Below are 144179 nucleotides of genomic sequence, written 5' to 3'. Positions count from 1 at the left end.
GTATATAAAGTATTTTGTATAAAAACCTAATCCAAAGTTCATTTTCTTTTTTTCCTTTTTTTTTTCCCCATTAATGTTCAATTACTCCAGCACCACTGTTTTTTAACAACATTATCTTTCCTCCATTAAATCGCTTTTGCACATTTGTCCACAGTTAGTCAGGCATATTTATGTGAATCTATTTCTAGGTTCTCTACCCCTCTGCCACTACCACACAGTCTTGATTGCTGTGGCTATTTAATAAGTCTTGCAATTAGGTAGATAAATTCCTCCCACCTAGTTTTTTTTCAAAATGGTTTTAGCTATTTTAGTTCTTTTGCTTCCCATATATATTTTAGAATAATCTTTTCTATATCTACAAATAATCTTGCTGGTATTTTGACAGGAATTGAGTTAAATATGTATAACAATTTGAAGAGAATGGTCCTTTACTACTATGTTGAGTTTGTCAATCCATTAACATTGTATGCCTCTACATTTATATAGATGTTTGATTTATTTCATCAGTGTTGTATAGTTTTCAGCAACAAGTCCTGCACATGATGTGTTAGATTTACATCTAAGTGTTTCTCTTCTTTTGAATGATTTAAAATGGTATTTTATTTTCAATTTCAGTGCTCATTGTTAGTATACAGAAATGCTATTAATTTTATCTTATATCTTATGTTTATCTTATCTTTTGACCTTTTGTTTATCTTATATCTTTTGACCTTACTGAACTCACTTATTAGTTCTAGAGGTTTTTTGTAGATTCCTTGGGATTTTCTACAAAAACAGCCATGTCATCTGCAAATATGTACTGTTTCATTATTTCCTTTCTAATCTGTATTACTTTTATTTCCTTTTCTTGCCTTAATGCATGGGCTAGAACTTCCAGCATTATGTTGAATAAGGGAGGTGAGTGTGAATATCCTTGTTTTTTTCTGTCTTATAGGGAAGGCATTCAGTCTTTCACCATTAAGTATAATATTAAGTGTAGACATTTTATAGATTATCCTTATCAAGCCAAGGAAGTTCCCCTCTAGTTCTATTTTTCTGAGAGTTTTTATCATGACTGTTTACTAAATTTTAACCAGTGTTTTTTCTGTATCAATTGATATGATGATGTGATTTTTTTTCTTCTTTAGTCTACCAATATAGTGGACTACATGGATTAATTTTTAAATATTGAAACAGCCTGGTATACCTAGAATGAAACTCACTTGGTAATGATGAATTCCTTTTAGATACTGATGAATTCACGGAGCACTGATTGAAAATTAAGTGTATCTAATTGTCAATTGGACACCTGAACTCCCACCCCCACCCTGTATGACCTTCCACCACTCTCATGTAATAGGTACTTCCAGGACAACAGCCAGCTAAAGAAAGGGTGATGCATCTATGGAAAAAGGGGGTATTAAAAGAAAGCCTGAATGACAACAGTAATATTCCAGTCTCCCCACCCCACCTCCCAAACCAGACCATGCTCCAGTCCATACGCAGATTCTGGCAAACAAGATATACTCCCAGGCTGAAAACTGGAAGATTCTTTTGGTTACTAAACTAAACCAAAGAGGAAAATCCTACCTATACCACCATTTATGTGTTTTTACCATGGAAAATCCTTTTTATCCTATAGTGAAACTCACACACTCAGCAAACACAGCCATGCACATAGAACTTCCAATCAGCTTTTTAGTGACTGACTCTTAAATATAAACAATCAAGAATCACCTGGCATTTAAGGAAATCTGCTGATGTGAAAGACAGAAACCAAATGAAATAAGCAGAAAAATAAAAATTTGGAAGAATCAAGAACAATGCAGTAAGCTGAAGAAAAGTTAAAAGAGAGACAGAAGATATTGCATTCATGAAGAAAGAGAGCAAGAGACCAGAAAAAGGAATATTCAGAGAACAAGAACGAGCTCTTAAAAACCAAAAACATAATAGAATAAAAGATTCAAAAACAGGTTGGAAGGTAATGTTGAGGATATAGCTTAGAAAATTAAAGAAAACAAAATCAGAGAAAGTATGAAAGCAGGAGAGGAAAAATAAGAAAATAATAGAATCAGATGAGGAGTTCTAATATCCATTAACAAGAGTTCCAGAAAACTATTTCAGATAAAATAAACAGGGAAGATAGTATTAAATAATAACTAGTATGTGATTAGGACTGGAATAGAAGACAGAAGTTTCAAAGTGCTGACTTTGAGGAAAACATTTAAACTGATATGTTAGCTATGTGTTAAACTATATTAAGACAAGTTTTAGAGATGTAGTAGTATGGAAATGAGTTAACCATAAGAACATAGAAAACTAAGTAAACAAAATAAAATTAGGCAATGAGGGGGGACAGTAAGTTGTATAAGAAAGGAAATTTAATTATAAAATAATATATTGCTTTGCTGTGGAAGACATTTATGCTATCATAATAATGCAACACTAAACATATATTTAACCCAAATGTGATATGGTTTGGGGGGGATGGAATGAGGGAAATTGGGAGAAAGTATGGGAGGGGGTAGTGTAAAACTCCATCTTCCGTGGTAGAGTGTTGTATCAATAGATAATGTCTCAAATTGGAAAGCCAAGACTGTATAAATGTGTTTTTGGAAACAGAGCTGTATAAATGTATATAAACTCTCTGTTTTTGGAAACAGAGAGTTTAAAACCAGAAGAAAAGAAAAAGTTACAAGAGTTAAAATTGAAAGCCTGTGGGAAATGGGAATCAGAAGTTGGGGAGGGCTGGAAGAGAGGCCTGGGAATCTCCTCATAAGCTTTGTACTACTGTTTTACTTTGACTGTAGGTATATTTTATTTTGATTAAAAACTAATTTGAACATACAGTTGACCCTTGAACAACACAGGTTGGAACTGCTCGGGTCCACTTACATGTCGATTTTTTTCAAAAAATACTCCAATACCTCATGATCCATTGTTGGTTGAATCCATGAATGCGGAACCATGGGTACGGAGGGCTAACTACTGGACTTGAGCATCTGTGGATTTTGGTATCCATGACAGTCTTGGAACCAATCCTTCAGGGATACCAAGGGACGACCGTATAAGTAACAGTGATCACAATGCACTCTGAAAAAAATTTAAGCAATATAGAGTGGACCGACCAAAAAAGTAAATTTCTCTCCCTTTCCCACTGCCCAAGGTGATGTATCCTCTCTAGTTGTAAAGTGTGTATACTTCAGGGCATTTTTTTCTGCACATGCAAATGTGCACCTAGGTAAAAGAAATGGCTTGGGGGTAAGTAGTTTTTATGCTTAATTTTGTGTCAACTTGGTTAGGCCATGGTACCCAGATATTTAGTTAAACAGTATTATAGATGTTTCAGTGGAGAAATTTTTCAGATGGGATTAATATTAAATCATTAGACTTTGAGTAAAGCAGATAATGCTCCATAAGGTGGGTGGGCCACATCTAATCATTTGAAGACATTAAGAGAAAACAGACTGAAAGCCCCAAGGGAAGAAGAAATTTTGTCTCTGAGCCTGTCTTTGAACACAAATTGCAATTCTTTCCAGCCTGCCAGCCTACTTTGCAAACTTTGCCTTTGCTTCCATAGTCATTTGGACCTGTTCCTTAAAATAAGTCTGTCTTGTGATCAATCTTTCTAATTGTGTGTGTATATGCACACGTCCTATTGGTTCTGTTTCTCTGGAGAACCTGACTAGTATAGGAGTGTTTTTAAGGATATATTGAGAATAGACTTGAAAGCTGAGAGGAATGAGTCTGAACTAAATAATACAGCATATGAGCTAAAGAAATCCTCAGACAGAAAACGGAAAAGCAGAGATAAACTGATGAGGTGTTTGTGTGATTGCAGTACAGAGAAATGCATAAAGAGGATCATTAATATGAAGCATATTTGTAATTTTAATAGTAACTTAAGAGATGACATGCTGGTGGTTATGTTCACATTAACACAGCTGCAATTCTTCTTTCACTCAAGACAAAAACGGAAGAAAACTTTGGAAGAGAAGCTGAAATAGTAGAAAGTAGTAAGGAGTCAAACTAACTTACTCTCAAATCCCTGAAGACAGAGCTGGTTTCAAATCCTATTCTGTCTTGAATTTTCTGTATTGTCTTGGACAGGTTATTTCATTTCTCAAATATTGTGCTCCCACATGTATAAAAATGGGGATAATTATACTTCTCTCACAAAGTTATGGAGATAATTAAATAGGAGAAGGTATGTGAATGTAAAACCCACATTATGTTGGGCAAGACGTCATTAACGAGTAATGAATATTAGTTGCTTCCAGGGAGCACTGTAAAGGACACCAGGTCTTAAGTGACTTTTCCTGGCAGGGGGAGTTTTATTCCTCTCTCATCACCACAGGGGAGAGAGGGGAGAAAAGCAGGGAGGGGAGGAGAGGGGAGGTGAGGGGGAGAATCCTGATTACCAGGAAATAAACCAACTGCCACTTACAAAGCGAATGTAGGTGGAGTGTCCAAGTCAGTGAGACAGAGAGCTTGAGCTACAGGGGCAGCTAAGAGGACCTGGAGAGAATCTTTTTTGTTCTAGTCCTTGTTTGTCACTGTATGTTCAGTGAAGTTAATTTTTTCTTAGGACTTTCACAGCTGGCACCAGAATTTCTCTTAGGGAAAGAACTGCCTTTGTTCAGGAAGATGTCATGTTTGTGTGCTCTTTCCTTTCCCCCTTAGTGCAGAGCATAGTGGAAAGCAAGATGTCAGAGGACCGGCAAGACGCTCAGCATGGGATGAAGAAAGGAATTTCTCATTTGTCTTTTCCCCTGTAAATAAAAGGAGCAAAGATGGGTAAAGGTCAGAGAGAAGAAGGGAGGAGAGCCAGCAAGATGGAAAGAAACTGGGAAGAGGTGAGAGGAATCAATGAAACCTTCGGTGGTAGAGGGGCCGAGGAAGGACTATCTGATGTGACTGGGCTTTTTAAGGTATTTGTTTTGCAGTGATGCAAATTTGTATCTCCACTGTCTCCCCATTGGACTTTTGTGTGAGGTGGTTGCTAAGAGGGGCTTTCATCTGTACGTTGGTACTTTTGTTCTCAGGAGCATATATTTTGAAGACCCCAGGGCAGAGATTTTGCATGTGCCCCATCATCCTCAAGGAAACTGTTTTCAGTGAATTCACTTTTTCAACCTTATTTTTCACTCCTTTTCAAAGCAAGTATTCTCCTACACCTATTTCTCAGCATACCATCTACCAAACGTCCTTTTTTCATTATCATCAGAGGTATTTCCACACTCTTCTCCTACCTTCTGCTCCCTATTTAATTCCTATCAAAGTTCAGCTCAATAGCCCTTCTTCCAGGAAGTCTTCCTGATTAGACCATCCCAGATCCAGTCTCCTCTCCACAAATGCCCCCAACATTAATGGCTTTAGGATATGTGTGTGTGTCATTAATTTGATGATTAATCCCTATCTTTTCATATTTATATACCTTAGTCTCTAGACCAGTTCAGGGAAGGGGCCAGTAAACTCAGTAAAAGTAACCAGGAACATCAGAGTGTGTCATTGTTTAATGTTGTAGAGACAGATGACAAGGAAGTTGTCTGAGTCTCTCAAATTTTCAGCTATATGTTTTAAGCAGAATCATTCATAATAACAAAATCTGGTTAATTATCATTTCTTTGAGATTTTCTACTAATTCTGTGTCACAATGCTTTGGCTGATACTCCCAAATTAATCTTCATCATAATCACAAGCTACAAAACATGTCATTTGGGGAGGGTAGGACTCGGGCTCCACCAGTGAGCAGAACGGATCTAGTGTGCTTATTTATCAAATGCTTGTTGAGGTACCTCTCAAAAAGCACCCCCCTTTTAGTCCTAAGTGTAGTTTTCTGGGCACAACATATTTTGGCTGAGGGTCTTCAATCAATGTCTCCCACATTTAACAATATGGATGCATGCATCCATCAAATTATTTTATTGATCGCTCTATCAATATAAAAATAATGGCATTTTGGAGCCAAAAAGCTGTGCACAGAAACACTTTGCTTTGCTTTTTCTTGGTCACTTTTGGTTTCATATGATACTGTTAAAAAAAATCAGTGATAATGACATGCTGTGCTCCCTATGGGACACAGTTTTGCTTCCAGTTTCACTGAGCATTGTTTTGGGGTACCCCTGCACAGCAGTTTACTAGTGCATTACTTGGGAGAAAAATATTCTTGGCCAACTCCAACAAAAATTGCAGGCTACAACTACAGAAATTAAAAAAGACCGCCATGAAAATCAAACACCAGTGTTTCGTAGCATATGAAATACTTCTCTTAACAAAGCACATACACTTTTAACCAGCAAGAGGAGAGGCAGCTTTTTAGAAAGCTATTGCTATCATCTGTGTATCTTGACTGTAGCAATGATCACAGGTAAGTAAAAATGATGACTTCCTTTGTGCCCTTACGAAACCGAGCAGGACCCTGTGGGGCTCCTAGGCATGGAAGCATTTCAAACATTTGGTAATCAGGGAAGGGAGAGGATGCAGAGACAAGGGAGAAGCAGTCTAGAAACAACAGTGCAGCCTTGGGGCAGGGTCCTGGTTCTGCCTCGAGGGATACACACAACAATATCTTTGAGCTCTTCTATAGAACTAAAACCCCCAACAAATGGAAGATGTTAGCATTCTTCATTCCAGAGAAGATCACAGTTTGATAACCTCCAGAAGCTCATCAGGAGATCACCTGAGGCCAGATTAAAGGACTGCAGGCCCTGCACAGACCTTGATCCTTATCAACAACCCCGCCCTTGAACCATTGCTAGAAAACTCCTCACCAAATCCTCCTGGGTTGGGACACACAGTCTTTCAGGGCACAAGCCTGCTGTGTCCCCCTATGCCTGGCAAATCAATAAAGCGATTCTTTTCTACTTCACCCAAAACTCTGTCTCTCACAGATGTACAGAACAAACATATGGACACCAAGGGGGAAAAGCGGTGGCGGGTGGTGGTGGTGGTGTGATGAACTGGGAGATTGGGATTGACATATATACACTAATATGTAATATGTATAAAATAGATAACTAATAAGAACCTGCTGTATAAAATAAATAAATAAATAAAATTTTTTAAAAACTCTGAGATTCGATTCAGCACTGGTACACAGAGGCTGAGTTTTCAGCATCACTTATAGAAGACAAATGACCAATAGACGGTTGTAGAAAAAACATTTCTAAGGACACTGTTCTTGCCTGTTCCCCTGGGAGGAATCCCTCTGCTGTCAACAACACAATTGTAACAGCGGTCTGTCTACACACATCTTGACCAGCTGTTTCAAACAGCATATGTGAAAATCATATTGGACGTTTATTAAAATGCAGATTCTAGGATCACTTTGCAATAATTCCTGTGAATACATTTGGAGTGGGGCCCAAGCACTCGTATATTAACTTCAGCCCAAATGAGGAGTTGTGGAACCACACTTTAAGAAACACTGCTTTGGATCTTGGACAACATGGGGCCTATGTTCTCAATGGTGGGAAATGGAAATAATGTTGATGGGTCTCCCGCCAATATTGCTCAGGACATGAGCCAATCTGGGCTCTGAGGTCGTTAATCGCGTCTGCAACAGCATGTTGCACTAGGGAAGGATGGGCTCTAATATGAAGATTTCCAGTAAGGGAGGTTCGCTATAACAAGGTCATAGAACTGGCAGTTGATTTGGTACAGAACGTTTGATACTCAGTTTCAAGACTCCCGTGCAAACTTATAATTATCAAAACAGCAAAACACTTCAGTGCTGCATTTTTGGTGGTTCAATTGTGTGGATAACTTTCTCTTTAATTAAATAAATAACATTTATTTAATGTTACACACAATAATGTGTAATAATCACAATAATGATTAATTTGGGGGGCATTTCAATACATAGGATCATTTTTGGAATTGGGGCACAGTGCTAGCAGCAGAAGAAGCATCCTAAGATAGTGTGCCTTATGGTCTACTCTCTTTGGTGTAACAAAAGGTCATTGGCCTTGTAGTTGCAGCGTCCTGAGTTTGAATCTTGGTTCTGCCACTTTAGCTTTGCAACCTTGGGCAAGTACTTAGTCTCAATAAAATCTCCTATATTGAGGTTTTTTTTTAAAGGAATCAAAGAAATCCCATATGGAGATGACAAGGCATAGCTGTAGTGAGTTCTCACCCTCTCTTACTCTTACTCCCTTCTTTAGTAATACATTTCCTTTCTTGATTGACAGCATGACTATGTAGCAAGTCATCCAAACTAGAAGGTTCAGGGTCATTTTTAAAAATCCACCCACTTCTTCAAGTTTCTTATCCAATTAGTCAGCAAGTCGATCAACTCTGCCCCTAGAAACCTCACCCACACCATCCGCTCTATCAGGCCTTTATACTTGACGCCTCCTTTATCTAGATTGTTCTTCCCCTTCTATTCCTCTATAGGAGAGAGGGTGATGTCTCTTGCTTTTAGAATGTCACAAAGCCTTTGATCATTCAGTGCTGCACAGGCTTCCTGCGGGTAACAAGGCAGCTGAATGTCACACAGTGCTGTCAGAACCACAGCACTGCACACCTGCACTGCGCCCTATGGCTCAGCTCCTTCTTCAGCTGGATCCAGGCTCTAGGAGTTACAGCGACCTTTTAACACAAGCTCTGGGTGGAGTCCTGAAGATGGACATGATCCTTAAAGCATATAGTCAATACCTATCCCTGCCCTCTCTTGAGGCTCCTAAGGCCTGTGCAAAACAATGCCCACTGCCAGCTTACCCCCTGGGGCTTACCCCTGAGGAAAGAGAAAGGGAATCACCCATTTCACAGGTAGCTTAGGTCAGATAAAGTGAAGGCACTGTAAAATAAGTGATTCTCAGAAATCAATATATCTGCGACAAATGATGGGCCTAGATATTAAAGAGTACCATTATACAAAATAGAAAGGGATGACTGAAAGGAACAAGAATTTCGTTGCCTTATTCTTGTTGCTGCCAATTCCTAGATCCAAGTTCTAAAGGTCTGAATGTCAATTATTGAGAGCACAATTATATACCTGGTGGTGGCACACTTAGAACTGGGAGGAAAAGAAAAGCAGCACGCACGGGCCCCAGGGACTGGTCCATGGTACCTAGTCAGGAAACCCGTCCTCAACTGGGTTAAACACATTTAGGACCTGACAATGGTTAAGAGATTTATTCAGACATTTGCCAAATACAAGACAGCCTCATGAGGTTACTACAAGAAAGTGTTCTGGGATTTGGGTGGAGGCATGGATCCTTTTGCAACATCATGACAAGGAAGACTTCCACGACACAAGTTACCTACTGCTTTACTGTTCCATCTTCTTTAAGTTCATCTATGGTCAGAAATGCTGACGCTAAGTAAAGAAATAAGCCCCCTAAGAGAGGCTGGAGTAGGTGCAGTTAATCATGCAATTAGAGCTAGAAAAAGAACTAGTCAGATTGTCTAGGAAATAGGGTTCCTTTTCTGAAAATAAAGATTATGAGGAGCTGTTTGATATTGTACATTCAAAACACACAGTAGGGGGTCCTCGGGAAGATGGCGGAAGAGTAAGACGCGGAGATCACCTTCCTTCCCACAGATACAGTAGAAATACATCTACACGTGGAACTGCTCCTACAGAACACCCACTGAACGCTGGCAGAAAACGTCCGACCTCCAAAAAGGCAAGAAACTCCCCCCGTACTTGGGTAGGGCAAAAGAAAAAAGAAATAACAGAGACAAAAGAATAGGGACGGCACCTGCACCAGTGGGAGGGAGCCGTGAAGGAGGAAAGATTTCCACGCACTAGGAAGCCCCTTCGCGGGCGGAGACTGCGGGTGGCAGAGGGGGGAAGCTTCGGAGCCACGGAGGAGAGCGCAGCCACAGGGGTGCGGAGGGCAAAGCGGAGAGGTTCCCGCACGGAGGCTCGGCGCCGAGCAGCACTCTCCAGCCCGAGAGGCTTGTCTGCTCCCCCGCCGGGGCGGGCGGGGCTGGGAGCTGAGGCTCGGGCTTCGGTCGGATCGCAGGGAGAGGACTGGGGTTGGCGGCGTGAACACAGACTGAAGGCGTTAGTGCACCACAGCTAGCCAAGAGGGAGTCCGGGAAAAAGTCCGCAGCTGCCGAAGAGGCAGGAGACTTTTTCTTCCCTCTTTGTTTCCGGGTGCGCGAGGAGAGGGGATTCAGAGCGCTGCCTAAACGAACTTCAGAGACGGGCGCGAGCCGCAGCTACCAACGCGGATCCCACAGCAACAGGGGCGCAGAGGGAAAAACGGAGAGATTCCCGCACAGAGGCTCGGCGCCGAGCAGCACTCTCCAGCCCGAGAGGCTTGTCTGCTCCCCCGCCGGGGCGGGCGGGGCTGGGAGCTGAGGCTCGGCTTCGGTCGGATCGCAGGGAGAGGACTGAGGCTGGCGGCGTGAACACAGCCTGAAGGGATTAGCGCACAACAGCTGGCTGGGAGGGAGACCGGGAAAAAGTCTGCAGCTGCCGAAGAGGCAAGGGACTTTTTCTTGCCTCTTTGTTTCGCGGCCTGCAAGGAGAGGGGATTCAGAGCGCCGCCTAAACGAACTCCAGAGAAGGGCGCGAGCCGCGGCGATCACCGCAGACCCCACAGCAACAGGGGCGCAGAGGAAAAAAACGGAGAGACTCCCGCACAGAGGCTCGGCGCCGAGCAGCACTCACCAGCCCGAGAGGCTTGGCTGCTCAGCGGGCGGGGCTGGGAGCTGAGGCTCGGGTTTTGGTTTCGGTTGGATCGCAGGGAGAGGACTGGGGCTGGCGGCGTGAACACAGCCTGAAGGGGTTAGCGCACCACAGCTGGCTGGTAGGGAGTCCGGGAAAAAGTCTGCAGCTGCCGAAGAGGCAAGAGACTTTTTCTTGCCTCTTTGTTTCGCGGCGCGCAAGGAGAGGGGATTCAGAGTGCCGCCTAAACGAACTCCAGAGAAAGGCGTGAGCCGCGGCGATCAGCACGGACCCCAGAGACGGGCGTGAGACGCTGGGGCTGCTGCTGCCGCCTCCAAAAAGCCTGTGTGTGAGCACAAGTCACTCTCCACATCGCCCCTCCCGGGAGCCTGTGCAGCCCGCCACTGCCAGGGTCCCGTGATCCGGGGACAAGTTCCCCGGGAGAACGCACTGCCCGCCTCAGGCTGGTGCAACGTCACGCCGGCCTCGGCCGCCGCAGGCTCGCCCCGCCTCCTCTGTACACCTCCCTCCCCGCGGCCTGAGGGAGCCAGAGCCCCCGAAGCAGCTGCTCCTTTAACCCCGTCCTGTCTGTGCGGGGAATAGACGCCCTCAGGCGACCTACACGCAGAGGCGGGTCCAAATCCAAAGCTGAACCCCAGGAACTGTGCGAACAGGGAAGATAAGGGGAAATCTCTCCCAGCAACCTTAGAAGCAGCGGATTAAAACTCCACAAACAACTTGATGTGCCTGCATCTGGTGAATACCTGAATAGACAACGAATCATCCCAAATTCAGGAGGTGGACTTTGGGAGCAGGATATATTAATTTTTCCCCTTTTCCTTTATTTGTGAGTGTATATGTATATGCTTCTGGGTGCGATTTTGTCTGTATAGCTTTGCTTTACAATAGCTTTATTTTACTTCACTATATTATAGCCTCTTTCTTTCTTTCTTTCTTTCTTTCTATTTTTTCTCCCTTTTACTCTGAGCCGTGTGGACGAAAGGCTCTTGGTACTCCAGCCAGGCATCAGGGCCGTGCCTCTGAAGTGGGAGAGCCAACTTCAGGACACTGGTCCACAAGAGACCTCCCAGCTTCACGTAATACCAAACGGCAAAAATCTCTCAGAGATCTCCATCTCAACATCAAGACCCAGCTTCACTCAACGACCAACAAGCTACAGTGCTGGACACCATATGCCAAACAACTAGCAAGACAGGAACACAGCCCCATCCATTAGCAGAGAGGCTGCCTAAAATCATAATAAGGCCACAGACACCCCAAAATACACCACCAGACGTGGACGTGCCCACCAGAAAGACAAGAGCCAACCTCATCCACCAGAGCTCAGGCACTAGTTCCCTCCACCAGGAAGCCTACACAACCCACTGAACCAACCTTAGCCACTGGGGACAGATACCAAAAACAACAGGAACTACGAACCTGCAGCCTGTGAAAAGGAGACCCCAAACACAGTAAGATAAGCAAAATGAGACGACAGAAAAACACACAGCAGATGAAGGAGCAGGGTCAGAACATACCAGACTTAACAAATGAAGAGGAAATAGGTAGTCTACCTGAAAAAGAATTCAGAATAATGATAGTAAGGATGATCCAAAATCTTGGAAATAGAATAGACAAAATGCAAGAAACATTTAACAAGGACGTAGAAGAACTAAAGAGGAACCAAGCAATGATGAAAACCACAATAAATGAAATTAAAAATACTCTAGATGGGATCAATAGCAGAATAACTGAGGCAGAAGAAAGGATAAGTGACCTGGAAGATAAAATGGTGGAAATAACTACTGCAGAGCAGGATAAAGAAAAAAGAATGAAAAGAACTGAGGACAGTCTCAGAGACCTCTGGGACAACATTAAACGCGCCAACATTCGAATTATAGGGGTCCCAGAAGAAGAAGAGAAAAAGAAAGGGACTGAGAAGATATTTGAAGAGATTATAGTTGAAAACTTCCCTAATATGGGAAAGGAAATAGTTAATCAAGTCCTAGAAGCACAGAGAGTCCCATACAGGATAAACCCAAGGAGAAACACACCAAGACACATATTAATCAAACTATCAAAAATTAAATATAAGGAAAACATATTAAAGGCAGCAAGGGAAAAAAAACAAATAACACACAAGGGAATCCCCATAAGGTTAACATCTGATCTTTCAGCAGAAACTCTGCAAGCCAGAAGGGAGTGGCAGGATATACTTAAAGTGATGAAGGAGAAAAACCTGCAACCAAGATTACACTACCCAGCAAGGATCTCATTCAGATTCGATGGAGAAATTAAAACCTTTACAGACAAGCAAAAGCTGAGAGAGTTCAGCACCACCAAACCAGCTTTACAACAAATGCTAAAGGAACTTCTCTAGGCAAGAAACACAAGAGAAGGAAAACACCTACAATAACAAACCCAAAACATTTAAGAAAATGGGAATAGGAACATACATATCGATAATTACCTTGAATGTAAATGGATTAAATGCTCCCACCAAAAGACACAGGCTGGCTGAATGGATACAAAAACAAGACCCATATATATGCTGTCTACAAGAGACCCACTTCAGACCTAGAGACACATATAGACTGAAAGTGAGGGGATGGAAAAAGATATTCCATGCAAATGGAAATCAAAAGAAAGCTGGAGTAGCAATTCTCATATCAGACAAAATAGACTTTAAAATAAAGACTATTACAAGAGACAAAGAAGGACACTATATAATGATCAAGGGATCGATACAAGAGGAAGGTATAACAATTGTAAATATTTATGCACCCAACATAGGAGCACCTCAATACATAAGGCAAATACTAACAGCCATAAAAGGGGAAATCGACAGCAACACAATCATAGTAGGGGACTTTAACACCCCACTCTCACCAATGGACAGATCATCCAAAATGAAAATAAATAAGGAAACACAAGCTTTAAATGATACATTAAACAAGATAGACTTAATTGATATTTATAGGACATTCCATCCAAAAACAACAGAATACACATTTTTCTCAAGTGCTCATGGAACATTCTCCAGGATAGATCATATCTTGGGTCACAAATCAAGCCTTGGTAAATTTAAGAAAATTGAAATCGTATCAAGTATCTTTTCCGACCACAACGCTATGAGACTAGATATCAATTACAGGAAAAGACCTGTAAAAAATACAAACACATGGAGGCTACACAATACATTACTTAATAACGAAGTGATCACTGAAGAAATCAAAGGGGAAATCAAAAAATACCTAGAAACAAATGACAATGGAGATACGACGACCCAAAACCTATGGGACGCAGCAAAAGCAGTGCTAAGAGGGAAGTTTATAGCAATACAAGCCTACCTCAAGAAACAGGAAACATCTCGAATAAACAACCTAACCTTGCACCTAAAGCAATTAGAGAAAGAAGAACAAAAAAACCCCAAAGCCAGCAGAAGGAAAGAAATTATAAAGATCAGGTCAGAAATAAATGAAAAAGAAATGAAAGAAACAATAGCAAAAATCAATGAAACTAAAAGCTGGTTCTTTGAGAAGATAAACAAAATTGATAAACCATTAGCCAGACTCATCAAGAGAAAAAGGGAGAAGACTCAGATCAATAGAATTAGAAATGAAAAAGGAGAAGTAACCACTGACACTGCAGAAATACAAAAGATCATGAGAGATTACTACAAGCAACTCTATGCCAATAAAATGGACAACCTGGAAGAAATGGACAGATTCTTAGAAATGCACAAACTGCCGAGACTGAACCAGGAAGAAATAGAAAATATGAACAGACCAATCACAAGCACTGAAATTGAAACTGTGATTAAAAACCTTCCAACAAACAAAAGCCCAGGACCAGATGGCTTCACAGGTGAATTCTATCAAACATTTAGAGAAGAGCTAACACCTATCCTTCTCAAACTCTTCCAAAATATTGCAGAGGGAGGAACACTCCCAAACTCATTCTACGAGGCCACCATCACCCTGATACCAAAACCAGACAAAGATGTCACAAAGAAAGAAAACTACAGGCCAATATCACTGATGAACATAGATGCAAAAATCCTCAACAAAATACTAGCAAACAGAATCCAACAGCACATTAAAAGGATCATACACCATGATCAAGTGGGGTTTATCCCAGGAATGCAAGGATTCTTCAATATACGCAAATCAATCAATGTGATACATCATATTAACAAACTGAAGGAGAAAAACCATATGATCATCTCAATAGATGCAGAGAAAGCTTTCGACAAAATTCAACACCCATTTATGATAAAAGCCCTGCAGAAAGTAGGCATAGAGGGAACTTTCCTCAACATAATAAAGGCCATATATGACAAACCCACAGCCAACATTGTCCTCAATGGTGAAAAACTGAAACCATTTCCACTAAGATCAGGAACAAGACAAGGTTGCCCACTCTCACCACTATTATTCAACATAGTTTTGGAAGTGTTAGCCACAGCAATCAGAGAAGACAAAGAAATAAAAGGAATCCAAATCGGAAAAGAAGAAGTAAAGCTGTCACTATTTGCAGATGACATGATACTATACATAGAGAATCCTAAAGATGCTACCAGAAAACTCCTAGAGCTAATCAATGAATTTGGTAAAGTAGCAGGATACAAAATTAATGCACAGAAATCTCTTGCATTTCTATACACTAATGACGAAAAATCTGAAAGTGAAATTAAGAAAACACTCCCATTTACCATTGTAACAAAAAGAATAAAATATCTAGGAATAAACCTACCTAAGGAGACAAAAGACCTGTATGCAGAAAATTATAAGACACTGATGAAAGAAATTAAAGATGATACAAATAGATGGAGAGAAATACCATGTTCCTGGATTGGAAGAATCAACATTGTGAAAATGACTCTACTACCCAAAGCAATCTACAGATTCAATGCAATCCCTATCAAACTCCCACTGGCATTTTTCACAGAACTAGAACAAAAAATTTCACAATTTGTATGGAAACACAAAAGACCCCGAATAGCCAAAGCAATCTTGAGAACGAAAAATGGAGCTGGGGGAATCAGGCTCCCTGACTTCAGACTATATTACAAAGCTTCAGTAATCAAGACAGTTTGGTACTGGCACAAAAACAGAAATATAGATCAATGGAACAGGATAGAAAGCCCAGAGATAAACCCACACACATATGGGCACCTTATTTTTGATAAAGGAGGCAAGCATATACAGTGGAGAAAAGACAGCCTCTTCAATAAGTGGTGCTGGGAAAATTGGACAGGTACATGTAAAAGTATGAAAATAGAACACTCCCTGACACCATGCACAAAAATAAACTCAAAATGGATTAAAGACCTAAGTGTAAGGGCAGACACTATCAAACTCTTAGAGGAAAACATAGGCAGAACACTCTATGACATACATCACAGCAAGATTCTTTTTGACCCAGCTCCCAGAGAAATGGAAATAAGAACACAAATAAACAAATGGGACCTAATGAAACTTAAAAGCTTTTGCACAGCAAAGGAAACCATAAACAAGACCAAAAGACAACCATCAGAATGGGAGAAAATATTTGCAAATGAAGCAACTGACAAAGGATTAATCTCCAAGATTTACAAGCAGCTCATGCAGCTCAATAACAAAAAAACGAACAACCCAATCCAAAAATGGGCCGAAGACCTAAATAGACATTTCTCCAAAGAAGATATACAGATGGCCTACAGACACATGAAAGAATGCTCAACATCATTAATCATTAGAGAAATGCAAATCAAAACTACAATGAGATATCATCTCACACCGGTCAGAATGGCCATCATCAAAAAATCTAGAAACAATAAATGCTGGAGAGGGTGTGGAGGAAAGGGAACACTCTTGCACTGTTGGTGGGAATGTAAATTGATACAGCCACTATGGAGAACAGTATGGAGGTTCCTTAAAAAACTACAAATAGAACTACCATACGACCCAGCAATCCCACTACTGGGCATATACCCTGAGAAAACCATAGGTCAAAAAGAGTCATGTACCAAAATGTTCATTGCAGCTCTATTTACAATAGCCAGGACATGGAAGCAATCTAAATGTCCATCGACAGATGAATGGATAAAGAAGATGTGGCACATATATACAATGGAATATTACTCAGCCATAAAAAGAAATGAAATGGAGGTATTTGTAATGAGGTGGATGGAGTTAGAGTCTGTCATACAGAGTGAAGTAAGTCAGAAAGAGAAAAACAAATACAGTATGCTAACACATATATACGGAATCTAAGGGGAAAAAAAAAAAAAAAAAAAAAGAGGCCATGAAGAACCTAGTGGCAAGACGGGAATAAAGACACAGACCTACTAGAGAATGGACTTGAGGATATGGGGAGGGGGTGGGGTGAGATGTGACAGGGTAAGAGAGTGTCATGGACATATATACACCACCAAATGTAAAATAGATAACTAGTGGGAAGCAGCCGCATAGCACAGGGAGATCAGCTCGGTGCTTTGTGACCATCTAGAGGGATGGGATGGGGAGGGTGGGAGGGAGGGAGATGCAAGAGGGAAGAGAAATGGGAACATATTGTATATGTATAACTGATTCACTTTGTTATAAAGCAGAAGCTAACACACCATTGTAAGGCAATTATACTTCAATAAAGATGTTAAAAAAAAAAAAAAAAAAAAAAAAAAAAAAAAAAACAACACACAGTAACTGGGGCTTCCCTGGTGACACAGTGGTTGAGAATCTGCCTGCCAATGCAGGGGACACGGGTTCGAGCCCTGGTCTAGGAAGATCCCACATGCCGTGGAGCAACTAAGCCCGTGAGCCACAACTACTGAGCCTGTGCGTCTGGAGCCCGTGCTCCGCAACAAGAGAGGCCACGACAGTGGGAGAGAGGCCCGCGCACCGCGTTGAAGAGTGGCCCCCGCTTGCCGCAACTAGAGGAAGCCCTCGCACAGAAACGAAGACCCAACACAGCCAAATATAAATAAATAAATAAATTAAAAAAAAAAAAAAACCACAGTAACTGACATTGATGGAGCACCTAATTGTGCCAGGCTCATGTAGAGTTACACTACACTCCTGATGAAACCAAGCAGGACCCTGTGGGATTCCTGGGCATGAAAGCCTTTCTGTCCCCTGTTCCTTGTTTGTAGGGAACAGACTCTAGCCTTCATGACCTTCCCTGAGTCCCAAAGGGCAGATTCAAACAGTTGCTCATCAGGGAAGGAAGGGGATGCAGACAAGGGAGGAGCAGTCAGGAAACAATAGTGCAGCCGTGGGGCAGGGTCCTGGTTCCCCCTCACGGGAGCCGCATAGCAATATCTTTGAGCTCTTTACGAACCTCGAAACCCCCAACAAATGGAGTTAGCATTCTTCATTCCAGAGAAGACCACCTGAGGCCAGATTAAAGAAATCAGAGAAGCTCATCAAGAGATTACCTGAGACCAGATGAAAGGAGTGCATGCCCTGCACATACCCTAATCCTATCAGCAACCCCACCATTGAACCATTGCTATAAAACTCCAAATTCCCCAAATTTTACCAAATTCCCCTGGGTTGGGACACACAGTGTTCAAGGGAAGGAGCTCGCTGTGTCCCCCTTTGCCTGGCAAAGCAATAAAGCTATTCTTTTCTACTTCACCCAAAACTCTGTCTCTGAGATTCGATTCGGCACTGGTGCACAGAGGCTGAGTTTTCAGCATCACTGACAACCCGTATCTCATTATAGCAACCCTAAAAAATACGTACTACTGCGATGTACATCTTACAGATGAAAAATTTAAACCACAGAGAGGTTAAGTAATTTACCCAAGGTTAAACAGCTAACATGGGGTAAAGAGACCATGTGGTTAACTGCCACACTATATGCACCATCTTACTGTGTGATACTGAGAGATTTAACTAATCAAATTTTTTCTGCTTCTCATAAACTGGAAAAACAAACCCTTGTTAAAAGCTTTAAGGCAATGATCAAATCATACTTCCTCTCTACTGAGCATAAAACTGTAACCAAGTAGGACACTATGGGGTCTTCCAGGGACAGACCTCTCCCCAATGTCCTCTGCTTTAGCTTCTCTCTGAAGTACCTAGATAACAGTATCTGATACACATTTCCTGAGTTGTTTTACAGATGCTAAAACCCACACCATGTAGCCCTCCAGCCTACTGGAGCCTAAGGATTGATAATGTTAATCCCTGTGACATGGCCCTGTTACCTCACTATCAACTGATCAGAGAATTGCCCAGAAGCTGATACATACCCTGAGATGCCCCTCTGTCACCCTGTCTTTAAAAATGCTTTGCTGAAACCCGCCAGGGAGTTCGGGGTTTTTGAGCACTAGCTGTCCTGGACTCCTTGCTTGGCGCCCTGCAGTAAATGCTATACTTTGCTTCACCACAACCCGGTGTCAGTATATTGGTTTTACTGCACGCAGGCGAGTGGACCAAAGTTTGGTTCCGTAACAAAACTAAAGATTTAATTAATCCAGATAACAAGATTATACTGTAAAAAAGTATACCGTAAGAAAAGAGGAAAGGGAGGTACTATCTTGATGAAAACCACGGTGGGGAAAAGCCAAAGTTTTCCTATTAAAAACAGAAAGAGGGCTTCCCTGGTGGTGCAGTGGTTAAGAATCCGCCTGCCAATGCAGGAGACACGGGTTCGAGCCCTGGTCTGGGAAGATCCCACATGCCACGGAGCAACTAAGCCCGTGTGCCACAACTACTGAGCCCGTGCCCTAGAGCCTTCGAGCCACAGCTACCGAAGCCCGTGTGCCTAGAGCCCGTGCTCCGCAACAACAGAAGCCACCGCAATGAGAAGCCCGTGCACAGCAACGAAGACCCAACGCAGCCATAAATAAATAAATAAATAAATAAATAAATAAATAAATAAATAAAACAGAAAGAAATTGAAATGGTACAGATGGCCCAAGGTTTTTTTTATTTCAAACTCACAAAACTTATAAAACGTTTTATATCTACAACCCCCTCCCCCAAATAGCAATAATGCTAAATGTAGAAATAAACTTGATGCAAAACATTTATTTCTATATATTTCCTTCGTGTCACATTTTAAGATAGGAATGTACATTTTCCTAGTCAAAACCCCCTTGCCCTCTCTCACAGGAAATTGTGCCAGGGAGTGGGAGACGTGGCTGGCGGGGCAGAGAGGATCTGGAACATAGGGAGGTAGGACCCAGCCTGGTTGACGAGCACACACATCTCCCTGCCAGAGCTAGGAGAGAATGCTCAGGCTGGGTGGGGTTGAGAATGGTAAGAGACAACTCAAAACAATTTCAGAAGCACTAGAAAGAGTGTGCCTGGCTAGCTGGCTCCTTTGATGATGGGCTCCAGTGGAGGGGTTGGGGGCAGGGGGTGGGATGGTGGTTCAATTTTACCAGGAGAAGGAACACAATGGAAGCTTCAAGTCCCTAGCACAGACATAGAAAACTAACCTCTCAACTATGCTTCGCTCACAAGAATTTACTAAGGGCACAAAAATGTGTCCATCATCAGGTTAGACTTTGATTATAGAAAAATGACAACTGCGTTTCCAAGGAGCCTACTTGTAGTCTAGGATGAGACAAATAAGATTTTCCCCAGTCTCTCGTTACAAAGGGGCTGCTGCGTTCATCAGGAGCGGAAGCAGAAAAGGATGGTTTCAGGATAACGGAGAAGCCTCTCAAGCCTTGATGCCTCCCATCTCCACGGAAGATGCAGCCTTTGTGTGAAGTGAGGGCTCCAAGCACAGGGGTGGCGGCTGTGGAGCAAAGGAAGCAGCAGCTGTGGCCCCCCGGGTTCCCAGGCCTGTACTAGGAAGTCAGTGAGAGCAAGTCAGAGCAGCCGCGTTTTAACACAAGGAAGACGGCAGCTGCGAGGCTTCCAAGCAATCACCTCTCCTTTATTTGAACTAGAGAGAAATATGAGGGACCAAAGTACAACATAACTATTAACACACATTCTGATTGGTCCCCGAGGCTGATGACCTAGGGAAATAATCCCTGTTACTTGTGAGTATAGAAAAACCTTTCGTAGCAGGTAACTGCTAATAAAAAGTAGTTTGAGCTGCTACCACTATGCTGGGCCCGGGGCTTGCAATGAAGCGTAAGGCAGGGTGCTTGTGCACATGCGCTCAGAAGCCCAGGTGAGGACGATGTATAGTCAAATAGACACACAAATAAGAAAATACCCTAGTTACAGACTAAAGCGATTTCTGCTAAGAAAAAAGCCTGCTTATGGAGAGCATATAACAAAGGAAAGTGTCCTGTGTTGGTGGGATAGAGAAGTTTTCCCATTTGAAAATCTTTTAGAGTGAAAGAACAGTTGGTAATGTAACTGAACTATCAACACTGAAAGCTACCTAAGAAATCCATCCACTATAGTAGATGACATAGAGGTTTCTGTAAATATGGAAGGAAAAGAAATGTGCTTTTGATAGATTTATTGAGATTAGCACTGCTAAGTAGACCAGACTCTAACAAGCAACATTTGACAAATTTTATTATTGTCGTTTCATTGAGTCCATGTTCTCATGTTGTTATGAAACCAAGGTTTCTTAGCTATTTCCAATTGTAATACCCAGCTGTGGCATGGGGTACTTTATTATTTATCAGTTCTCACAAATCTCCAACGAGGTAAGCTAATGTTCTTAAATACATGCCCGGTGAGAGAAATTTTACAAATCACAGCACTCTATAGCTCAAAGAGGATAGCTACATATTAATAAAAGTAAAACTGATTTAAAAATGAAAGAAAACTCTATATTTTAAAGATACATTTTAAAATAATATTTAGCATAGTTAATCTTTGAGATAAATTTTGATAACCCTTAATTATTAAATACTGCTATATGAAGGTCGAGAAACTGTAACCGTATTTCCTCATAATAAAGATAACACACTCAAAGATACTGAAGAAAGGAACTGATTAAAATGGAAAGGGAACTGCTAGTTGCAAACAATAATCTTTTCTGTATTTTAAGCTGTTTCAGTAATAATTAAGACTGAAATTTCTTTCAAGTTAACTTAAAATATTTTTATACTTAGCCCCATCTTTATCCTTCAGCTTAACCAGAATATAATAAGCATCATTCTAAGGAGACAAGAACTTTAAGACATTTTTTCCAGTACTCTGCGGATGTTTTTTCATTTTCAATGTGTTGAATTCTTAAATTCCAAAAACAAACCAAGAAAAACCCCTAAGAATTTCCAAGTTCTTAAAATATTTCTATCAAAGTTTTTAAGAGATTTTGCCAGGAAAAGTCTGCTATATTTAAAACAGTATCATTCCTAACTCCTGCTGAGCAACCGCAAGCAGGTTGTGGATTTCAACCAATTAAACCCACCAAGGCCAGGAAACTGATCAAAATGATTTTGAAGTCCCATGCCTACTGAATTTTATTCTTTATCCTCCTGATAAATTAGTATGCAAGACATAATACAAAATCTTGATCCTCCTGTGTGTGACTAAGTTTGCAAAGACAAGAAACACAACATCACGAGAGCCTGAATGGGAGATCTCCTAGATGATACGTTTTGGCAAATACGAGGATGCTGGGCTCACCTTTGCAGCATGTCAGGAAGCGCCCACGACTTAGAACTTCAGCGTATGTTGGGATATCGGGTGCTCTGCCAGGGTTGCAGACGCGGCTTGGAGATACGCTGTCTAAAGCATTGCTACTCAAAGTCAGTCCCAGGCACCAGCAATTGGAAAGGCAAACTCGCGGCCCTCACCAACTGAATCAGAATCTCTGACGTAGGGCCCAGGACTTTGCTTTAACAAGCTCTCCAGGTGATTCTCAGTCTCACTGCAGTGCAATAACAAGAACTTCTGGACCCCTGTGTGCTGGGTGTAGGACTTGCTAGAGACAACAGGCGAAGGAGAAGAAGCTCGTCCACACAAGCGGCAGGGGCCTCACTTAGGAGCTTGCAGTGCAGACTCTCCTGCCCAGAACTACAATCAGAGCCTGCATTTCAGTTAATTGATTTCCTCTGTGCGCCTGGAAGGTACTCCCTCGGGCAATCAGCCCCTGCCCCCTTCTGCCTGTCTTCTCAAGTAGTAGCTAGAATGCTCTGGGCTTCTTTTCCCTCTTTCCCTTATCAAAATCCCCATTTACCCAACAATTTGCTTCAGCCAGGTGTCAGGGGTGAGGAGTGTTTTTTCTGAGCTAATGAGCTTTACTGTAGAGCTCCCGATAAAACTAATAAAACTCAATGTATTACTGATTCCTGTAATATCAGCATTAAAAAGGAAAGATTTCTGAAGATGCCTATATTTTAAGCCCAAGAATGAATCTAATGGCGGGATTCTAAGCATAGTGAGAAACTGGTAGAGAAAATAAAGGTTTTGTGGGAGCTGGAGTTTTTGATATGCTACAAATCAGGCATGAGGGAGGCTGAGCTGGTCCTGGTCTTCCCCCTGGATTCCTTACCTTTCTATTTAACAGGAACTGATTGAACAAAGAATTCACCTCCAAACGGGAGCCTATCAACTCCATTAAGCTATCTCCTAGGTTTGTTACAACTATCTAATAACTCTAGCCAACTATGAGTCCAGTATTCAAGGTGTTTTAGTGGCTCCAGGAGCCCAAGAATTAACTCAAACTGAGGGCACGCCTGGGGTGGGAGTGACTTTGAAGGCCCCATCGGCACCAGTACTTTGCAGCACCCTGAAAAGTCCTGGAATCGCACACTCTTGCATTCTCTACCCACCCACCCCATCGCCAAATCTGGAAATCTGTGATTACAGGAGGGGATGGTGGCAGGGAAACATGGGTTTTTAAAAGTTTTCTAGGCAGTTCTGATACACATGCCTGACTTCTCCAACGGATAATCACCGCTCAGTTGTATAAGTTTTATTATTGCCCAAGAAGCTTTTATACACAATTCAAGGGTGTCTACACTGTTATTACTGAAATGAGACATATCATAAAAGTACAAGTTTTCTTTCACATATGTGAAATGTTATTTTATACCTCAATTTGATCCATGCATGATTTAAGAAATACAAGTTCTCAACCAAAACATAGGTCCAAGCATGCAAAATCAATAGCTATTATAATTTTTAATTTTGAAAATCTCTTGAACTTTACTGGCAACTCTTTTAACCTTGCACCGTTTCAAAGGAAAACACAAATTGAAGCGAGCTACATTTATTAAACATCTCTTCATCAGTATGAACATCGACAATGCACTGAACATTGCCAGCAAACAGCCTGCTGGGATTGGGGCAATCATTTATTTTCACTCAAAATTTCCTGTAAGGTTTGAAAATACGTACTTCTGCCAGTTTAACCTTGGTTTCTATGATTACTAAAACATTTGAAGTAAATAAACCAAACAAAATCTTTTGAATTTCAGTTGTTTACAACGTACCTCATTGACAGGAAACAAGCCTTTCTAAACTGGAGATCCTGGCAAATTTTTACAAGACAATAAAAACCATTTCCCCCTTTTTATTATAAAAACAATGTTACCACATATAGAGGGGAAGATTAAATTCACCTGTAATCTCACCACCCTAATGTGTTACCTTTTAATCTCTATCCACAAACATGATTTTCACATAGTTGTAACTTGTGTATTTACACAATTTTGAGAAAATCACTATTTAAATCCTCAGATACAGGACTGTATGTATACTCCTCTTTAAGAAAATTATACAGTGTAAAACCTACAAAATGCAATATGTCCATCAATCCCAAAATACCCAAGAGCTTCAACCTTCCAGACCAAATTACAACTGCGTTTCTTTCCGTCTGCACTTGAGCACATGAGTTATGACAAGGCTAACATTGGTCTGAGTTCACCATCTGTAAAATAGCATAGGTAAAACATCGCTATAAATTTTAAAAGTTATCTACATTGTTTAGCACATTTTCTTTGTGCAATGTTTATAAAACCTTAAAATTACATCTTAAACATCTCCATACTAATTGAATCAATAATCTTCAATCATTCTTAATTATTATTCCACTTTTCTTGAGCTTGCTTTTTAGGCAAAGTGGTTAATACAAATGAGAAATAAAGGGCATCTGCATCCAAGTACGCTTTCCATGCCAAAGGAGAAGCAGCACTATTTAGGTGGAGTAGGTTCTGTGATGGCAGAAATACCAGCCTGGGTTTATCAGATGTCATCTGTGTGACCTTGAGCCAATCATTTTGTCCCCTTGCACTTCAGGTACTTTACTGTAAAATGTAAAATGAATACTTGCCTTCTATCTCTTTGGGGCTATTATTGCAAAAACTAGAATATAAGTAAAGCATTTTAAAATCCTCAGATGAAAGGTACAACATTTTTTAAAGATTTCAGTTTTATTAGGATTGATTGACAAATACAACTTATTATTAACCTGCATACTAAAAGTTCTCTGTATCATTCTGGTTAATAAGTTATAGATGAATTCCCATTTTCAATGTTTCAAGAACACGTCCGGAGAGCGCGCTGAACTGGTTTCATTTGGTGACACACTGACATCTAGTGGAGATTTATGGTGTGCTATGGAATACCATACACCCCACAATAACTCCACACAGTTCTGGCGGGGGCAGAGGGAAGCAAAAGCACCTTTTGGTCTTTATGCGAAGCATCAAGAAAATATACAAATAAATTAAAAAACAAAGGTACACTTCCTGTATATTTAAGTTTTCCCTTGTTCAATTAAAAATACCGGCCAATTCTCAAGACATTTACTCAGTTGTGGGATCATGTGCGGTGGGTAGCAACAAGCTCCTCAGCACTGTAGTTTTGGGAGATGCCAGAAAACCTCCCTCTGATTCAGAGTGTAAAGGAACAACATAACTATGAGCTCAGCTGTTCTTCTTTTCCTACAACCATGGCGAGCAAGGCTCGGGGTGGGGGGGATGGGGGAGAAGACAAGGCAGGGGAAGGGAGGGAAGGGAAGGAAAATGTGTGGGAAGTAAGTTTTCTAGGTTTTTCATTACATCCCATGAGTTAAATTTTGTACCTCTTTGTGGCTAGAATTTTATTAAATCCAGAGGGAGAGTTTCTTTAAGCAAATGTATGTGTAACCTTTCTGGCATATCACAAAACATTTATCTAAACCTGCTCACTTAGCACACTGCATTTACTTTGGAATAAAAATATAAAATAAAATGTTTCTACGATTACACTTAGCTTTCACACATGTCTAGCACCATCATTAAAGTGTGGCTCTGTGTTTCCTCTTCATCCCTTCCAAAGACTACAAGAAGCATAGCTGAGTGGCCTTGGGAGGAAGTAAATCTGACACTCACATTTTTAACACGTGACTATTTAAGATAAACAAATATTAACTGGAAGATCGTCACAGTCACATCAGATCTGCTTCAGTACCAATTTAATTTAAATTTTGTCTCCCCACTTCCCCACCCCCTTTAGTGAAAGTGGGAAGGTCTGAGTGCAGCTGGTCTACTGGATCCACACCTGCCTGCTTCCTTGTTTTCTACCGAGCTTCAACCACTGGATGAGACTTCTTGATACCACTGTTTAATGGCTTCGTTATTCCAGTGAACAGGAAAGTTTGAAGAGGATGAATTCTGGAAGCTGGAATAAAGAATTTGTTTTATACTGCTGTGTGCTTAGCCTCTGGTTCTGGCAGACCCTTCCACCACACCTCCTCTGGAGGAAAAAAAAAAGAAAGAAAAAGAAAGAAGAAAAAAAGAAAAAAAGTGAAAACATCTTACTGTTGGTCTGGAGGAAACATGGGATTAAAAGAAACCTCAAGGATTAGGAAAGTGTGATTTTTCTCTAGAGAAGAACGTGCATGAGTTTGTTCCCACCACACCCAGAATGAGTCTAAATTCTTTAACTCCTTCAGTCTTTCATTTTTGTCTGGGAATCAGAAGAATCATCTAGAAATGATTGGACCAGACCAGCTCTCAAGCATAAAATCTAGAAGAATCTTACAGCATCTACATTGCTTAATTATAATCAAACACTCTGAAATAAATATGTATCCATTATTGGTCTGTTAAATTAAAAAAAAAGAAATATACTCACTTATGTCTTTCTTGGCAATTAAGAGTAAACTCCAATCTTCAGAGCCCAGAGACAAAAACAAACAAACAAAAAACAACAAAAAAAGATGCGACACAACCTATTAGCACAAGCAAAAACAATGTTCTAATAGTGAAGCTTCATGCTGTACTCAAACATATAATTATCCATACAGTTTGCAATCGTATTGTTTTACTGCTTTAAAAAAGTCTCTCCAGACACTTTACACTGCTCAGTGTTCTATTACTAAACAAAATTCTCCCATAATTTTCCCAACATTTCTGCAGTGTTGTTCATTGTTTTTTGTTCAGTTATATAATTGAGGAAAGTCAGGCCCAGAGAAATTAAAAAAACAAAAATCCACTTACAGAATAAGACAGTACGTAAGAAATTTGAAAGCTTAGTTATTCTATCACAGACTGGTGTTTAATTCAACTATTTTGACCCTAGAGTTCAGAATCTGAAGACCCAGGAATTAGAATTGAAATAACTACTATTGCAGTGTTTTACTCACAAAGTAACTATTGTGGATACATCAATGACCTTTAATTACTCTAAGTGATAATACAACTAAAATTTAAAAGTTGTCATCTCTCTATTCATTTCTTTCAAGACAAAGTGTCAAAATATGTCAGGCGGCAACTCTTGGTAATCAGTTTTCATATTATGTGTAATACATACTTTATTTGAAGGTAATGTTTTATTTTGGAAATGATGATTTTAAGGATTCCTGGGCAGGACCCAGACTTAAGAGCTAAGGTTACTATCCCCACTGTGTTAAATAAGCAGATTGCAGTGATTTTCAGAGAAGCCGTGAGTCGTTTGGGTGTAAATGTGTCCTCCTAAGTCATTCTTCTGGTTCCATTGTCCCAGGTATGCCACTACACAGTAGACGGGAACTGAGTCTTCCACACATGTTCCAGACAACTTCCAGACAAGCTGCAGATGCTAAAGCAGCAGTGACTCTGAAGTTCAGTCCATGGGTGTGTTGTATGAAATGAATCTAGAGGAGTGGTCAGAGTACCCGTGCACAATATATTCATTGTCAGAAAAAGGATTTACAATAACATTATAGAATCAGTACTAACACAGAATGCCCCAGTCTTTGTGATCTTGGCTTCTCTGGAAATGTAGAAAAAATAGAAACAGGTCTGACTTACAGAATCCGAGGAAACTTTTTATTGATCTCTTTATCCTTCCAGCATTAGGAGAGCAGGCAATACAGTATCTTTAACCCCAGCTCAAAGGAGTAAACCTTTTCCCAAAGCTTAAATGGGATGGACGTTTTCTCCACGTCACAGTGCCCTCTCCTAAATCAACCACCAACATCCTCCATCAACAAACAGAACCCACAACCAAGTGCGGAAGGACGGTGCTTTTGCTGTTTCTCTTCAGATGTCCCCACTGGAGTGTTCTCATGTTGTGGGCTTTTGGCATCCTAACACCCAGTCTTCCCCTAATGATAACCACAGAATTACATAAATCCTACTTTGAAAATGCACGGAGAGAAAATACATTTCCAGCAAATCACTAGGAAAGCTCTAACAAGCTGCAAATAAGAAAGAATACAAAACGATTTCTAATTTAAGTAACAAAATACAGGGCTTTAGAGATGCTATTCATTGCAATCTTCCAGCCAGGCCTTAAATAAGGAAATGCTGTCTTAGCAAGGTGCCTGAGGAGAGGTATTAACCAGGGGAATCAAATGAAACTGAGGAGAGACAATCAACATGAGACCTAAAAACCTCTGCTCCTTTAGACTCACTTCAATAACATGTGCAAACCTTCCCCTTTGATGTTAACTAACGTCAGCCTAACAGTTAACTTTAAACCTGGAAAGTTTTGTGCCCATGTTTAAATGTGGCCGAATACTCGCTAATCTTACTAGAAACATATCACTATAATGAAAATAAAAACAAGTGGTGCCATACGCCAAACTGATACAGTGTTCATCCACTGATTATGTACTTGCCTACACTTGGAATGTCATTTTATGAAGGCGCTTACATATAGTTAGTAAGTAAGCTAAAACACTTCCAAATATTCAAATCCAGCAAAAAAAAAAAAAAAAAAGTACAAAGTTGCCCACTCATCACTGAATTATTCTGGATTGAACAGAAGGCTAAATTTCAGCACTGCCAAATGCTATTAGGCACAGAAGCAATGCACCATCTGTCTTGAAGTAACAAGTATATCAATTCAGATATAAAATACTGGTGTGCCTAGCAAAGTATCTTAAGCAATCTATTTTCTGATGCTTGAAACTTAACACAGCCAGCAACAAGGTTATATGCATCAATACTTTGAACCGCTAGTAGTAAAAGAAATTATAAAAATGTCAGAGCATCGAAGAGTTGTAGTCCTATGAGCAAGAAGGCCTTGAAGAAGAGTCAGAAGATTAAGGAAGTTTTCTCAATGAGTCACTATTGCCATTTCTCTGAGAAAATATTTTTAAGTGATGGATAGAACGGCTGCCATTGGCCAGAATGACTCTGGTATTTCACTAAAAACTGAACCTACTACTGAAATAGATGCTGCTTCATCATATGGGGGTGTACTGATGTCATGACAGAAAGCTGGGCTTCTAAGGAGTTTGGACTTTACTCTGAAAACAGCGGGCAGCCACTGAAGTCTGTGAGCAAAGAGTGTGCTTACTCTGGGAAGATTAATGTGACGTCAGCGTGAAGAAGAGACTGGAGTCCTTTGTATGGAAAAGAGGGTGACTTAAAAAGACTCCTGCAGATAAAGGGCCTGAATTAGACCTAGGACTGAAAAATCTGAGAACAGAATCCAAACATGCTGTCCTTCAGAAATAAGGTGAAAAGCCAGCAACTATCAGCCTGTATAAGTGTGAGATAGTCTAAAGAATATTATTATGATTAATTTAGGTTAAGAAAGAAGAGTCATACCCTATTTAAGTTCAGATAATTAGTTGGTATAAATGTGCAATAATCACACAGCAAAAGTACTGTTCAGCAAGACTCAATCAGGAAAAAAGCTGACTAAGTATTTCTTAATTCCTGACTCTCTAGGCAAAATTAAGTGTATGAGTCAATTGTGATCCGGGTCTGTTACTGACCAGGTTTTCAGAGAAAATAAGCTAAGAAGTGCCCCATTTCTTATGTATGAACCTTGGAAGCAGGAAGTCAGGACTGGAGCAGGGAAAGGGAAACACAATAGAAGGTAAGAGTCCTGGTCCTTAACTCACTGCCCCATGGGTTCTCTGGAAATGAAACTTGCCCTTCAAATTCCCTACTTCCTGAGTAAGGTAAAGGGATAGAAGGCCTGGAACTGGAAGTGTCTTACCATGGAACCAGGGGTAGAAGTCATGGTAACAGGAGTTGGCATCTCTGCGTCCTTCTCTCGCTACTATGTTACAAAGCAGACCTGGGGTAAACACTGCTCCATTTTCTAGAATCATCTGAATGGGCAAGAAAGGATTTTTGATAAGCCATTTTCCTGAAAGCTCTCTGTGCTTACCTAGGACATCTCTTTTCCTGACTAGACTTTGATGAGCTCTTTGGGAGATGTTTCTCCCGCTTCCAGCATGTAAAGCAGCATTAGTTATAAATACTTAAATTTGTTGATTTAAATTTTTAAATCTAGTTCAGTTTGGTGTCAAGGTAGATTCTTCAATGACAAGGAAAATCACTTCAAGGAAAGAAAATATTAAGGTGCTCAAGATTCAAGTCAGCTAATAATTGCTAACCGTACTTGATGAAGAACAGCCATTCCAGACACTAGGGGAATTTTAATTACTTGTTCATTATTAACATGTAACTATAAAATCAAAGGCCCATCTAGCTAAACAATTCACTTAACCATTCATTTATTCTCTCAACAATAAATGACCACTCTCCTGGGCACAGAGGAGTCACACAGACACATGAGGTCTGGTCCCCCCATCCTCCCTTTCAGCCAATAACCACTTCCTACTTCGTGGAGGAGTAGAAGCCACAAGAAAGCTTCCCACTACCACATCTACCCTCCAGCCTGGACCTATCCCCTGGCCCTCTGCTTGTTCTCCTATTAACTATGGATGGGATGAGATGCTGCATTCCCAGCAAAGGACAATCACTTAACTCGTGTGCTACATCCCATCTTCTCCTGCCTAACTCGTAGAGCTCAAGAGTTTCGTAAAGGTCAGTACTGTTTTAAGTGGGGATACTGTGGTTCCCAAGAGCTCCTAGTCTATTCAGGAAGAGAAAGAAATGTCCAAGGGAAGTGCAGGGAGCTTTGGAAACACCCCCAGTAAAGTACAAATGCTTTTCTCGAGAACATTGCTTCTCTGCCCTAATCATCCGTTTCTCCCTATCTTTCCCATCAACATACAGTGTAATTCTCCCCCATCTTAAAAAAAAGAAAACTACTCTCCATTTCTCTATTGCAAAACTGTCAGAGGTCTACAGCTTCTATTACCTTTGGCACCTACTCCAACAGAGCTTTTGATCTCGCCACTCCAACAAAACGATGCTTGCCATCAGTCAGTTGCTAAATAAAATGGCCATTTCGGTCCATATCTGCATCTTAGGTGGCTCATCAGTCGCATCTGAAGCTGTAGATCATTCCCACCTCCATGAAACTTTTCACCTCCTTTTCAGGTCCCCACGCTCTCCAAGCCTTCTCCTTCTTCTTCCTGATTGCTCCTTCCTGGGTTCCTTTGCTGATTCCTCGTGTCTGTCCTCAGCTTCTTAATGTTGGAGTGCCCAGACTTCTTTCTTCTCTAGCAGCACTCATTTCCTTGATGATCTCATCCAGTCCCATAGCTGTAAATATCACCTAGCCACTCATGAATCCCAAATGTTGCGCCTGGCCCAGAACTAATTCCTGAATTCCAGATTCGGATGTCCGCTGCTCTGACGCCTCCATCTGGATGCTTAACAGGCACTTCCAACGTAACCTGTCAAAAGCGAAGCTCTTCATCTTTCTCCAGTCCTGCTCCACGCCACCACCCCCCACCCACCGCCCCCAGGTTCCTCATCTTCATTAACTACAACTCCAGCCTTCTAGTTTGCTCAGGTGCCAAACTTTGACTCGTTTTTCACACCACGTAGTTAGATCTATGAGCAAATCTTAGTAGCTACCTTGAACCAGAATCTGATCATTTCTTACCATCTACACTAACGCCATCCAGGTTGAAGTCATCAGTATCTCTAGCTTGGCTCGCTCTCCCCCTCCCCACCAAGTCTTTTTCCTAACAGTAATCAGAAATTCCAAAACATGTCATAAACCTATCATTCTTTGGCTAAAAAACCCTCCAGTGGCTTCCATCTTACTTAGAATACTACCCAAACTCCTCACAAGGTACTACACACACTACACGGCCCTACGCAACCTGCTCAGCTGCCATCTTCTTGACTTCGCCTCTTGCCATTCTAGTTGCTGCTTTCTCTGCCCCACCTTCTCCGGGCCCTTGCTGGTTTTGGCAAGCATTGAGCACACTCCTGCTCCCAGGTCTTTTCATTTGCTATTTCCTTTGCCTGGAATTCTCTTCACCCCGCGTGGCTTATCCCTCACCATCTTCAGCTCCTGACTCACCTTTTGGTGAGGTCTTCTCTGATTACCCTTTCACAACTGCACTGCAACCTCCCCTTTCTCCCTCTCGGCACACTCTCTATTTCTCTTCCCTGTTTTGTTTTTGACATAGCACTTACCGTCATATATATACACTTTCCCCCCCTTTTTAAACTTTGTCTGTCGCCTTGAACTGGAAAGTAAACGCCCTAAGGATAGGGATTTTTGTGTGCTTTGTTCACTGCTAATCCTAAGTATCTAAACCAATGTTAGTGAAATGAATTGGATCCCTGATTTCTAGGGGCTCGTGATCAAGGGAGGTGACATACAAATAAAATGTGTGTCATTAAAAAAATTACAGAAGAAAAAACTGTCCCACATGAATACTTAAAATGACCTTTACCATTTGGGAATTGTGTGGCCAGGGAAAGAGTTCAGCAGAGGGCTAACGTGCTCCTAAAAAATGATAAAGGAATCAGGCAAGGGGTGCCAGCAATATCCCTGCAATATAGCTTCACTCCCTCACCTCCTTGTGTTCCTTATGATTACTCTTCTTCATCACTAGGGAGATGAAGGCATGAAATGCTCATATAACGACTTGTCATAAAGCACTCCGGTCTCAGTCCTAGAGAATCTTTAACGTTCCTTACACACTTGCCCCCTGAGTATCAGGACTTCCCCTTGGTGACCAACAACGCTCAGTAGCCTGTTCTCCATGGGTTTACCTCAATCCCCTCTCGGTGTGAGATGGGCCTGCAGCAGTAAGCAGCCAACACACCTGAATTTGCTTAGCCAACTTACGAAATACTCATGTTACAATGAGAAGGTGGAATTAATTACACTTCTGGAATTATGGGGCTTTTACCCTGTCACCTTTCAATTACACCTATTGGCTCAGGAATAACATGGGGCAATAAAGAAAAAAAAGTGACCTGTTTGATTCTTTGTCCTATTCTATTTCCCTTTCTCACAGAAGATAGAAGTGGGAAAGAAAAACTAAATGAAGAGATTTGGATAATATTTCAATGACTTTCAACACTCCAGGACTGCCCCCCCTTTGTACTACTATACAGTATACTTGTTCCTCTTCCCTAAAATATTTCTCTTAAAAGAAATTTTTTCAAAAGCTACCACTTTTTTCCTATTAGATATCCCTAAAAGAACACTGTAAGCAGATACATGTATTCCATTGTGTTTTTTTCCTTTTTACCAGTAAAAAGGAATAGGAGAAATATATCAATTAAGACAGTAATGATAATGGGAAATGATGTACATTTTGTAGGATAGAAAGCATTTTGGTATATTTAAGGACTTTTAAAATTACAAGATTAATTCATTCTCCATTTTAAACAAGTAGGCATTAAGTAGGTTATGAAAATAACCCATTGCTACTTCTCACATTTCAAGTTTACAGGAATATCACCTACCAAGTATAAAGCACTGAATCAGTATGATGGGGAATTAAAGAAGACGTGACTGATACGCTTTACATGGTCCCTGGATAACCTTATGGAGAAGATTACACCCATGATATAATATTCATTCATTCAGCAAACATATATCATGTTATATATTGGGCTGATACAGAGACAAGGACTATAGACATTATCCCCCAAAAGCTCACTATCCAGAAATATGTATAAAGTGTTAAACTGAATATAATAAAGTATCAAAATGCACACTAGAGATATTGGATATTCAGAGTAGTTTGAAAGACAGTAATTATTTTCAAAGCATCAAATAGTATTAAGAATGTTTAACATCATATAGATTAGATAAAACTTACCTAATTATTATACTAATATTTTCATAGCTAAATCAGCAGGGACATCTGTTTGATTTCTCATTCAGTAGAAAATGGATACACATTAGCAAAGATGTGTTCTCCTCTGCTAACAAGAGGGAAAAATCTATTTGGACAGGAAAAAAACTATTTAAGAATGTATTCATCTCTGCATGCAACACAGTGCCTGAAAGGACCTTCGATTAGCAAACTCTTAAAATTTGTAGAATAAACTCACAATGGAGGTCAGTTAAGGTGGTATATGGTATAACCACCCTCCCCCCTCCACCCACCCCATCCAAAAGAAAAAAAGAAAGAAAAAAGAATTCTTGCCCAGAAGGGCACCTGGTTTGTTTGCTCACACTTGGAAATATGTACATGCTTGAACTGCTTCTATTATTTCTGATGTTTGTACAGATGGTGTCTCAGAGAAACAGACAGACTGACAGACTGAAGGTACATGATAGTAAAATGGAAAGGTTTCATCAAAAGAGCTGGACTTGAGATAAACTTTAGGAATTGGAAGATTTGGGGGAAAAACTGCTTTTAATGTTCTATGTTAGAAACACCTGCATAACTGGCTTTAGCCTCACTGGATTTCAGCAAGGTAACCTACAGATACAAAAGATTTAAAGTCAATTTATAGTTCTCTAAATGCACTCATTGGTAATATCTAGGTTGATTCTGTCTGACAAGGCTTTAACACCACTTATCCACACCAGTCCTAAAAATTCATTTCATAACCACTTTGAAAGGACTATCATTCCACTGTGTAGAAACATCCCATTGAGCAATGGAGCGGTTCACTTAAATCACTGAAGAACTTTACCAAAAAAAGGTTAACAAACTAGTTACAAAAAATTGATATTTCAAATAATGCCTATCTACTAAAAAGTAATTATGAATTATTTTTTATTTCGGTATTACTTGAAAAAACTTATTAATTGAAACATGAAACAAGGGATTTATTTACATATTCTATTTATCTAAAGTAAGAACCACTAACTGAAATATTAGTGGATAATTATTGTAGAATCATTAGCTCAACCCCTTCAAATCATTTGCAATGGTTTTATGAAAATTATTAATGCTTCAAATCATGCCATGATTCTGTCCAAAGACCACAATATGAACGTCAGCTGAAGACGTGCAAATGTACTGCATTAACATGACTAGGACACAGGTTACTATGTGATGCCACAGGGCTGAAACTGACTTGAGTTTTACAATGCAGTCATTCTTGTATTGCTGTAAGAACACACATGGGCAAGTAGAGGACTGACTCCAAGTACACAGCACCTCCACGTCCTTATTAGAAAGAGTAACATACACACGGGCCAAATCAAACCTACGAATTTTATCCCTGTGACACGTTAGGATATCCTAGTTTAGGAAAAAAAAAAAAAAAAAAAAGGCAATGTCTAGATAACTAATGTATCTTCTTATTTTGAAAAAGGTCATCATTAAATGATAAATTTATCAATATAAATCTGATGTGGTCATGTGATGCACGGTTAAATAAATTTAAAATAACATCGTTTATCTCATTTTCCAAATTAAAAAAGGGAAGCCAGTGATATTAAAAGTATTCTTATGACAAATGTCTGAGACAGAAGATAAATAAACATACCTCGTATTCATTGGAATCAATTAATAAAGGCTTAATTTGTGAGGTTCCATTTGAGACTAAAATAGAAGATTAAAATAAGGATTGACTAAAATGCAAAATTGTACTTTATCTTATAGATTACCTTTCAGAAGTTTTCTAATTTATGTATACCCGCTTTTACATATAAACATATATATGTTCAACACTAACTGTAATGCTATAAACAAAAACTCTTAGCCTAGTGGTAAAGAATGGGGGCTGTACCTCTGCATCATACTGGCCGTGTAATCTGCATCAAGTTACTTAACCTGTCCGTGAATCAGTTCTATTCTGTCAACTGAGGATCATCAGAGGGTGTCTCTCCTGAAGCTTTCTGAGGGATAGTAAACGAGATGAGGCACCTCAGTAACTAAGTGGAGCCTGGCATGTAGTGGTCTGTGCACTGCATGGCCCCTCTGAGGGCACACGATCATAATTAGAACACTCCAGGCTCAACAGGGTACATGGTGCTATGGCCATTCTTGAATACTCACAACATTACATTTGGACTTGTAAAATTTGCTCTTAATGAATAAGAAAAAGTCTAGGTTTTAAAATATCACAATTTACATCTAGAACAAAGTTCCATGGGGAAAAAAAAAAAAACCTATCTGTAGTACACATGGATGGACATCTATGTAACTGGGAAGTGGATCAAAAATAGAAAGGATTTTTAAAAATTCAGAATTTTCAGAGAACCTAATAGTAGGAACCAAAGTGATGACTTATTACTCAGTCCATTTGAAACTGTGGCCTGTTCCCGGCAAGAGAAAGTGGAACAAACATAACAAATTTTATAAGATTAGAACGACTGAGTTTGAGGACTAAGGACTAATAGAGAACAGGGAAATAATGATATTAACTTCTTTGAGTTTTACATAAGAGACGGAAGTGTCTTATTTAAGGCCACCAAGGTAGTTTGTGGAAGAGCCACAAATATTTTTATGTCACCAGTTCTCTCCACTCTGTCCCAGGTGAGTATGGGACACAGCGTACAAGTAAGCAGGTTGGTGGTAGTAATTCGGCTGATAGCAAACGAAGGAAGTCAAAGGACAGCATCTCCAAACATCCGGAGATTCAGTATGATGAAAGCTTTTCTAGGACTAAGAGATGTTTATTAACCTAGGATGCAGAATGTACAATATCGGAAGTGGGTAAAAACTACTTTCTACAGCTCACCTACATAGAAATCCTTACAGCTTACATAAAAGATGCCCATTCTCATCACATTAACTTGAACTCCAGTACAGATTATTAGTTACTGCTTAAAATAGTCAAGGCTCAGAGGTTTTCATAAGCCTAAGCCTGTTTGGTGTACCTCTGTAACATGGAGAGATTCTTTTTGGTTTTTTTTGGTGGGGGGCGGAGAGGTGGGTGTGTGTTAAATGAAAGATAGATATAGAAGTGTAATTTTATTTTTACCCTGATTTAAGACTTCTACTGACAAATACTCAAGTAGGAGTCCATTATTCTTTGTGAGGGTATATACAACTAGAAATGTTTTACTTTATTATCTTGGAGCAATGTATTTTTATGCTAATAGTTCCAGCCTATAAATTGAAGGGTGTTATTCTATTTCCATATTTAGGACTGGAGAAGATATTTGCCCATATTCCACAACTTTGGTTACACGACCAGAGAATTACCTCAATAACTATCCCAGTCATAGAAAAAAACATTTATACTCTGTTGACCAATCTGAATATTGAAAAATAAACTAGCTCCTGTAAGAAATCTAATATTTAATAATTATAACTAGAAAGAAGGAATTCATATAACCTATTAAACCCTTAAAATTCCCTATTCTTTCAACTGAGAAATAATGCCACAACTGCACAGTAATCCAGAGTTCTAGTCTACCTTCAGGGCAGACAAGGGTTTCTGTGTTCATCTCTGCCTCTGCCTAAATCTGTTGGACAAATGCATAATAAGAATGGTAACGCACACCAAAAACACCATGAAAATTCAAGAACAGGATTAGAAGTCAAAAATGCATGAAAGACACAGAAGGGCTACCGGATTAAAGTTATTTGACAATACTGCCCAATGGTGGACAGACCATTCTGGAAACAAAATCTCGTAAGCCAGGATTTCATGTTATTTTTAGCTCAAATATCATATTATCAAAGTAGAGCTTTATCTTTTTTTTGAGACCAATGGTTAAAAAACGCAGTTTTGTATATTTAAACTCATGTATTCTCTCATTAGGACTTAAAGGAAAAAAACTCTACACATTTATAAGATTTCAAATGTTTTCAATTTAATAAATGATTTATTTATACTAGTCCTCTGTAGTCAATCTTCATATCCACATTTTTATTTCATCAACAATCATCTCAGACACACCTTCTAACAAGACTGACTTAAAATATTACGACAGGAAACTATGCCTTCAGGAGCATGTTTATTGTGTTTGAGATGATACATCAGGTGCTCTCTGAGCTACAAAGGGTAAAAGGAAATCCTCTCGTTACAAACTGACAAAGGTAAAAGGTAAAACATTTTTCACAACAGCATGAACCACATACTCAGAAATAGATCTGGGTTTAATACAAATGACATAATTCCTAGTCTTCTACGGCTACTATTATAACTTCATACAGATAATGAATTAGGCTAAAATGCACTATAATATTTGGTAGACTTCAGGACCAGTATCCTTAGTACATCACAAAATACATTTTGATATCCCAAAGAAGCAAGACTTGCAAGTAGGCGTTTTAAACGTAACTAATCTACAGCTACAAAGTTCTACTCTTGATAGCATTTACCTTTTTGGGGAGTCTCCCAGTCTCCAAAGGATAAAAGCAGAGAGTAGAATCAGTATAACATATACACAGAAGTCCGTATTGTAAAGGCTATAAAGATTTGCAGCACAGTGAGAAGATGCCTTCTGCGCCTTCACACTGCATACAAATTATGTGAATTATGTTGCATATCGCTTGGTCCACTGTCTGGCTATCCTGTCATGTTCTGCTCTGTTGGTCAAATACTGAGTGGCTATGCTTCCAACCAGAGGATCCGCTGGAAAAGTGGAAAGAACATTAAAAGATATTATATGGTGTCTTAAAGGTTCAGTTCTAATAGTCTACTGAATTGAAATGCTGATTTTTCAGCAGCATCTTGATATATAATGGCTAATTTCTCAAAAGAAAAATGTTAAAGTAACATAATCATCTTTATATTTTACTATTCAAATTAGAAAAGCCTCTTAAAAAAATAAATGTTGAGTTAATAAATCTGATTTTTAAAAATGTGTATGCCTTTAATATACAAAAACTATTTTTCACTCTTAGCATTTTATTGAACAATAAAAGTGTGCTAGATGATTGTATTTGTTTTTCTACGGATATTTAAAAATTAATTTTTCCAAACTCAGATCCTATGATGCAATGCTATTCAGAATGAAATATTTCCTTCATTCTGTACAATAACACGACTTAAATCACTACCCTTACCTCCATTTGAAAGCTTACTTGCCATTTTGTTTTAAATAGTATTGAGTGAGAAATTGAATCTGAGATGTAAACTTTATTTTGAATTTATTTTTCAAAAAGGTGTACTATGTACTACATTTGAAGTACACCAAACAACAGCCAGTAAAACGTAAAGCTCTCTTCCCTCCTGACTCCAACTACTCAGAAGTTTCTCTTCCTGGCAAATAATTTATACCTGTTCACAGCATTTCTACCCAGAGACATTATACACATTTATAAGCATTTAGAATATTGTTACGCATGTGTGTTTTTTTTTCAGTGCCTTGCTTTTTTACTTAACATATCTTAGAGAGTTTTCTCTATCCATTCACATAGAGCTACCTCGTTAAGCTACATCCTCTATTAATGGATATGTAGGTTATTTACAATCTTTTGCTTTAATAAAAGATGCCACAATGAATATCCTTCTATATATCGTTCTATCTATCCTTCTATCTATCTATCTATCAATCAATCAATGTATTTTGGGTATATGTATAACTGCTAGGCCTAATATAATAGTAATAACCTTTGGTGATTGATTAAATGTTTAGAAAAAATAAGCCAACTTCTTTAAAAAATGACCACTTAGTAAGAGAGCATATGCGAAATCCCAGGTCTAAACATTATTTTTTCAAGTCAGCTACCCACATTAAAGATCACGTGTGGCAGTTAGGCATTTCTTCCAGATTACGCACTAATGACTTTATCTTTGAGTTTTTATAATCATAATCTAGTCTCTCTCATCGGCTATCATTTTAACATCGACTATTACCACATCTAATACAACCAACCATAATCCGAAAAGGAAGGGAGAACAAGAAGCCCATCATTACTGAGAGGCTGCGTTAAAGCACATGGCAGCATGGAAGGAGCAAGAGGAGGAGGCAGTGGTGTCAGAAACATTACTTTACTCCCGTCAAAAGTGGTTTGTACAACTCCATTAATTTAGAAAACAGAGAGTCACCAATGACAGGGAGAAAATAATTATAGGGTAGTATGCCATTAACAAATTAAAGGAAGTTATTGTGAAACTTCTGGTCTATTCCAATTGAAATGGCATGGATAATTTCCTCAAAAAGTGTTTTACGCTGATCTTTCTACCAACAGCATTTACTTCTTAAATTCACTTTAAACTGAAAAAAATGCACTGTTTTTGTAGCCTCATTGTATGTGTTAATAAAAATCTGCTTACCAGGGTTGCAGTCTGTCAAAAGAGAACAAATTGACAGCAAAACCTTTGAAATAGTCAAAGCAGGACTCCAGTTGTCTTTAAGGATGTCCAGGCAGATGACTCCCTGACTATTGATGTTGCAGTGATAGATTCTGGTGCGGAAAGTAACCTAAGGGCAGTGACATTAAAGACAGAAAGAAAATAAAAAGCTTTGTTACCAACTAAAACTCTCACTAGCAAAAATGAAGTGGAACATATCACAGATCATAGCAAACAGCATATAATTTCATTGAAGAGCTAACAAACACTAGGTTTAAGTAATAGCAAAATTAAATGGTTTTATTTAATTCAGTTCAGAGAAATTTTGTTTTTACCCAGTATAGCAGGAACTATGTTGCTTTTAAACCAAATGAGTCGCTGAACTGTTTAAACAAATGATACGGTGATTCTATGGATGAGTGTGTGGGCGTGCACACACACACCACTATTTAAAGACAGGAAGTGAGGGAGAACACAAACGTTTCGGTGCCAAACGTAAGAGAAACTAGTGAAGAATTTTTTTAAACATAAAACTAAAGTTACATTAGTTTCTTGATAGAAAAAGGTCACCAACTCAGCTAATCTCTTGCCATGTGTCCGAAAATACCGGAGAAGGTTGGTGAAATCACCAGCCTTTCTATTTCTCAGACTTTCATTTCCACAAATGGCTCACTGTCTTGTTAGACTAAGACAGTAAAATGAAACAAGTAAGGTCTTAAGCTACTGAATAAAGGAAACTATTATATCCTTGAGATATGTGAAAAAAGAGAATAAATCATGGAAACAAACACTCACCAGTTTCAAACAATCACAAACACAAGTTAGGTGGTTAATTCTTAATTTGGAGTTGCAAAGAAAAAATACAGTTCCTGATCCCTTGGAACTAGCTATGTACTGTGATCTCCCAAGTGGAGTCTGGGAAGAAAATGTTTAAAGCACTCCAAAGTGTATTTCTGACAAGGACGCATAATTAAAAACAAGAAAGAAACCACTGGCGTAGTGGGGAAGGAGGAGAAAGAGACCACAGCAGTACTCATTTTATCCACGGTTTTGCTTTCCATGGTTTCAGTTTTGGACCCCTGAGGTCAACTGGGGTCCAAAAATATTAAATGGAAAATTCCAGAAATAAACAATTCATAAGTTTTAAATTTTGCGCTGTTCTGAGTAGCATGATGAAATCTTGCCCTGTCCTGCTCTACCCTGCCTGGGTGTCCAGCATAATCCTGCCCAGTCAGTCCACTAAGTAGCATCCTGGTTATCAGTTCAACTGCTGCGAGGTCGCAGTGCTTGTGCTCAAGTCACCCTACTTTATTTGATAACGGCCCCAAAGCTCAAGAGCAGTGATGCTGGCAACTGAGATCTGCCAAAGAGAAGCTGTGAAATTCTTGCTTTAAGTGAAAAGGTGAAAGTTTTTGACTTAATAAGGGCAGGAAAAAAAATTCTACACTGAGGTTGCTAAGATCTATGGTTAAGAATGAGTCTTCTATCCATGAAATTGTAAAAGGAAAAAAACACTTGTGCTAGTTTTGCTGTTGTACCTCAAGCTGAAAAAGCTACAGGCATTAAGTGCTTAGTTACGATGGAAGAGGCATTAAGTTTGTACAAGATATTTTGAGAGAGAGAGACCACAATCACATAACTTTTATTACAGTATATTGTTATAACTGCTCTAACTTTATTATTAGTTATTGTTAATTTCTTACTGTGCCTAATTTATAAATTTATAAATCATAGGCATTTATGCATCGGAAAAAATAGCATCATATAGGGTTCAGTACTCTCCATGATTTCAAGAATCCACTGAAGGTCTTGGAACATACCCCCCTGAGGATAAGGAGGGACTACTGTATATAACTCTAGAACTGTTCTAACACAGTACATACTAGTTACACAGAGCTCTTAAAATGTGGTTACAAGAATTAAGATGGGCTAAAAGTGTAAAATACATACCAGATTTCAAAGACTCAATATCAAACAGAATGTAAAATATGGCGCTAATGATGCTTCTATTGATTACATGTTGAAACGACGATATTTTTGGATACACTGGATTAAGTAAAATATTATTAAAATTAATTTCACTGTTTCTATAAAAAATTACACATGTAGCTTGCATTATATTTCTATTAGACAGCCCTGCTCCAGAATATGGGAATAATGTATGTTCATATCGTTGACAGCTGACTACTCAATAGATATGCATGGCTTACAAACACAATTAATACTCTGATTCCTTTCAGCTTTTAACAATCAATGAACAGAAGAGAATTAAATTTCTATTCTTCTTCAAGAAGTTCAACACCTTATCTGAACTTCAAAAATAAGCAGAACTGTAGAGAAATAATTATACCTAAACCAAGATAACAGCAGAAGTCTTATTTCTTTTTCACTTGTCCAACTATAGATCTGAAGAATGCTTCATAATACTTCATAAGATATCTTAGGGAAGAGGAAGGAATCAACATTAAAGGGTTAGAAAATAAAGATAGTGAGACTTTAGTGAAAAAATTAACATGCTAAATTAATAAATAGCCATCATATTAACCAAAATAATTATGACAAATCATATACAGAACTATGCTAGTCAATCTCTATTTTCCATTAAAAGATTCCAAGAAAAATGTCTCTTCCTTTAACAAATTTTCCCTCATGTATAAAAATTATTTCATGAAAACTATATCTTACAAACTTTTTTTCTAATTTTGCTACCATGTTAAAACCAATTTCCAATATGAAAAATGATGAAAATAGAAATAAGCCTCACTATAAATACAGTCATGTGCTATTTTGCTAAGGTTTTGTTTGCTATAATACAGAAAACTTAAGCACTGAAGGCAAACTGAATAGTTAATGATATATTGGCATTTAACATGTGTCATTTTGAATGTGAATACAATCTGCAGTATTATTAACATGAGGGTTTTGTCCCTTTCTTTGATTGATCTAGCAAGAGATACTTGACATACCCGAGAACATTAAATAAGACAATCATTTAAAGATCTTAGGTTCTGATGGGACCACACAGTAAAGCACTCAAAAACTGACAGCTGTAGTTGAGAGCCAATACCTCTAGGTGATAGGGAAACTTGGTATCTGCAATTTGAGGTAAATACCACTAGGTGGAACTGTTGTTACCTTGTTAGATAAGGGAGAAATGATCTGCCTTCTTTCAAAAAAAAAAAAAATCCTTTATCTTTACACACACACACATAACAACACACATGCACATGAGGCAGGCATTAAATCGCTACATATATTTTAAATAGTGAAGGGAACATAAGGAACTACGCTAAAAGTTAAGGGCTTGATAACACTTCTCCCTGACATGTCAGAAGTCTTTCTAACTACAGCATAATTATGCTCAGGCTTAATACTGATGGTAAAAACTGCTGGCTTGACCATTTTATTGGGAGAAGTCAGAAGAGGAAGCTATTCAAGTAACTGCTATGTTTAAGACTTGAAAAATAATTGCCAGTGATCACAAGACACAACTCAACCCTTCTCGCTGTTATCCACCTAACTGACATTCAGAGGCAACAGGAGGCATAAGTCAGCCAGCCACCCTCACTCCCACTAATGCATCATACTTCCAGAGAGCACAAAAAAAGTTTATTAAATAGTATTAGTTCTCTCTTCTGTGCTATAGGTATCTAGTCTTTGCTCATCTATAAAGATAGGGTATTTAACACAAGATTCAAGTTACTTAACTCTTCTTTCCGGAAGCTGTCAGACAAATTTACTTTTTATCCCAACAGGTTTCTTAAGCAAGGTTCATAAGATACTTTTTCTCATATCATAAATCTAAAATTTATGTGCTTACTGATGTGCAAAGTGGCATACTTTCATTTACAATTAACAAACTCTCCGCTGGTTACAAAGTTATTTGTAAAAGACACAAATCAATTACTTCTAGTTTTAAAAATCCTTGGTTACATGAGAGTTTCTGTATAATCCATGAAAAACAATTAAATAAAAATAACTGCGTCCATCCCCTAGAATAAACTGACTGTGGAAAAGGATAAGTATTAAAGAATGCAATTCTAGGTTCTTACCTTTGGTGGCTTAAATGGATAATCAGATGAAAATGTGATATCCAGAAAAAACACACCACCTTCATATACAGAACCTGGTGGACCAAGTATAGTCGATCTCCATTCATAAATGTTATCTCCTTTAGGCCCAGCACTATTTAAAAGAAATTAGAAATCAATGTGTATATCTGTGATCAATGAATTTAACATCTTAAACCAATTAAATATCAAAGGTAAATTAGCAAACGAGAACAAGAAGAGATAAGTGTAAAAGAAATAAGTCTCAACCCACTTGTGCACGCATGTGTGTATAAACATATTTGGAAATATTTCTAACTTACAGAAAAATCACAAAAACAAAGAACACCTGTATAACTTTATCCAGAATCCCATTTTGCTCATTTGCTTTATCAACTCCCTCTCTCTCCTTCTCCATCTCCTCCTCCTAAAAAAAAAAAAAACCCACACACACATACACAACACCACAACACACACACACACAAAGTGCTTTTTTTTCTGAACCATTTGAGAGTAAGTTGAATGTATCATGGCCCTTTCCCCATAAATATTTCAGTGTGCATTTTCTAATACAACTGCAATATAGCTACAATTTCAGTAAAAGTAAAATCTACACAATACCTACAATCTGCAAAATGTTATCAACTGAACCAATTACGCCTTAGAAAAAAATCTTAATTTTCCTCCAGATACAAGATCCCAGTCTTGGGATCGACCATCTATATATCCTGTGCCTTTAGTCTCCTTTAATATAGAGTCTTTTAGCCTTCCTTTGCCTTCTATAGTATTAATATTTTTGAAGAATACAGTTTTTCTTTTAATAGAATGCTCATCATTTTGAACTCATCTGATGTTTCCTTATGATTAGATGCAGGTAGTTCAACCCTGGCTAGAAGAGAACGTAAGTGATGCTGTGTTCTTCTCAGGGTGTCACATCCAGAGGCACACTGGTGATGTTAATTTTCACTATCCAGATCAAGTGCTGTCCAATTTTCCTACTGCAACTAATAAGCAACCTTTGCAAATACCCCACTCTTCATCAGAATTTCTCCCCTAGATTTAACATCGACTTGTGATTCTTGGCTAAACTAAACCTTACTATGATAGTGATAAAATCATAATTTTCCAACGTCAGCATTTCCTCCACATTTACCAGCTGGCCCCTGAGCCCTCTCTTCTCCTGATTCTATGAATATGTATGTGTATTATTGGTGAGGTCTCATGGATTCCTATCTTTTTTCCTAATGATTTAGAATTCTTACTGAATTTAATTATTTTGATACTCAAATCACCCCAGATTTGGCCACTGGGAACACCTTCAAAATGACCCTGTATCCTTGTGATAGGCCACCATCATTTTTTTTAACACTTCCTTACTTTCTGGCCTAACGATATGTTCCAGGCTCCCATCCTTGGAATCTGCCATTTCTTCAAGGAGCCCTGGTTCCTTTTAGTGGGAATGTTGTTCAAGGTCTGAGTGCTAGGTGCTACTAAACCCCAAGTACATTACATTGTGTTCAACACCATCATTTCATTTATAAACTACAATGAGAGATAATTCAAAGTCTAAACTCACAGTTATTTGTTAGTAAGACACATCCAATACCCCTTAAACCCTTTTCAAATTTACCTTACACACTTCCATTTTTCTCTAACCTTTACACTATAGACTAACTTGACTTTCTGCACTAAGGTATGTATAAAGTTTTTCTTCTTTTAAAATGACCATCAATTTAAAAATGATCTGCATGTTTGATTTAAAATAAGTGCAAACCAGCATTGATAAAGCAACCACATTAATTACAATAGGACATTCAGGTATACGTTCAACTATAGCTTATTAATTCTGTAAAACATACACCGCAGACTGTAAACATCAAGTAGGCGATGCTATCAATAATCACTCTGACAACAGTTCATACAGAAAGGGTGGAGAAAACTTGACGGTACAATCAAAATGTTTACCGGATGTTTCAAAAACCTATTTTTAAGGCAGATATATATGAACTATAAGATCTTACTTTTATGGCCTATTTAGGGAAAATGCACTTTTGAAAAATACTATTTTCTAACTTTTAAGTATACACAGCAACTGGAACTAATTACAGTAATGGCTCATTGTTCTGTCATCATCTGAGAATCAGGTATATTCCCCAAGGGAATTTTCACTGCAACTAAAAGCATACAAAATGAAGTACCAATTTTGTTTAAAAAAAGGAGAAGTTTAAACTGATTCAATGGCATTTCCTTTTCTAAGTTAATTTTTCCCTTGATGACTCAAAGTAATCGTTATAAAACTAAATTATAGTATGAGACTTTTATAGTACACCTGCTATATTAAAATGTTTTAAACTACACGTCACACACTGATGATAATAATGATGATGATGATGATGATGATAATAACAACAGCAGCTAAGGTTTACTCCATAATAAGCCAAGCATTTGTCAAAGCACCATAGTGCATATCTCATTTAATTCTCCTTACAAACCTATGAATTAGGTACTATTATTATATTCCTATTTTTAGATGAGGAAACTAAAGTTCAGAGAGTTAAATAACTTTCCATACGTCCCACAGCTACAAAATACTCAGAGAGAATTTGGACAAAGTCTGAATAAATCTCTATTGACTTCAATAGTTTTGCTATATTTATATTCCCTCTTATAATTTCAGTGCTACTATGTGTAATTTAATCTCCAGTCAAATTTTGCAAATACTTACTTGGGTAGGAACCCAAGGAGAGCAATTCTCCAAAGAAACCAAATTTCCTCGGTGATATTCTTTGGTTCTTGGCAGAAGAACTATGTTATGCTTCAGATGGCTGGGGATTACTATATTTTAATGAATCACAGAATTTCAGCATGAAAAGGATCTGGTTGAAGCCAAACCCCTCCTTTTACACTTGAAGAAACCAATTCACAGAAAGTAAGCGATCCATCTTAACTCCCCTCTGCCAGTTGGTAGAAGAGCTGGAATTCCCACACCAAGTTCTTGGTTCTTAAATTTGCTGTCTTCTCAGTTATGCTATTCTGCTACACGACACTAAGGATATGGTTATTGCAGCAGGATATGAAATGTGACTTTCCCTACTGTTTTGGAGTAGACCTAGCAGGGTTGCAGCTTATGGCTGTGTTCTAAGGAACCTAGCCTAAGGTGAGTTAGGGCTAAAAATCCACCTCTTGTTGGCTGCCTTGTCTGGAATAAGAGTCTCCATTTTCCTTCTCACAAAGATGCCACCTGCTAATCAAGATGGGGGGCTGGGGGTGGTAAGGAGGGGGTGTGCGGGTGTGCTGGAGGCACGACTGACTCCACCCTAATTCAAACGTAACATTTTATAGGCTAGTAATTGACCTGCCACTGAGGCTTCACAGCTGAGTAGAAAATGGGTGCTAAATGCTGACAATCTCAAGATAGGTGCTAGCCACACCTTTTCACTAGTTCTCAATCTTCTCTCTTTCTCTTTTCCAAAAAGACAACACTCCAGCAATTCTACACTCCATCCTGGATCATCTATTTTCCCCTCTCTGGTGAATCATGCCCACAAGAATACTACAGTGCCATTTCCCCAATCTTTATTTAAAAACTAACCACGATTCCTCTACCCCTTCCAGCTCTCATTTCAATTACCTCTAACAGGCTCTTACCCCCCGACACTCCACTGAAACATCTCTCATCCAAGGTCACCAATGACCTCATCACTAGACTCGATGCTCATTTCTCAATCTTCATCTTATTTGACTGGCCCAGCAACATATGACACAGTTGGTCACTTCTTCCTCCTTGATATACTTTCTCTGCTTTGTTGCTAGAATAACATACTTACTGGTTTTCCTCCTAACTTTCTTGGCCTCTCCTTCTCAATCACTATTGCTGTTCCTTATCTCCCTAACCTCTAAATATTGCCAATCTTCCAGAGCTCAGTCCTTAAACCTCTTCTCCTAACTACATCTACTCTTTTGTTGATCTCCTGCAGTTTTATGGCTTCCAATAGCATCAGGAAGCTCTGAACCTACAAACCTGTATCTCTAGCCTACATTTCTATATTAAATTCCAGAGCTATACATCTAAATGCCTACTAAACCCTCTTTATTTTGAAATCTAATATTTTGTATCCAGTAATTTTGAAAAGTTTAACATGCCCCAAACTGAATCCCAGATATTCCAATTCCTCTTACAAGCTTCCCTAATTCAGCTAATGGCAACTCTTTAGTTCCTCAGGGCAAACACCTAGACCTCACCCTTGACAACACTCTTTCTATCCCACCTCCTGTAAATTTCACCGGTTTTATCTTCAAAACATACCTCAAATTCTACTACTTCTCCCTACTCCTACCACCTCAACCTTCATTGAAAACACCAGCATTCTCTGTCTGGTTAATTACAATAGCCTCCTTGCTTCCACCTGAGACCCTAAGCCCCACCACGGTAGTCTATTCTCAATGACAACCAGGCAGAGCGATAAGTAAATCAGATCACGGAACTCTGGTCAAAACCCTCCAACGGCTTACCTCCTTATTCTGTGTTAAAGTCAAAGTCTTCTGACCTATAAGGCACTGTATCATTTGCTGCTACCATCACCACTACCACCCTTCTTATCTGCTCCTCCTTTCCTTGCTCAACTGGCTATAGCAACCTGTTTCTCCAACTAAAATGTACATTTCCACCTCAGGGTCTCCACACCAGTGTCTCTGCCTGGAATGCTCTTCCTCAAGATATCCACATGCTTTGCGCCATCACCTTCTACAGGTCTTTCTTGGCTCAAAAGCCACCTTCTCAGCGAGGCCTTTCTTGGCCACTCTACCTAAAATGTCACACGGTCTCCACACATTTCACCCGCCTTTCTATTTTTTCTCCATAGCCTCTATCGCTCTCTAACATATATTTTATCTATTTATCTTACTTATTATTGTCCGTCTCCCACTAGAAATGGAAGCTCCATGAGGCTGCAAGATGTGGACCTGGCTCTTCAACTTACGGTGAAATGGGCTTTTTATGCCCTGAAAATCAGATGTACTTTAATAACTCAAAGTGACTAAAGAGTTGTGGGATCCGCCCAAGGGGAGAGGAAAGAGAGATCTCATGGAGCAGCGGGCCCCATCCTTTTTGGCACCAGGGACCGTTGGCGTGGAAGACGATTTTTCCAAGGACCGGGGGTAGGGGGGATGGTTTCAGGATGATTCAAGCGCATTACACTTATTGTGCACTTTATGCCTATTATTATTACATCAGTTCCACCTCAGTTCATCAGGCATTAGATCCCGGGGGTTGGGGACCCCCGTCATAGAGCATGTTTAATGGCAGAGGAAAGGGAAAAGAGGCAACGGGGAAGCAGAAAGGGAACTTTTTCTTAAATGGGTATCCCCTGCTTTTAAAAAATTCACTTTATGCCACTTTGCTCTTACGAAAGACTTACATTAGTACCTGTTTTCACCAACCAAAAGAGATCTAAAGAAGATTTTCGCTTTTACAAAAACAGGTGAAAAGCAAAAACAGCGTTCAGTCTGTTCTGCAGTGAGCATTTCAGAGGCAGGGAGAGCGGCACTGCCAAGCTCCTTCCCCGGGAACTACACTCAGCATCTCAGCATCAAGCCTCCGTAGCTTTGAACTGTGTGTCTGTGAGCATCTGTGCTTTATCTCGATTTATTTTGTGCAGCCATTAGCAAGATGTGTCCTAAGGTAACTGCTTCTTCGCTTTACATCATTTAGGCTTACAAAAGGTTTTATAGGAACACTCTACTTTAGAAAGTGGGGTAAACATGTATTAATTTCATAAAAAAGGGTTAATTTACTTAGTAATTTACTTCACTGATACAGCAGAAGTAAAATTCATTCCAGTTCTGAGTCAAATTATGAAAAAGCAGAGACAAAGTTAACGGACTTTGTTTACTGCAACCTCAATATTTTGCTAATGCCAAAAAGAAAGATCAATTGTTAAATTTCAGAATTGAGGACGTAAATTTTTGTTTAAATACCACTAAGAAAAAGAGTAGTACTTTTATTTTACTGTTTTTCCCCTGCAAACATTACTTTCCTCCCTTTAAATACCATGTTTCCCATAAGCTATTATAGCTTCTGCACAAAACAAACAAAAGTAAAAAGCAGGCAGAAAGTTTAGATAGAGTGACAAACTTGCACCTGGGAATTTTCTGTTACTAGCTGCTCTTATTGTTAATGAGTAACAATATTTTAAACATTAGCAGCAAGAGGACTGATCTTAGCAAAATCCATTTTCTCATCACTTGAATATTCGTTCAGAAATTACTGTTACTACAAGGGTCATAAACACTAGCCTTTTACAGCACTGGAGTGATTTCCCACAAGAACTCTCAAATGCTTAATTTAATAACAGATTCAATTTTACAAATATCCTTTTTTTAACACAATGCTTTTTTATACAATTTTTAAATCCCATACTAAGCCAAATGCAAAGATTTACACTAAAATCTGTATGGTTTTTATCCCTATGGCAATCTTAAGAAGAGCTGAATTAAATTCAAGGAGAAAAGAATATAACATATGTCTGACTTAAGACGGACATAACTATGAAAAGTGGTGTAATGGTGAGTGTCCCATTCTAAACCATTAAATTGTTAAAATATACCTGTGTGTGTAGTGTGCATTTAAAAAAAAATTACTAATACAAAGTTCTTATTTAAGCATGGGTTTAATTTTACGGCTACAGAAATGAAAGAGCTTGAACTAAGATGCCATATTGGTATAACTTCAATAGACCTTATCCAGCATGACTAAATTTTAAAATACTATATATTAATATAAAATCTGTTAAAATACAAATAAAATCAAAGAAGAACTAAATAAATGGAGAATACTATATGTTCATGGGTAAGAAAACTCAATACTGTCAAAATGTCAGTTCTTCCCATCTACAGATTCAATGCAAACTCATCAAAATCCCAGCCAATTATTTTGTGGATATCAACAAACTGATTAGAAAGTTTTTATGGAGAAAAAAAGATCCAGAATAGCCAACTCAATATTGAAGGAGAACAAAGTCAGAGGACTGCCAGTATCCAACTTCAAGACTTACTATACAGCAACAGTAATCAAGACAGTGTGGTACTGGCAAAAGAATAGACAGATCAATGGGACAAAACAGAGAGGTCAGAAATAGACCCACATAAATAAAGTCAAGTGATCTTTGACAAAGGAGCAAATGCAATACAATGGAGCAAAGACAGTCTTTTCAAAAAATGGTGCTGGGCTTCCCTGGTGGCGCAGTGGCTGAGAATCTGCCTGCCAGTGCAGGGGACACGGGTTCGAGCCCTGGTCTGGGAAGATCCCACATGCCGCGGAGCGACTAAGCCCGTGAGCCACAACTACTGAGCCTGCACGTCTGGAGCCTGTGCTCCGCAACAAGAGAGGCCGCGACAGAGAGAGGCCCGTGCACCGCGATGAAGAGTGGCCCCTGCTCGCCGCAACTGGAGAAAGCCCTCGCACAGAAACGAAGACCCAACACAGCCAAAAATAAATATAAATTAATTAATTAATTAAAGAAATGTTTAAAAAAAACATGGTGCTACAACAACTGGACACCCATATGTTAAAAAAATGAAATTTAGACACAGACTTTACACCCTTCACGAACATAAACTGAAAATGGATCACAGGCCTAATATAAAATGTAAAACTACAAAACTCCTAGAAGATAATATAGGAGAACACTTAGTTGCCCTTGGGTATGCCTTTCAGATACAGTACCAAAGACACAATACAGGAAAGAAATAATTGATAAGCTGGACTTCACTAAAATTAAAATATTTTGCTCTGCAAAAGACAACGTCAAGAGAATGAGAAGACAAGTCACTGACTGGGAGAAAATATCTGCAAATGACACATCTGATTAGGACTGTTATCCAAGATACACAAAGAACCCTTAGAACTCAAAGAAAAAATGAACGACCTAATTAAAAAATGGACAAAAGACATGAACAAAGATACCGCATCAAAGAAGATACACAGATGGCAAAAGAACATATTAAAACATGTTCAACATCACATTTTGGTGTGGACTGAGTGTTTGTGAGTTGTCTCCCATCCACCCCCAAAGTTCATGTTGAAATTCCAACGCCTGACATGGTGGTATATGTGTGTGTGTGTGTGGGGGGGGGGGGGGGGGGCGGGGGGGGGGCGGCTATGGGAGGGAATTAGGTCCTGAGAATGCAGCCCTCAGGAAGGGCATGAGTGAGTGCCCTTATAGAAGAGACCCCCAGAGTTCCCTTGCTCCCCCTGCTATGGAAGGACACAGTGAGAAGACAGCCATCCACGAGCCATGAAGCAGATCCTCATCAGGCACCAAATCGGGAACTTCCCAGCTTCCAGAACTGTGAGAAATAAATTTCTGTTGTTTATAAGTCACCCAGTCTATAGTATTCTGTTAGAGCGGTCCAAACGGACTACAACATCATCAGGGAACTCCAAACTAAAACAACAAGACATCGCTACGCACCCATATGAATGGTCACAATCCAGAACACCGACAACCCCAAATACAGGCGAGGATGTGGAGCAACAGAACTCTCCTTCATTGTTGGTGGGAACGCAACATGGCAGAGCCGCTCTGGAAGACAGTTTGCCGGTTTCTTCCAAACTAAACATACTCCTACCATACAACCCAGCAACTGTGCACCTAGGTACTTAATGAACTGAAAACTTAGGCCTATACAAAAACCTACACACGAATGTTTATAGCAGCTTTATCCATAACGGCCCAAACTCTGAAGCAAACAAGATCTCCTTCAGTAAGCGAATGGATAAATAAAGTGATACATTCAGATGGTGGAACATTATTCAGCAGTCAAAATAAATAAGCTATCAAGGCATTAAAAGACATGGAGGAAACGTAAATGCCTATTACTAGAAGCCAATCTGAATCATACATACTGTATGATTCCAACTATATGACATTCTTGAAAGTCAGAACTATAGAGATTGTAGAAAGATGAGTGGTGGCTAGGGTTTAATGGGGAGGATGGGGTGAACGGGCAGAACATACGGGATCTCTAGGACAGTGTAACTATTCTGTATGATACCACCATGGTGGATACATGTCACTATACAGTCATCCAAACCCACAGGATGCAGAACACCAAGAGTGAAGCCTCACGTAAACTAAAGACGCTGAGTGGTAACAGTGTGTCAAATGCAGGTGCATCCATGGTAGCAGGTGCACTGGCGTGGTGTGAGGTGCTGGTAGTGAGGAGGTGTGCGTGTGGGGCAGCAGGTACACGGGTGGGTACTCCGTACTTTCTGCTCAATTTTGATGTGAAGCTAAAACTGCTCTAAAAATAACATTTATTAATTTAAAAAAATACAAATGAAGTTTAGAACAAGTAAATGTTTCCATATTAAAGCAAAAAGTACTAACTGTTTCTTTAAGTGTTGGTTTATAGAAAGAGTTTGAAACACAATAATGTGTTTTAAAATCAGGTAATTTGGAACTTTGGATCACATTTTAACCACAGTAATATAAATGGTGGTTTCAATGTTGGCTCACAAGTCAATTTAAACCATTTCCCCCATAACTTTAAGTGAGGTACCATGTATGTGACGATCCAGACTTTTCTTTTACTAATGGAGACATCAAGAATACCTATCCTCCCCTCCAAACTGCTAATGCAAACACCCATCACCCTTTCTCCTCCTAGTCTCTTCTACTGTCTCTTGGCTGAAGCCTATAGAGAGTTCTACCTTCCTTGTGACACAGGAAGGTGGAGTGGGGGGAGAAGGTATGTGTGAACTAGACTAAACAACCTTTGTACTGGGAAAATGTGTCCCAACAAGAACAGCAGCTGCAGCAACAGCAGCAACCATGTGCCCTGACTGAGCATTTGTATGTTGCCAGGAGTCACTACATTAAATGCTGTCTATCTCATTTAATCCTCACAGTAATACTATGAGATAGATGCTGTAACTATCCTAGCTTCCCAGATGAGAAAACCAAGGCTCACAGCAGTTAAGTAGCTTCCCCTAAATTCTCATGGCTAATAGGTAGGCAGACACAGTCAGTCTATCTAGAGAGAATACAATCTTAACCATATCTTTATTATTTCTTTCCGAACTTCAATTGTTTTATAAGTGAAAAGGTCTATTCCTGACTGCTTTGGGAAAAATTTTATTTCTCTAGGTTGAAAGTAATTAGGAGATCATTTATTAGGGAAATATAAGACAATGGGAGAGGGGAAATGGCTTAGGAAACAATACAGGCAAATAATTCCACTAACTACAAAATAGACCTAGAAATCTGCTAGCAGTTCACAATTATCTTCCCATTCCCTGCCCCCAGAATGACCTCTTTCTGGTAAACTTAAGGCCTTGGAAAGTCTGTGGTACATATTGCTTATTAAGCCATACTGTGCCTTGTTGAGCATATGGATTCACTTTGAACCTGAAATATGTATTTGAGCCTTTGCAAAATTTTGCATAGTTTCCACAAGATGAGTCAATGGAGAAAACAGAAACAAATTCATTCATGTATTCATTAAAGATATGAGTGTCTACTATTTTGTGCTGAGCACCTGTGCAGGAAACTAAAGATATAAAGGCCACTGCCTCCAGGGAGATTACTGCCTACCTGGGTATATAGTGATTAGTCAAATGCTAGCACACACACAAATGCAGCAGAAAATGTGCTACAAAGGAGAGGTACATGTACTTTGCTGAGTGACAGGAAGATGTGACCTAGTCAGGAAGTTCAGGGAAGATTCACAGAGTTAACCAATGTTTGAGATGATATTTGAAACACTAAGTGGGAGTTAACTAGGAGAAGGTAAAAGGGAAGAGCTGGGGAAGACTTAACAGCATATGTAAATGCCCTGAGGTAGTAAGGAGCAAGGTGAACGGCAGCGCCTGGAAGTTAAGTCTAGTGTGGTAGACGCAAAGAGAACTGGGGGATGGGGTGCAGTAAGAGATGAACTGAAGAGGGAATTAGTAACAAATATCCGTGCAGGACCCTGTTAGGCTATATTAAAGATCTTGTCTTTATCCTAAAAGCAACAGGGAGACATCAAAATATCTTAAGTAGGGAAGGGGCTCGCACTAATATTTACATTTTGAAAACATTCCTTATATTCCTGTGTGGAAAATGGTCTGGAAGAGGACCAGAGAGGCTATGTCAGTGGACTAACTGTGATAATTCAGGTAAAGATTATGGCAGACTGGACTAAGGTAATACCAGAGATAAAGGGAAGAGGATGGATTTGAGAGGGATTTAGGAAGTAAAAAATCAACCAAACTTATGTTTTTGGAATATGGGAGGTGCGGGAGAAGGAGATATCAAGAATAGTTCATAGTTTTCCGGACTGTACAACTGAGATGGATACAGATACCTTTTACTACGATAGAGACAATGGAAAAGGAGCTGGTTTTGGACACACCAGGATTAAGCTGCCTTTGAGATACACAAGAAATAAATATGTCAATGACGTGTGTGTGTGGCGGGGGGAGGTGGGCTGTAGATATAAATTTGGGAGACCTTGGTACACAGGTGGTAACTAAAGTCCTAAAGATGGGATGAGCCAGACTGTGGAAAGAATAGAGTGAGATGAGGAGATGACACCTGGGATGAGAGAACCACACATAAGTCATGATAATATATGGCAGACCTGTGACAGGTGTGTAATAGAGGGACAAAAAAATAAATGGGAGCAAAGCAGAGGAGAGATTAATTACATGAAGAGATATGGGGGAAAACTGGGTTTGAAAAGGATGTTATAGACTAAGGAAGACTTCATCTGGTAAGGACATGGGGATCATACCAGCTCACTGTGAGGAAAATAAAAAAGTAATTTGGGAAGATCTCTAAGACATATGTTAAATGGGGTTGGTGGGGGAACAAAAAAGAAACAGAAAGAAAAAGGAAGGTACAGAACAGTGGATATGAAAAGCTATCTGCATGTGTATGCTGGAAATATAAACAGACTCTTTCTGGAAGGATACACAAGAAAATGGTAATAGTGGTTTCCTCTAAGAATAGTTCTCTACAGTAGAAAGAAAACCTACTTTTCACTGTATACTCTCTTCTATTCTATTCTGAATTGTTCACTATGTATAAAAAAAAAGTATTTTTTTTTACTTGTCTCTTAATTTAAAAAGTAAGGGGGTGGGGTGGGGGAAACAACAGAAAACCCAGTGAGTAAAGCACTAAGGCCACAGGAGAAAATCTAAACCATAAAGGTTTTTAAATAGGCAGAATGAACTTGTATGACATGCTATGTTATCCTCAATCCTAGCACTCTGGCACTAGAGATTCCCTAATTCTGGAATAACAAAGATTTAATAACAGCTTTTAGATATCTTAGGTAACATCCTTTCCCCTATTCTTTGCACATTATAAAGTTTAGAGCTCATCCAAAATTTAAGCCATTTTGCCAATGCATTGTAAATCTGTATCACAAGTCAACCATATTTGACAGGATCATGTCATTTTAATTTACCACCTTCTACTTTAAGACAGACTATGACTGGGTAAAATACAACTAACAAGCTGATAAATGTACCAAGCTCTAGTCTAGTTTATCATGAAGCTTAAACTAAGCACAAACTCTAAAAGTACCTGTTGGTTTTTTTGGTTTTTCTATATGTTTTGTTTTGAAGTTTGATTTGAGAGCCAAGTATGAACTGTGTTGTGTGCCGTATCTTTGTTCAAAACCTAATAATCCACACTGAATCCCTGACCTGCAAAAAACTTTCAAAATTAAATAAATCTACTTCCTGTTTATGTTCTGTTTTATGGAAGATCTTTTTCCTTAGCAGATAATGTAATTATAAAGCTTTATAATATAGGTAGTACATATAGATATAAAACAGTAAGTGAGGTACTCCCAAAACTCAGGGCTAATGATTCATTTTTGTAACATTTACTGAGTAACCACTATATGCTGGGCACTGTTAGATACCGAAAATAGAGTGATGAACAGAACAGACATGACCTCTGCCCTCACAGAGATTATACAAATACTAAACAAACACCACAAAATTATTAACATGAAATAATACTGGATAAATGCAAAGTCACTTACATAAGCGGAATATCTCCCAAAAAGAGTATATAGGAAAATGAGTACTTAACTGATCCTTTGTTTTTTTTGTTTGTTTGGTTTTTTTTGTCCTAACACATCTAGGGAGTGGGTTATACTCCTGTCAGTTGACACTGGTTCACTCCAGTAATAAGGGGAGAGGGAGGGAAGGAACAGTGTGGAGAAAAACTCCCAGGTGATTTTAATAAGCAACCCTCTTAAGAACTACTAAGCTGCCGCAAATAAAGATCCCGTACACCGCAACTAAGACCCGGCGCAGCCAAATAAATAAATATTAAAAAAAAAAAAAAAGATAACTACTAAGTTCACTGATGGTATTACTACAACTGAAACCATGGTTTGCAACCTTAGCTTCCAAGTGGAATCACCCACGGAGCTCTAAAACTTACTGATTCCTAGTCTGTAGCCCTGAGAGACTCTGATTTAATCAGTGTGGGAGTGTGCTGTGTGATCTGAGCTTAGAGAGATTTTAAAACTCCTCAGGTGATATAAAGTGCAGCCAAGATCCCAAACGACTTGGGGGAGCAGGAGATCGGATATGCAGAAGAATGGGAAATGGCAGAATAGAAACGTAAGAAAATATTCTAATTCTCAGATATGACATAATTATCTAGGCTGTGTAACTGTTACTCCTATTGTGCAGACAGATGTTAACAGGCTACGATAGCTTCTTGCCAAAACTCATTATCATCTTTGGATTATAGTGAATTTATGAGGGTAATGCTACTCCGGTTGGGCTCAGCCAGGGGCATGCCAGCCTCCCTGGACAACTTCCCTATCACCACCTCAAAAAGCTACAATGATAAGCAGCAGAATACAACAACTTGAAAAAAAAAAACCGGTCAAATGAGAAAATGTCTCAAAAATATTCTTACTCACATAAGGCACAAATAATTTTGCCTATACATTTGTCTCTAAAAAGTAAAATGTTTTATGATAGTTTAAGATCCTTGCTCTTGCTGTTCTCTGCTTTCTTGCCATTTCCCTCCCTCTCTGATTATAAAGCAGAAGCAGACTTAAAATCATAAACACAGAGTAGAGCAATTAGAGATGGGTAAAATACTATTTAAAATAGTATATTTTGCATTTAACATGTATCATTAAGTCTAGAACATTTATCAGTAACATCACTAGATATTATTATGACCACCGTGCTATAAAATACTTTTAAAACAGACCTGAACAGTTTCAGACCTGCAACTACCATTTGGGGTCTTTAGTAATATCATCTAAAAGAATATAAAACAGCAAAAGGTTCACTAAGAAGATCAAGAATATATTAATCTATGTGACATAAAACAGTTCTATTGGCATAACACTGGAATATTGAAACCAGGTTAGAAATGTGAAATTACAAAAGCAGTTGCTGCACCGTAAGCTAAAATACTCCTTAGGGTAAGACCTTACAGAAAACACAACCTCCTACTGATGTTAACCCCGCATTCTCTATCACCTTGAAAGATCCTTTTTTCCCCCACTTCCATCTCTTACTGTCTGGGTTTGCCCTAAAGTTCATCAGTCTTTAACTACCCTACTTTTTGTTATATATACCACAGATATCATTACACACACTATATATATTTATTGCTTAGAGATAACTTATTTCACATGAACTACATATAGATGGTTTCTAAACCTTTAACTGCAGTATGCATATTTTGCATTTATCACTCTGCTTCTTCAAGCACTACTTACTGAATGTTATACTTATCTGTCCAACTGTCACCTCAAACTCAACAAGGTCAAAATAATCTTCAAAATAAAACCTGGCCCTTCTAAAGACCAAAAATTATAGTACTTGATAGCAAAAGTGTGGGAGGAACAGTCATGCTCACACATTACTGACGGGAGGAGAGAGGAGTATAACTTTAAAGGTTAGCTGCATGTCTCAAGAGCCATTTGATCAAGTAATCCCACTTCCAAGAAGCTGTCCTAAGAGAATAACAGAGATGTGGATAAAGATTTTTGTACAAGGAGGCTCAAAGCAAATTAACAATGAGACTCAAATATCCAACAAAATGGTAATAGTTAAATGACGTGGTTTTCAATGAACTATAATAGTCACTAAAAATCAAGATTCTGAAGATTTACTGACATTAGAAAATGCTCATACCAGATTAATGTGCAAAAAGGTCACAACACTGTATTAGTAGTAATCAAAGTGTAAAAAATATGTATATGTATCATACTTTAACGAGGATAGATGGAAACATTAACAGTGGTTATGTCTATACTGAAATCAGCTGATTTTTATTATGTATATTTTTGCTTTTGATTATCAAATAGTCTATAATAATTATACTTTTATAATCAGAAAATAAATGTTATTTTAAAAAAATAGCACTTTCACTTATTGTTCAAGTTATACAGACTTGAGTTTTAAACTTCCTTCTTCTCCAGGCCCCATATCCAATCATTCAACAAGCCCTTTTAAGCAATCGTTCTTACAACACAAGAATGGAAGTAGCAAACTAACTGTATTGGGAAGGCTTGGAAATCCTCTGGAATCCTTGGAAAAATTCCTCATGTTTTTGCTCATGCCATTTCTCCCACCTCCATGATCATCCCTGTCTCTTTTAATATATTTTATTGGAATTAATTAATAAACAGAAAGCCCTCCCTAATACTAAAGTGACTTCTCCCTCCTTCTGAACTAATTTAATACACACTGCTGTTTGGTTTTTTAGTTAGGTTACACAGATGGAGGGCCAACCAGAAGAAGAGCACAGCAGCTTGAGGTCAAGGCAGAAAACATGAAACATGTAAACAACCCCTGAAGGCACCGAATAGCAACATGTTATACAATAACAGCCTTGAGTTAACAGGACAAGACTGAGTGATGCTTAGAACATATTCTGTTTCCTGAGACAAGTCAAACATTAATTTTCAAACATCTGGAAAACTTAAAATATTCTTGAAAACTGATGTGTTAGACCAAAGAGACATGACAACTAAATGCAATGTGGTATATGGAATGGATCCTGGAACCAAAAAGAGATTAGTGAAAAAAACAATAAAATCTGAACAAAGCCTGCAGTTCAGTTAGTAGTAATTTACCAGTATTAATTTCTTAGTTTTGACAGATATAGCAGAAGGTTTCACAAATATCTTCTCATTTCCAGTCGCTTTCTATTGCCTAAGGGATAGGCACCATTATAGCACTAAGTCAATAGTGCTAAGGTCTGCCCAGATGAGAGATGAAGTCTTCTGCCTCACACTCCAATGCTCTTCTAGACTACGTTGCCTCGTGTCCAAGTCTTGGTTGTCATTCAATCCACCGAGTGAAAGCACCAGCCATGGAATGAATGTAGTTCTGTTTGACAAAACCTTATCACAATTTGCAGTATTAAGAATCCTTTTGTTTCACGGCACTCACAGAAAACCCTGACATCCATTTTAACCATTAGTACATAAAATATATTTCATACTAAGCGTCCATTACTGTTCAATGCCCCTATGAGGAGAGGTAAAGGGCTTTGTCTCAAGTGCTATTAAACACTCTAAAATCTACTTTAAAAAGGAAAAAAAAAATGCCAGTGAATCTTTGAAGCACTACTCTTCACTGTACTTCTTTAGAGAAAGGAAATGTGCTGAAGCATCAGAAGGAAACTCTAAGAGCCTACTTATGAAAATTCAAGTCTCCCGTTCTTCCAAGGTAAAACCTATTTCATTTACTGCACAGTCCAACTCTTTTGATCAACCTAACAATATAATAGTAAGGAGAATAATTTTATAAAAATCCCAGAAACTGTTTTGTTAAATGACATTTAAACTATGATTACTTTGAATATTACAGTTGCTGAAAAGTGATTTCCTTTGTCATCAGGAAATCACTATTTCCTGGTAAGGACTATTTCATTTACTGCACAGTCCAACTCTTTTTGATCAACCTAACAATATGATAGTAAGGAGAATGATTTTATAAAAATCCCAGAAACTTTTTTTTTTTTTTTAATTTTTATTTATTTATTTATTATTTTTGGCTGTGTTGGGTCTTCGTTTCTGTGCGAGGGCTTCCTCTAGTTGCGGCAAGTGGGGGCCATTCCTCATCGCGGCGCGCGGGCTTCTCACTGTCGCGGCCTCTCTTGTTGCGGAGCACAGGCTCCAGACGCGCAGGCTCAGTAGTTGTGGCTCACGGGCCTAGTCGCTCCGCGGCATGTGGGATCTTCCCAGACCAGGGCTCGAACCCGTGTCCCCTGCATTGGCAGGCAGATTCTCAACCACTGCGCCACCAGGGAAGCCCCCAGAAACTGTTTTGTTAAATGACATTTAAACTATGATTACTTTGAATATTATAGTTGCTGAAAAGTGATTTCCTTTGTCATCAGGCTAAACAGTTTTTCCAGTATTTTAACCTATGATACACCTGAAAGCTCTAGTGACTACTCACCCTCATCCTTTATATTATACTTTACACTAAATAGAGATTATAATTTCTTCTAACCTTAGAAGTTTAGATGTTATAGCATTTTTATACGTCCCAAAGCAGCTAGTATAATGCTTTCCACATAACATTTAATAAAATGCTTGTTGAGTAAATGTCAAGCATGATAAAAGGCATCATGGCACAAGATTGATTCTTTATAAAAATATTTTTTGCCCTATCCACCAATTTTTTATTTTACATACATCAGAAATCAGGCACTGTAGACCGTGGTAGGGATAAAAAAGATAAATAAAATGCCACATAACTAAATTTACAGAATGGTTGCAACACAGTGTAACATGTGCAGAACTATAGACAGTTCAATGTCCCGTGGAAGGATGAAGGAGGATGTATCAACTCTGCTTAACTGTGTAGAACAGAAGGCTCTATGCATGCCTGAATATAAGGCAATCCACCATTTTCCCAGTACAAAGAGAAAAAAAGTTTTTTCCCTCCAATCTAATTACATCAATTTTTAGGAATGTCAAGGAAACAGTCAGCCATTTAAAATATTCACTAGTTTTGAGATATTTAAAATCACCCAATAAAATAAGAAATTAACTTGCGAATAATGCTTTTCTCTACTCATGTTTCATTAAAATTTTATTCAGCTCCTTGACATCAGTGTCTTCATCATCACCAGAATCCTTTTCTAGAGTACACGATCTTCACTTCTAAGTTATCGAGATACAGCACTTTTCGATTCTACAATTGACACCGTTATCACAAATTTTATGGTGGCCAAAAGTACGATCTGTACAATCTTTAAATGTTTTTTCGTTCAATCTAAAAGCATATTCATTATACACTCAATGGGACCACTTATTATATTCCTTTTTACATGTTTTAATCAGCTTTGTTGAGTTGTAATTTATAATAAAATTCACCATTTTGAAGCGGACAACTGGTTAAGTTGCAACAAGTATATATAGTCCTGTAACATCACCACAATCATCATAGAGAACATTTCCACTACCCCAAGAGTTTCCTCATGTTCCTTGCAGTTAATCTCCTCTCCCCACCCCTATCCCCTAAGAACTACCGATCTGCTTTCTGCCATCAGAGTTTTTCCTTTTCTAGAATGTCATATCAGTAGAAGTACAGAGTAAGCAGAACTTTGAGACTGGGTTCATTCATTTAGCATAATCCCTTTAGACTCATTCATGTTGTGGCATGTATGAGTAGTTCATTCTACTACACAGATATATCACAATTTTTATTCACTCATCCAGTTTGTAGACACTAGATTATTTTCAGCTTTTGGCTATTAGGACTACAACTGCTGTAAATATTCAAAGTACATCTCTGTAAAAACATGTTTTCATTTCCCTTAAGTAAATGCCTGTAAGTGGTATTGGTGGGTGTATTCGTTTCCTAGAGCTGCCATAACAAAGAATCACAAACTGAGTGGCTTAAACAACAGAAATTTATTCTCTTCCAGTTCTGGAGGCTAGAAGTATGAAATCAAGGTGTTGGTAGGGCCATGCTCTCTTGAAGCTTCTAGGAAAGAACCTGCTCCATGTCTTTTTCTTAGCTGATGTTAGTGTCTGTAATCCTCAGCAGTCCACCTCTCCCCTCTGTATCCTCCTTGTCTCTCTCCTCTTCTTGGGAGAACACAAGTCATATTGGATTAAGAAATCCCTACTCAAGTAAGACCTTATATTAAGCTGCAATGACCCTATTTCTAAATAAGGTCACATTCTGAGGTACTGAGGGTTAGGACTTAAACATACCTTTGGCGGGGGGTGGGGGGCGCGGGCACAATTCAAACCGAACAATGAGTCATACGGTAAGTGTACGTTTACAACAACAAATTGCCAAACTATTAGTCAAAGTGGATACACCATTTTGCCTTTTCAACAGCAAACGTATGACAGCTCCAACCACTCCACATCCTCCCCAACAGTTAGGATGATTTTTTTTTTTAATTTTAACCATTCTAGTCTGTGTGTAGTTGTATCTCAGTGTGATTTTAAATACATTTCTTTCATGACTAATAATGTTAAGCATCACTGGAATTTATACAGTTTTGTAGGTGGCATGTACATTCAATCTTTTGCCCATTCTGAATTGGTTTCTTTTTCTTATAATTAAGATATAAGAGTTCTTTATAGGTTCTGGATACAAGTCTTTTATCAGACACAGGTTTTGCAAATACTTTCTCCCTGTTTGTGGCTTGACTTTTCATTTTCTCAATAGTTTTCTATTTTGATGAAGTCCAATTTACCCATTTTCGTTCTTTTATTTCATGCTTTTTGAGGCCTAAGAAATCTTTGCTTAATCCAAGGTCATAAAAACTGTCTCATATGTTTTGTTCTTGATGTTTTATTACATTAGCCTCTACATTAAGACATGACCCATTTTGAGTTAATTTTTATACATGACGCAAGGCAAAGGTCAAGGCTCACTGTTTTGCACGTGGATATGCAGTTATTCTAGCATCATCTGTTGAAATCCTTTCCCTACTGAATTGCCTTGGCACATGTGTCAAAAATCAACTGACCATTTTTGTGTTGATCTATTTTGGGGCTCTCAAGTCTGTTGCACTGATCTGTATGTCTATCCTTATGCCAATACCACACTATCTTGATCACTATAGCTTTATACAGCATGTCTTGGAATCAAGTAGTCCGAGTCCTCCAACTTTGTTCTTCATTTCCAAAAATTATAATGTCCAAGGTGGTACCAGTTGTATCCAGTACTTCCATCCTGTTCATTTCAATTAAAAATTTGGTGTTTCAATGATACTACTCAAGAAAATGATTATGTCTCTGCTGTTTAAAAAATGTACTGTATTGATATTACCTACCACACTGGAGACTTACATATATAGATAAGTATAAATACGTACTTCAAGTGTATGTATGTGGAGATATATATACACTTACTTAAGTGTGTGTGTGTGTATATACTTACTTTAATATATACCTCTAGAGTTCAATATCACATAAAATAAATCTTGAATCCAAAGACAGCTGACTACTGAAGGATTAAAAAAATTCGTTATAAGCATATATTGCCCATTATGTGACCCTCCTCTTGTCCCCATACTGCCATTGCCAAGAACCCTGGGAACATATAAAGTAAAACTTGTATTAACAATAATAATTATTTTAAAGTGAACTCATACTCTTTAGGAACACATTTAAAAATCAATAGAATAATGAAAATTCTTGCGCACAAAAAAAAGAAAAATTACTAGTTGTAAGAGCTATTGTAACAGCAAAAAGAATACCCCAGGAAAAGGAATATTTTATGAGTGTGTGTGTATAACAAATACATACATTCTTATAAGAATATTTTATATATATCATTATACATCCATCCTTATATACCTTATATATCTATGTCTGTCTGCCTATCTCCATATATATACTTTCATACATATCCTTGCATCATACAAATCATAGAACAGCAGGTACCTTAGAAATTTTTCACTTGGAGGCTTAAATTTTCATTGCTGAAAATGGTTTTGTCCCTTAAAGAGGATGCACACAAATACTGCAACAAAATAGTTCTTTTGCTATATATACACAAAAATTAAAAGTTATGAATACTAAGCCAGAAGTTTGTCATTTACCTAAATAGAATTTATTTACCTGGAATTACATAAAATACTAGTGTCTTACCTTACCCCTTTCTCTACCTTTCATAAATTACAAGTTTCAAACTAATTCCTCCCTGAAGATATTATTATATATCCTTTAACTTTAGAAAAATTTCCATGACAATGATAAAGTTGTGTTTTCTATTACTAAAACCATTTCCCCTGTCCTTCATATTTTGTCCTCCTCAGTACCTGCTTTGAAACTTCAATATAAATAGAAATGAAATACAATTCAAATACATACTAAAATTTGAGTAGGACATAAAATAATATTACATCATGCTAGCTCCAAGAAATTTCAGATAGTGTTAGATAATCCTAAAATTACATGAAACATTTGCCCATAAATTTCAGTGATTCTGAATAATAGTTGGGAATAAGGAAGCACACTTGAAAATTATATTTTTTCAATCTCATTCCTTTGCATGTCCAAATTATGGTGATACACTTAAAATTTTCTCTTTTACATTCAGAGACTGTCAATTTTTCTTATTCAGAAAAAAAAAAGAAATACTTGGTAAAAAGATTGAGAGAGTTAACTATAAAGAAATGCACACAAATGAGAAAGTTCTAAGATGCAAAGAACATATGCAAAAACAGTGAATGAGTCACTGTAATATTATTTGAAACTTCATTATCCTATCCATACTATCTACATTACAGAGGTTCTCTTTGATAGGGGTCATTTGAATAAGTTAGCTAAACGATTTTTCTGTAGTCTATATATATGAAATAACATACATTTTTATCAGCAGAAGCTGACTCTACAGAGAAATAAATGTCACCAATTAAAAATTAATGTTGAATATGTTATTTCATACAATTACTACCAGATGAATAAGTAGGGCTGTGTTCTATTTTTCTTTCCCTTTGAAATGATGAGGTTCACTTTAGCTTTCATAAGATATTACTTCAATATGAAAGTTCATTTTGTCAGAGATGTCTCCCAAGGAAAACTGGACATAGAATCTGCTCAAAGTAGCACTAGAAGCTTCTGCTTCTTCAGAGAAGAAAACCTCAGAAGAGTGATTATCAGTAGGTTTTGGTTTCCAGGTTTTGCTATTGGAGTCCCTCCCTGATGTAGGTTTCCCACTGCAGAAAATAACTCTTGGATGATAAACACAGGTTATATGGAATTTCCAAAGTGGCATTTGTGAGCCTGGCAAACTCTGAGTTAGACAGAAACAATGGCATTTAAAAAATTGTTAGTCTGGAACCATTTCAAATCAGGAAAGGAGCTGATTGGAGTTAAAATGTTCTAAAGTCCTTGTGTTACATGAGAGGTTCTTAAGATATTAACTTAGAACTTCTTTAAGTAGGCATGGTAAAATTTCAAGGGAACCGTAAGAAAACAGAAATAGTGTGTATCTTCTAAAAATAAAGAGGAAAAAAAATGAAAAAAAAAAAGAACTAATAAACATGTAAAAAACCTTCAATAAATTTAAAAAGGGAGACGTGCAAGAAGGTAATAGTGAGACAAGGACAGGAGAAGACAGAAAAATAGGAAGTATTAAGTAGATAGTAGAAACAAGCCCCAATCCAACAAATATAAATGGATCACTTTTCAAAGATTGTCAAAGTGAATTCTCTCTGTCCCCCCCACACACACACACACAAAGAGTAATAAGGTATATTTAAAAGACAAAACCCAAAAGCTATAAAGATAAATGTTTCAGGGAATTCCCTGGCTGTCCAGAGGTTGGTACTCAGTGCTTTCACTGCCATGGCCCGGGTTCAATCCCTGGTTGGGGAACTAAGATCTGCAAGCCATGTGGGAAAGCCAAAAAAAAAAGATAAACATTTCAATTTACTGAGGCATATGATTTCAAACTTGCTTTAGCTAAGAAAATAGCCTCAAGATACACTGCTATGGGAGAGATTAAACAAATGCACACATTTTCATGTTTGTTTTTGATAAGTAGGAAAAAAAAAAAGAAGATATAAAATATTTGAACACACAATTACTGAGCTTTATATAATGGAGACAAACAGAACCCTAAACCTAACAATCAGAGAAGACACATTTTTTTCAAACATACTGAAAATACTTACAAAACCTAACAATGTATTAGGCCAAAAAGCACATCTCAACAAATTTTTAGAACCACAGTATCAGAGGAACCACAAAAACAGTACTTAGAGGTAAATTTACAGTTCACAGGCTTACATTACAGAAGAAAAGTTGATGATTAGTGAGCTAAATACTCAAACTAAAAAAAAACTACAAAGAGAACAACAGAATAAGCTACAATAAATAAGAAAGGATTACAAAGGTATAAGTATAAATTAGTGAAACAGAATACAAACACAGAATAGAAAATCAACAAAGATTAAAAGTGTTTTTTATTTATTTTGGCCAAGACTAATGAAATATACAAACCTGTGACAAGACTGACTGAAAAAAGGCACAAACAACAGACAAGAAAAAAAATCTTAGACAAATGGTCCTCCTACTCATAGAAAAATATTAATATAACTTACCAAAAGAAACAGACTATGAGAATACTGCTATAATCAATTAAGAAGTGGACTAGTAGATAACCTCTACCTTTTCTTTATGTCAAGCCACTCCAAATATAAAATAACCAGGTCCAAATATTGTTTTACAGAAGAGTTCTATTAAATTTTAAGCAGAAGATCATTCCAATCTTAAAACTCTTTGAAGAACCAAAAAATTTCTTCTCTGAGACCAATATAACCTTGATATTAAAAACAGGCTAATAAAGTAGAATTTTTAAAAAAGAGGTAAAAGCTAATCTCACTAACGAACATAATAGATGCAAAACTCTTAATAACAAACCACATCCAAAAGTGTTTATATTAAAAAGGATGATATATCATGACCAAATTGGGAATGCAAAGTTAGTTTGACATTAGAAAAATTATACAAATGAAATTTCTCATATTAATAGACTAGAGAAAAAAATGACTATTTCTTTCAATAGCAGATAAGCATTTGATGAAAAATTTAATACCCAATGAAGAGTTTCCATAAGAACACCACAAACAACAAAAGTACCATCTTAGAAAATTAGAAAAAAGGACTTCATTAACTGATAAACAGTAATCTTTCAAACATACACATCAAACATCATTTTTAAAGACAAAAATTTGTACCACTCTGTTTAAAATCTCAAACAAGACAGGAAACCCACTTATGACCTAGTGGATATTACAGTAAGATAAAGAACTAAATGGAAAAGGGATTAAAAAAGAAGAAAGAAAACTGTCATTTAGAGATAATAAAATTGTCTACATAGAAAGCACAAAAAATGTTTAAGCAATTAGATTTGATAAAAGTGTTGAGGTAAGGTTGCTAAATACAAGGACAGAAAAAAAAAATCAACCTAATTTCTAAATAGAAGAACAGGAACAAATTGAAATTTTTAGATGATGTAATTTATAATATATACCATCAAAATTCTAAATACTTAGGAATAAATCTAGTAAAAGATGTACAATACTTACATAGAACAAGTTATAAAACATAACTGTAATCAAAGAAATCCTAAATTAATGCGGTAATGTATATATTCATGGACAAAGAGATTCAACATTTTTAAGAATTTCACTTCTCTCTAATTTGATAAACAAGTTCAATAAAATTCCAATCAAGACCACAAAAGGAATTTTTCAAGAATTTGATAAGCTGATTCTCAAATTATATGGATCTGTCAAGCAGCTCCTGATGAAGGAGGCATGGATTCTTGCCCTAACAGATATCAAGACCCAATAGAATTTTAGTAATTAAAACAGTACCATGTAGTATCTGTGCAGAGACAGAAAATCTGATCAATAAAACAGAAGAGCCCAGCATGGAGCCATGCACAGAATCATGAAATGACAGAAGTGGTACTCTAGTCAATGGAGAGACTATTCAATAGATCATACTAGAACTAACAGTTATCCATACGGGGAAAAATGCAACTGGACCATGAACTTACACTATCCAAAGAACCAATTCCAAATAGATTTAAAATAAATATGAAGGACAACACTTTAAAAATAAAATATTGATAGTATCTTCAAGACCTTAGAACAGGTGAAGAGTTCTTAACCATGACCTAAAAAAGTTCTAACCACGTAAGAGAATGATACACATGGACTAAGGAAAAAAAATTAAGAAGTCTGCAGACTGTCAGTATTGATAAGCATATATAGCAAAGAGAATTACTGCACTCTGCTGACGGGAATGTATAATGGTGCATGACCAATTTAGCGTTATCTTGCACGGATGAACATGCACATACCGTGACCCTAATTCCACTCCTAGATATACACGTAAAGAATTTACTCACATATACCACAACACATGTTAAATAATCATCACATTAAAAGTGCTCATGACAAAATAAACATTGAACACTTGATATTCCCTACTATAGAATATATCAAGGTATTTTCACATAATGAAATATTTAGTATACAACAGTGAAATTTAATGAACTACAGCTACATGCCATGGCTCAAATAAATCTCGAAACACAATTTAAGAGAAAAAGGAGTTTCACTTCAAGATGGCAACATTTAAGGCCTGTACCTAAGAGACAGGCCCCAAAAATATCAGCTCTGAAAGACAATGGGACATATGTCCATGAGATCCACAAGGCTATAATGAAATGAAAAACAGGTCTTAAAAGGCACAAAGAGACTCACTAAGGCTATCCCACACAGCCCAGCACAGAGCAGCTGACTGAAATACCCTATCTTTGCATAAAAGAGGTCATCTGCTTATCTTGAAAGCTTCTGCCTGAGGGCAGGCCTCTAATTTAATACACATCTAGGGGCCTACAGAAATTCTCCCCAAAGAACAGGAAGCCAACCGCTATCATCTTCACTCTCTCCTTCTACTTGACTCCAGGTTGTTGGTATCTCCAATCTCCAAGGAACTTGTGCAGAAGTCTGGCGCCACCCTCATACCCTGGCTCTGATGGCCAGCAGGGCTTGCGATCAACAGATGGTAGCAAACAAACAGTTCTTAAGTGGCTATCACCCCAGGGCTCAGTGCAGAGAAAGCACAAAGAAACACTCATCTCCCAGTCCTCCCCAGAAAGAGGTATATCTAAATACTTTAAAAGATACTACCTGAGAATTTAGCTTCCAATTTGCCTGAATCTAGGTGCTGATTAAGAGCCTTCCCTTTGGGACACTGACACACCCTGAATTACTGGGAGCAACTAAGAACAAAGTAGGCTGGCTTGTACTGTCTCAAGGTTTCAAAGACAACTAAGAGCTAGGGCAAAGTTAAACAATAAAGTTCATCTACTACACTAGGTCACTACTCCTTTAAGAGATGGCTGAATTATCTAATGCATAGAAACCAACACAGAGTAAAGGAAAATGAAGAATCAAAGGAATATATTCCAAACAAAAGAATAAGATAAAATGTCAGAAAAAGACCTTAATGAAACAGAGATAAGTCATTTACCTCATAAAGAGTTCAAAATAGCTGACATAAAGATTCTCACTGAGGTCAGAACAATGTATAAAGTGAGAATTTCAACACAGATAGTAAATATAAGAAAACACCATGCAGAAATCACAGAGCTGAAGAATACAACAACTGAACTGAAAAATACAATAGAGGGGTTTCAACAACAGACTAAATGAGGATGAAAAAAGGATGAGTAAACTCAAACAGAAGGCAGTGAAACTTGGGACTTCCCTGGCAGTCCAGTGGTTAAGGCTCTGCATTCACAATGCAGGGCGCAGGTTCGATCCCTGGTTGGGGAACTAAGATCCCGCATGCCGCACAGCATGGCAAAAAAAAAAAAGGCAGCAAAACTCATCCAATCAGAGCAGCAAAAAGAAAAAAAGAATATAAAAGAGTGAGGAAAGCTTAAGGGACTTATGGAAGATCGTCAAGAGGACCAATATGAGCATCACAGGGCTCCTAGAAGGAGAAGTGAGAATCAACGGGACAAAAATCTAAAAATATACAGAAATCTGTTTCATTTCTATACACTAATAATGAACTATCAGCAAGAGAAAATTTTTAAAAATTTAAAATTGCATCAAAAATAATAAAATACCTAGAAACAGGATAGAAAACCCAGAGATAAACCCATGCAAATATGGTCACCTTATCTTTGATAAAGGAGGCAAGAATATACAATGGAGAAAAGACAGCCTCTTCAATAAGTGGTGCTGGGAAAACTGGACAGCTACATGTAGAAGAATGAAATTACAACACTTCCTAACACCATACATAAAAATAAACTCAAAATGGACTAAAGACCTAAATGTAAGGCCAGACAGTATAAAACTCTTAGAGAAAAACATAGGCAGAACACTCTATGACATAAATCACAGCAAGATCCTTTTTGACCCACCTCCTAGAGTAATGGAAATAAAAACAAAAATAAACAAATGGGACCTAATGAAACTTCAAAGCTTTTGCACAGCAAAGGAAACCATAAACAAGACGAAAAGACAACCCTCAGAATGGGAGAAAATATTAGCAAACGAAGCAACTGACAAAGGATTAATCTCCAAAATATACAAGCAGCTCATGCAGTTCAACATCAAAAAAACAAACAACCCAATTCAAAAATGGGCAGAAGACCTAAATAGACATTTCTCCAAAGAAGATATACAGATTGTCAACAAACACATGAAAAGATGCTCAACATCACTAATCATTAGAGAAATGCAAATCAAAACCACAATGAGATATCATTTCACACAAGTCAGAATGGCCATTATCAAAAAATCTACAAACAATAAATGCTAGAGAGGGTGTGGAGAAAAGGGAACCCTCTTGCACTGTTGGTGCGAGAACAGTATGGAGGTTCCTTAAAAATCTAAAAATAGAACCACTATATGACCCAGCAATACCACTACTGGGCGTGTAACTTGAGGAAACCATAATTCAAAAAGAGTCATATTACCGCAATGTTTATTGCAGCACTATTTACAACAGCCAGGACATGGAAGCAACCTAAGTGTCCATCGACAGATGAATGGATAAAAAAGATGTGGCACATATATACATGGAATATTACTCAGCCATAAAAAGAAACGCAATTGAGTTATTCGTAGTGAGGCGGATGGACCTAGAGTCTGTCATACAGAGTGAAGTAAGTCAGAAAGAGAAAAACAAATACCGTATGCTAACACATATATATGGAATCTAAAAAAAAAAAAAAAAAAAAAGAGGTTCTGAAGAACCTAGGGGCAGGACAGGAATAAAGATGCAGATGTAGAGAATGGACTTGAGGACATGGGGAGGGGGAAGGTTAAGCTGGGACAAAGTGAGAGAGTGGCATGGACATATATACACTACCAAATGTAAAATAGCTAGTGGGAAGCAGCTGCACAGCACAGGGAGATCAGCTCAGTGCTTTGTGACCACCTAGAGGGGTGGGATAGGGAGGGTGGGAAGGAGACGCAAGAGGGAGGGGATATGGCGATATATGTATACATACAGCTGATCCACTTTGTTATACAGCAACTAACACACCATTGTAAAGCAATTATACTCCAATAAAGGTGTTAAAAAAATTTAAAAATAAAAATAATCTATTAAAAAAAAGAATAAAATACCTAGGAATAAATTTAACTAAGGAGGTGAAAGCCCTGTACAATGAAAACTATGACACTGATGAAACCAACTGAAGAAACAAATAAACAGAAAGGTATTCTGTGCTCATGGATTGGAAAAATTAATATTGTTTAAAAGTCCATACTGTACAAAGCAATCTAAAGATTCCACGAAATCCCTTTCAAAATGCCAATGACATTTTTCACAGAAATAGAACAATCCTAAAATTTGTATGTAACCAAAAAAGACCCCAAATAGCCAAAACACTCTTGAGAAAGAAGAAGAAAGCTGGAGACATGACACTTCCTGATTTCAAACTTTATTACTAAACTATAGTCATCCAACCAGTACAGTACTGGCATAAAAACAGACACACAAAATAAATGGAACAGAATAGGGAGCCAGAAATAAACCTATACATATATGGTCATTTAATATGCAACACGGGAGCCATGGGGAAAGGACAGTCTCTACAAAATGGTGATGGGAAAACTGGCAGTCACATGCAAAAGAATCAAACTGGACCACTATCTTACACCAAATACAAAAATCAACTCAAAATGGATTAAAGACTTAAACATAAGACCTCAAACCATAAAAAGCCTAGAAGAAAACACAGGCAGTAAGCTGCCTGACATGGATCACCAAAAGCAAAAATAAACATGTGGATCTACATCAAAAGTAAAAGTAAACAAGTGGGACTACATCAAACTGAAAAGCAGTTCTGCATAGCAAAAGAAACCATCAACAAAATGAAAAGGCAGGGACTTCCCTGGTGGCGCAGTGGTTGGGAGTCTGCCTGCCAATGCAGGGGACACAGGTTCAAGCCCTGGTCCGGGAAGATCCCACATGCCGTGGAGCAACTAAGCCCGTGCGCCACAACTGCTGGGCCTGTGCTCTGGAGCCCACGAGCTGCAACTACTGCTGAGACCCACGCGCCTGGAGCCTATACACCACAACAAAGACAAACCATTGCTATGAGCTAGAGAAAGCCCATGGGAGGCAACAAAAAAACCCAACAGAGCCAAAAATAAATTAATTAATTAAAAAAAGGTAACCTACAGAATGGGAGAAAATATTTGCATATCATGTATCTGACAAAAGGTTAATATCCAAAATATATTTTAAAACAAATACGACTCAACAGCAAAAAAACAAAACAAAACAAAAAAACACTCCAGAATCAGACTTTAAAATGGGCAGAGGATCTAAATAAACATCTTTCCAGAGAAGACATACACATGGCCAACAGGGTACACAAAAAGGTGCTCAACATCACCAACCATCAGAGAAATGCAATTCAAAACCACAATGAGCTATCACCTCTTACCTGTTAGAATGGCTACTGTCAAAAAGACAAGAGATAACAATTGTTGGCACGGATGTGAAGAAAAGGGAAGACTGGACACCACTGATGGCAAAGTAAATTGGTGCAGCCACTGTGGAAAACAGTATGGAAGTTCCTCAAAAATTTAAAAATAGAACTACCATATGATCCAGCATTTCTACTTTTGGGTATGTATCTGAAGGAAGTGAAAACACCAACTCAAAAAGATATATGCACCCACATGTTCACTGCAGCATTGTTTACAAGAGCCAAGATATGGAAGCAGCTAAATGTCCACTGATGGATAAGTGCATTAAAAAAACATGGCATATATATATAATGGAATATTACTCAGCCATAAAAAAGAATGAAATATTGTCATCTGTGACCACATGGAGGGAACTTGAAAGTATTAAGCTAAGTGAAATCAGTGAGACAGAAAGACACATACCATATGATCTCACTTACAGGTGGAATTTTTTAAAAAATGATACGGAGAACAGACGGCTGTTGCTGGAGGCAGAGGGATGGAGAGCAGGCTAAATGGGTGAAGGTGGTTAACAGGCTCAAACGTTCAGTTATAAAATAAACAAGTCCTGGGGATGTAATGTACAGCCTGTTGACTATAGTGAATAATACTGTGTTTTCTATTTCAAAGTTGCTGAGACAGTAAATCTTAAAAGTTCTCATCAGAAGAAAAATAATTTAAAGTATGTGTGTTTACAGATGTTAACTAGACTTATTGTAGTGATCATTTCCCAATAAATACATAAATCGAATCACTGTTATACACCTGAAACTAATATAATGTTAAACCTCAATTATACCTCATTAAAATTTTTTTTCAGTTTCAACAAAAGAGAAAAAGAAGATTGTAGGAGTCTAATTACGTTATGATACCAAGTATATAGTGCTCAAAAATAAGCAAAAGATACACTGTTTAGGAATATACAGAGAACCTATATTTTTAAAGTAGCAAGGGAATAATTTTTAAAATCTCATCTGGGTGAGGGGAAACAGAGGAGTGGATATGGATGGACAATATAGGTTCAATGATGTATTCTAGTCCCTTAGGTAGGTGAGAGGTCATCAGTGTTTATTTTATTACTATGCTTTATAGCATGTTACATCTATTTTTTTCTATGCATTATGTAGTGCATAGATACTCAATAACAGTATACTTACAAACAAAATAAGAGTATACTTTTTCTGCAGAATCAAATGACTAGGAAAGTAGTTACAGCAATGTTAAGAGTGGGAGACAGCAAACAAAACCTAGCTGAACTACATTCAGCTTCAATACTTTATTTAAAAAGTGATACTAGGAAAGAATTGGGGCTTTTCTGTCACTCTAAAAGCCTTTAAAAGACACATTATGCTACAATTCTCTTGCATCTCATAATTATATAACACTTTCCCCCCAAGACCTTCAAATAATAATAAAAAAAAACCCAAAATGTCTAGCCTCCATAATGCTCCAATGACAAAACCTTTAAAAAGTCTACCCATAAATGAATTGTTTAAGTTAAATCTCAGAATTAAATGGCTTTACATCTAGGAATTCCTGCTAAGATTTTTTCATTTAATGGGTCAAATAGTTCTACTTTCAGATTTATTGGGTATTTTAAATCATGGTTAACCATGCCTATCATTTCAAACAAGAGGTTTGGCTGGCCATGATGCAGTTACTAACTTCTTAGCCAGAAAAGCAAAAAGCAGGATATTGTTACTATAAAACTTGCCTACACTTTTTGTTACAGTCCATCTTATATTCTAAGATTTAATTTGTACACGCATGCACATACATATACATACACGTATATTTGCTATAAATTTGAAATTAACATGAGTTATAAAATATATGACCTTTAATTTTAAAAGTTGCAGGTAACATTTTAAAGGAGTACAGATTACCTAAGAAATTTTGAATAAAGTTTCAATAAAAATGCTGACAACATTCATAAATGTAGTTTAAATTAGGAAAGAATAGATAAAATTAAGTTTGGATATGCTGCACAATGCTGGTTCACAAATCTTTTTACTAACAAATAATTAGCTTCATAGAGAGAGATATTTCTGACTGATTAGATAAATCCAAATCAAAACATTTAAAATACAATTCCCTAGGTAACCGGTTATCAGTTTTATGTTTACAATAACCATAGAAATTATACAAAATGTCACATGGTCAACAGACTCAAATTGGACATGAATTTCAATCAATATCAAATAAATACAAGATTACTGACAATTTATGTACAACGGATCCAATACTGGCATTGCCACAGATTTAATTAAACATAACCATATTGACTGACACAACAGAAGTATAGGCAGCCCAGTCAAGGAAATGTAATCTACTTGAAGTGATGGTTGAACAAATCTCATACCCAAAATTTAAATTAATGGCATTGTTGCAACTTGAAGAACACTAATTTATCCTGCTTAATTCCTTTGAAACGTAGCTTTCCCCACATCTCTTTCTTTTCTTCTCAGCCTCTGGAGGGCATTTTCCCAGGATTATCAAAAAATGGTTTAAAGATCTAATAACTCCCTGACAGAAAATATACCTGCAAAGAGGAGCCTCTTTCTTACCTTCAGAGAAACAAAACATAGAAAGCACTAGAAATAAAAATTCTCTATGAGCCCACAGGTGTTTTTTCAGGGAATTTAACTGAGGGAGTTACCTAGCTTTATTCAATGTCTTCTTAAATTAAAAAAATCAGATTACAAGAAAATGCCAAAACAATCTACAGAATATGTAATCTATTGATACATTTACCTGTTTTTCTGCTTCTATGAAAACGTCTAAAATATCAGGCTCAAATCATTATTTTCAAAATTTATGACTAAAACTCCCAAAGGATTTGAGTTTGCTGTTTCAGTTTCTTCTGCTGTTTTAATTCAAACTATTTATTCATTATCCCAGCACACTTGATCCTACAGCAAAAGTCTCTTCAGTTCTATCATTTTATTAACTACTCTGCTGACCCTCTAAATGAAGTAAAATTGCCTCCTGGTATTATTCAAATGTTAACATTTTTGAACATTAAAAATAATTTTTATACATTTTAGATAAAATGTGAGTAAAAGTTTACTGTACAACTTTCCTTAAGTCCATTTCCCGCTCTCTTGAAAACTGTTTTCATATAAAGTTTAATTATCTTAGAGAGTTTTAAAAATAAAAAAGGGCTGTACACTTACATTAGAGTTATTGTTATAGAAGACAAAATGTGAACTTAACATTTTTCTTTTTTTTTTTCTCTTTTATTAAGTCTAACAGATTGTTACTAAAGTGATTCTTTACCGCTAACATATGTAGATGTGACTCTGGAAGATCATTAATAGCCAATAATATCCAAATCCAGAATTAATTTAATATAATGACCCGATATTTCTATCATTTCTGAGACAAGTTCAATAACACAGCCTGTTAGTCACTTAAAACCAGAAAAAAGTGACAAGTGGTATTTAACAACTATGATTAAAGGTACCTCTTAGATAACTGTTCTAAAAGAATATCTTTAAATGCATATATTATAGGCAATTATACCTGTTTTCACAATAAATACTGACGGAAACTACTGAAGTTATCTTGGCCAACAACGCTATTCACATTTTAACATCAACTACCGGGAAAAAGTAGGTAACATCCTGAGTGACAAAAATCAACACAATGACCCTGTGCAAATTGTATTTATTTGTAAATAAAATACTGCTAATAAAAATGAAAACATTTTCAAAAAGTAAACTTACTACACTATCTTATATGCTATTAAGAGTAGGGTTTCTGATTTACGTAGGAGAGTGCTTAGGTTAGTGAATACATTTAGTAATTCAAGCATATTGAGCAAAGTGGTCTGATCTCTGGACAAATGCGTAGACCCACGCTAAATCCGAAACTGTACCTCAAAACACTGTTGACCCTAAAAATTACTTGATATTATTAACAATGCTTTACAATTGGCAGTACTGTCAATGGAGTAATGAGAATTATTTTGCTATTTTTCTACTTTTATTAGTGGAGCTGATATGAAACAGTATGATAATACACATCAGAAAGACATACTTTTGAAATTACTCCATCTGAATTACTACAATTTAAGCAAATTATCCTAAGTAAAAAAAAAAAAAAAAGACACCTTTATTTAATTTCTATTAAAGACTTCGGGGGAAAGACACATTGGTTTTTTAAAGTGTACAGCTTTGTTTATGAAACTGTGACATAAAATTACCTTTATAGAAATAAACTGCTCAGTGACAGACGCCAGGTGGTGGGCATACAAGTAGTCACTATAAAATTTTTAGCTTTGAGTAATAGGGGAGACACTTCTTCCCCACAAATACATCAGAAATACATCTACATGTGGAACAACTCCTACAGAACACCTACTGAACGCTGGCAGAAGACCTCAGACCTCCCAAAAAGCAAGAAACTCCCCATGTACCTGGGTAGGCCAAAAGAAAAAAGAAAAATCAGAGACAAAAGAATAGGGATGGGACCTGCACCAGTGGGAGGGAGCTGTGAAGGAAGAAAGGTTTCCACACACTAGGAAGCCCCTTCGTGGGCGGAGACTGTGGGTGGCAGAGGGGGTAAGCTTCAGAGCCACAGAGGAGAGCGCAGCCACACGGGTGCGGAGTGCAAAGCGGAGAGATTCCCGCACAGAGGATCGGTGCCGACCAGCACTCACCAGCCCGAGAGGCTTCTCTGCTCACCCGCTGGGTCGGGCAGGGGCTGGGAACTGAGGCTCAGGCTTCGGTCGGATTGCAGGGAGAGGACTGGGGTTGGCTCCGGGAACACAGCCTGAAGGGGGCTAGTGCGCCACAGATAGCCGGGAGGGAGTCTGGGAAAAACTCTAGACCTGCCTAAGAGGCAAGAGACAATTGTTCCGGTGTGCGCGAGGAGAGGGGATTCAGAGCACCGCCTAAATGAGCTTCAGACACGGGCGCGAGCCGCGGCTATCAGCGCGGACCCCAGAGATGAGCATGAAACGCTAAGGCTGCTGCTGCCGCCACCAAGAAGCCTGTGTGGAAGCACAGGTCACTGTCCACACCTCCCCTCCTGGGAGCCTGTGCAGCCCACCACTGCCAGTGTCCCGTGACCCAGGGACAACTTCCCTGGGAGAACACACAGCGAGCCTCAGGCTGTTGCAACTTCACTTTTGCCTCTGCCGCCGCAGGCTCGCCCTGCATTCTGTACCCTGCCCGAGTGAGCCAGAGGCCCCTAATGAGCTGCTACTTTAACCCCATCCTGTCTGGGCAAAGAACAGATGCCCTCAGGCGACCTACATGCAGAGCCAAATCCAAAGCTGAATCCCAGGAGCTGTGCAAACAAAGAAGAGAAAGGGAAATTTCTCCCAGCAGCCTCAGGAGCAGCAGATTAAATCTCCACAATCAATTTCCTGTACCCTGCATCTGTGGAATACCTGGGTAGACAAAGAATCATCCCAAAATTGAGGCGGTGGACTTTGGGAGCAACTGTAGACTTGGGGTTTGCTTTCTGCATCTAATTTGTTTCTGGTTTTATGTTTACCTTAGTTTAGTATTTAGAGTTTATTATCACTGGTAGATTTGTTTACTGATTTGGTTGCTCTCTTCCTCCTTTTTTTTATATATAGATATATATTTTTTCCTTTTTCTCTTTTTGTCAGTGTGTATATGTATGCTTCTTTGTGTGATATTGTCTGTATAGCTTTACTTTTACCATTTATCTTAGGGTTCTGTCTGTCTGTTTTTTTTTTTCTGTTTTTTTTTTAGTATAGTCTTCAGCACTTGTTATCATTGGTGGATTTGTTTTTTGGTTTGGTTGCTCTATTCTTTCTTCTTTTTTTATTACTTTTTAATTTTTTACCTTTTAATAATTATTTTTTATTTTTTATTTTAATTATTTTATTTTATTTTATTTTACCCCTCCCTCTCTCCCTCCCTCCCTCCCTTCCTTCCTTCCTTTTTTCTACCTTTTCCTCTGAGCCGTGTGGCTGAAAGGCTCTTGGTGCTCTGGCCGGGTGTCAAGCCTGTGCCTCTGACGTGGGAGAGCCGAGTTTAGGACACTGGTCCAACAGAGACCTCCCGGCTCCATGAAATATCAAATGGCGAAAGCTCTCCCAGAGATCTCCATCTCAACGCTAAGACCCAGCTCTACTCAACGACCAGCAAGCCACAGTGCTGGACACCCTATGCCAAAAAACTAGCAAGACAGGAACATAACCCAACCCATTAGCAGACAGGCTGCCTAAAATCATAATAAGGTCACAGACACCCCAAAAAGAACCCACCAGAAAGACAAGATCCAGCCTCATCCACCAGAACACAGGCACTAGACCCCTCCCCACCAGGAAGCCTACACAACCCACTGAACCAACCTTACCCACTGGGGGCATACACCAAAAACAACAGGAACTAGGAACCTGCAGCCTGCAAAAAGGAGATGCCAAACACAGCAAGTTAAGCAAAATGAGAAGACAGAGAAACACACAGCAGATGAAGGAACAAGGTAAAAACCCACCAGACCAAACAAATGAAGAAATAGGCAGTCTACCTGAAAAAGAATTCAGAGTAATGACAGTAAAGATGATCCAAACTCTTGGAAACAGAATGGAGAAAACACAAGAATCGTTTAACAAGGACCTAGAAGAACTAAAGAGCAAACAAACAATGATGAACAACACAATAAATGAAATTAAAAATTCTCTAGAAGGAATCAACAGCAGAATAACTGAGGCAGAAGAACGGGTAAGTGACCTGGAAGATAAAATAGTGGAAATAACTACCGCAGAGCAGAATAAAGAAAAAAGAATGAAAAGAATTGAGGAGAGTCTTAGAGACCTCTGGGACAACATAAAACGCACCAACGTTCGAAATATAGGGGTCGCAGAAGAAGAAGAGAAAAAGAAATGGACTGAGAAAATATTTAAAGAGATTATAATTGAAAACGTCCTTAATATGGAAAAGGAAATAGTTAAGTCCAGGAAGCGCAGAGAGTCCCATACAGGATAATTCCAAGGAGAAACACGCCAAGACACATATTAATCAAACTATCAAAAATTAAATACAAAGAAAAAATATTAAAAGCAGCAAGGGAAGAGCAACATATAACATACAAGGGAATCCCCAAAAGGTTAAAAGCTGATCTTTCAGCAGAAACTCTGCAAGCCAGAAAGGAGTGGCAGGACATATTTAAAGTGATGAAAGGGAAAAAAATACAACCAAGATTACTCTACCCAGCAAGGATCTCATTCAGATTTGACGGAGTAATCAAAACCTTTACAGACAAGCAAAAGCTAGGAGAATTCAGCACCACCAAACCAGCTTTACAACAAATGCTAAAGGAACTTCTCTAGGTAGGAAACACAAGAGAAGGAAAAGACCTATAATAACAAACCCAAAACAATTAAGAAAATGGTAATAGGAACATACATATCGATAATTACCTTAAATGTAAGTGGATAAATGCTGCCACCAAAAGACACAGACTAGCTAAATAGATATTAAAAACAAGACCCATATATGTGCTGTCTACAAGAGACCCACTTCAGACCTAGGGACACATACAGACTGAAAGTGAGGGGATGGAAAAAGACATTCCATGTAAATGGAAATCAAAAGAAAGCTGGAGTAGCAATTCTCATATCAGACAAAATAGACTTTAAAATAAAGACTATTACAAGAGACAAAGAAGGACACTACATAATGATCAAGGGATCAATCCAAGAAGAAGATATAACAATTGTAAATATTTATGCACCCAACATAGGAGCACCTCAATACATGAGGCAAATGCTAACAGCCATAAAAGGGGAAATCGACAGTAACACAATCATAGTAGAGGACTTTAACACCCCACTTTCACCAATGGACAGATCATCCAAAAGGAAATAAATAAGGGAACACAAGCTTTAAATGATACATTAAACAAGATGGACTTAATTGATATTTATAGGACATTCCATCCACAAACAACAGAATACACTTTCTTCTCAAGTGCTCATGGAACATTCTCCAGGACAGATCATATCTTGGGTCACAAATCAAGCCTTGGTAAATTTAAGAAAATTGAAATCGTTATCAAGTATCTTTTCTGACCACAACCGTATGAGACTAGATACCAATTACAGGAAAAAATCTGTAAAAAATACAAACACATGCAGGCTAAACAATACACTACTTAATAACCAAGAGATCACTAAAGAAATCAAACAGGAAATCAGAAAATACCTAGAAACAAATGACAATGAAAAGATGACGACCCAAAACCTATGGGATGCAGCAAAAGCAGTTCTAAGAGGGAAGTCTATAGCCATATAATCCTACCTCAAGAAACAAGAAATATCTCAAACAACCTAACCTTATACCTAAAGCAATTAGAGAAAGTAGAACAAAAAACCCCAAAGTTAGCAGAAAGAAAGAAATCATAAAGATCAGATCAGAAATAAATCAAAAAGAAATGAAGGAAACTATAGCAAAGATCAATAAAACTAAAAGCTGGTTCTTTGAGAAGATAAACAAAATTGATAAACCATTAGCCAGATTCATCAAGAAAAAAGAGGAGAAGACTCAAATCAATAGAATTAGAAATAAAAAAGAAGTAACAACTGACACTGCAAACATACAACGCATCATAAGAGACTACTACAAGCAACTATATGCCTTAAAATGGACAACCTGGAAGACATGGACAAATTCTTAGAAGAGCACAACCTTCCGAGACTGAACCAGGAAGAAACAGAAAATATAAACACCCCATCACAAGCACTGAAATTGAAACTGTGATTAAAAATCTTCCAACAAACAAAAGCCCAGGACCAGATGGCTTCACAGGTGAATTCTATCGAACATTTAGAGAAGAGGTAACAGCTATCCTTCTCAAACTCTTCCAAATTAAAGCAGAGGGAGGAACACTCCCAAACTCATACTAGAGGCCACCATCACCCCGATACTAAAACCAGACAACAATGTCACAAAGAAAGAAAACTACAGGCCAATATCACTGATGAACATAGATGCAAAAATCCTCAACAAACTACTAGCAAACAGAATCCAACAGCACATTAAAAGGATCATACACCATGATCAAGTGGAGTTTACCCCAGGAATGCAAAGATTCTTCAATATACGCAAATCAATCAATGTGATACACCATATTAGCAAACTGAAGGAGAAAAACCATATGATCCCAATAGATGCAGAAAAAGCTTTCAACAAAATTCAGCACCCATTTATGATAAAAACCCTCCAGAAAGTAGGCACACAAGGAACTTACCTCAACATAATAAAGGCCATATATGACAAACCCACAGCCAACATCATTCTCAATGGTGAAAAACTGAAACCATTTCCACTAAGATCAGGAACAAGACAAGGTTGCCCACTCTCACCCCTATTATTCAACATAGTTTTGGAAGTGTTAGCCACAGCAATCAGAGAAGAAAAAGAAATTAAAGGAATACAAATCGGAAAAGAAGAAGTAATGCTGTCACTGTTTGCAGGTGACAGGATACTATACGTAGAGAATCCTAAAGATGCTACCAGAAAACTACTAGAGCTAATCAATGAATTTGGTAAAGTAGCAGGATACAAAATTAATGCACAAAAATCTCTAGCATTCCTATACACTAATGATGAAAAATCTGAAAGTGAAATTAAGAAAACAGTCCCATTTACCACTGCAACAAAAAGAATAAAATATCTAGGAATAAACCTACCTAAGGAGACAAAAGACCTGTATGCAGAAAATTATAAGACACTGATGAAAGAAATCAAAGATGATACAAATAGATGGAGAGATATACCATGTTCTTGGATTGGAAGAATGAACATTGTGAAAATGACTCTACTACCCAAAGCAATCTACAGATTCAATGCAATCCCTATCACACTGCCACTGGCATTTTTCACAGAACTAGAACAAAAAAATCTCACAATTTGTATGGAAATGCAAAAGACCCCGAATAGCCAAAGCAATCTTGAGAAAGAAAAATGGAGCTCGAGGAATCAGGCTCCCTGACTTCAGACTATACTACAAAGCTACAGAAATCAAAACAGTATGGTACTGACACAAAAACAGAAATATAGATCAATGGAACAGGATAGAAAGCCCAGAGATAAACCCACGCACATATGGTCACCTTATCTTTGATAAAGGAGACAAGAATATACAATGGAGAAAAGACAGTCTCTTCAATAAGTGGTGCTGGGAAAACTGGACAGCTACATGTAAAAGTATGACATTGGAACACTCCCTAACACCATACACAAAAATAAACTCAAAATGGATTAAAGACCTAAATGTAAGGCCAGACACTATCAAACTCTTAGAGGAAAACATAGGCAGAACACTCTATGACATACATCACAGCAAGATCCTTTTTGACCCACCTCCTAGAGAAATGGAAATAAAAACAAAAATAAACAAATGGGACCTAATGAAACTTCAACGCTTTTGCACAGCAACGGAAACTATAAACAAGATGAAAAGGCAACCCTCAGAATGGGAGAAAATATTTGCAAATGAAGCAATGGACTAGGGATTAATCTCCAAAATATACAAGCAGCTCATGCAGCTCAGTATCAAAAAAACAAACAACCCAATCCAAAAATGGGCAGAAGATCTAAATAGACATTTCTGCAAAGAAGATATAGATTGCCAACAAACACATGAAAGGATGCTCAACATCACTAATCATTAGAGAAATGTAAATCAAAACTACGAGGTATCACCTCACACCAGTCAGAATGGCTATCATCAAAAAATCTACAAACAATAAATGCTGGAGAGGGTGTGGAGAAAAGGGAAACCTGTTGCACTGTTGGTAGGAATGTCAATTGATACAGCCACTATGGAGAACAGTATGGAGGGTCCTTAAAAAACTAAAAATAGAACTACCATACGACCCAGCAATCCCACTACTGGGCATATACCCTGAGAAAACCGTAATTCAGAAAGAGTCATCTACCACAATGTTCACTGCAGCTCTATTTACAATATCTAGGACATGGAAGCAACCTAAGTGTCCATCGACAGATGAATGGATAAAGAAGATGTGGTACATATGTACAATGGAATATTACTCAGCCATAAAAAGAAACGAAATTGAGTTATTTGCAGTGAGGTGGATGGACCTAGAGTCTGTCATACAGAGTGAAGTAAGTCAGAAAGAGAAAAACAAATACCATATGCTAACACATATATATGGAATATGCTAACACATATATATGGAATCTAAAAAAAAAACAAAAAAACAAAACAAAATGTTCTTAAGAACCTAGGGGCAGGACAGGAATAAAGATGCAGGCGTAGAGAATGGACTTGAGGACACGGGGCGGGGGAAGGGTATGCTGGGACGAAGTGAGAGAGTGGCATGGACATATATACACTACCAAATGTAAAACAGCCAGTAGGAAGCAGCTGCATAGCACAGGGAGATCAGCTCAATGCTTTGTGACCACCTATAGGGGTGGGATAGGGAGGGTGGAAGGGAGACCCAAGAGGGAGGGGATATGGGGATATATGTATGCATATAGCTGATTCACTTTGTTTTAAAGCAGAAACTAACACACCATTGTAAAGCAATTATACTCCAATAAAGATGTTTAAAAAAAATTTTTTTTAGCTTTCCTGTATGTTTAAACATTTTCATAACAAAATGTTGAGAGAAAAATTGGAAAAAACACTGACTCATATCTACACAGCAGCACATCACAATTACATCTTTACAATATTTTATATACAAGGATATTGTGTGCGTACATATGTATGCATATATATAGGTATAATGTGAAGTCTGAAAATAAATTGAGGAAAAATATTAAAGTATAATTTATAGTTCTACAATTCTATTTTATTGGAGCTTTACCTAATCTTGTTATTGCTTGTTATTGCTTGTTCATTTCATGATGACTGAAACTCAGTTCCCCAAATACTTCATTAAATGTTCCCTCCTTTTTGAAAACTTTTCTGGATTATTTTTCATGCAGTTATTCATGCTGAATGACTGCAAGATGGCAGGATAGAAGGATGGAGTCTCACTTTTCCCTGATCAAGTCTTAACATAATCCATTATTCACTTTAAGAGTCAATCTTATATACACTGTCAACTATTTTCTAAGAAAAAGTCAGCCAAAAGACTATTCTTGGGGGAAGAAAGATGAAGATATTAATAAATATTAAAAAAAATAATCCTTTGTTGACTCATTGCTCAAGTACCCATATCAACTTTTGGCTCATAATGGAGGACTGAATGTACAAGTTTCTCTCTTCCCCTTCCTGACCTCTTAACAACGATAGTAAAAGGGTGGGGAGTGACTAATTACATCGATGATAAACAGGAATGCTGGGAGAGGTGACAAATATGAAAACTATAAAGCACGGGGTTTTCAATTGCTCTATCACTCATGACAGTAAGGGGCATGGAGGAATAAAATAGGTCTACTTAAACTAAGGAGGGTAACAATAGTAATAATGATGACAGCTAACATTTACTGAGCAGTAAGTTAAGTGGTGGGCACTATTTTATGTATGGTCTATGTATTAGTTAATTTAATTCTCTCACCAAAATCATGACTGTATTATTATTTTCCTCATTGTAAAAAAGAAACTGAAGCACAATAAACTTAACAGAACTAAAGTCACACATCTAGTAACTGATCTTACCAAGATAGACAAGAGTCCATACTCTTAACCCCTTTGCTATACTGGATGCCCCTGATTTACACCCAGAATTACCCAGAGGTTGTCAGAGTGCAGTTGCTTAGCTATTGCTGAGTCAGGTAGTATAAGGGATGCCGCACATTGGCCACACTGGCCAAAGTCCTCTGTCATCTTTCTGATGCCACACAGCATTTCGTGATTCCTTGAATAGCAGATTTCTTATCATCAAATGAAAGGGCAAGGCATTACATTATATTTACTTATTTGTTACAAATATCATGGATAATGGATATTTTTGTGGTTATATTGTTTGAGAAATCAAAAGATAAAGATAGAGTTTATTTACTGTAAACATAAATTTAAGAAATTAAGATGAAAAGTCTCTGAATCCAACTTTAGCAATTTAATAAGTTAACCCAACTCATTCTTTCACTGTTCAGTAGGCAGCTGATCCTCGTTTATTCATGGATTTTATATTTGAATTCACTTACTCCTCAAAATACGTTTATAAATTCCGAATCAATACTAGCAGTGCTTCTGCAGTCATTCGAGGCATGTGCACAGTGGCAAAAATTTTTAGTTTCAGCTAAGGTAGAACAAGACAAAACTTCCTTTGGGACTTCCCTGGTGGCGCAGTGGTTAAGAATCCGCCATGCCGATGCAAACCCTGGTCCAGAAAGATCCCACGTGCTGCGGAGCAGCTAAGCTTGTGCGCCACAACTACTGAAGCCCGCAAGCCTAGAGCCCGCGCTCTGCAACGAGAAGCCACCACAAAGAGAAACCCGCGCACCGCAACAAAGAGTAGCCCCCGTTCGCCTCAACTAGAGAAAGCCCGTGCGTAGCAACGAAGACCCAACACAGCCATAAATAAATAAATAAATAATAAAAACTCTGCCTTCTTGTTTCAGCTCTCATACCGTAAACAAATGCTCTTTTCATTGTGTATTTAGTACCACGTTTTTCCCATTTTTTGTGCTTTTTGTGGGTGACTTGCTGTTTGGAATGGCCCCCGAAGCATAGTGCTGAAGTGCTGTCTAGTGTCTGTCCCGAAATGCAAGAAGGCTCTGATGTGCCCTAAGAAAACATATGTGTTACATAAGCTCTCTCCAGGCCTGAGTTATAGTGCTGCTGGCCACCGGTTCAATGTTAATAAATTAACAGTATATATTAGATAAGGTATCTTTAAACAAAAACATAAAGTTATGCCTTCATCTGTTGATGAAAAGGTAACCAGAGGCTCGCAGGAAACTAACCCTGTATTTCCTTTAGGGACAATGGTTCGATATTCACTGATTCAGTGTTTGTGGCAACACTAAAGAACATAACCACTGCAAATAATGAGAACTGACAGAATTTCTTTTTCCTACCACCTGGTAAGTCTTCTTGAAATGGATCGAGCTAGCAAAATTAATTTTATTTTCAAGACAGTCTTAATGAAAAGGTTAAATTTCATAACCATCAGATAATTATTAAATATTCATTAAAAAAGCACTCCATAATTCCTAATTTATAGTATATTTACCATAACAAACATTAATCAGAGGACATCACACATAAGTTCTAATATTATTATTAATGACATCTTACTGTGTTTTACAACTGTACGTGTTTTACAATTTCCAAAATGATACACACATTATTTAATTTTTACAAAAGTTGTGAGACAGGGCAGCTTTTCCCTTAACAAAACTGATCAAAAGAGAAAAACTAGTGGTTTCACATATAAGGAAGACCTAGGTCATGGATTCTCAGGACTGTTACTCTGAACGTGCAGGTATACTCAGAAATCATTTAAGTTAAAAAAACAAAATCCAAAAACATTTTCCAACCTACATATGATCCTTGAAAAAGATGAAGTACAAACTAACAAACAGATAGTCTATAAGAATATTAAGAAATCCATCACTTCAAAACACTCCTAAATTTAAAACAAAACAAACAAAAAACCACTACTAAAATTACTTTACTTGGTTCCATGACCACAGCTGTTAATAGATATAGCACATCTAAAAAGAAAAACTGTTAACTAGGGGGGGGTAGGGGCTTGCAATTATGTGAATAATTAATTTTTAAAACCTGAATAAGGACAGAAAAATGTAATTTAAATGAATTCAAGAGGCAGAACAATACTCCATTGGGATTAATATTTTGTTTGCCAGTAAATAACACAATCTCAACTAATCTCACGTTTTTTAATTCCAACTATATTATTATATATGCAAGTCCACAAAGAGTGGTATATTGCTGTAGCAATGATCTACTCCATTATTTTTGTACCTGTTAAACCATCTTTCCTGAAATAATTACTGCTTTTTATGCACAGCAGTCTATAAAATTATTGACAAAGTATACAATAACCCTTTTATTAGTTTCAAATGCTTATACATTAAAATACTGAAACATTTCCAAATAAAACATTATGAAACAGGAAGGATACAATTCCCCCTTTCTTTTCCATCTTTTATCAATCTCTGAATCTAAAAATTTAATTAGAATTGTAATCTATCCAGTCAGCTACAACCACAGCACTGGATTTTATACTCACATCAAGGAATTCCTGGATATGTTAAGGTGAATTTAAAGTTTTCTACTTCCTATGACTACCTAATATTTTCTTCTTGCGCATTACATATGTAACCCACTTCTAACTGTTCACCTTCTTTCTCTTAGCTTTATATGAAAACTAGTTTCAACATTTCTCTGAATCTACTGTAAGGCTTTTATTTGATCTTAGATACCAGAAACAAACAGAATTCAGTAACGTTTGCTCAGCAGATGGAAAGGTGGTAGTGGCAGTGTTGAAAGATTTATGAAATAAGGAGTAAGAGGACAATAATCTGGTTTTAGTACATTAGTGCTTACGATCATAATCTTATCAACAATTAAGGGTTGAACTGTGCTTCCCCCCAACCCCCGGCAAAAGATATGTTGAAGTCCTACCCTACAGTACTTCAAAATGTGACCATATTTAGAAGCAGAGTCATTGCAGAAGTAATTAGTTAAGACGAAGTCATACTGGAGAAAGGTGGACCCTTAATCCAATATGGCTTCTATCTTTTTAAGAAGAGAAGAGATACAGAGACACTCAAGGAGAAGCTGGCCATGTGATAATGGAAGCAGAAACTGGAATGATGCATCTACAAAGCCAAGGAATGCCGAGGACTGCCTGAAAACACTAGAGACTAGATGAAGCAAGGAAAGAGCCTCTCCTACAGGTTTCAGAGGGGAGCATGGTCCTGCCTACATCTTGTTTTCAAGAATTTCTAGTCTCCACAACTGTTAGACAATAAATTTGTGTTTAAAGCCACCCACAGTTTTGTGGTACTTTGTTACAGCAGCCCAAAGAAACTAATATATCAACCTTTTGAAAAAAACTAACAGTAAATAGACTTAAAAAATCACTGTACATTGTGCCCTCCAATGAAAATAAATTTAGATACAATTACAAATGAAGCCCCCCACTCCTGAAAGTTCTGTAGTTACTATTATTCCTTCAAAATGTGAAATGAAAATAAAATCCATGCTGTGCTTTCCAAAGTAACAAACTGAAACAAGAAGCTAAAAAGGCCACTGTGGGACTTCCCTGGTGGCACAGTGGGTAAGAATCTGCCTGCCAATGCAGGGGACACCGGTTCAATCCCTGGTCCGGAACGATCCCACATGCTGCGGAGCAACTAAGCCCACGTGCCACAACTACTGAAGCCCGAGTGCCTAGAGCTCGTGCTCTGCAACAAGAGAGGCCACCGAAATGAGAAGCCCACACACCGCAACGAAAAGTAGCCCCCGCTCGCCACAACTAGAGAAAGCCTGCGTGCAGCAACGAAGACCAAACGCAGCCAAAAATAAATAAAATTAAATCTTTGACAAATAAAAATAAAAACAAAATAAAGAGGCCACTGCACAGTGCATTTTGAAAGTTTGAAAGTATATACTGTAGGGAGGAAAAAGAGATTAATGCAAAGTTAATATGTTTCTGAGTGACATTTATGAGCAGCAAATTTTGAGCAGTAGCTGAACATGCTCCAATGATTTAATGTCTGTCAACTAAGAATTTCACGAACCCATATTCTCATAAATTTTAGAGCTGGAAAGCAACTTCAGAGTTTTCGTATTTTCAACTTTCTCATTTTACAATGAAAAATCTGAGTCCAGAGAACGTAGATCTCTCCTGCTCCTAGCCCAGATAATCATTTATCAGGAAAATGATTCTCCCCTACACAAAAAGCATGAGCTTTTCTAGATCCTCCAGATACTGGGGGAAAAAAAAGTATATATGTTGTACTACTACCCTATGTCCATTTATTGATATTACTATTGTATCAAATCAAAGATGAAGAATCCTAGCAGAAGGGAAAACCAGAATGACAAATCCCTAACTCCTGCAATTAAAATGATTTCCTTCTTCAAGCTCTTCAGAACCTGCTTATTAAAAGGTCTAATAAAAGAACAAACATAAGAAACTGAAACAAAATACAGAGCTGTCAGCAAGTAAGAAAGGCACACAGTTTTTAAACTACCTACACTCCCCTGGGTCCTCCGGCACAAAAGCTAATAATGAATAGATCATGTACACTGAAATATGTGTATGTGTATATAGGTATACACACACGCACACACACATACCACCCCAATAGATATATAGTACAAAAACTGTCTTCCTATAGGTCAAACATATATATGTATATGTAAAAATATTAACCACATGTGTAAACATGGGTGCTTGTGTGTTTATGTATGCACGTACATTACCAGTATATAGTCCTCCAAGACAGAACCTTTAAATATAAGCACTGTTGTTTAGGTTTTACTGGCATAAAGTACTACTGTAATATAACCTTTTTTATTAGTTATTTAAGAATATTCATTTTAGAAGAGATAGCCAACCAAGTACCACGAGCAAAGCAAATGAAAGTCCAACAGGCATGAATGAAACCAAAACAAAGCCACTTTGGCAGTCTCATTATAAACAAAATTAACTAGGGTGATCTTCGAGGTAGAAAGAGAAAGCAGAAAGTAAACATACTGTTGAAAGGAAATGGAGAAAAAAAGTAAACCAAGCTGGCAAGTTGGAAGATGATGACTGACAACATGAGGGATGGGATTTCTGTAACCAAGAAAATCTGCCCTCAGTAGGACTCAGTCCCCTCAGGTCAATAGCTCTCTTTAGAAAGGCAGCCTAGATCCCCTATTCTCTGGCTATCAAAGCCCTCTTTTTAGTTGGGAGTTGAAAGATAAGGCAGGCTGAAGGAGCATTCTGGATCTAAGTATTATTTAAACAAGAGATTTTTAAAAAACCTTTTATTTACCACTTTTCAAATAAGCAACATATGAAAGGAGTACTTCTACACAAATTAGATCAAGGAAGAACCCAGAGCTATGACAGATGAATCAAATTTAGAATCAGTCACATTTACCAAAATGGGAGTATACATACAAACTATCTCCCCTTGGAGAAAACTGCCCAAGCTGCAGAATTCATGGTCTAGTCTTAGAAGAAAAACTGTTGGCTTAGTACAAGAGAGACTCATACTTGGTTCCCCATCCTATGCCCCCAACTCAACCTCCAGGGTCCCAACCTCAGATGTCCCCAACTCTGAACTTTCATTTCTGAGCTCCCCTCACTGGCCCTGCCCTTGTCCTAGTGGCCCCTCTTGGGCTGCAGACTTTACCTGCACACTTTCGTAATCTCTGGAGAGTCCCGGCCACTGTCCTGCTTTAATCTGAGCTCCCAGTCCTATGCTTCTTCCAGATTTCCCAAACCCTTTGGCCCTCCTTCAGGCTTTACACTCTTTTTCCCTGTCCCAGGGAGTGTTCCACCCTCAGTTCCAGGCTTTCCTATAATCCAGGTTCCATCTCTGGTCCAATTCTGTCTTCTACCCTTGAGCTCTCTTTTAAATCAGACCCAGGTGCTCCTCACTCTCTCCCCCCATCTTCTTGTTTGTGATACAGTCCTCAGATGGGATCCAAATTGCTAGTCCCAAACACACCTATTCTCTGAACTGTTCTGGCATTTCCAGGCCTCTAACACAAAGAAATTTCTTTCTCTCTGGGTCCCTGGTTCTTCCAACCTTTTTTAAATCTCTCTAAATTATTAAATAAATAAGCTTCCTGGTGGCGCAGTGGTTGAGAATCTGCCTGCCAATGCAGGGGACACGGGCTCGAGCCCTGGTCTGGGAAGATCCCACATGCTGCGGAGCAACTGGGCCCGTGAGCCACAATTACTGAGCCTGCGCGTCTGGAGCCTGTGCTCTGCAACAAGAGAGGCCACGTTAGTGAGAGGCCCGCGCACCGCGATGAAGAGTGGCCCCCGCTTGCCACAACTAGAGAAAGCCCTCGCACAGAAACGAAGACCCAACACAGCCATAAATTAATTAATTAATTAATTTAAAAAAAAAAACACATTTCAAGTGTCAAGCCCTTTCCATTTAAAAAAGAAAACAATTTTAATTAAAAAAAAAAACTCTTTACTTCATTTGCCTCTGCAGCTACTGGCCTCAGTCCCCCTCCTCTCCTCCTTAACCACACTTCTTAAGAGTTGACTCATCAGGCATCGCCATTCCTCCCTTCCCACTCACTTTTCACACCACTCCAATTTGTCTTCACTTCCACTCTTCTACAAAAACAATTTGGTTAATGTCACCTCCAAGAGGCCAAATCCACAAAATATTATTGAACCCTCAACTTACTTGACTTTTATGCACTCTTGAAATACTATCTTCCTTAGGTTCCCTTGACATACTTATATTCTTCTTGTTTTCTTCCTACCTCTCAGGCCAGTCCTTTTCAGTCTTATGTGCTGATGTAGTCTCCTCTAATCAATCATTTAAAGATAACATTCCTCAGAACCTTTTTCCCCCTTTTTAGTCTTCTCAGTTTACATTCACCTAAGTGAACCTACCCATACCAATTGCAATCTATATACCTAAAATTCTCAAATAATTATTTCCAGCCCAGACTGCTTCTCTGAACTAGACTAGCAGCATTCCACTCCCATTGAATGTCTCTCATATAACTCAAACTCAGTATGTTCAGAAATAAACTTAGAATCTTCCCAACTCAGCCCACCATAGCCACTGAAAACAAAAACCATTGAAAACAGAAACAAAATCTCCTTCCCCACTTTGGTCTTTATACAAGATTTCCCATCCCAGAATATGACACCACATCCACTTGACTGCTTACGTCTGGAGGATGGGAGTCTTCTCTAACATCCCATCTTCTTTACCATCCACATCCTTTCAATCACTAGATTCTGTCCATCCTTCTGGCCTATCTCTTACATGTATCCTCTTCTTTCCACTCCCACTACTACCACCACCATCTCCCTCCTGGACTACGAGAAGTTAACTGATCTCTCAGCATCCTCTCTTCCTCTCCCTTCTGCAACAGATTGTATTTTCCAAAAATGACCACATCAATACTGTGGTCCAAATGCTTTTTCCAGAACCTTGCCATTCCCCATTAAGAGGTATGGTTTCTTCCTCTTTTCTTGAATTTGGGTGGGATTTTGAGACTACCTTGATGAGCAGAATGCAGCAGAAGTAATGCTGTATGACTTCCAAGGCTAGGTCAGAAAAGGCAATGTAGCTTCTATCTGGTTCTCCCTCTCTGTCTTTCTCTGAGAATGCTTGCCCTTGAAACTCAGCCATTATGTTTTAAGGAAACCCGGGCCACATGGAGAAGCCACACTCCGACACCCTCCCCCCACCGCTTACTCTGCAGGCAGTCAGCTGCTATGTTATACAGAAATTTAAGCAGCCTATGGAGAGGCCTATGTGGTGAAGAACTAAGGCCTCCTGCCAACAGCTATATGAGTGAGCCATCTTGAAAATGGATCCTCCGATCCAATCAAGCCTGCAGATAACTTCGGCCTGCTGATACCCTGACTGCGGCTTCATGGAAGATCTTTAACCAGAATCACTCAGCTAATCCTCTCCAAAGTCTTGACTCACAGAAAGGATAATAATGTTTGCTATTTTAACCACTGAGTTGTGGGGTAATTTATTAAGCAGCAATAGATAGCTAACAAAATCCCTATGGCATCTATCATAACAGTTAGTATTTTTCCTTTGTTGCACTTAATATATTTGCAATTAAAAAAAAATTTATATGTCTGCCTGACTAAAAAGGAAGAAGCATATGGACAAAGGCTGACTTGTTCACTATTATATTCTCATCACCAAGTAATGTCTAATACATGGTAGGGACGCCAGAAACATTCAATATGAGAAATGTCAATGTTTACCAATATCTCTAAATTCATGACTACAAATGTGTTATTAGATAATAATAAAACTTTAGTCTAAAGTATGACATCATCAAATGGCTTAACACCTTGATTCAAAACGTAGATGTTAATTACATATATATGTATATAAAATGACAGATATAGGGGTATGTATGTGTGTTTATCAAATTGTTAGTGTTCATGGAATATACTGCATTTTTTTTACTAGTCAGATCTTCCAAACTGGCTTCAGGCATAACAAAGATATTACTTCGTTGTTAAATGTTAAACCTCTGTGCGCTTACCTGACGATGTGTAGTTGTGTAGATAAATGACTTAAAATCAATTATACACACATAAACATGAATCCATGAGAGTGCACGCACTTGTGTGTATGTATACAGACACACACACCTCCCCCCACCCCAACCATGTTTGTTTGTTTTTAAAAAGCTAGTAAAGTACCTAATTATACAGCAAACTATCTAGGAAATAATGTTAATCATCAGACAACATTGATTCAAATGATAACTATAACTGACAAACATCTTGGCTCTCTATCAACTCAATAAGACAAAATAAAATATTTGCCTGACATGTTTGAAAATTCCTAGCATACCCTATATATGTAATAGATTTGTTAAAAACCAATCTAATTGGTGTTGTTATCTAATCAGGATTGCCACACAACAAAGGAATACACAAACTATTAAAAATTATCATTCTTGGCAAGGGACAAAACAAATCTGTAGCTAGTGACCAATCACACTGCTTTCTCTCAAAAGAAGACAATAATTAATTTTCCCCCTCCCACCTAATAACTGAGTCCTCTACCTCACAGTGGAACAAAATAGATCTGCCCTTACACATAAAATGAAAGTTTAATTCTGAAAACACTAAAGTGACAGGAAAACGTGATGTATTCTATGGAGTCCACTTTGCCTAATAAGCCTCACTCAGGGAATTTAAGGACAAATAAATACAAACCATTGTTCATAATGTGAAATTAAATAATTGGAAAAAATGTTACAGTCAATCTTTACCATTTGTTCTTCCTAAAAGCAGCTAAAAGGAAGATACACGGCTCATTCGCTTCAGAAGCTAAAATAAAACAATAAATAATGTTATGATCCAATTTTTATAACACTACTTGCCAGAGGATCTCAGTGATTAAACTGTTATAGCTCACACAAAGCTGGCATTAAGATGAAAGCTGAAGAATGGAAGAACATTACCTGGCAACTAATATAATTAGAAATGATGATTCTATATCATGGTTCCTTTGCAGCTACTGGGTTATCTTTCTAAAAGAAAATTTTGCTCGAGGAGCACTAGAAAGAACAATGGACTGGAGCCTGGTGATCTGGACTTTTGTTCTGGCTCTGATCAAAAACGAGTCAAGACCTCATGGCCAAGTCACCAAATCACTCCTTGATTTTACTAACAACATTAGGGGCTAACAGTAAGTAAGTCCACAAAGGCCCTGTGTTTTATGATGTGCAGCTGAAGTAATAAGTCTTCAATAGTAAGTTTTAACTCAGGGCACTCACTAATAAAGAAATCAGTAGGTTCTTTTTTGCAGAGGCACCCAAGGCACACATAAAAGTCTGAGACAGATTTGAATATTGCCAATAAGCACATCCATGTAGGAGTAGAATGCAAAAATAAGAGAATATAACAAAAACTACAAGCAGGAGGTACATATATTCAATACTCTGTGACATCGTACTTCTTTTTATCAGAAAGGGTTTTTTTTTCCCCTAAACAGGTTTTAAGAGTCACAGGCTGTTTTAGCTATTCTTAACTCCCACTAGAAAACACTATTTATCCAAATGGAGAGAAAGGAAGAGTATAACATGATATTGAGAAAAATTCTACTAGCTACTGTTTTCCTTTTATATCTAACTGTGAAAATCAAGTTCACATGAAACTTCTGAATCCATTCTTGGGAACCACGAAACAATTATCAAAATCTAACAACGCCAATCCTAATAGAATTTTTACACCATAGTGAGGAAAATTTTCAATCTGATAGGAATATTAAAAACCTGCATAGTTCCTGCACATGCTCTCCCTTTTAGTAGTAATAGTAGTAACCTACTATAACTGAGGAGCACACAAAAAGATTTAGGGCAGGTAGGCACACCTGGAAATAAGTGAACATCCCTTTGCCTTCCTCTACAACCAATAATATCAGCCACTACTCTTATTTTAAAAAGAAATCAGCTAAAAGCAACCACCTCAAAAAATAACCCTTCAATATTATAAAGGATAGGACAAACAAGAAACAGTAGTACAATAACATGTTAGTAACCAGCTCTAAGACACCGGAAATTGACCCTACTACTGATTTCTTTGAAAATAAGAACTACATAGGACTTCCCTGGTGGCACAGTGGTTAAGAATCTGCCTGCCAATGCAGGGGACATGGGTTCGATCCCTGGTCCGGGAAGATCCCACATGCCGCGGAGCAACTATGCCCGTACACCACAACTACTGAGCCTGCGCTCTAGAGCCCGCGAGCCACAACTACTGAGCCCACGTGCCACAACTACTGAAGCCCACACACCTAGACCCTGTATTCTGCAACAAAGAGAAGCCATCACAATGAGAAGCCCACACACTACAATGAAGAGTAGCCCCTGCTCACCGCAACTAGAGAAAGCCCGTACGCAGCAACGAAGACCCAACGCAGCCAAAATTAACTAAATAAATAAATAAATTTATTTAAAAAAAAGAAAAGAACTACATAGAGAAACACAATAATACAGAAGAATACAGTCTACCACAAATATATATCCTCTAATTGTTGTACTAGTACCATACCAGAAGTAATACTTCGGTAGACTTTCATCTTACTCTGTTTCTAGTTGGTAAAACATTACCATGATCCAGAAAGGGTAAAAAAATGGATGTAACTAGAATCCCATTACAACCATGTATCTGGCTAGAACAGAACAGAAATAGTATTTACGATATCAAAATACAAATACATCAAGAGGACAATTGATGAGGAATAAAAAATGTATTAAAGAAATTGGAAAAGTTAGTTTATTAAAAAATCATAAATTGTACTTTTATGATAAAAAAGCATTCATAAAGTAGCTAAGTGCCAATGTCCTTATTTATACCACCCTGCATATCTAGATATCAACATATCCTTAAAACAGTGTTTCTTACATTTCCTAAATAAATGAGGGCTAGCACATACTTTAGAGTACAGGAGTCCGAAGACATGTTCACAATCAACACTTCAGTAGAAGAGAAATACTGAAAGGAAGAAATTTATATTTGTTCATGACTTCAGGCAGGTGTATATACTACAATAGATTAAAGCAATATGATAACTTAATAACTCATAGTGTCTCTGAAGATAAATGGTGGAGAAGATAATTTATTTTTTAGTCACTTATTTTGTAATGTGCCCAATCTGTCAACATTAAAAATAGTACATGCCTAGGAAAAATAACACATTAGCATTAATTACTGAGGAAAATCAGGGATTAGATAGGACATTCTTTCAAAAGGAGCAGGCAGGCGACAAAATGTCAAGAGTTGGCTAAAAGGGAATTCCCTGGTGGTCCAGTGCTTAGGACTCTGCGCTTCCATTGTTGATGGTGCGGGTTCAATCCCTGGTCAGGGAACTAAGATCCCCCAAGGCGCTTGGAAGCCGCGTGGTGTGGCAAAAAAAAAAAAAAAAAGAGTTGGCTAAAAGAAATTACTACTTCCTTCACCTTATACAAACAGTATAAAATACACTGTTTTAGAACAACTGTCTTTAGCACTGCCATAGTATTTTTTAGCATTGCCATAGTATTTAATGCATCAAGACCCAATGTTATTCTATTCAACTAATTTTATATTTCCATTGGAAAATAAAACAAATTATAGCCTGGTCTGCTGAGGAACAAGTATTATTAGACTGAATGACTCTGTCAAAGTATATGGTCATAATGTATCAAATTATTATTTCAAATTTAGCTTTCAAGAGATTAATCCGTCACCTCTCAGTAACTGTTTAATGTTTGCTTGTAAGAAGCTGACCTGCCTTAGCCATGCCCAGTGATCTTGATCTGCTTTAAGTATGCCCTTTTCCCAGCCCAAAGCCACTGAGGAATTCCCTTCCCACTCCACTATCCTCAGCACATGAGCCAGGCCCAAGCTATCGCTCAGCTAGAACCCAGAGCTGACCCCCCAGCACTCCCCTCAATGGCTTAGAACCGGGATACTTTTCCTTACACAATCAGGGCTGCAGTACACATCCCGGGACCTCAACTGGAACTAAGAACGCATTTTCCACCAGTACTCAGCTTGTAGGCATACAAACAAAATGTCTATGGCCACTTTAACAACAACTTAACAAGATCAGTGCAGTACAGCAGTTAAGAGCATGAACTCTGGAGCCAGTATGCCTGAGTTCAAATCTTGGTTCCACCTTTTACCAACTGTGTGATCCCAGGCAATTATTTTCTCTCTCTGTGCCTCAGTTTTCTCTTCTTAAAGTGAGAATAACATCCATAAAGCTGCTGTGAGACTTGGAATAATGCCCGGCAATAGTGATTGTTCAAGAAATGTCAGAATTATTTACTTGCAAAGCATTCAGCCAAGTCTCATGTAGAAAAACAAAACCCTCATACAAAATAACTGCCTGACTGGTACAGCAATCATATTTGTCTATACTGTAGAGACCCATGATGTCACAACTGGTGATGTTATCATTAAGGCCAAAGCTTAAATGATTAGATCTTGACACCTGTCAAGCCCTACTTTAAAAAGCCAGGCTATAGACTATTCAAAACACTATATTTGTTTGGTTTTATTTTCAGTGTATGCTTGGGGAACAAACACAAACTGACTTGTCTATTCCTGAAGAAGCTTGGATAAAGATTTAAGACTCCATTCACTATGGTAGCCACTAGCAACATGTGGTTATTAAAATTTAAAATAAGTAAAATTAGGGAGGGATAAATTGGGAATCTGGGTTTAACAGATACACACTACCTTATATAAAAAAAGATAAACAAGGCCCTACTGTATAGCACAGGGAACTATATTCAATATCTTGTAATAACCTATAATGGAAAAGAATCTGAAAAAAAATAGGTATATATATAACTGAATCACTTTGCTGTACACCTGAAACATTGTAAATCAACTGTACTTCAATAAAAACTAAAATAAGTAAGATTAAATTACAAATTCAGTTCCTCATTTGTACTAGCCACCTTTGAAGCACTCAGTTCCCACATGTGGCAGATCAAACATTACAACCACTGCAGAAAGTTCTTTGGACAATGCTGTCGTAATCAGAGCCCTGCAGCAGCAGCACTGCCGTAAAGGCCTCCGTGCACTGTCTTGCCTCCCAGGGAGTGGTGACACAAAGAACATATCGAGGCAGTGCCCCTCCAGAGGAGGTAAAGCTGGAGACCAGAGGTGACCCAATGGAAGGTCCAGTGGACTAATTAATTCCAGCTCCAATTTTCATCTCCTCACTAGAGAACAGTGTTCTAGAGCTATTTACCCAACTATTTCCAAGCATAAAGGAAAAAGAGAGATGATCAATTTTTACTAAGTTTTACTTAGTATACAGTTTTACTTCACAGTTCTACTTCCTCTCCTTTCCCCCAGTTTGGTCTATTCTAAGATAAAAGTACTAATGAGGTTTACCAATGAAGAGTAACAGCTGGGATTGACTAAGTAGCTGTGTGGGAAACAAGCTGGTCATGTTTCTCCCCATGCTATCCTGTCAAGATGAGGAAAAAGGACAAATTGAAACAAGCTAGCTGATTCAATTTGACGCAAGAACTCTGAAAACCGGAAGCGTCCCGTCTTTTCTGTTTCCCATCTTATTCAAAGGTGTGGTAGGCAAATTATAATTCCACAGTTCTGAAATCACCACAAACTGCTAGAAAAGAGAGAACTATAAACCCTCTTGCCAAATCTGGGTCAAAGGAGTTGTAACAACTTTAAAGGACTGGGCGATGAAAGAGATCTGAGACTACCTGGCTCAAAATATTACCTGCTCAGAGATGTCTCAAGCTAAATTAGTTCATTGTTTCCTAACATTTCCAATGCAGTATCCTGCATAGCTTTTAAAGTAATTTTATTCTGCAATTTTGAAAATGCTGAAGTACTTTTAGTAGTATCTTACATCAAACATTATTCTTTCAAAAATCAGTCTTGTCTGAAGTATTAGAGGGTCTCCAAAAGGTTTCCAACTAATATTTATCATTGGCAAAACACAACTGCTTTGAGGTTGGGTTGCCTTATGATGAAAAGACCCAGAGAGGGTTGCCAGATTTAGCAAATAAAAATACAGGGTGGTCTCTCAGAATTATTTTTCACAACTGCATATGAATCTATAATTATCTCAAAATAAAAAGTTTATTTGAAGAAAAACCCAGGACACCCAGTTAAAATTGAATTTCATATGAACAAGAAATATTGTATAAGTATATCCCATGTGTATTTGGGACATACTTATACTAACAAGTTATTTGTTGTGTATCTGAAATTCAGATTTAATTAGGTGTCCTGTATTTTATCCGGCCACCCTAGACTCAAAAGGATTAAAGGCAAAGAGTGGAAGTCGACAAAATCGGAAATCACAATCAATATAGAGAGAGTAAATATAGACAATGGGTGGAGAGGTGTGTCTTTAAAACATGCAAAGACATGCCTGAGAGCAAACCCTAAGGCTCTGAATCTAACGCCAGTGCAAGAGAATCCTGTTGGAAGAGTTTTTTCTACATTAGTTGTACTCAATTCTAGATCCCACTCTTAATTTTAACCTGTTGACACAAATCCCAAATACTGCCACAGACTTGTGCCTCTCTACCCCATCCAGTTCTGGCTTGCTCTGAGTCAGGGACTCTAGAAATGCCTCTGATTCTGTTCCTACAGAAGGGCTAGGCTTGGAACCTCTTCCTTCCAACTACAGCAGCCCATCCACTGGTGTTTAGATTAGTAGCTCCTGGTTCAGTTGTAACTATACATACATGTCAAAACCTTGGCTACAGGATCTTCTAAAAAACTGCCAGAAGCAGTTCAGGACATCTGGCTGAGGTTTAACCAAGAAATAAACTTGTTTTGGTAAAGTCATTTAAAAAATAACCCAACCCTTTGTAAACATCTTTGCCATTCCACAACTCAAAACAAATGTAACTTCCTATTCAAAAAGTAAGCCACAGATATCCAAAAGATTAAACTATAAAAATAGATCTGTTAAATGCACTAGAGAAAAATATACTTTTTATATAAACACAACAAATTCTTCAATAATTTCTGATAACAGGAAGATATAAACCAGAGGAATTAAAACCAAGTACTCTAAAGTACCAAGCAGGTAATGTAAATTACTTAAATAAGCCAGCATGCTTGAAAGAGTGAGGACTATGGTGAAATAAAGAATACCTGCCACCCCAAAAGAAATGCACATTGGTTTTGCTACTCAGCCCCACTCACCTGACTTGTGGTAAGCCACTTCACATTTGCAGCCCTTCTCATAACCTATACACCTACCCCAATATCAGGCATTGAACCATAAGTGCATAACATTTCACCCTTGCTCCACTCACCCCATTGTGATTGATTCAATGATGAACCCAATTAGAGTTATGGAGATGCAACTGCACTTCTGATAGAAATACTGGGGCTAGTAATCTCACACTATTTCATACTACATCTGAACCTAAAGGATGTAGCTGGGAGGTGCTAGGCAGTTATCCTATAACCACAACGACAAAGCTTGTCCAATACTGGAGTCAACTAAAAGGAAACAGACCTGGCAGATGGAGAGGTAAGTCAAGACGCTGAGGACATGCCTAAGGCCAACTCTACCCCGAACTTCCCAGTTACGTGAGACAACTTATTCAGTTGTGCCATTATTCAGTTAATGCCAACAAATTAATGCTTTTCTCAAACCAGTTTGGTTTGAATTTTCTACTACTGCAACCAAGTGAGTCTCGATACAGGAATTCAAAATCAGTTTTTTAAAACAGTTCACACAAACACACAGTGCTACGTTTGGCTTACAGGCTGCCAGTACGCAAGTATATGCAAATATAAACTCTTGGGTTTTATTTAAATTTTTTTCAAAATATTTTCTTTGTAAGATATAGTATACCTTAAGATTTAATATATCAATACTAGCCTTCAAAACTACATTTGGCAAAAGGCCAAGAAGCAACAGCAGCCTTGGTTGTCACTACACAATATATATTACTTTCTTACAAGTATAGCAGACTATAATGCCTAGGCCTCTTTACAAAGAAACAAGCCCTAAGCATGTGCACACAACACAAGCATAAACTGACAAGTATTCATGGAGTACTGTGCTAAAATGATTATCCTCATCTCTTCACCGCCACCCCACATACACATTCTCACACACACAAATACACACAGCCGTGCACTAAGGCACGTGCCCACACACACACACACACACACACACACACACACTCACACCTGATGCCGTCAGAATATCTAAGGCATTGTGATGAACAGCATGGCTTTTGGGATCAGACAGACTTGAGCTTGAAGCTTGCTTCCACAATTAATTAGCATGTCTTTAGACTAGTTACATAATCTCTCAAAGATTTACTCTTCTCATTTCTAAAAAGATGATTATAATATCTCCCTGAGAGAACTGAGAAAAAAGATAATACATGTACATTACCTAGCAAAGTATCTAGCACAGTCAATAAGTAATAGCTATTGCATCAAATGGGCATGCATACCTGCAATTAAGTGACACTTGTCATAATTCAACACATAAGAAAAAATGGTATAAAAATATAAAAGATTAGAAGCCTTGGAAAACACAGTCTGGTTCTACCGTGTACTATACGCAAATTTTATTTCATGAAGTTTTTAATATTCAAATTAAGTGTTCAAAAACAGCAAAATGACTATGGCATTAGGGTAGTAAATAAAAATCACAATCCAGAAAAACAGAGAACTAACTATCTTATTTAAAGTTTACATCAAATAAGGTCCAACTGTAACTAGATTAAGTCAACTTTACATCTTGAGATAATATTATCCCTCCAGGAATTAAGTTCCTAGAAAATAAGACACAAATAATTTGAATAAAAGCAGTACTTCTAAAAATGCCCATAGTGAGAACACCATATTTGCTCATTAGAGACTGTCTAAAACATGAGTATTGCTAATGGCAAGATTATCTGTAACAAGGTAAAAGAGTTACAAATACATAAGCTTACATTTGCTTAAAAGGTGTTAATATAAAAAATTAAACTCATAACAAATGACATTTCAGCTTAGAAAACCAATAATAATACATTTAAGTCCAATGTAACCTCCTTACTAAATAAACTCCTCCATCTAGGAATCCTAATTAAGCCAAATATACTTCCTGTCACAAAAGTGATGTTCAAGACATACTCTCCATTCGCAAAAAGATTCTTTCTCAAGTAAAAAGGATGCACATACTACCATAAGACAGCAATAATGAAGAATCATGGGCAGAGAAATATATTTCAAAACAGAATCCCTTGGAAAGCAGTTTGCATTTCTACACTGGGTGCTGAGCTTTCTTTTAGACCTTTCACATCTAATTCCCTCCAGCTATGAAGGGTTATTAATCTTACTTTTACAAACTGGGGTGTGCCCCAGTTCTTAAAATCTATGCACAATAAAAAGTGGTAAGAGGGAGTAAAAGACAAGTTAACCCATGACAGATAGAAAGACACGGCAAACATTCCAAATCCATGCTGTCCAATACAGTAGCCACTAGCTACCTATGGCTATTAAGCACTTACAAAGTGGCTAGTCTGAAATGAAATATGTTGTAAGTGTAAAATACAGACCAAATTTCAAAGATACTGTATATATTGTTTACATGTTGAAATAATAATTTTGGATATCTGCATTAATAAAAACTTTAAAATTAATTTCATTTTAAAAATTTTTTAATAATGCTACTAGAAAATTGAAAATTACATATGTGACTTGCATTATATTTTTATTGGACAGCACTGTTCTAAGTCATAGCGTCTAAATCTATGAGTTTAGAGGACTTTCTTCATTTGTAATCATTCCTAAGTTTGTCTTTAACAACAAAAAAGAGATAAGCATCTGCCAATTTACACAATCTACATTTCCTGTCCCACCTCCGTACTTTTCATACACCCTCTTAGGACTTGTTAACACCAGTGAACACTACAAATACAGAATAAACGTATTAATATATAATATAGATTATATACTTGAACGTTATGCTGTTACTAACGTACTAGTGCTTTTGTCATGCAGCCAACAACTGGTACACATTTTCATCAAAACAGAAATCCATTGAAACAAATCCATTTCAAGAGGTGGTTAGTAGGCCAATCATAAAGTCAACCTAATTCCCAGAATTTTATTTGCCAGCTAGGCGTGGAAGGCCACATGTAGTTCTTACTAATGACAACTGGGCTTCTGTGATACTGTAATTAATGCCTGTTGCTTGTGATACTCAAGTCCTTGAATCCCCAATGTGCAACCGCTAGAAAAGTACAACTTCCTTGTAAACTTCCGTTATTAAAACACAAAGACATACATAAACGTCACTTTCTTTAGTCACCAAGTATTTAAAAGTGCGAATAGCACTGTCTTACAAGAGGTTTAAAAAGGTAAAATTATAAAGTCTCCTCATTCATATTTGAAAATAATATATTAATTGATTTGAACAATGAACTGTATCCAGATCATTTCCCCCAAGAGCATCCATTTGCCAATTAGTTACCTAAGTCTCTTTAGCCACCCTACAACTCACTTTACAGGCTCATCTGTTACACCTCTAAACCCCAACTCCTCTTTTCAATACTCTGCAGAGATTTCCTATTGCCCTTCCATGTCAGGATCCTTATCTTCAATTTTGAGTTTCATCAGGCTAATCTCTATTTTTTCTCTACTTTTCCGCCTATTCCTTCCATTGTGCTTGAACAAACCTACTGATCTGGTGCTCCATTAACCCACGCCTTCTCCAAATCTTCTCTTTTGTTATAATTCCACTTCTTGTTCCCCCACACATTCATAAGGGGGAAAGTCAAGGCAAAACATATTTTTTTCTTTTCACCAGCTATTTCAGAAGCTCTTTTAATTCTACTTTCAACATGCAAGCTCTCAACTTTCTAAAGGGTATAAAGTTATTTCTCTCCCAAGTATCTTTCCTGAATAAGTGACACATTTTAATTTGTTTCTTCATACTAATTTACAGTAAATGTAATAATCCATTTATAAAACTAGAGCTTGGAAGGAAATCTGTGGTCCCCAAACCTCCTGAAATGTTACACATAAGTATTTGACTTTTTACAGTATATTTAAGATTTTCATCCATATGGAGATTATATTGTAAAAGTTGTGAGTAACAATTTTTATTTATTTATTTTTAATTAATTAATTAATTTATTTTTGGCTGTACTGGGTCTTCATTGCAACGCACGGGGCTTTCTCTAGTTGCGGTGAGCGGGAGCTACTCTTCATTGCGGTGCACGGGCTTCTCATTGTGGTGGCTTCTCTTGTTGCGGAGCATGGGCTCCAGGAGCGCAGGCTTCAGCAGCTGCAGCACACAGGCTCAGCAGTTGTGGCACGTGCGCTCTAGAGCGCAGGCTCAGTAGTTGTGGCGCACGGGCTTAGTTGCTCTGCGGCATGTGGGATCTTCCCGGACCAGGGCTCGAACCCATGTCCCCTGCCCTGGCAGGTGGATTCTTAACCTCTGTGCCACCAGGGAAGGCCGATTAACAATTTTTAAAATCACTATTCATTTACCTCAGCTTGATTTAATAAGTACTCTTAATTCCATGTTTTGGAAAGTTACTTTAACAGATTTTTTAAGGTGTTTGTTTAATATACTCTGTCAATCTGAACCTGTATTCAACAAAACTTAAAAAAATACATATGTATCTTCCACATGCTAGAAACTGGGCTAAATGCTGATAATGAAAAATGCAAAAGATGGTTGCTGAACACAAAAATTTAACTCTCACCAGAGAAATAAATCAATTACCATGCTGTATAATATTTTCTTATTCTGTCCCACTCATCACTGCTATTTGTGGACTAGAATTATTTTTTTGTACAATTATTGGTTCTAATACCTCAGTTCTTCAAAATGTTCTTCCATAAACATGCCTGTTTATTTTCCCATATAACTGCTATTTACCATTACATGTAACATATACAAGGTATGTAATATCTAACTCACTAAAAAAAACAGATGAAATAGGATTATTATCTGGATTTCTGAGAGAAGAGTTAAATAACTTGCTCAAAAGCTCACAGTTAATCTGTGGAGCTGGGACTTGAACTTGTATTTGTCCAACTCCAGAGCCCTTTATCTGGGTCAGCTGGACTTCCTGGATGTATAAAAGGACAGTTTTTGCTCGTCTGTTTGTTTTGCGGGTGGAAGGGGGGGGAATCTGTCTCTGCTTTCCCAATAGTTGGGAATTTTATAGTCACAGTTATTACCTAACTATAATGGTGGCACCTTTGGTTTCCCCCCACCCCTAAATTTAAAAGAACTGTTCACAAGTATTTTCAACAAATAGAATATTGGCTTTTTGTTAAAGAGGAGCATATTTTATTATTTTAAGGAAGAATTCTCTTCTACTTCACTGTTTAAGATTTGAGAGTCAGTTAAAATACACCAAATGGTGCTCAACATCAGGAGCGATTAGGAAAATGCAAATCCAAACCACAATGAGATGCCACTTCACACCCACCAGAATGGCTATAATGAACAAACAAACAAATAAACAACAGAAAATAAGTATGGCAAGCACATGGAGAAATTCGACCCCTCATACATTATTGGTGAGACAGTAAAGTGGCATAGACTTTGTGAAAAACAGTTTGGCAAGTATATGACCACGATTCCACTCCTAGGAATGTACCCTAAAGAACTCAAAACAGGTATGCAAACAAATGCCTGTACACACAAGTTCACAGCAGCACTATTCACAACAGCCCAAAGGTGGAAACAACCAAAATGTCCATAACTTATGAGTGGATAAAATGTACCAAATGCTTTTATTTCATATTGTGTTTCTTTTTTTAAAAAAACTGAAGTACAGTTGATATACAATATTATATAAATTACAGGTGTACAATATAGTGACTGATAATTTTTAAAGGTTATACTCCATGTATAGTTATTATAAAATATTGGCTATATTCCGTGTTGTACAATATATCCTTGTAGCTTATTTTATACATAATAGTTTGTACCTCTTAATCCCCTACCCCTATGTTGCCCCTCCCTGCCGATAACCACTAATTTGTTCTCTGTATCTGTGAGTCTGTTTCTTTTCTTTTTTTTAGTTATAACATATTATGTATTTCTTGAAATGCTCAATAACTTTTCTTCTTTAGCCTACTGTTGTGATATATCAGAGGACTGGGAACTGCCATTCTTCAGTCTTGCAACAAACTTCCTTTGTTTGAAGAGTATTCTATTTGTTTTTACAATTTTAATGTTCTTTGTTCATCAATGAAATTAGACCATTGTCATTTTGGCAGTACTAGTATCATGCTTGGGGACTTAGGTCATATTTGCCTCAAAACATGTTTGGGGTAGTTTGTCATCTTTTCCTATGCTCTAGAATAAAAGATAATATGGGAAAGAGCTACCACTTGGAAGTTTAAAACATCTTAACTGTAAATCTACAGAGAAAAGTATTTAATAAAAGTATTAAGCATAAATTTTTAAAAGTTATTTTACAAATAATCTAATCCATGTTTTCAAATGAATCATACTCTGTCAATTATCGTTAAGAGACTGCTGTTGAAGTTTGTTTTAAATTTTCTTTTTTTTTTTTTTTAAATAAAAACATCTAGTAAGATTTAGGGATGTCTCTGGTGCTTTTAGCTAATGCCATCTTCCTCCGAAGTTGCATCTTATTAAGTTCTGATTTACTTCTATTTTCAGCTGTTCGCACTAAAATTTCATGCCCTCATTAAGTCATTAGCTACACACACATACATATACACACGGCCCTAATGTTTCGCACACTCCTGCCACACACTTTTACCAATCTTTTGCATTAGGACACAGGCAATCAAAGTATAGAGAGTGCTTATGTTAAGAAACAGCTAGCCATTAAAAACCAAGTAAGAAACACGATCTTAACTGTTCTCCAGCTTCATAGAGAATAAATGGTATTTCATTATCTCCCCTGTCCCTTCCCAAGTCTCCTCATCCCAACAAGGACCCTAAACCTCAGAGCACTATTTCTCAAAAAACTGATTACAGTGCAGCTAGTACGTGAATCCTAAGACATGCTTCTCAAAATGCACATTCTCAGGCCACCCTTGGACTACGAAATTAGAATCTCTGCTTTGGACAATGCTTGATTACAAGAATCTTTTGATTCACCAAGCCTAACCAGAACACTGCCCACATATAGCATTAGGGCAAGGTAACGCCACAACTTATCATACTAACTGGGATATTTCTGAAAGTGAAAGGAAATGCTATTAACAATTACACCAAGACAAAAGATATAAACCAGGATGTATGGTCAAAGTAGGGTTCCTGTGGTATGCCTCACCTCTGAGAATTTGGCTAGCTTCAGAACTACTTTCAACTTAGGAGTTCATTAACATTATCCTAAAATGTAGTGCAAGAGTATTTGAAAATGTAAAGAAACATAAGATCCACACCCAGTTCTGGTGCCCAGTTCAGTTGGAAAGAAAGAGCATGTGACAAGAGGTGGTAAGTAGCAGAGAATAAATATGTAGGTCTCTCAAAGGAGAGATATGCAGGAAAGGCTTCACAAGATGTAGGATTTGAAATGGGCCTTAAAGGAGCACTACTGTTTGGTGGATGAAAGCCAGTCTATGCAGTGAGAGAAGGTAAACAGAGATGCAGAGCCTAGAAACCCATGTTATGCCCAGGGGGTAGGAAACAGACCACTTCTGCCAGAGCATAGCTTTTATACATAACAGAAATTTAAAATAAAGATAAGTTAAGAACCAAATGCAGAACATTTTGACGTACACCCACTAAAATTCCTGAGGGAATTCCATAATCAAAAAGCAGCTGTGACACAATGTGACATGAGTGCCCAGGGGAAATGAGAAGGGATAAAAGATACAAGAGTGAAAAAAAAGAATAATACACCACATAAGAGGAAATACTAAATACTTAAAGAAGAGTAATTAGGAGAAAGAAGAGACATTTCAGGGACGTCAAAAAGAAGTTGAAAGTAAAGACATATAAGAAGGCAGGCAGTTAAAACAAAAAAGAAATTAAAAATAAGTCATATGAAGAAAACACTGACAGCTAGATTACCAAATAGCTTTTTCAAATAAAATAGAAGAGGAAAAGCCAGATTACAAAAAGATGAAAGAAATACAAGACAGAAAAGTGGAGATGTGGCGATATATATGGCTCAGTAAACTAGAAGATAAATGGGCAGCCAGAGAGTGGATAAGAAGAGAAAAGGTGACAATTAAATGGGCTTAAAAAAAAAAACCTCTCAGAAACAGGATAAGGTTAATAATTGGAAAGAGACTGGAGATAAATGAAAAGGAAAGGTTCAGTTTCAGGCAATGGGCTAGCAGAAAAATCCTGTTAAGAGCACAGGTTTCCCTGTAAATAAAATCAAATTCACTCACAATAAAAAGATCAAAGGAATATACAAAGATACATATTTGCCAGAGAGTGTGTATATGTACACGTTAAGGTCATACAAAAAGCTTAAATTTAATGAAGGATTTCAGAGTTTGGGGGAGGTGTAAAAAGTAAAATGCTAGAGGAAAAAAATATCTATTTTTTGCATAGAAGACAATTTCATATGCAGTAAAATCATACACATTTGGTCATGATAGATTTTACATAAGAAGTCTATTACAAATCATACATTACCAAAGCAATGCTATACAAAAATATTTTTATTACAGCATTATGATTTGCTATCATTATAATGTGGAATCTAGACCAGTAATTTGCAACTGGAAATGATAACCCTTCTTCCCCCCTAGACATCTGGAAATGGGAGGAGGAGTTGGTTTCTGGTGGCCACAGTACTGGGAGAGGCCCCACTAGCATTATGTCAGCAAAGTCCAAGGATGCTCAGCGTCTTCTAAGGCAAAGCACAACCCAGTCCAAAATGCCGAAGTGGACACTGATAAGAAACACTGTAAACAGACAAAGAAGGTCGCTGTTCTTGTGTATTCTTCTTGCATATTTAGATAAAAATGAACAAAGTTCATTCTTAAACTTAATTCTTGTGATAATTTGATTCTGATAAAGGTCTTCGCATTCCACCTTAATCTATTTTAATTCAGAACTTAAGAACAGACATATAGTTCTAATAAAGGAATTTTGGTTATTCTAATGCTAAGACATTGATTATCCCTTGACAAATGAAGAGGTGGCCAGGAAAATATGTTACGTTTAAAGCAACAGTTTCGGTAAGTATTCAGTTTTAAAAATAACACCTAGGGCATTGGTTAAGTTGAATAACATGCATTTGCATTATTTTACCACCAAATATGTCCATTCAACTTTTATACATCCAAAGTTTCCTAAGGCAAAGCAATTTAAATTGAAGTTTATTTAAAATTAAGAAGGTCTGTAAGGACTATAGCAGCATATACTGCAGTACTGCAACGGAATGAAACACAACAAATACAAGTTCACAACGAGTCTGAAAAGGATAATAGGAAACCAACTCATTATTCTGAAAAGGAAGAAAAAAATAAATCTGATAAACAAGAGGAAGAATTAACCACTTATTCTGCCTTCACTATGTAACTCACCAGATTGGTAACCAAATGGAAGATGTGGGTAAATTTCTCTTAAGAGGTGTATTCCAATGACTATCAGCATCACAAAAAGACAATCAGATCTTAAGTGTTTCCTGATAGAAAAGCTCACTACAACCTATAAAGCAGTTTTGTCAAAAGAAAAAAGGGGGGGGGGGTATCAATCCTGAATATGAACAAGCCTCTTGACCTAACTCCCAAATTTACAGGAAACACTGAACACAAAGAAAGATATTATACTATGACTAAGAATGCAATAAGCAAATCCAGACTTAGAAACTCAGCCCTATTTCATTAAATAAATTGCAAAAATGAAAAAGAGAAAGACAAAAACAAAAAGAGAGAACTTATAGATTGGAAGATACATAAAAAACACTGACCAATCACAGTGTCTCTACTTTATTTGGATACTGATTCAAATTAGTTGTGAAGAAGGAAGGCAGACATCCCTGGGACATTTGTAAATTTGAACAATGACTGATTCAGGAATTTTGATAGTTTTAGATGTGTTAATGACATTGTGGTTAAATTAAAAGAAGTCCTTACCTTTTGAAAATGCACACTGAAATAGCTGTTCTTTAAAAATGCAGATGAAATGATGTCTGAGATTTGCTTCAATGTAATATGGGAGGGTGAAATGGTTTGGTGTTATAGATGAAACGAAATTGGTCAAAGGTTGGTAACTATTGAAACTGGGTGAAGGCTACAAGGGCATTTATCACACTAGTCTGTTTACTTCTGTATATGTTTCAAGTTCTCCATAATAAGTTTATTTTAAAAAATTAAGAAACCTCAGCAGGAGGGAAAAGCGATCACTTGCAACATGTTTATTTTCCGGCTTATAAAAGAACAAAATGAATACTTGGCATAGTCCTCTAATGGATATGGGGATATTAAGCATCTGGGAGGATATAACAGAAATGTCTTCACAAATTTTAAACAGACACTGGTGTAAATAAAATAAAGAAAATCTAAAGGTGCACTAGTTAAGACCGTCGCTGAATTCCACACGGGTCGTGTGCATCTAAGTTTGTGTTTAAACCCTTCAAATGCCAGATTTCCCCTCTTTGTGATAGCAGGTAGATTTACTACAAGTATTTACAAATCCAACAAATATTACCAATACCCTTAGAAACAAGTGTGAAACAAAAATAAAACCATAAAGCCAAGGCTTTATGATGCCCTCTATATTTTGATGTTGTTACTGTTTAAATTGAGAAGACTACAGAAAGCAGTAGGAAGCCATAAAAAATGTGTAGCCACAATCTTCTGAGATCGATTCTCTTGGGGACCCTAAATAAATGGATTCTTGACCTACTAAAATTTAATGTAAAAAAATGATCCATTTGTAAAGGACCTATAAGATTGTAAATGGCAAAACAAACTACAAATAACCACCCTAAGAAAGGGAATGAATGGTGTTTATAAAAAGCGAGTCCCATGGATATAAAGGGAGAATCATCATGATGATTTATAAGTAAAGGAAAATAAAATAAAAAGGTAACAAAATTCATGTTTCCCTAGGCCTTTCACTCAGACCAAAACATGTGGAGCTATACTCCCAAAAGCAATTTCAGACTAGAGATGTCTTTATTTTTCCCCAGACAAGCTAGAAGTTAAACAGAATGACAAAGTATATTTACTCTGGGACAGTGAAGCAGCAAAGAAACTTCAGAATGGCAAAACTGGTCCAAATCCCTCCAAAACAGACAGATTAAACCTTGGACAATGAATGAACAAGGCAATATTGCAACTCCTTTCAAAGTTTTATCTGTTGCAAATAACCATAAAATTAAAACAATTATTATTTACAACAAGGACCAAACAGGAGGCTGGGATTTTTAAAATTTAATAACTCTAGAAATTTGACCCTCTTGCTATTACTTAAGGTTAATCACATCTTACTGACCATCACATCCAAAACAGGTGCTAAAAACAAGCTTACGCTATTTCCTTTTATACCCTTATAAAACTGATGAAATGTCAACAGAAAGAAAAAGCTGAAAGTTTTAGAATTTAATTTTTATACAGCATTTAGACAAGATGCAAGACACAGATATGATTCATAAAACTCATTTAGTTTTATCAATCTAAAATGAACTATATCAACCTAGCAGGTCACACTGAAAACATTAGGTCTATTTTCTAAGCAGAACAGTTCCTCTTCCAGAGAAACTCCTAGGAAAAAAGCAAATCTCCATACTATTATCTGGAAATATTTTTGTATAAATTCACAAGTTTAGGAAAAATAGTGCTTAAATAAACTATGAAACTATAGAAAACAAGACAAAATTAAGAGGGATCTAATATAAAGCCAAATTTCTATAAAAAGTCAGATCTAATACCAGTATTAAAAAATAACAAGAGCACATGTTGCTGAGAAATCAGCATTAAAATACTCCTAAAATCCTATGTGATTAGGACTTTTCTCCATAAAACTAGAAATTCTTATCCATAGATTTTTTTCCCAACTTCAAAGCAATTCATAAACATAGACCACTTCACAATACCCCAGACAAAAAAGTAGAGGCAGATTTAAAGTCTCACTGCTTTGCCCAAAGAAAAGCCTTACACAAGGAACTACAAGCCAGAGAACAAAGATTTGCCTTTTCCATTACGATCATATTCAATCCCTGACCTTCTTCCTTACAAGGCAAGAGAATAGGCAAGAAAGCTGGCAACTTGGGGAATGCTCCTTGAAAAGAAAATGCTTCTGAATGATTTAAAAAGAAGAAAAAAAAAAAACCCAAGGCGAGCCTAGCACCCCCAAGCCAAAGAAGGCAACTCTTCTTTCTCCAACTCACCATCTGGACCTCACTTGCCAGGTTCTAAAACCATACAGTATTTTGGATCCTTCAAGAGACTATAAGCAAACAAATGGGATGTACTTATACTAAGCATGCACCTACAAACCCTTAAACAACTCTGAATGCTTTTACCAGATTTCTCAAGCAGCAGTGTACAAAAGCAAAAGTGCTTACCTTCACGTAAAAAGTAAGCCTAAAGGGCTTCCCTGGTGGCGCAGTGGTTAAGAATCTGCCTGCCAATGCAGGGGACACGCGTTCAAGTCCTGGTCCGGGAAGATCCCACATGCCGCGGATCCCACATCCCACTTGTTGGCGGAGCAACTAAACCCGTGCGCCACAACTATAGAACCCGCGCTCTAGAGCCCATGAGCCACAACTACTGAGCCCACGCGCCGCATCTACTGAAGCCTGCACACTCTAGAGCCCGTGTTCTGCAACGAGAAGCCGCCGCAACGAGAAGCCCGCGCACCGCAACGAAGAATAGCCCCCGCTCCCCTCAACTAGAGAAAGCCTGCGAGTAGCAATGAAGACCCAACACAGCCAAAAATAATAAATAAATAAATGTATTAAAAAAAAAAAAAAAGTAAGCCTACATTTTTGCCCTGGAGCTGTTATATATATGCACTACATGTGTGACAACTCTCAGATTAGCTTTTGAAATCTTAACAAGAATGATACTTCAAAGGATTGTTCTGGGAATTAAATAAAATAGCACATTAACAGGCACTATACTATGGAATCCAGTAGTGTCAGGCTGGGTGCTCACCTATTCATGAAGTTTAGATCCTTTGTATATAGGGAGAGAAATCGATTTCTCACTGAATATCCATATGCTCCCCGACATTTTCCAGCCACCTTGCAGTTGGTCGAGGCCATGTGATTAATTCATGTCTTAACTTCCAGACCAAAGCACTTAACAGTTAGACAGCACATGACCCTCTAGCTATCTTGCCTGGACACGTGTTCCAAATGGCAGGGCTACAAGATGTAAGCTGCACAGATCTGAGCCGACACGTGGAAGAGCTAACCAGGAGAGTCTGGACCCACAGAGGACTTCATACAAGTGAGACAAATGTTTATATGTTCATGTTATAAGCTTTCTAGGTTTGTTTGTTTACGCAACACAGCTTAGCAAAATTCAACGTCTCCTTTTACAGCCTAACTGCACTCAAATGCTAGACAAAATGCATACATAAAAATGGCAAGTCCTGAGCTTAGGTATTAAAGGATATCTTCCTTTCTGTGTAATTTTGTATATCCAGGATGAATAGAATGGTTAAAAGAGAATTCTGTTAGCAAAGCAGAAAAGTAATCGAATGTACACAGAATAACTTAAAAAAGAAACTGATACTTATAGTTTCACCTTAAGGAGAAAAAAATTCTAAAATCAAGAGTCTAAACTTTTTTCTAGTTAAGCACACAAATTATACAAAAAAAAAAAAGCAACAGTACAAAAATAACAACTGAGAAACTAAAAACAGCTATCAGGAAACAGGTAAAAGAAAGAAAAGCTGAACAAGACTTTAAACACCCTTTCACCATGAGTAAAATAGCTGAAGTCACTTGTCATTGTAACAGAAGTATTATACAGCCACAGTTGCTTACCGGCAATTCTGGAATATCCCAAAAGCTCTAAAAATCAAAGATTAAAAAAAAAGTAAGTTTGGAGAAAAATAATTTGGCAGCAACACCAAACATGAACTAACCAAAAACTATCTGTAGTGTCTATTTATCCCCTTAATATGAACATGCATACAATTTGACTGTAGAAATATGAATGTGTTTGATTATGGAGTGCTTCTCCAGATCCCACTGGCGGTGTTACATAAAACACAACAAACATATCATATTCCCTTTCTAAAATCTTAAAATTTCCAAATTCTGAAACATTACTGGCCCCAAGAGTTTGAAATAAAGGACTGTGGACTTGTAACAATAATAGAAGTAAATAATCTCTGTATTGTCTTAATGATAAAAATAAAAGTCAAATGAAGAGCATGGCTTTCTAACCTGTTTGTAGTTCAATCAATGTACTGAATCCAATTGAATTTTGATGACTTTCCAATGGTATTTCTACTTGATGATACTTCAATATTCCCAGTAGCACACAGATACAACCAGCCTAAAGCTAAATCATGAGAGGGTATAATTAACTAGAAGGAGACTAGTTAATTAAAAATACTGCTGTAAGCATTTCTGGCCTCAATAGACCATAATTTAGCAGGTACTCAAGGTAGCCATTCCTGTAGGTTCACATAAAAAAACAGACATGTATCAGATAACATAAGATAAACTACAGCACAAGAGTAGTGGGAGATGGGGACACCAACTCTGAGGAAGGTATAGGAGAATGTATTCAGTAGGCATCACTAGTAAGATAGGAAAATGGTAAAAAGCAAACCATGTAAAAATTAAAGAGGCAAGGTACTGGAATAAACATCTACAGCAGGATTTCTCAACCTCAGCACTACTGACATTTTATAGCCCAGATAAATCTTTGCTGGAGGGAGTTGACCTAGGCATTACAAGGTATTTAGCAGCGTCCCTAACCTCTACTCACTAAATTATCAGTAGCACCCCTCTTCCCCCAGTTGTGAAAAGTCTCTAGGCATTGCCAATTGCCCCCTAGGCCAGGGTGGGGTGAGGGAATAAGAAGGCAAAAACTGCCCCCAGTTGAGAACTGAGGCAAGAGAAATATTAAAAGTTTAAAGATGTTTATTCTTCTAGATTCTAAAATGCCAAATATATTTCCCTGTTAAAAGCAGTATGGGAAGGGAAAAAACCATTTTCTATTTCTCTAGATCTACAGATGGTTTTATTCTATGTTTTTAATCTTAATTTTGTAGGAAAGACCAGAATGGCAGATCAAGTTCTCCGTTATCAATCGGAGCGCCCGGCACTCTAAGGAACAATGACTTGTTGACTTTCTTATAACTAAACATATCCATCTGCTGTTACAGCAACTTATTCAAGGAGAGAATAAGGTACCAGTTGGTTATGTATAGAAATGAACAACAAAACAATTTGAGAGTCCTGCATATAGCGGCAAAGTAACCACACAACTTTTTAAATGCACAGTTTTCACACACTTTCTAATTACATTATCTGCACTGAACTTAATAGATCCCTAATAAAAATGTGACCTTTAGATGGGGAAGAATATTATTTTCAATCACATCATTCTTTTGGAAAAAATTTTTAGTCACAACAGAACTGAGTCCTTCTGCTACACTGGCATATATGAGGGAAATAATTAGCTTTACTGTGAATCAATTTCCTTTTATAATAAAAATGGTAACCAAATACCTCTGAATAATCATATTAAAAATTACAATTATGAAAAAGTAAAGAATATATGGGATATTTAATAGATTTTCTCCAATCCAAACTCATTGTTTTGCCTGGAATTTCTATTCCTGTCAATCTGACAGACTTCAACTTATTTATTAACTTAATAAATCTTCACATGAAAAGCACTGTGTGAAGCAAGACAGAAAAATGTTCAAGACAATCCTCCTTTCAAAGGAACACTAACTCTTGCAGAAGGTAGACAAACAAGTAAATAATTATAGTATATAGTATTAACATACCGGATTCACGTATTGATATTACAGCTGTGCTGAACCAATTATTAGCTTATTGAAAAATAAAACATTTAAAATTATCAGGAATGTCCAAGTACCAAGAAAAATCCTCATGATTTTTGAGGTCTATGCTGATGCCAAAATGTAATTAATTAATAATAAAATAAGAACTATCTCTTGGTAGATGACCACAGTAGAGTGAGATGGAAAACACCTTCAGTCAGAGTAGTTCTATACTTATCTGTTTTACAAATCAAGCATCCAACTGAGATTTAATTTTTATAAAAAGGCAACTGCAGGATTTTTTTTCAAGAGTTGAGAACAAAAGGACTAGATGATTAATGACACAATTTTGTTTTATAAAATAGGGTACCTTCACATAGCACACACTGGCTAATATAAACTGGCTAATATTGTTAGTTAATAACAATCAAATGCATAAGTAAAAAAGAAAAAGCAATCTATCCATATGTGTGGGAGGGTTTAAAACCAAGTATTGTATAAGCAACCAACAAAGCTATGTAGATATCACATGTTATTTTGATCATGACCTGCTTTCATACACCAATCAGAGAAAGCTTCCAAAATCTCTCCCTAGATCAGAGAGAAGGAAAGAATGCTATGTTTAGGTAACGAGTAAACTGTATCAATTCAGAATCTAAATTTTACAAAAACATTGATATAATCTCATTCTCAATACAGTAAAACTACAAATTCCTACAATGGAACATTTAAAAGGGAAAACATAACTATTACCATTATTTAAGAATTTTTTATTATAATTTATTGGACAGTCAGAGCATTCTCTACTGAATGAAGTATCATTAACCTTATGCATATTCCTTTAAAGAGGATATACTATTTGTTCAGCTTTACCCAATGTTCTTAGGTTTATTTTCTTTTTTACTCAAGTTCCAAGGAACTGCTTTTACTAACATCAGAAAAACAGCTGCCTGACATAGTCTCAATAAATAGGTGCGGAGCTGATTAGGATGAAATTATTCCTACAGTCAGATGCTGATGCACTGGAGAAAACGCCAGCAAGAGTGAAGGCATTCTGCTATAAACTAGCTCTTTAACCATGCTACGGCCACTTTATTGACCAAGTTTACATTGTTAAAAAAATTTTAAACATATTAATTCATCTAATCCTCACAACAAACTTATAAAGAGGGATACCATTTTAATCTTCATCATACAGATAAGAAACTGAAAGACAGAAATATTCCATACCTTATCTAAGTTAACATAGCTATTAAGTGCCAGAGCAGGGATTTGAACCCAGTCAGTCCAGTTCCAGTACCACTGCTTTTCAAACCTTAATATACATACAATTCACCTGGAAATCTAGTTGAAATTCAGATCCTGATTCAGTACTTCCGCAGTGGGGGAGGCAAGATTCTACATTTCTAAAAATCTCACCTGTGATGCAGATGATGCTGGTCTGAAGACCACCCTTTGAGCAGCGAAGTTCTATCTTCCCTAGAAATGGTGCAAAGTGGTGGTAACCCTCCAAAGGAGACGGAGCTCATCCGGTTAGACAATTAGGCTTACAAACAAATCAGGGCCTGCCAACTTCTGGTTTAGAACTTGACTGCTTCTCTTATTAATTTTTTTTTTAGAAAGAAGGAAATGAGCAAAATTTGCAAGCATTAGTACCTACTTTCAGGTTTCGCATATTAATACTGTAACTTGATACCGTCACACCTCCCTCCCAATAAGGTCTTTCCCACATTCAAAAACTATTTACAAATGTCCCTGAATACCTACTTTAACACAGATTCAATCTGAACATGTTAAAGAATATTTTTGGAGCGTATTTTTCTACTTTCTCAGACACAGAAAGAAGTAGAGGCTAAGTTCAAAATCCAGCACCTTTCTAAACTTCTGCCACCTGCCAAGTCCTGAGAGGACAAGGACACTCTTTGGATGGAACGTAAATGTCTTAATAGCACATACAACTTCCCTTCATTCTCACTGGTGTATCAGCTGTTTATACTCTAATCTGGAATACAGTAAAGAGTATGAATTGAAGGCACTAAATGTTATATCCCTATGTTTAGAATGCTTTGGCCTAAAGCACTCCAATACCTAAAAATTGAAATGCCATCAAATCACTGGAAATAACATTTTATCAAACTTTTATACTATTGGGAAAAGAAATATCAATACTATCAAAATGTTTTCAAACATGTTTAAAGCCACACACTCAATTCAGTAATTAAGTCTATCCTATGATCACCCTGGGTGTATACATATTTGACACAGCTGTATAATAACTAAAGAATATTTTATTAATTAAACATAGGAAGGAATTTAAGAAAAATCTTAATCAAGTCTGAGTAATTTTGGTTTTGTTGAGTTTTCTTGTATTCCATTCAACTTTTTCCTGAATGTACACAGACATACTTTACATTTCTTCCCTGAGGAAGAATTAAATGTGTCACGTACTTTGATAAGCTAATAAAAATCATATTCAAAACCATAATGGAATTCTGATTACACATTAAAGTCAAAAGAATTAGGTTTCATAGATTTCAGGCAATATGAATTCACATACTCTAGAATTTATTAATACAGAGTCCCATTTTTAATTAAGACAAAAATTAACAAATTTAAACTGTACGATCATCATAAAGCTAAAATTCTCACCAACGCACTTGTGAATACAAGAACACCACAAGTATGACACAAAGGTAAAAACACAATACAAATTTTAAATTAGCTGTCAAAATCCTAAAATGCTTCCACTAAACACTCACTATTCCAAATTCCTGCTCAAGAACAAGGACTAGATGTTCTTCCACCCAAAAGAATCTGAAGACTTATAGAAAAACACACAAAACTATGTGGGTATTTTACTTGTCCAGCATATGAAGGAAGGCTGTCCCCAAACTAATAAAAAAAACTTCTCCAGTCTCCTACTAAGACTCATATTTTCTGCTCTTTTTCTTTAATCACTCACACAGTCACAAAGAAACTCATATGTAACAAGAAGCAGAGAACTGAAAGATGTCATTTGCAATAGTTGACAGTGATCACAAGTTGTGACGAGGGAAAGCACAGATGATGTAGTCCAAGTTACTGCACACGAGCAAGCCCAAAGGTTCACTATTTCACTAGCCTAATCACTAAATGTGAAGCATTATTTCATGGACTGAAAGGAAATCTGGTAGATAAAGAGAAAAATAATAACAAGTTAAACTTTCTATCTCCAAGAAAGACTCTTCTTCCTCTAAAATAATCATCAGTGACCTTGTGGAAACATTCCTGGGCTAAACATGTAGAGCACATTTCTTCAGCAACTGCAACACTAAGCTACTGCTCTGAGGGCATCTCACACATGTCTATTGGGTTCGCTAGATTTACACAAGAACGCTAGTTTGTGCCATTTGCAGAAAATCAACAAAAACCTTTAAAAAATGTTTGACCTTACATGCAATTTTAAAACATTTAAGACCTTTGAACTGATAGATCTTTATGTCTTTTACAATGAGAAATACCAGAATACACTCTGCAAGTTAAGTGATTCTTCCAGAGAGCAAATTTAACTTGACCTCCCTAAATGGCTACAGATTTGACACACCATTTAGAAGCCTGAAAGGAAATACTTTTATTTATTTATTCTCTAAAGCAGTGCCGTTCAACAGAAATATAATGCGAGCCACATATGTAATTTTAAATTGTCTAATAACCGTATTAAAATGGTAAAAAGAAGAAATTAATTTTAAAACATTTTATGTAACCCAACATATCAAAAATATTAATATTTCAACATGCAATAAATATTTTTCAGAAAATCAGTTAAGATATTTTACAAAAATTCTTTTCTTCATACTAAGTTTTCAAAATCTGATGTGTATTCTACACTTACAGAACATCTCATTTTTGGACTACAGCTGAAATGGCCAATAACCACAAGTGGTTAGTGGCTACGTTACTGGACAGTGCAGCTCGTAAGCGCTACTTTGAGATCTGACATACCACTATGTTTAAAATTAGTCTACATTCATGTTTCCTTTTTGAACTGAAATGTCTGATTACAAGTATGAGCAAATAAGGATCAGATCACCTTACTGGAGGACCCAGTTAACACACATGATAAGAAGCAGTTGGATTATATCCTATTATATCTCAAGTAGACTTCAGAAACAGGTCTGATCATCACAAGTGAACACAACTTGTAGCAAAAATATAGGTAAGACAAGAAAACATTTTCATGTCAAACCACAACACTGCCTTATTTCTAGCAGCCACTCTTGTTCTTGAGCAGGTATCTCCATGCAAATTATCTAAAGACTGGTTTTCTAAGTTTGATGAATTTTGGAAGCCATAAAGTCACTGCTGAAAAACTGAGCACTAAGTAAGAGGAATTAAAAAAAATTTTTCAGGGAAAAAATTATCAACCAGTTACTTGTAATACACCTATACCAACAATCTTAAATTATTCTACATGAGTTTCACTGAAATGACTTCTTTCCACAAATTCCAACTCATTCACTGCTTTTTATACATGTACTTCAAGTACTAAAATTACTAAGAATTTTCCCAAGTAATTAGGCCATTTAATTAAAATGTAAATAATTCCAGCAATGCATTCTCTAGAAAGCAGCAACTAAAACCATTAGCTTAGCACGTAAAATTTGTCCTTAAGGCAAGTTACTGAATAAATCAAACAGAAACAACTATACTCTTGTTTACTGCATTTACATTTTGTAACACCACATTCAGCAATTTCTAAATTTGGAAGGTCAGTTCAGATTGCACACAAGCAGTAACTTTAAAGCTTAGCAAAATTTTAGAAGTTTCTGCAATATACTTCTGAATAAACACAGTACAGAACTATTACAGCAGAACAAAGATCAGCACTATTCATACTAATCCCAGCAAGAAGCACAAAATCAATATATTCGTAAGTCCAAAGTGTATGATACACGCTAAAAAGGTTTTATTCCTCCCAAATTTATTTAATTCATCCAAGACAATTTTTGTTTAATCCACTTGCAAAGCTGAAAAGAAGCAAATGTAGCCTCTTCTGCAGCACACATATTCAAGGACAATACATGAATCTCTTGATATTTTTCCACAATTTGAAATTAAAACAAAATTTGTTTCTTACCTGCAGTTAGGAGGAGGATCAAGGGTTATTTCAGCTAGCTCCTTCTGAATTCTGTTAGTGAAATGAGAAGAGACAAAAAGGATTTGAGAGAGTCTACAGAATAACCGGGGAATTACACTGCCCTCTACCACCATGCAGTTAAATGCAAGGCTGGCTTCGCCTTCAGTAATGCTAACATGGCTGCTTCCTCTTTGTTCTCAGAGGCATAACCCAAATCCCTTAACAGAAACTTTGCAGCTTTTTTTCTCACTTGCTACTATAAATAAGTAAGACATTTACACCTGATTTGAGAACTAGCCCTCCACTAGTACTCAGTGAAGGATATAAAATGTATTTTAAAACACTTTTTACCAAAGAAATTCTCTTTTCAAGCTTATATGCAAATGAGACAAGAAGGGAGGAGGGAAAGCACTAGAATATTTGACAATGACTTCAAGTCACTTTTACCAAGGTAAGAGTTAACAGGCTACTGCAAGTGCACATCAATAATTCTGACAATATTTTAATCTGTAAAGAAAAAAAAGTTTGAAATTTACAAATATTTTTACCAGTGAAAAACTTCCAAAGGATTCTGGCATTCTTATTTAACTGAATCTGTCTTCCCTGACCTTAAGTACAGCACTTAAATTTAATAAATTTGGGAGAAGAGATAATGATAGTCTTGAGGTAAGAGGAAAAAATGCAGTCCTTATTTTATTCAAATTTAAAATGCTTTCAAAACTTAAGATGTGTCTAATATGTTCATCAACAAGATTACAACAAATTGAGAATTTTAAATTATCTCAAAGACTGCTGTTATTTCATAAATATTCTCGTTATTAATACTTGATTATTGATGTAATAGAGGTGAAAATCCATAGAACATCACTACAGAATGCCAACATTTGATCAGCTTTTATATTTTCTTTTTCTTTTGGTTGTGATCAAGAAAAATCAATAAAATGTCAATATTGGTTAGTGCTATAGAAGCATTTGATGTATAATTACTAGAAATCATGGGTATTCCACTACTACTACCACTGATGGAGTCCCAGTGACAGTCTTTTTTTCACCATTACAGATAACATAAATCAACAAGAAACAAATGATCTTTCACTTATATCCAACAAAATATGTTTCTCCTGCTGTTGAGTATTAATGTGACAAGCATATCCACAAGTTTTAGAGTGAAGAGGAAAAATGACAAAGTTGTCACTCACCAAGTGCCACCTAAAATGTAAATGGCTACTTTTCAGTTTTATTTGCCCTCACAAGGACACAGAGCTATATAACCATAGCCTAATTACAGAAAGTAATACCTGGGATGCATGACTTAAAGTCGTTTGTAAAACTGAAAGCAGATTTGGAGCACAATTTTAAAATCTGCTTTCAAATATAGCCAAGGCCTTGAATTTACAAATTTTCTAGCAAACATGACCATTTCTGATCATTAAGTTTCATGAAGAGAGACACTGCAGATCTAAGTGTCAATTTCAAGGAAGCCGAATATGACTCATAAAAAGGAAACATCCTCAAATGTATCAGCTAATTTGGGTTCACCAAATTTTCCTTGCCAACTCCTTAAACAATCTGTCAGATGTTAGTCCAATCTCTGCTCAAGGACACTCTCACTGAAGTTACCAAAGTACAGAACGAGTTTGCTTAAAAGTCTAATTCTAGGGAGGAGGATTATATGCCACCTAAAGAATGACAACTCATTCAAGTCCAAATAAAACTGAGCGCAAAGGAAATGTTTTCGAACTATTGCTACTGATATAAAACCAACAAAAGCGTCCAGCCATTTGGAAGACAACCTGACAACGTGCTTAATCCTTTTTTTACACATTACCTTTTAGCACTAGTGGATAACTTAGCAGTGGTTTTGCTAGAGAGTTTGGTGTTTTTCTTCTGCTGGGTGGCAGAAGGTTTTCTTTCTTCTTGTTCTTCAGGCTCTGGAGCGGCTGGGTCTCGCTGGTCCGCATCTGAACTACCACTGCTGGTGCTGGGGCTCTCATCATCGGACCTTTGCCGATCACTGGACATCTTGGTGAAGTTATTTCTTGGAAAACTTTTAAAGAGAAAAGGGGGAAAGAAAGGAAATGTAAGTCTAAGAAATAAGCCAACAGCATTTTCTTCTCTTAATCTTCACCTAAAATCATATTTTAATGAAAACGCTTCAAAAGTGTTCACACATCTCATCGTACAGGAAGGTTACAGGGAAGGTGATGTGTCTCACAACGGCAGCGTTCAGGGCTTTACCGAACTCAAGTTAGAAAACCCACTCACATTTTTTTCCATCCCTTGGACAATCTATCAATTGTCTACTTTCTCAGAAGGCATGAAACAGATTTGCCAGGGAACTTAGGCAACGAGCATTAATAACATATGACACACTGTAAATAACAGATCTCGCTGAAAAATGTTAAAAAGTCACTAATAACGTCTAAATATTTACACACTGACATTGGTCAAAGCTACCAAATTCTCTTTCCGAGAGGAAAACATACCCTATTAATAGCCCATATGCTTATTTAAGGTGGCGATTCCTCCTCTGAGGCCGTAAGCCTTTAAATACAACACTTACGAATTTTAAAAAATCAACTAACAAGCTGCTCTGGCCGTTTTCACGGCCAGCAGAGAAGATTCATCCGGCCAAGACCGAGCTGCCACCCTGGGAAAAGCAGAATTCAAACTGCACCTTCTGCAAAGCTCCCCTTGCCATCAAGGTTCCTCGCTCAATTTTTACATCACGGACCGACATTTTGTCCAAAATAACGAAAAAAAAAATTTCAGAGGTAAAACAAACAAACAAACAAAGCCCCAAGAAGTGCAACAAATTTCCGCGCCCGCCGAGGCGAGCCGCGGCCGGCGACGGCGGCCACGCAGCTCCGCGGCCCTTTGTGGGGAGGGCCGCGCGGGGGCCGCGGGCAGCGCTCACCGCGCCGGGCGCCAAGTGATGCGAGCAGCCCGGCCGACCCCGCCGCGGCTCGCGGACACCGGCGGCGCGGGCTCCCGGCGCGAACAAAGCTGCCCGCCCCCGCCCCCTCCCCCACCGCCGCCGCCGCCCCGGCCGCCCCCCACGCGGCCCCCCGGCCCCGCCGCCTTACCTCGGCCGCCCGCCCGGCCCGCTCGCGCGCCGCTACGATGTGGGGGAGGGAGAGAGAAAAAAACCCTTCCTTAAGGAAATGGAGGCAGCTGGGGGGGGGAAAGGGGGGGGAGGGAAAAAAAGAAGCCGAGGAGGCTCTGGCCGGGGAGTGTGGAACATTGAAAGTCGGAGGGGGTTGTGCAGTGCCGGGCTCCGGCCGGAGGGTGGCGCCGCCCAGCGCCTTCGGAAAAAAGGGGGGGGTGGGAGCTCGGCTGGGCGAGGGCGCGAGCTCCCGGCGAGGCGTAGGGGACGCGGGAGACCCCCGCGCACTGTGGCCTCCAGCCGCCGCCGCCCGGCTCGGCTCCTCCCGGCCGCGCAGTCAGCAAGTTCCGAGGCGAGCGCGGGGGGAGGGGAGGGCGCGGCGGCGGCGCGCGTGCTCGCTCGCTGCTTGCCTGGCGGACGGGCGCGCGCCGCCGGCGCCCGGCGGGCGCGAGCTGTTCTCGCGCGCTCCCGCGCGCTCTCTCCGCGCCTCCCTTCACCCGGGGGGCGCACGCGTCCGCCCGCGCGCGGCCAGGACAAAGAGCGCGGCGGGGACCCGGCGGGCTGGCCCCTGACGCCCTTGGCCGCGGAGCTGGTACCGGAGAAGGCGGGGGCGCGGGCGCCGTCTCGCGGGGCCGCTGTGCCACGGGGTGGCTTCCGGCCTGAGCCCGCCTCCGGAGCGAGGCTGCCCATTGGACTACCCGCCCCGCAGGCTGGGGCCAGGGTCATCCCCGGGGCTGGCCGCATCCCCTCTCCCTACACACGGGCCGGCGTGGTCCACGGGGCCCCCACGCCTGGGCAAGGGCCCGGGGCGCGTGGCCGGGAGTCCCCCCGCTGCCCTGGAAGACTGGAGACTAATGGGTGTCGTTGACGAGGCCAGGCACGCAGGCGGAGGAAAGCTGCCTCTTGCCCCTCGTGTGAGCTAAAGGGGCAAGATGGGGTCTTGGGCATTGAGGGAGGGGAAAAGGATTTCGAGACTAGGTGAGCAGCCTCTGCTTCTCCTTGGCCCTCAGCCTTCCAAAGGGGAAGATCCTTCGGATGCTTCGAAAACTTAAAAATTCAGAACAATTATTGAAATGTCCCACTCAACATTTTTTAAAGTGAAGAGGGTCCTTGTAAGGAGGGTTCATACCTGATGCTTTGCTGGATGCCCTTCTGACGTGCCTGCTAGACGCCAGTTCTGGAAAGAGAAGCCCTAAGTGATACTGGGTCAGAATGTCCATACAGAAAATCTTCAGATGGGGTTAAGGGAAGGTTAGTTTTGTTCTGTCATTCTCGCTTGCAATCTCCAGGTGGACTCTGCAGTTTTTGCCCCGGGCACAAAGTGGCCAGAAGTACAAAAACTTCCTGTTTGCAGCCCAGACCTTCTCCTGCTACTGAGAACTTGCTCCAGTGATGGATCCCCTAAGGAATTTGGGGATTCCTCTCCCACAAGTGTCAGGGGCAGGGGTGCTGGGAGAATGTGGAGTTCACAGAGGGAGTGACAATAGCAGAGTCATAACAGCTGAACTAGAATTAAAGGAAAAAAGAAAAGGTTGAGTGAGCCAATATATTTACTTATTTTTCCTCCAAATAGAAAAGTTTTGGTAAATTGTTGCTTACAATTCTGACGAGTAAGTTACATTTCTGTGATTTTCCAAAGACACAGTTATTCAGCGAACCTTTCGGAGGGCTATGCCCTAGGTGCTGGACACACAAAATTCACTCATTCAATTACTGTGTGACTCAAGCCAGGTCTCTCCTCTGTGCTAGAAGCAACCAGTCCAGAAGGGGAACAGGTCATTAAAGTGCACCAGGTCGATTAGGAGGAAGGACACTCTAGTCAGAAGGAATAGGAAGTCTCAGATGTGGAAGACAGAGCACGGTGTGTGTGTTGACAAGAAGTTTGACTGGGCTGGATTCAAGTGTACCTGTGGAAAGAGCTTGTTAGTGAAAATACAGGCAGAAGTTTCCCCCAACTTTTACACTGTGCTGCTACAGCAAAAGCCAACCAATTTGGAGTTTGGATTTTGCTCTATTTGGAATGGGAAGTTGTGAAAGGAAAGCTGTATATAAAAAAGTGGGTTATTTTAGGAAATTTAATATCACAGAAGTAGACTGAAGGCCCAATGGCAATTTGCTGATAGGATTAGGGTGGGGCTAGGAGATTGGTAGATAAAGATATTTAGTTGTGTTTGGTAGCATTTTCCATGATAAAAGAAACAACAGTGGACTGAAGAGCAAGGGAACTGGATTCTAATCTTATTCTATCCAATTCATGTGACCTCAGGCAAGTTACTCTTTTTTTTAAAAAATAAATTGTATTTATTTATGTATATATGTATGTATGTATGTATGTATTGGCTGTGTCAGGTCTTCCTTGCTGCGCGCGGGCTTTCTCTAGTTGCGGCGAGCGGGGGCTACTCTTCGTTGTGGTGCCCAGGCTTCTCATTGCGGTGGCTTATTTTGTTGCGGAGCACACGCTCTAGGCGCGCAGGCTTCAGTAGTTGTGGCGCATGGGCTTAGTTGCTCCGCGGCATGTGGGATCTTCCCGGACCAGGGCTCGAACCCGTGTCTCCTGCACTGGCAGGCGGATTCTTAGCCAGTGCGCCATCAGGGAAGCCTAGGCAAGTTACTCTTTCCAGTTCGGTCTTTCTTGTATGTAGCAAAAGTGTAAATCCTTGCTCAAAAATTTCATGATTCTTCAATGAGTTTGAAGTCATGGAGTTCCACTCAATATTCACGCAACAGATTACTTAGGAACTACCAAATGCTAAGAAATTGGAGTGAAATATGGGTGCTGCTCTTCCTGAGCTCAGTGGGTAGTGGAACAGCCAGAAATGTTGACTACAGGATGAGAAGTACTGCATTCAAGGAGTGGACAGAATGAGTGGAGTGTTATTAATTATGAATTAAAAATCAGTAATGGAATTATTAATTCAGCTTGGGGTTCTGCACCATGGGGTGTGGGTCAAAAGAAGTTGCAATGAACTGGGCCTGGTGGGATCAATAAGTGATAATATAGATAATGCTCTGGGCAAAGTACCTGGGACATAATAGGTGTTCAATAAATAGTACTTACCAAATTGTTAAAGTCACCATAAAGAAAATGAATGGCTCCATAAGGTGAGGGACATTAGTGGCCTGCCCTCACAGTATTAGGTACCCAGCTACCATTATTCACTTGACTAAAGGGGTTTGTTCAAGAAATTGTTTCCAGCTCACAACTCTCCTCCAAGGTCATCTGACATCACTATCTTGACCAGAAGCAACTTGTAAGTTATGAATTGTTATCTAACTTGAAGTTCTTCCTCACAGGACACCTGTTTTATCTTTCTCTTTTTTTTTGCCGTGTCTACCCTTGGAAACAGGGATCATGTCTTATAGGCATTCCTGAGCACATACGTATTTCACCTAGTGCAAATTATTCTATAAAGTATGTAATAAAAATATTTCCCATATGACCCCTCAAAATAGTACCACAAAGTAGACATCAGCTACCACAAGAAGATTGTTCCCTCTTGGTTTCCTCTTTTTCTCTTCTTCGTATGGGGTCCTGCCAGCTTCTCACTCACAACTCTGAAAAAGGCAGAAGTAAGAGGAAAGATAAAAAATTCTATTGCAGCAGATATTGCCACAAAGATCTCTTCTCTCTTCCCCCACCCCCCACCAAATGCTGTGACCAAAAGGAACTGGTCATTACAAGGGCAGACAAGGCAGGACCCAGAATCCTTTAGACTTACCTGGTTTGGGAGTTGCTTTCTCCCGTGCCTTTCAATGGGTCTCAGTGTTATATAGGTACATGAGTATGTGTGTGTGTAACCAAGAATTCTACAGGAATATACGTTTGATTTGCTTAATAAGTTTCTGAATTGAGTGATTATATAAGCTACGGTAGGGAAGCCACAGATCTTTTTAAATCACCCACCATGGCCAACAACATACCTTACACATAATGGATATAGAATACTTATTAATTTGTTTTGTTGATTTCAGAGTGCTTTTGTTTGTTTCCTTCCACACAATAACCTTTCTCAACATCCCTTCCTTTTATCCTTTTTTTCAGGCTGTTTCAGATGCTATCCAGTTACTTGTATCCTTTTGTCCTCTGGCTATAAAACTCTTTCTATCCATTCAAAAAAAAAAAGAGTTTGGTTTATTAGGAAGTCATTTCCTGGCCCAGGCTTAGTTTAAGAAGCCATGATTGCCATTGTTAGTCTCAGTGTCTCTGGACCTCCAGAGTCCAATGCACTGATTGACATCTAGCGTTCCTCCATTGTGTCATGTGTACAAAACCTGCTGTGTGCCAGACCCTGGGCTGGGGCGTGGAAATGGAAAGGTGCATTAAGCCTCTGTTTGACTTCAGGGACTTCAAGGCACAAAACTCGATGATCATTTCCTGCTTTTCTCCTTTGAGATAACTCTGAGGGAGAGTATATACCAAAAAGGGCTCATGTCTTTATTCCATAAAGAGCTTGTACACATGAAATGAAAACATAAGCACCTTAATAAGACAAAAGTCATGAACAGATACATTTTTTTTTGGCCACACCGTGCAGCTTGTGGGATCCTAGTTCTGGCTTGCAGGATTCTAGTTCCCTGACCAGGGGTGGAACCTGGGCCCCCTGCAGTATAAGTGGAGAGTCCTAACCACTGGACCGCCAAGGAATGCCCTGAACAGATACATTTTAAAAGAAATACATTTATTTAAACTTATTTTAACAAAACAAAACAAAACCCTCAACCTTGCTAAGTATCAAAAAAAGGAAAATTAAAATGATACATATCAAAATAACAAAAAGAATTTTTAGTGATTATAATCATTGCTGGCAAATTAGTAAAAAAATTTCCCTTTGTCCATTTCCAGTGGCAATGAAAGTTGGTACTAGCTGTTTGAAAAGCAGTTTGTAAGTCTGTGTCAGGAATCTTAAATGTGTTCATAGCCTTTAACCAAATTTCTCCATTTCAAGAAATGTATCTTAAGAAAGTATTCTAAATGTGGAAAAAATAGCATTGAAAAATTGGAAGTGTCCAACTATAGGAAAATGATTACACAAACTGATTCACCCACACAATGAAATTTGCAGTTATTAAAGTAATACATATGAGGAATATGCAAAAATATAAAAATGGATTATGATAAAATGTTAATGAGGGCAGGATATGTCCATTTTGTGAAACCAGAGCTTGACTCAATGCCTAGGAAGGTATCTGGCACAAAGTAAGTGCTCAATAAATATCTGTCAAATGAATATGCACTATATCTGTACAACTAGCAAGACAAAAATATCTGAAAGGAATATACTCTAAAAGGTTAACTAGGGACTTCCCTGGCGGTCCAGTGGTTGGGACTTCACCTTTCAATGCAGGGGCTGCGGGTTAGATCCCTGGTCAGGGAGCTAGGATCTGACATGCCTCAAGGCCAAGAAACCAAAAACGTAAAACAGAAGCAATTATGTAACAAATTCAATAAAGACTGTAAAAATGGTCCACATCAAAAAAATCTTTAAAGAAAAATAAATAAAATAAAAGGTTAACTATGCTTATATTTTAGAGCAACTATGAATAACCTTTTTAATTCTTTCTATATTCAGTTTTTTTTTTTAATGAGCAGGCTACTACTACTATAATGAGGAAAAAATGATGTGAATAAATACAGAGGTGTACATTTGGTGAAAATAAATACTGTTTTAAGTTTTTTAAATTATTATTTTTATGAATTAAAAGAAATGTACATACAAGTAGACTTTCAGAATTTGTCAAAGTTTTAAGGTCGATATAAGAAAAAATAAACAAGACCATTTTTTAAATCCTTAAAAAGCTGTGTGAAGGGGCTCTTCATTAAATAAAACAGTAAGCTCTGGCTCAAGGACAGATAGATCACTGAAACAGAAGAAGTAAATAAGAATTAGGTGATATAATATGTAACAAATGCGACTTCATCTAAAACATAGAAAAATGAAGGATTATTCAATTAATGATATTGAGGTAACTAGTTCCCAATATGGAAAACATAACTTAGAACCATACCTTATACATCAACATAAATTACAGATGAATTCAAGAGCTAAGTTTTTAAAAAATCGCTCCTTGGGAAAGTTAGAATAATTTGATTACTTAATATAGATGGAGATGAGTTATGATAAGCTACGCTAAAAACCAACAGAAAAAGAAAAATCACAGAAGAAAATATGTATTTGACCAGGTACAAAAATTGAATCTTCAGTATGCTTCCTGACACACATACATGTGCAGTCACCAAGCTGAAACATCAAAATAGACAAAGCAGTTTGTACTATGAAAAAAGATTAACATACATCACATATAATTCTAAATAGACTTATAAAAATATCAAATCATCATAGACAGTTAAAGGACAGATTAGAAATTGGAGGTTATTAAACTACATGTTGTCTTAAAAATCTAAGATATATATATATATATATATGTGTGTGTATATATACACACACACATATATATATATTCCACAAAATTTACAAATCTAAAAGCTGTATGATGCCAAATACTTGTGAGAATATTATGAGAAGGGCACTTTCCTGTATTGCTGGTGGCATTGTAAATTGATATAACCTTCTTTTGGAAAGCAATTTGGCAATGTGTTTCAGGAGTCATAAAAATGTTCATACCCTTTAACCTGGTAATTCTACTTCTGGGAATCTATCCTAAGGAAATAATCCAAAATATTAAAAAATGCCATATGCTTGACAATGTTTATCCCAGTGTAATTTATACTATATAAAAATGGAAACCACTCAAACTGTCCCACATAAAGGCTATGCTTTAGTAAATTATGGTCCATTCACTCAATGGACTGTATGTGAATATAAAATAGTGAGTATTATAACTATCTTTTGTACTAACAATTCCTTCTCATGGTAAATCCTTTTCTATGAGATCAGCTCATGTCCTACTTACTTAATAAAACTAACAAAGATGTCATGCATCATCTTTTTAACTGTTGTTTTTACTTAACATCATGTCACTTAAATTTTTCCAAGATGCTTTACAGTATGTCATGTGTAAAATCAGGTTAAGTGTATACTTTCTGCTTCAGAAAACAAACTTGTATGCACAATATGATTGCCTGGAAAATGTATACAAGAGATTTGGAAGAAATATGCAAACAATCATTTTGGGTTAAGGGCCAGTTTACTTGTGATTCTGGCCATCTTTTCCATATTGCACAAGTGGTTATCTAATTGGAAGAGATTCAATAAGAAACAATATGTTTTAATTTGGGGTTGCAAAGAAAGTAGTTTAATTTGCAATGATAAACAAGTTTCCATTTTACTTAAATGTCTTTATACCAAAGAAGTAAAACAACATTTTTTAAAATGGGGATATTAATTAAATATGTTGAGTTATACTTTAGTTTTTTTCAGGCCCATATTCTACAGGCTTGTCATTTATAAAAGATCTCAAAGATGTGCCTAGTAAAATGTCAGAATGCATATGATTTTAACTTCTCTGAATTACAACATCCCAAAATAGCTCAGATAAAGTAAATATCACAGAGTGATGTGAGTGGGTTAAAAAAAGTGATAGTTTTCAGTAAGACTATATACTCAGTGTGTGGTGAGGGTAAGGAGAAACTTGGACTCATATTAAGGAATGACTGCTTAGTAGCAGTACTTATAATCCAAGAAAAGGATATTGAAGTGCTAGACTTTTAACCAAGGAAACAGTCTCAGAGATACCAAATCACTTTCCTCAAGTCTGCATTCTGCCCCCATTTCACTATGCTGTCATATCCACCAGGGCATATAGACCACTTTACCAAGTCACTAGCTCCTGTAGAAATGTCAAAAGGATATCATCAGAAAGTTCTTAAAAGTGTAACAGTCTTTTCTCACCCATGTTCATAAGCATGAGAAAGAGCTCCGATACGCCGTTATAAATTTGGTAATCTGGTAATAATCACTCATAATATCCTATATATAGTGTATAATACTTACCGTGGTTTGTAAACAAATATTTTGTGTTTATTTCTTTGATATTTTTATCCCCCTCCTAGAATGAGGGCAGGGACCATATCAGTGTTTTGTGCCTAATACAGTGCCTGGCATATAATATTTAGTAAATAATACCTGAATGAATGAGTGGATGGCCAAGTTACCTTCACACTCAAAGTCAATTGAAGGGACTGTTATAGAATAACAGCAACAACAAGAAGAAAGATCTTTTCCCACTGTCTGACATATTTATGGACATGAAAAGTAGCACAGGCTAAGCATATGGGAGTCCAAAATTATTTAGAGAAATTAAAGGCCAGTAGGTTCATACATTCAAATAAATTAAGGGTGTTTGGTATGTGACCTTAAGCTCTGAAATGCGTGTCAGGAAAACAATGACCAAACTTCTTATAGAACCATAGTCAGAAAATGAATATTGGTTTATGTTCTTTTCTAAAAATACAGTAGGGCAGCAAAACCTTTTCTAATCTGCGTTATACAGTGTCTACATAGAAGAGGTGGAGTTACGTGTTCTATAAAGCTAAATGCTGGTGACTAAGATTAAAATTAATCAACCTTAATCAATCTCAGACTCATTGGCAGAGCCATTTAAAAGGACCAATGGAAAAATAAAACTGTTATATATTTGGTCCAACTTTCTCTAGCTCTTAATCAGAACATCATGGTCACTGACCCAGAAACCTGGCATCTTGGGTTCTAGTTCCCATTACATTGTTCAGCCTTCTAGATGCCAGGTTCCTCATCAGCAAAATAAGTCTGGAGGTTGTTTCTGATTCTGGAATCTATGATTTATGCTATTGTATAAGTAAGTGCTGTTGAGCAAACTGAATTAACTAGTATGGCTGGTAGTGCTTTTTAAATTCTAGCATTGCTTAATGGCAAGATTATGCCAGCAATGATTTTTTTTTTAACATCTTTATTGGAGTATAATTGCTTTACAATGGTGTGTTAGTTTCTGCTTTATAACAAAGTGAATCAGCTATACATATACATATATCCCCATATCTCTTTCCTCTTGCATCTCCCTCCCTCCCACCCTCCCTATTCCACCCCTCTAGGTGGTCACAAAGCACCAAGCTGATCTCCCTGTGCTATGAGGCTGCTTCCCACTAGCTATCTGTTTTACTTTTGGTAGCATATATATGTCCATGCCACTCTTTCACTTTGTCCCAGCTTACCCTTCCCCCTCCCCATGTCCTCAAGTCCATTCTCTAGTAGGTCTGCGTCTTTATTCCTGTCCTGCCCCTAGGTTCTTCAAGACCTTTGTTTTTTTTGATTCCATATATATGTGTTAGCATACGGTATTTGTTTTTCTCTTTCTGACTTACTTCACTCTGTATGACAGTCTCTAGGTCCATCCACCTCACTACAAATAACTCAATTTCATTTCTTTTTATGGCTGAGTAATATTCCATTGTATATATGTGCCACATCTTCTTTATCCATTTATCTGTTGATGGACACTTAGGTTGCTTCCATGTCCTGGCTATTGTAAATAGAGCTGCAATGAACATTGTGGTGCATGTCTCTTTTTGAATTATGGTTTTCTCAGGGTATATGCCCAGTAGTGGGATTGCTGGGTTGTATTGGTCAGCAATGATTTAAGGCCATATGTAACCACACAAGTTGATTATCCATTAAAACTCAGTTTGGCTTGAAAAAATTTGAATGTCCTTCTTACATAAAGGCTACCATAAACAGCTATCCCTCCCCACCCCACCCTCAGTTATTTTGGCTATATGAATATACATGCCTCCAAACCAGCTGTCAATTTAAGTGGAAAATATATATACCAGTAATTCTAGTTGTCTGAAATTTTCCAAAGAAAATAATGTCATTTCTAATAAGGTTGTTTACATCAGGTGAAATTTCCACTTCTTTGTTAGATTAATTCTAAATTTAAGTTTTTTCCTTGTCCCTGGAAAAATTTCTTAGAAAAAAAAAGTCCATAACTTACCTATGGCCATTTTTGCCACCCACACAAAAACCCCACTTGAACTTAGGAAGTATAACTATTTTCATATCTGAGCCTTTATTTACTCGTTTAACAAACATAACAAATGCCTTTTCAAGGACAAAGCACAGTGCTAGAAGATGTGTGTCAAACAATACGTGATACTGTCTCTTCTCTAAAGGGTTTATAATCTAGCAGGATGGTTTAAGAGGGAGGACTTCAAGATCCAAGAACAGGAGTTTCCTGCCTAAAAAACAATAGCAGAATTTCACTCACCTCCTCTTCTTATTATAAGCAGCCCCTTAGAATTGTGCTTTTACTACCTTCAAATACATTAGAGGAGAAGCCAGAGGATGTAAAAGAGGGATTTTATATGCTTATTCAACAAACAAACATTGAGTACCTACTGAACAACTGGGAAAACTATAGTTTTGAATGTAGATGGCATGTCTTTCAAAACACACACATACACACACACACACAAACACAGCAGGCTCTGAAGAAGTAAGCACTGGTTGAGTAGATGGAAAACAAGTTCTATCTTAGGATAATTATATGGTTTAAAAAGCAGCAGTTGAATTATTTTTGCATCGTAGCAAGTTATCCATTTTCTTCTTTTCTTTTTTTTTTTTTTTAAGGAGAACAGAGTTCAGAGTTCAACCTTCCAGCTAGGATACTTCAGATATTGGTCTCTTTCACTCACTCCCTGCCATCACAACTGTATCCCCTGTGCCTAGCATGTTGTTGGAGCTCAAGAAATATTTGTTGGAAAATAGCAAACACTTCTGTAACACTTAATGTCTTTTATGCTATATTTTACATGCACTGACTCATTTAATTCTCTCAATAGCCCCCATAAGGCAGGTACTGTTATTCTATATTAATGTTACAGATAAGAAAACCAAGGCACAGAGAGATAAAGCAACTTGCCCAAGGTCACGTGACAAGTAAATGGTGGAGTCTGGCTAGGAAGCCTACGCTCTTGATTGCTATGCTATATGCCACTTCTAAATAAATAAGTGGCATCCCGAGTGAGGGGATGGGAGGGAGGAGAAGGAACTAGCATCATTGGCCCCACAGCCAGAAGGGAAATAATTGGGACCCTTGGGACAGGCTGGAGATGTTGACAGCCAGTGAAGAATGAGAAAGTTTAGGCATCCCATCAGGGTTACTTTTGGACCGTCTTTGGTTGCTGGGGTTGACAGAGAGACTGTTCAATGAGAAAGAGACATGTAAGGAAGCTCTTATAAAAATCAGAAATGATCTGTGGTCCGTTTGGGCAATTTTTCTTCTGCTAATCTCTCTCTAGTTCATTCTTTTTTATGCCATTCTCTTCCTTTGTCCCTTTTCTTTACTATCCCTTTTAGCCTGTTATAGTCTTGACCTAAATTTTAAATTATTGTATTTATTAAATCAAATGTATATATCATCCCACTTTCCTCTGCAGTTCCATTAAAAAAAAAACAACCAAAGTTATTTCGAAATTGTTCCTTATTAATGCTGTACATGCAGGTCAGTGATTCTTAATAGAAAAAAAAGTCTCCCAAAGTGGACTAACCCTTAAAAAGTGAGACATTATGAAACTAAATCTTGGTACTCTATCACTTCAATATTAGTAGAAGAGATGGCCAATCTTAAATACAAAGCAGTTCATGCTGAAATTTAACATTTTCTTTCAAATTTTAAAAATATCTCCAAGTTTAGACTGAAGAACATTTTAACATTGATTAGACTCTTCACTTTATGATAGGATCAAGAGTTCATTTGTGCCTAATGTCAGCTAAGGGATAGTTTATAGAATGCTGAAATTTCTGGGTTTCTGAAAAGAACACTAAAAGATTAAGAAATTATATTCATTTAACTATGTGAGAATATAAAAATAATAGTGAGTCATTTACAGGAGTTGTCTAGAGAAAATTCTCAGGATAACTAGGCAATTTGTGCCTAGCCTGGTACAGTAAACGGATTAATGACTTAATCTGAGTAAATTCAGTCTAATTAGTAAAAAAGTGCAAATGTTTACACATATATGAGTGTATGTGTGTGTGTGCACAGATAGTCAATTTGCTACAAGGACAAGCACTTGTTTGTTAAAGACTGAAAATAAGGATCAACATTGCAGCATTCACAACCACATAACTGGATAAACCACATGACGTAGGTGCTGCAAATAAGGAATAAGTAAAAACTAGTATCAGGGGCTGACATCAGGAGCATAGGCATAGGCTCTAAATTGCAGAAGCTAAGTAGCTACAATGTGGTTTAGTGTGGGATGTGGAATGTAAAATCCTAACAAATGGGATCCCATTTTAAAGAGACTGATTTGGGGCGAGTGAAGGTGATATGATATTTATCTCTGTATAGCTTCTTAAAACTGATTTAGTACGGTGGCTTATGGAAGTTAACAGATGTTTATTTGAATGAATATTCATTCGCTGACATCAAGTCCCAGTAGATGACACTTTCCTCTTAAGAGGTCATATTTTCCTCTTACAGAGTGTTTGCTATTGCGGTTGCCAATTGTCTATTTAGAAGACATAACACTAAGGAGCTATGTAAAGTGGAGTATTCATGTATAATGATGTAGAGTCTGAACCAAAGGTAAATATGCTAATTAGAAACAGCAATAATGCCAGATATAAACATCATAGTGACTTACCTTATCCTTCTTGACAGCATCATGATAGCTTCTCATCAACCAGTCACGAATTTTCTTTTAAATTACCTTATTAGTACACTGCTTGAGCTGTAAAAACATTTATTTAAGAAAGAACATTACCGAGAAGTGAGGTGACTTTAAATCACCATAGAAACCAAATAAAGAACTTTATTGTGAAGAAGCTAAAAAAATTATAAAATTCTATATGAATAGAAATTATTATTATTGGGGGCCTAGCTGTATCTCTACCATTTTCTATACAGAATCTTGCTTTCTTCTATGTGTATTTTTAGAGAAAACAGCAACATCAAAAGTACAGATAGACTTACAATTGTTTTGTTTCATAGATTCATGCATTGGGGCCAGTTTATCGTACCTAAAGTTACTTTGGCTCCGCAAATGATTATTTTTGGCAGAAGTTGTATTAGTGTGTCAAACTGTCTTTAAGAAACTTGGCCAGGATTACTGCTCAAGATGGTAAGTTATAAATTTTAAACCGTATTACTACACACTCCCACTCCCCTCCCCCAAGACAGTAGTACTATCGAATTTTCTGGTGCTATGATCCAAACACAAATTTGTTACAGAATTCCAGAAACAAATAAGATAATTTTAGGAGCAGAGTTAACAAATGAGATAATGATCTGGTTATATTTCTTGGTCCACGAAATACCTAGAGTATTTAGCAACACAACTATGTCTTCGTTTGCTGTGGTGTTAGGAACAGATATGACATATACATGGAAATCTGTAGCTAATTCAAAAGTATCACTGTCAAGCCATTAGAATCAGCATTCTTTCTCAAACTCACAGATGTGTTTTCTATTACCTAACCCTTTGTATTCATGGTTCGCAACTTGGGCTCCATATTAGAATCACCTGGCGATGACTGGGGAGTGGTTAAAACTCCTGGTGCATGGGCTACACTGCCAAGTAATTAAATCATAAGCTCTGGGTGTGAGACCCAGACACTAGTACTTTTCTAACCCCACCCCCACCCCCTGCTCGAGTGATTCCAATGTACGGTCAAGGTGGAGAACTACTTAGTGGTAGGAATGCTGAGAATCAGCAAGGTGGAGAAATAGTAAGAAAAGAACGTCTATTTGCTAAATTAAAAAGTAAATGTCAATGATTGTTCACAAACTGCTGTAGACCAATGATAATGTAGAAAGAGATTATTAGGCTCTCTTTTTTTCTGATTTCTTTGACAATCATAACTTCAGTTCCACCTATTATATGAGAGGGTAAATTTCCAGATTATACAAGTGTTTATACCTATTTATTTTATTTATTTATTTTTTAAATGTATTTATTTGATTTATTTTTATTTTTGGCTGCATTGGGTCTTTGTTGCTGCGTGCGGGCTTTCTCTAGTTGCGGCGAGCGGGGGCTACTTTTCATTGCGGTGCGCTGGCTCCTCATTGCGGTGGCTTCTCTTGTTGCAGAGCACAGGCTCTAGGCACACGGGCTTCAATAGATGTGGCACGCAGGCTCAGTAGTTGTGGCACACAGGCTTAGGTGTTCCGTGGCATGTGGGATCTTCCTGGACCAGGGCTCGAACCCGTGTCCCTTGCATTGGCAGCCGGATTCTTAACCACTGCACCACCAAGGAAGCCCTATACCTATTTATTAAGATTGAAATACGCCAGTGATATAAGTTGCCCCTCATTTCAATATATAATAATTTTTAATTTGTGGAGTTCTTTTTCAGAGAAGTAAATTTGAATACTTAGCAAAAATATATTATTAATTCAAAAACTATGCAGAATAAATAATTCTCAAATGGTACTTGGAGGTAGCAGAGATGTCCTTGGGAGGGAAGTAGATTTTAGCCATTCTCAGTTTAGGGAAAAAAATGATAAATCTGTATTTTGTGCTGTTACTCCTTGAAATTTATTCATTTTCATAAAGTATGCTTTCCTGAGGTATCTTATTAGCATTATCCAGTAAGAAAGATGAATTACAGTAGAGCCAGAAAAATTCCCCCTAACTTTAATGTAAGTTGAAGGCAGTGATTTATTTGCTTAGATATAATTAATATAGAAGGTAGTATGTACTGTGATTAGACTCAAACAAACCATGGTTCAAAACCTAGCTCTGGGGGCTTCCCTGGTGGCGCAGTGGTTGAGAGTCTGCCTGCCAATGCAGGGGACACGGGTTCGAGCCCTGGTCTGGGAAGATCCCACATGCCGAGGAACAACTAGGTCCGTGAGCCACAACTACTGAGCCTGCGCGTCTGGAGCCTGTGCTCGGCAACGAGAGGCCGCGATAGTGAGAGGCCCGCGCACCGCGATGAAGAGTGGCCCCCGCTTGCCACAACTAGAGAAAGCCCTCGCACAGAAATGAAGACCCAACAAAGCCATACATACATACATACATACATACATACATACATAAAAAGAATGTAAGCAGACAAGAATAGCATTAAAAAAAAAAAACAAAAAAAAAAACCTAGCTCTGCCCCTCCTAGCCAGGTTTCCTGGAACATATTATTTACCTAGTCCAGGACTCACTTTTTTCATCTACAAAAGGGGCATATTTATATCTTCTGTGCAAGGTTGTTAGTTGTGGGAGATTAAGTGAGGAAATGTTGACACAGCCCTTAGTATAATGGCTGACACATAGTAAGCTCTAAATAAATGGCAGTGATTTTTTAATTACTCAAGCACATTTTTTGAAACTCTTCTTCCCCCAGGGTAATATGTGCTGTTTTTTATAACTGTCCACCATAGACTCGGCATTCATGAGAGTTACAGGAAATTTTTGCATATTCTTAAATTTAGGCGTAGAGTGGCAAGCCGTGTGTGAGCTGCTGCACAGGTGCATTCAAGGCCATGTGAGTCAAGTGCATAACCCACCACGCTCATTAACCAAGTGAGGTACCCTGTTCTGTGACCAGATGGGAAACAAGCAATATGTGTCACAGCAAAGTTGAAATCACCCCCCGTCATGGACCATCTCAGGTACTCGTGAAGAGTGGGAATCAAGAATGTTAAATCATCATATTCTAAGGGTCTCTATATATTACATTTCATTGATTCTAACGTGCACATTTTAACATCTCCAAAATCAAAATGTACCATCTAATCGATGAGGTCTTAAATCACTCTCAGCCAGGCAGCACTTCTGATGTAGCTGGCACTGCCTGTGACTGCATGAACTTGGCCATAGCTCTTCATATTGTTGTGATGCAAGATAAAAACCCAAGGCCAAGTAAGTTTAAGAAAATTCTTTAAGTAACTCTAAAATAAAAAGTCTAAGTGATAAAAAAAGTGTCAGTTTAATTGGAAGTCATTTTTCTTCCTTAATGGCACATGAAATAACAATGCATCTTAGAATCTAATCTTTAATTTGATGTAATAGTTTGCAATGGTTTTTGCAAAGCAATTTGACAATATGATTGAAAAACCTTTACAATGCATATATCCACCAATTTCAACGCTCATAACTCATCCTAAGGAAATAACCAAAATTAAACCACGTTAATACTTCTGTCTCAGTTGTTGTTTAGGCTAAATTTGTTAATGTGGTAGACAGAATAATTCGCCCTCCCCACCCCAAAAGAGATGTCCATACCTTTATCCCTGGAACCTGCGCATATGTAAGGTTACGGGTTGGGGGGGGCAAAGGGAAATTAAGGCTGCAGATGAAGTAAGGCAGCTAATCAGCTGATCTTAAAAGAGGGACATTAGCCTGGATTATCTCGGTGGGGCCAATGTAATCACAAGGATGATTAAAAATGAAAGAGGGAGGCAGAAGGAAGAGGAGATATAATGAGGCAAGAGGTCGGAGTAATACGATGCAGTGTGAGACGGAGTCATTCTCCTGTTGGTGACTTTGAAGATAGAGGGAAGAGCTACAAACCAAGGTGTGCTGGAGGCTTCTAGGAGCAAAGCCAAGAAAAAGACAAGGAGATGCTTTCTCCCCTAGAGCCTCCAGAGGAGAATGTGGCCCTCCCACCACCTTGATGATAGCCCAGTGAGACCGGGGTCAGATTTCTAACCTACACAACAGCAGCAGTATAATAAATTCTTGTTGTTGAAGACACTGTTTGTAGTAATTTGTTACATCAGCAATAAGTAACTAGTCCAGTTCTCAGACAAAAGAATTTTTATGATTGATTGCTTGCATTAGGTAAATAGTTACTAGACTGGTGACTTTAATAGACCAGTAAAAGTTCCAAAACATGTTAACGCCAATTGACAGCTTTTAATTTTGCTGCCTTATTCTAAACTTCTTAAAATTATAACATAACACTAGCATATTATAACACAGTCTTACAAAGGAATAATAATGTAAATATAACATATAAGAGCAAATATTTAAATAAATTCAAATGGGAAAAAAACTCATTACGTTGTCATTATTTTCCTCACTTCATCCAAAAACCAGTAAAAATATCCCATACCAGGGCTATTCTATGATCAAGCATTTGGGAATTACTGTGTGAGCTGCATTTTGTTTTTTATTGTTGTTGTTGTTGTTGTTTTAAAAACTTTTATTTTTTTTAACATCTTTATTGGAGTATAATTGCTTTACAATGGTGTGTTAGTTTCTGCTGTATAACAAAGTGAATCAGCTATACATATACATATATCCCCATATCTCCTCCTTCTTGCACCTCCCTCCCACCCTCCCTATCTCACCCCTCTAGGTGGTCACAAAGCACCAAGCTGATCTCCCTGTGCTATGCGGCTGCTTCCCACTAGCTATCTATTTTGGGAGTCTATATAAGTCCAGGCCACTCTCACTTTGTCCCAGCTTACCCTTCCCCCTCCCCAAGTCCTCAAGTCCATTCTCTACATCTGTGTCTTTATTCCTCTCCTGCCCCTAGGTTCTTCATAACCATTTTTCTTTTCTTTAGATTCCATATATATGTGTTAGCATACGGTATTTGTTTTTCTCTTTCTGACTTAACTTCACTCTGTATGACAGATTCTAGGTCCATCCACCTCACTACAAATAACTCAATTTTGTTTGTTTTTATGGCTGAGTAATATTCCATTGTATATATGTACCACATCTCCTTTATCCATTTATCTGTCGATAGACACTTAGGTTGCTTCCATGTCCTGGCTATTGTAAATAGAGCTGCAACAAACATTGTGGTAC

General features: G+C 37.9%; 1 protein-coding gene and 1 long non-coding RNA gene across 8 annotated transcripts; both read right to left on the bottom strand.

Annotated features, from left to right (window-relative positions):
- Positions 1 to 23715: 23715 nt before the first annotated feature.
- Positions 23716 to 35494, bottom strand: LOC309663228. The gene is made up of 3 exons (XR_014265157.1): positions 33878 to 35494; positions 26581 to 28033; positions 23716 to 26199 (listed from the first exon to the last, which is right to left on the bottom strand). It is a non-coding gene; the product is annotated as an uncharacterized lncRNA (long non-coding RNA).
- A 2413-nt stretch (positions 35495 to 37907) lies between these two features.
- Positions 37908 to 127039, bottom strand: UBE2E3 (ubiquitin conjugating enzyme E2 E3). 7 transcript variants are annotated; one of them, XM_082466826.1, is made up of 6 exons: positions 126895 to 127039; positions 125207 to 125425; positions 123379 to 123429; positions 44264 to 44396; positions 40194 to 40341; positions 37908 to 38546 (listed from the first exon to the last, which is right to left on the bottom strand). In XM_082466826.1, the coding sequence occupies exons 2-6, from the start codon at positions 125398 to 125400 to the stop codon at positions 38449 to 38451; spliced, it is 624 nt and encodes a 207-aa protein (XP_082322952.1). In that variant the 5' UTR covers positions 125401 to 125425; positions 126895 to 127039; the 3' UTR covers positions 37908 to 38448. The 7 variants fall into 7 exon arrangements, 6 of the variants coding, with proteins under 6 accessions (XP_082322952.1, XP_082322954.1, XP_082322949.1 ...); XM_082466828.1 differs by lacking the exon at positions 126895 to 127039 and adding an exon at positions 126465 to 126855 and having other exon boundaries at positions 37908 to 37964; XM_082466823.1 differs by lacking the exon at positions 126895 to 127039 and adding an exon at positions 126465 to 126847.
- Between the last annotated feature and the right edge of the window lie 17140 nt (positions 127040 to 144179).

The sequence above is a fragment of the Balaenoptera physalus genome, assembly GCF_965194825.1.
Source record: "Balaenoptera physalus genome assembly, chromosome: 6".
Taxonomy (NCBI): domain Eukaryota; kingdom Metazoa; phylum Chordata; class Mammalia; order Artiodactyla; family Balaenopteridae; genus Balaenoptera; species Balaenoptera physalus.
This window is presented reverse-complemented; position numbering and strand designations above follow the sequence as displayed.

Coding starts and splice junctions, on each gene's coding strand:
- UBE2E3 (XM_082466826.1), bottom strand. CDS start 125,400: ATGTCCAGTGATCGGCAAAGGTCCGATGATGAGAGCCCCAGCACCAGC. Junction 44,397..123,378: donor GATCCTCCTCCTAACTGCAG/GTAAGAAACAAA, acceptor TCTTTTAAATAG/TGCTGGGCCTAAAGGAGATA. Junction 40,342..44,263: donor ATCCATTTAAGCCACCAAAG/GTAAGAACCTAG, acceptor CACTGCCCTTAG/GTTACTTTCCGCACCAGAAT.